The sequence below is a fragment of the Cyprinodon tularosa genome, unplaced genomic scaffold (genome assembly GCF_016077235.1).
Source record: "Cyprinodon tularosa strain WSP-4 unplaced genomic scaffold, ASM1607723v1 ctg531, whole genome shotgun sequence".
In the NCBI taxonomy this organism is placed as follows: domain Eukaryota; kingdom Metazoa; phylum Chordata; class Actinopteri; order Cyprinodontiformes; family Cyprinodontidae; genus Cyprinodon; species Cyprinodon tularosa.
The window spans coordinates 696,488-823,829 of NW_024039265.1; the positions used below are offsets into that span (position 1 = coordinate 696,488).

Consider the following 127,342-nt stretch of genomic DNA (forward strand, 5'->3'; position numbering starts at 1 on the left):
CCAGCTTAGTGGCTAACAGCTCTCGGTCCCCAACGCCCCAAAACTTAGAGAGAGTTTTCTGTCCTTGTTTATGTTTCAGGAGATCACGGGAGCTCCTTGACTAAGAGCTTGTTCTCCAGAAGGTGCTGAAGCACTTGGCGGACGAGGATCCTGTGTTCTGACAGGTCCTTAGAAAAAATGAAAATGTCATTGATGTATACAAAAACGAAAATATTAAAAAGATTTCTCAGGACATCATTGACCAGTGCCTGGAAAAAAGGCAGCGGCGTTAGTCAAACCAAAAGGCATCACAAGGTACTCAAAATGTCCAATGGGAGTCTTAAAGGCGGTCTTCCATTCATCTCCCTCCTTTATGCGGAGAAGATGATAGGCATTCCTTAGTTCCATTTTGGTGAACACAGTAGCTCCTTGGACAGGCTCAAAAGCAGAGGATAGAGGGGCAATTGGTACTTATTCTTTACAGTTATTTTGTTCAGACCTCTGTGATCTATACAGGGTCTCAGGGAACCATCCTTCTTACCCACGAAGAAAAATCCTGCTCCAAGGGGTAATGATGAAGGTCGGATGATACCAGCAGCCAGGGAGTCCTGAATGTACCTCTCCATTGTCTCTCTCTCAGGCTTGGAGATATTGAACAGACGACTGCTGGACAGAGGTGCTCCAGGGAGCAGATCAATGGCGTAATCATAGGGTCTGTGAGAAGGCAGAGAAAATGCCTTAGACTTGCTAAATACCTGAAAAAGGTATTTAACAAGGCTTTAAGGCTTAATTAGCAGTAGGAAAAACGTAGACGGAGATGTGCTCAGTATGATTACCAGATACAGTCAGTTGAATGGGAAGTGTCTGATGAGTAATTTGAGGCAGATTTCTGCCGTCCAGGGCAAAAACCCGAAGGGGGGCTTGTAGGGGTATGGTCTCGATACCCATCTGCTGCACAAAGGAAGAATCCATTAAATTTTGTTCACAGCTGGAGTCGATGAGTGCTGACAGAGAGAGAGACTAATTGTTAATTTTGATTGAATCGGGTAAAACGAGAACATAAAATTACATAAATGATGCAGTTTTTGTATCAGCAAATTAATTTGCATATTTAAGGAGAGGGTGTTTTCCCCCATAATTCATCCATTAGTGAAGTAAAATAAAAACAAATAATTTATTAAATAATCAATCAACAAATAAAATATTTTTTTTTTCATGATAGGACAAAATTCATTCCATATCTCTGTAAAAATATTTTATGGAGATTAATGGATTAGTGGTTACCTTTGTCATCTATAACATCAGTGGCGGTGGCCTTTCTGTCAACCTGAGTTTAACGTTTTGGCCCTCAGCCCTCTGACATGACTTGTGACAGGGACCCACAGTTTGTTTCAGAGCTTTGGTCCACCATGGCTGAGCGTCTGGTGGTCAAGATCCACCGCCCCACTGCGTACAATACGCAGACTAATGGGTTGTGAGAGTGGTTTCACAGGTCACTGATAGCTGCACTTCTTTGACTGATGCTAACTTGGTTGACCACCTTCCATGGGTCATGCTTGAGTTGCATTCAGCCATTGGTGACAGACCACCAGGACACTCCACTCTCACTAAGTGAAGATGTTGTAGTATTTGCACATGTGGGTTTAATGGGGTATATATATATATATATATATATATATATATATATATATATATATATATATATATATATATATATATATATACTGTATATATATACCCCGCATGTATATATGTAAAATCCAGAATAGAATTTAAAATCCTCCTTCTCACATATAAAGCCTTAAATGGCCAAGCTCCATCTGATATCAGAGATCTGATTGTTTCTTATGTTCCTAACAGAGCACTTCGCTCTCAATCTGCAGGTTTACTAGTGGTTCCTAGAATTTCTAAAAGTAGAATGGGAGGCAGATCTTTTAGTTATCAGGCTCCTCTCCTGTGGAACCAACTACCAGTTTTAGTCCGTAAGCCAGACACCCTGTCTACTTTTAAGGCTAGGCTTAATACTTTCTTTTTTGATAAAGCTTATAGTTAGAGTGGCTAACTCTGCAGAATCTGTTAGTTCAATCTCTAACGTTCTGCTATAATTGTTCCTTATGTTCCTAATAGAGCACTTCACTCTCAATCTGCAGGTTTACTATTGGTTCCTAGAATTTCTTAAAGTAGAATGGTAGGCAGATCTTTTAGTTATCTCTCCTGTGGAACCGTCCTTGAAGCAGAAAACCTGTGTACTAATAAAGCTTATTGTCAAGTTTTCTCAGATTCTCCAGCTCTTGCCCAAACTTGAAAAGGCCTAGCCATAACCAAAAAGCTGCCTGGACAACTCAACTCAGTTTGGTTTCTTTATTTGTCTTTTCCCATGATGCAGACACATCTCACAAACATGTGAGTAGGTTGATAACCTACAAAAAAAAAATGCAGGAATTACAATGAAATCTCTTGAATGTTTTGCTTTTCACACCAGCTTTTAAAACTTAACTGTAAATGAAATCAATAAACAATAAATTGCTTATTGCAAGTACTGCACACCATGATGTCCATAATATCGATAATTTAAGACATACTGTCAAACAAAATTTCTTGTGGTTTTACTGCACAAAATATGAATCATGTAAAATATTTTTTATTGTCCATTTAAATAAACATATGATCTCATCACCTCCTACCAGTGGTGTCTTTTGTTGTAGCTTGGAGTTACAGTTCTTTGCTTGTTGTGCCATCCTTCTGTGAAGCCCAGGTGGGCAGGGATATTTATAAATCTGGTATTTTGCTTAAGGTGGGAAAGCGCGTGATTTTATGTGAAATCACTCCAGTCGTGTGGATATTAGAAATTGTCAACTTGCACTATGATGGTTTAACCTGACACTTTTAGGCCGTGTTTGAATTTATGGGCCGCGTCTTCCAATGATGCGTTCATTCTACCTGGACTTGATCCTTCTAAGTCTGTGAAAATACTGTAAGGAGACCGGAAGAATTTTAGCTGTGGATTCAAACAGGTCCAGCCTTCAGCGGCTTTCTTTTTCATTTGTTTTCTTTTTTTTTTTTTTTGTTGTAAAGAGAACAAAGACTACACTCATGAGAATCCAGAGTGGAAAAAAGGTTCCAACCACTGGGAGCAGGAACAAATAAAATCAAATGTAATGATAGAAACCTTATACAGTTAAATAGCATGCTGCTGTCATTCTGCACATCTCTGTTGTTGCTGCTATTTTCAAATATCCATTACTGTAAAAATGTCCATAGCTGGATATTGGTTATTTATTCTCCAGGTGAAAAGTTTTATATTGTTAAAACACTTAACAGTACAGGATTTTAACTTAACTCTTAACTCTTCACTATTATGTCATTCTTATACATTTTTCTAAGGCCCACATTTGTGTGACCATTTTTTTCAATATTTTTTTTGCTGCTGTAAATTTCCCCATTGTGGGACAATAAAGAGATTTTCTATTCTATTCTAATCTATAAAAGGGGTAGAAATATATAAGTAAATCTAAACAATGCATGTATAAAAAATTTATCTGCAAAATCTCTTATATTCAACAGAAAATACTTAATTAAGCAAAAAAATAAAAATCCTATTAGATTTATAGTCCCCACACTGCAGATCTATTAGAATCTGTCCTTAAATTACAGCCAAACTCATTTACACAGTAACAGATAAAAACCTTTAGATAAATCAAACATTACCGCCACATATCTGACTCAATAACCATTAAAACAACTATTTTCCTTCATTTCAGACGGAACTATTCATACTTATATTTTATATTAAACTGAACTTCCAATATTCACCACTTTTCAGCGCCAAGTACAATTTCCTCTGATCACGGAGCAGCCGGCTTGCTTGGTCTTGCAATGAATTCTGGGATATCCAAGGATAGAGAGGATACAGCGGACCCGTCCTTCAAATCGGGCAAAAAGAAGGACACATTTGTAGGCTGCATAACGAGGAGTCTTTGAAACCTGACCAGACCTCGGCGCTGCTCTATGACGTACGTTTATGACGCCTTCGAACTCTGGACTTCAGAGGAAGCAGCCCATTAATGCAAACAGAGCCATAGTTAGAGTGGCTCAGGTCGACCTGAGCTATTTCTATATTTACTTTATGCTGATCTTGACTTGGAGTGCTGGGGGACATAGGGACCACTTTTCCTGCTTAAATTCTCATATTCTGAATTAATAATCAGATTAACTTCAACATATCAGTTCTTTGCTTTTTCTGACCACAGTATCTTTGTCTGGCTTGGTTCTGTTCATCTGTGACAGCATTCTGGAGGGATGGCTTGGTTACGCAGCCTGACATTGTCTATGATGTTGTTCACTTGAGTTCTTATAAAGTTATGATACAGTATTTCTGAGTTGGTATAACACTAAAATCCATTCGCAAAACCAAAGTTGCAAGTGTACAAACCACTTTATTGATTGAAGCACACAGTTTGTAGAACTTTAAACTCTTCTCATGTGGTTAGACACAGCTTGCAAATCGGAATTGCTCTTTGTGCAAAACTGTAAACACATTGTCATTCAAAAAGCACATGTAGCATTTTGGTGCACTTCAACTCAGAACACACTGTTGTCATCGGTAACACACAAGCACTCAAAATTTAACACACCTGCTTCAAATCAGTAATGTGTTGCACCCAATCAGTAATAGGGACATAAAGCCATGTCAAATCCAAATGGCATGTGTGATTTTCACAATGGAGGGCAGGAGAGAAGGTGGAAGTAGAAGTAGAAGTGGAAGAGAAGGAAGAGGAAGCGGAGGAGGAGGAGGAGCCATCATTTCCAATGAAATTAGAGCAACAATCATACACCATGTTGTGGTTCATGGAATGAGTATGAGGGAAGCAGGACTACGTGTTCAACCAAATGAGAGTAAAAGAGCTTCGATATCAATATGTACAAGTAAGTAATACGTAATGTCCAGAGATTATACAGCACTATTGAGTTGCTGTACATCTTTACTGTGTTGAATGTAATGCAGCACATGTATACAGAGTCATGAAGCCTGGAATGCTATGTCATTTACGTAATATAAAAAAAAATTAACTTTTTTCATTTCTATAGAGAATGTTTCAACTGGATTCCATGGAGAGGCCTCATGAGTGCATCTTCTTGGATGAAGCTGGCTTCAATCTCACCAAGAGAAGGAGAGGCCGCAACATTATTGGTCAACGAGCCATTGTAGAGTTGCCAGGGCAGCGTGGTGGCAATGTGACCATATGTGCTGCCATCAGCAGCTAAGGGGTTATTCACCACCATGTGACTTTAGGACCATACAACACTGCCCATCTTATAACGTTTCTGTATGCTCTACAGGAAGCATTACTGAGACGTGAAGAGAGAGGTGATGAGCAGGCAGAGCATCCCATGTACGTGGTAATCTGGGACAATGTGAACTTTCACCGTGGTCCTAGAATACGTGAGTGGTTTGAAAATAACCCACGTTTTATAAATGTGTGCCTCCCACCATACTCGCCCTTCCTTAATCCCATTGAAGAATTGTTTTCTGCATGGAGGTGGAAAGTCTATGACAAAACTCCTTATACACAGGAAAATCTCCTTCAGTCAATGGATGCAGCATGTGACAACATTGGAGTGGAATCGATTCAAGGTTGGATTCGTCATGCTAAAGGATTCTTTCCCCGTTGTTTAGCAAGGGGACAGGATTGCCACAGGACCAGTCTGCTCCACCCAGAAAGAAGGTAAAGAACCTTTATTGCTTCCAGATGTTCATCAGTATTGGTGATGACAATAAAAACAGATCCAGAACAAATAGATTCAAAAGCCACAGCCAACCCATCAAGGTGGTCTAACCTTTAATCCTTATATTTCCATCATGAAGGGATGTTCATCTAAATTTTCATCTCTTTTACCAAAACTTTACCAGAACCAGAAGTTCTGACTTTTCCATTAGACCACAGATAAACAGTTCAGAAGCAGCTTCTAATCCAATATGGGAGAATTTCCCCCTGGTTGATCTCTGAAGGGTTTTTAGAACTTATTAAAGCAGAGAAACGACCCTGATGAAACCGACTGTAGACTCCAACAAATGCAGCATTTTCAGGCATTTTCTCCAAGCATCCATTGTCTACAGTTATCACTGCTGTTAGCTTTAGCTTCTCCCTGTGTGTTTTCCTCTTCTCTTGGTTAAAGTTCCACCTCTCTCAGTGTTTCTGTGTTAAATGTCACAGACTAGCGTGTTCTCTCACTAACTCCTGTTCTTCTCTTCCAGCAGATTTCTTCCATCGTCTCCTCGTTGGACCGGCACCTCTTGGACGTCTGCTGTCCTGTTAAAGACTCGCTCTGCTGCAGTAGATGGGCGCTGACATGGAGCCGGGTTCTGCTGGAGGATCCTTCCTGCTTAAAGCTAGTTTTCCTCTCTACTGTCACCACTTCATTGCTCAGAAGGAGGAAATGCTACAAGATTAATGACTGGATGCGGTTGGCTGAGCTTCCTTGGATTTAAGACATTTCTCTAAACACCAAAATAGACTTAATTTATCTTTACCATATTGTAAAAAGGATCTAATTGGATGTTTAGGATTTATTATATTCGGTGTTTGTGTTGAATTGTGTTACATGTTTCTGTTTTAAAGCTCTCGTGTAAATTGCCTTGAGATGACTTGTTTTTATTTCACTAGACTAAATTATATTACAGTTTTTTTGGATTGCTTAAGCACGATTTTCAAAACAGGGCCCGTGTTTCAAAACACTACACACAATTAGCACAACCACACACCCAATTAGCAAAACACTACAGATCCTTTGCATAATTAAACACTCTTGTAAAAACTATACACTTCTGTTTAAAAACCACACTTTGTTACCATATGAAACACACACGTTTCACATTACTGTACTCTGTTTGCACGAGTTACACTCTGCTATGATAAACCTAAAACACTTTTAGCACTTCTACTTCCCTATGATTAGAGTTGGCTACCATCAACAAAGTACAAATATAATGTAAATTCACCAAACACTACACAAGACCAATGTTGCAGACTGAAGAAACTCATTTATTTCTCAACACGCCCAAAATGTTAATAATAATAATACATTTTATTTGAAAGCGCCTTATCACAACACCCAAGGACACTGTACAGGCAGATAAAAACATTAAAAACAGTACATGGAGATTCATAATACTGTAACAAAATGTCACTTTACGTATTGTACTGTAATTTTACTGTAAAAAACAAAAACAAAACAAAAACTAGACATTGTCTCTTCGCCTAGCTGGATCTGGCCAGAGAATTTCATCAACATCGCAGGCAATGTTGTCATTAGCAAGACACCTTGGAAAGAAACATCTTGAATGACGAATCCATCCTTGAATTGCTGCTACCTCCATCTGGTCACAGGCCTCCTCCATGGCCTGGATGAGGGGTACCTCAGCCTGGAGACGGAGATCATATACCTTCCACCGCCATGCCGAGAAAAACTCTTCTATAGGGTTGAGAAATGGAGAGTATGGTAGAAGATATAGGACGGTGAAATGTGGATGTTGCTGAAACCAGTTCTGAACCAGAGCAGAGCAGTGGAAAGACTCATTGTCCCAGACAACAATGTGTTGCATATGATCGATTTGATTTGCTGCTGTTATGTTGTTCAATTGGTCCAAGAATGTAAGTATGAGTGCTGTGTTGTAAGGGCCCATATGGGCATGGCGGTGGAGGACCCCATTCTGTGTAATGGCTGCACTGAGTGTTATATTACCCCCACGTTGCCCTGGGACATTGACTATAGCTCTGTGGCCAATGATGTTTCTTCCCCTCCTTCGTGTTTTCGTCAGGTTGAACCCAGCCTCATCTACGTAGATAAACTCATGCTGGATCTCCTCTCCATCCATTTGTAAAACTCTCTGAAGAACAGTGTCAGGCAAAATTGTGTTCAGTGTAGATCTAGTATACATATCACAGTACAGTAAAAGATTATTAGACAGTATGCAAGATCACAATGCTTAGGTGAATACATACCTCTGCATAATTATGCCGCAGTCGTTTCACCCTTTCGGAATTCCCTCGAAAGGCACTCGATAAATTTTCTTCATTTGAGTATGGTTTTTTGTTAGGATGCGTGCCAGTGTTGATGTTGAGACCTGATGGATATTGTTGAAACAGACGTGGTTATTGACAATGTTAGCTTGGAGCTCTTTGAGGGTTATAGCATTGTTGGCCAAAACCATGTTTACTATCTCCCTCTCTTGCTGTTTTGTGAACAAAGGAGGCCGTCCCCCTCGTCGTTCCTGACCCTCAATCCTATGTAGATAAAAAAACAGTAAACAATAGTACAGTAATTTCACAGGAAAAGGTAACAGAAGTGCTGATAGTGCATAGAATACAGTACTGTAAGCAGTTGCTGAAACCATGCAGATGTTTTTGATATGATGATATTTTTACAATACCCATTTTCCAGTCGAAATGTTCTTATCACACTTGCCACTGTGTATCGGCTTAGATTTGGCTGTATTCTCAGTCCAGCCTCCCTCATCGTCAGGCCGTGGTTGACAACGTGGTCAACCAGTGTTGCACGGATCTCATTTGTCAGATTCGGTCCTCTTTGAGCACGTTCTTGTCTTCCTCTTCCTCTACCTGTACCTCCAGCATGGCCTCCATCTCTTCCTCTTCCATTGATTCCTCCTCTGTTGGTTCCTCTTCCTCCCCTTCCTCCTCTTCCTCCTTGCCCTTCTCCTCCTCCTTGTCGTCCTCCTCCTTGTCCTTGTCCTCCTCCTTCTCCTCCACCTCGTCCTCCACCTCGTCTTACTATTTCTCTGACTCTTTCCATTGTGCTTGAAGACCGATGAACTCACCTGCTGCTTTTTATAGTGCTTATACACCTGATTGGTGTGTCTACAATTAAGCAAACAAGTGTTTGCACACCTGATGACTGTGTTGAATCAATTGGTTGGAAGGTGTGGTAATTTGACAGTCAGTGCTTTGGTATTGCAAGGAAGTGACTTCATAATAGATTTTTGTGTGTAATGTATGTTAAGTGTGTTTAGTGTTTTGCAAATCACTGTGTGTAGAGTTTTGCAACAAGTGTGAGGTTGACAATGTGCTTATAGTTGTGCAAATAAGGGCTGATGTTTTGCTTCTTGGGTGTAAGGTTTTGCTAATAGTGTACTACTTTTAACTTTAGTGTGTAAGTGTGTAAACTGTAAATCCTGCCTACTGGGTCTGGTTCTACTAAGGGATCCTTCCTTTTATTCTTTATTCACCTGTTATTTTTTACTATAATAAAGCTTTGATTCAAGTTATGTGAACAGGATCTGTTGGTCTTTTTTAGTAAATGTTGTTGAAATAAGTGGTTTTAAATTGGTTCTTCATAAATAAACCAAACTGAAGTCAACAGGAGCAAGAGTTCTAATATTACTATATGTGAGGTAGTTTGGTCCAGGATCAGCAAGATGAACTAAACGGCATCAGCCTCCGGTTCCAGATTCCTCTGAGGATTTTTATTCGGCACTTTTCACTCTGACAACCATCTCCCTGAGCTTAAGATCTCAGTGCCTGTATAACCAGTTGTCAACACACCTGCACCTGAGTGGACCGAGCCACAATTAAACAGGTAGAAAACAAACAAAGTCTAAACAGAGAAACAAGAATAAAATGATTCATCTAATTTACAAACTTTTCTACATAATGAAACAGTCTGCAAAATAAACAATGTGATAGGAGATAACTCAAAAATTTACTTTAAAGAAAAACAAACAAAGCACTACTCCAAAGGAAACCCCTCTAAATGGAAGAACTCAGCAAGGTAATCAATGACATCATCTAGCCAATTTAGCAGGAAATACTGGGAAATAATGTTGAGTATAAAGTATAATAAATACCATGATTATACTTGGAAAGAAAATACACAAGTTCAACCAATAATCGGGAAGTAGTAGCTTTAGCCTAAACATATAAATAGATGGAAACTGCAACCTAATGCTACACAAACAAATCCGGATAATAAGTGAAGCAAAGTTGCAAACTAATGTTTAAATTTAAGCATTATTAATCAGAAATAAGAATAAGGGATAAGTGGTGAATGCAAACTGAACAACTTTTTCACACTACAGTACAGCGATCACAATAAACAACAGCAACATGAATTCAAACATCTATATTTTCCAGATAAATCACTAAAAACAGATGAGATTTTCATGAGGCCCTTGCAAATAAAGCTCCACACATATTTATACATCGGTCGAGATTAAATAAAAATGTTTTCTACGTAATAAATACAATTAATGGGTTGAGCAGTAATTCTTTATCTCTAATAATATAGCAGACTCCCTAGATGACTGCAGAGACAAACTCTCCCCTATAAAACCTAAAAAACAGTGTGTCAAAGAACATGCATTCTGTCTTGGTCCTTTTTAATGGTATTATATTGTCATAAATAACTTTTTGCTGTGTTTTTCTTGTCAGTTTTTGGTTAATAATTTCCCTCTCATGCACGAATTATGATAAACTCAGTCAGGAAGTGTGTTTATAAATCCTTAGGAATGTTAAACTGGTTTAAAAAACATGCATTCATCTTTATTTTATAAAGAAATATTTATTTGTCCACTCAACTGTAATGTATGTATTTTCTACTGTAAAAAAATCAATATAACAACAAAGTAGTTTTATAAATATAGTTGTAGTTGTAATATGGTATTCTGTTGGAATGGTGGTTCTTCTACTCCTCTGTAGAAACAGAAATACCAGAAGTGTTTGGTCTTTTTCCCCTGTGAGTCAGCCATCTTGCTTTCGTTGACTGTTTTTTCCATTACAGTGATCAACAAATGGGATTTCTATGTATGGTAGAGCTGGCCGATTTCAGAACAGCTTCTTCCCCACTGCCATTAGACTGCTGAATGTTGTATAAAATGAGGTTTAAAAAAAAAAAGCACTGAATGTTGGATGTGTAAATCATTACCAGCCTTATATTTACATTTTATCACTGCTGCACCTTAAAAATTGAAATGTCTGGACAGCAAAATTCTATTTTGTTTACCCTCTGTGTGTACAAAATGACAATATAGTCTAAGTCCAAGTATGGGATGATGTAAAAGCTTCCCCTAGATTGCCCAAAATTGAAGGCCTGCATATATGTATATAAAAAAACCCACTTTTAAACAACTGTACACTGGAGTGCTCACTATGCATGAAAGGGATATATAGCTTTGAAATGTCAAAGTAGGACATTCTTCATGATGAGATCTCTGCTGCCACCTTCAGGTTCAGAGGAGAACTGCTGGTGGTGAATTGGATCTACATGGGATCTACATGGGAACGTGGGCATGGTTCCCCCCCCAAAGATCCATCCCCAGGGTTGATGTGCAGTGGATCTACTCAGTTCGTGATCAAAGAACTCTGAAACACAACATCCCAGCTGGGTCATCCAGCAAAGGATAATCCTAACCCTTACCCAGCCTCTTGGCCAGGACTCCCTTGAAAAAGAGGTTTTTAATCTCAATGGGATTTTTTTCCCCCTGGTTAAATAAAAGTTTAAAAAAATAAAATTAAATAACATAATTGAACAGGTGCTGGGGGCTCTAACAGAGAAGGCAGACTCTCCAGTTCTCCTGTAGATAGTACAGATGGACTCTCCCAACTGGCCCAACAGGCATCAATGCTCACATTCAGCGACACACAGAAGCTCTTTCAAGCTGGGCACCAGGGCCGGCGATTGCTATAGGCGAGCTAGGCAATTGCCTAGGGCCGCGGTTCTCAAAGTGTGTGGCGCGACCCACTGGTGGGGAATTGAGACGTGACAGGTGGGGCGCGCCAAGTTCCGGTGTGTGTGTTGTGTGAAATGTAGAACGTGTGAGAGCAAACTGTCCTTATAGCTGTATGTTGCCGCTTTTTAGACCAATCAAACCCACAAAGTAATCATTACTAGCCTACATGCAGTCTAATTAAAAGAACATTAGATATGAGAAACATTTCACCTGGAACTGAAGTGCCAAAATAATTATTGACGTGACGTCGGCATATTATTTGTAATAATGTGTGTTGCCAACTCAGCGAATTTGTCGCTATATTTCAGACCCCTCCAGCGACTCTTTTTCAAAAAAGCGACTAGCGACAAATCTAGCGACTTTTGGAGACTCTTACGTGAAAGCACGTATCGTTCCTTTTCTTGTCCTCCAGCGGCAGGTGCTGCCGTGGGGCGCCTCCTCCATCCCAACCCTGTTCTCCCTCTCAGCGCTGCAGTCAGAGACACAGCATGTTTACCCTCAGCGTCCAGACTGAAAATAAAGCGCACATGCGCCGGGATTGACGGCGCAGGTTGATCATAAATAACTGAATTTGAAATATTTTATCTTAAATAAATAACAGCGTTTGATTCACACAGCAGCATGTTCATGTTGTACCGTGATTTGTAGGCTCCTTGGTGGACCACACGGGAAAAAAAGAAAACGTTTAAAAAAGTTTAAAAAAAATTGTAATATTTTGTAATAGTGTCTCTTTATGGTTCATTTTGCCGGTCACAAACCGGGTAAAGGAGGAGGGTTAGTATTGTAATAAATTAAACATTAATAAAACAAAAATAATAATAATAATAAACATTAATGGACAGAAAAAAGTAGCTCTATATTATTTGGGTGTTTTTACCCACTTTTTGTCTCTCTCTAACAACGTTACTTCTCCCACTCCCATCTCAGCTGAACATTGAGCATGACTTGAGAGTGGCAGTATCAAGCCTGCAACCCCGTTTTGAGAAACTGTGCAATGCAAAACAGGCTCATTGCAGCCACTGATGCAGGGATAAATAGACCTGTCTTGCCAGATGGATTTCACTTCTTTTCTTTTATTAACAGATTGCAGAGTGGCAGTTTTTCTATCTTTGAGCTTGATACAAATTTTGACACAGCTGCATTTTTATTTTCTTTATTTTTGAGCTTGCTGTTATTTGATGTAGATAGTTTGTATTTAGATACTACTTGTTACTTCAATAAAATTGGAACATTTTAAGATTGTTGCATATTTCATTAGTATTGTGTTGGGGCAATGGGGACAGGCGGGGCTTGAAAATTCCCCCTTGTCCAAAGTGGGGAATGACAGAAAAAGTTTGAGAACCACTGGCCTAGGGCAACAAATGGTTTGGGTGCGCCCTCTAGCGTCGCCCTTAGGCTTACTTCCCATTAATCATAGAATTAGAAAAAAAAGCGAATTAAACCGGTTATGAAGCGTCCGTCAGTTTGACTTAACCTTACGTATATATAAATAGCAAAATATGTACAAATAAATATACCACCGTTTTTTTATTTATTTTTTCACATTTAAGAGAAAATCGGAAAAGATTCTGATCACTTTTCAAGCGCCCTCCAACCCGGAAGTCGTGACGTCAATCACTGCAGCATGTACACCAATATTTTGGAATGAAATTGTAAGCAAACAGATATTAAAAGTAAAACAAGTAAAGTCTGGCACTTAACTTTGCTCGCGACTCGAGGATGGCTGAACGGAAAAGACTCCTCCTCCTGCCGCCGCAGTCGGGCCCGTCTTAATCATTTGTAGCTTGTCCGGTCAGTTAAAAATATTAATTGTGAAATCCGTGTTGTAATCGGCAGCATACAAGCTAGTTAGCTTGAAAAGTAAATAAAGTTTCAGACGTGCTGCGTGATGATGTGTTCAAATTGGCTCAGTAAAACGACAATTAGGTTATCATGATGCGTTCAAGTGTAACGTAAAGAAAACGGGAAATTTTGTTTTTGGCGAGAAACATGAGTAATACAGTTGTATATTGCTCTATATATAATTAAACTACTGATGCCAACATTTATTAAAAATTACATTTAATTTAAAATACAATTATTTATTTGTTAAATATTTTCCTAATCACTAAAAACATGATGAAAAGTGACAGTAGACAATACATTAACCAACAATTGTGAAAATATATTCTAGTTAGTTTTATGTCATTTCGAAGTGGCCTATTACATTAGCCATGTTTATTGAAGGCTAGAAACGTTTTTGTTATGCTCACTTGTTAAGCAATAGAAGCAATACCAGTTCTGTTAAAAAAATTTTGCTGCATCGTCTTTCCACCAAATAACAGAAAAGTATCGATAGTGGTATCGATAAAGACTCGGATCGATAAGGAGTATCGATAAAGGTATCGATATCAATAAATATTAACGATCCCCATCCCTAATGTTGACATCATTTTTTTCTCAGTATATATGCAGCAGAATTATGTGCTATATTATTAGCTTGAGAATGGGTAGAAGATACTAATATAAAGCAAATATTTTGTAGTGATTATCTGCATTGAGTATTCAAAAGGGATGTACAAATAATCATCAAAATATATGAAGTTATGGCTGTTCATCATAGAATATGTGAACAAAAAAAAAACAACTTCAAACTTTTAATTTTGTAATGGTATTCATAAAAGCACTTTTGTTTGTAGAGGGTTAATCCTTTCTTTAATCACTAATCAATGTCAGAAATCAGGGTAAATATACCTGATATATTTTATTTAGAGGAAAATTTTGTTTATCTCATTTCTATTTATATTCAAATGATTTAATTGAACTGGAACAGAAAATTTAATTTAATGTTTATCAATTACTTTTTTATGTAGTCCTTGGTTGAAGAATTTCTTAAATTTATTATTTTTTATTGTTATTTGGTAATTTCTGAAATTGATTTATTTAATATTTGTTTAATGTGTGTTAAATTTGTTAATTGTCTGAAATAAATTCATTCAATGATTCAATCCAGTTTTTTAGTTATACTTTACCTAAGTGTCCTTACAGATGGTTAAAAGTGTTTTTGCACAGTCCTAACTTTGAGTGTGTAATAAATTATTTAAAATAATAAAAAAGAAAAGGTACTGAAACCTATTCTGGTATTTGTCTATGCATCACTCCATGCTAAGTTACAGTTTTTTTCTGAATGCTTAAACACAACCTTGATTCTAATAGCACAATTTCTAAAACTATTAATACTTATAGCAAATCCACTCACTGAGTTCACAAAACTAAAAGAACAAACACTGCTTTGCACTCAATTTGCAATTTTGTAACACACACTTTGCACAACTGTAGGCACAATTCACCGCACAGCACTCTTTGTGGAACTGTAAACATAACTCAATGAAGCACTAAACAGATGCTGAAAACAGTACTGGTATTTCGCACGGCAAAAGTGAGGGGGGGGGCGCAAAACTCAATCTCGCCTAGGGCAAACAAAGGGCTAGAACCGGCCCTGCTGGGCACCGTTTCATTCACAACACCTGTCCCATCAACCAGGAATCAGAATCAATCCATCTGTAATAGAGTGACTATAGGACCAGTTTGATAAAACACAATCTCATACAGTATATGTAATTAGGGGGTCCCCGCTCCATCTCTTCATCATTTTGAGAGTCCTTGGCCTGGAAAACTTTGAAGACCCCTGGTTTAGAAGATGTAACAGGGTTTCAGAATACATCAAGTCTTGGGCGCCCAGTTACTCCATGGTGATCTGAACAGACCCGCTAACGGCCTGGATTTTGTCTCCTAACCAACTAAAAGTCTGACAGCGCGTTCACTGCAGCACCAGGAATGTTAACCTGATCAGACAGAAGCTAAAAATAACTTATTGGAAACATAAAAACTCCATTTTGGAGAAGCAGCTAATTGATATAGTCTATTAACCTGAGGGCTTTAACATGTTAACAGGAGAAGCGGTGCAAGTGAAATTAGACACTGCCGTCGGACAACATACTAATTTATAAATATTTTAACTCAGGTTCAGAACACTGTTACCTGCTCCCAGTGTTGGGAACGTTACTTTGAAAAAGTAATTAGTTATAGTTACTAGTTACTTCTCCCAAAAAGTAACTGAGTTACTAACTGAGTTACTCCACAATAAAAGTAACTAGTTACTAGTAAAAGTAACTATTGCATTACTTTTGCGTTTCTCGCCCCGTAACCCACCCCACCCGGCCCCCACCTTCTCGCCGTGTGTTTCCAAAGCCAGCTGAATAGAGCGGACGACAAAGACAAGAACCTGCAGAGTTTTGCATTTATTGCAACTCAACGTAAATGACATCAGGGGGGAACACGATGTGAAGTTTTTTAACAGGGCATTCAGATCTGTTGAGTGTATGAAATTAATAACTGGGGATGTCTTATTCTGAAATCCTGTGTGTTTGGGTTGTTATAGATACTGCAACATCTATCTATCCATCTATCCATCTATCTATCTATCTATCTATCTATCTATCTATCTATCTATCTATCTATCTATCTATCTACCTATCTATCTATCTATCTATCTATCTATCTAGATGTATACTCTGTGTGTGACATAAAATATGGATCTCCATCCCTGCCACGAAGGCCATCAAATAATGTTTAAAATAAAAAATACAGTAGGTTGTGTCATGTTTGGCTTAAGGTTACTAACCCACATGCAGAACACACTGAAGCAGGAGAAAAGTTCAAAGGTTTATTGAAATATTTCTGAAGAAAGAATAAACAGATCCAGGGGTTAATCAGATCCAGGAATGGTCACGGGTGGGTTCACTGCAGAGGGGGACAGTGGAGTTAGTGGATGTCCAGGTAATTTGCAGGATGTGAGTGAGCAGGACAGTACCTGTTCTGGAGTTAGAGCTTAGCGGCTGAGGGGGGGAACCTTGAAGGTACAGAGGCTGTCGGCAGGCTGAGGGCTTGGCAGAGGCAGAGCTTGGTTTGAGTGCTTGCAGATCACAGATTAGAGTTTCCCTTCCAGATTCTTCTGAGAGCGGGCAGGCAGGTCTTTGACAGGAATGATTCTCCAGGAATCTTCAAAGATCAGATAGGCAGATTTCCAACAGAGAAACTCTTCAGGGTTTCTGGTTTCAGGCAGGTTCAACCTGGGAAGCAGAGAGGAGAAATCAGATCAGAGATTCAGACAGGCAGGTTGGCTCAGGCTTGCTAACCGTAACTGGCAAACACTCTGGCACTGGAGAGACGTCCTCTGCCTCCTTAAATACTGATCTCCTGATGAGCAGATGAGCGACAGGTGGCGCAATCCGCCCCGGCTCCAGGAGATCTATTACGCCCTCTGGTGGAGAAAGTGGACAGACCTTCAGATCCCAACAGGTTGAAAAGTATCCATCCATCCATCCATCTATCCATCCATCCATCCATCCAGATTTCTCCCTTTCTCCATATAGGCTATCATTTGATCGTTCACGCTCTCCATAGTTCTCCTGTGGAAGAACTATGGGCGACTGGTTATGGTGTAATTAAGCAATATATGAAAAAAAAAAAAAAAAGAACTATGAACTAGTTCATTTTTTGGAACTATGAACTTAGTTCAAAATTTTGAATTATGAACTATGAACTGAACTAGTTCATTTTAAAATGTGTGAACTGAACTTTGAACTAGTTCACGTAGAAAGAGAACTTTCCCAACACTGCCCATCACTGCCTGCTCCACTGGTTGCGCCACTGAGGTTGAAAGTGAAATGGCGCGTGCCCTCTGGGCCACCGTAATCTGCTCAGGCTACTTGTAAGTGCACAGCCTGCCAAATGTTGAAAGGGCACTGTTATCCAGCAAGGCGAGGTAGAATCATGTTATGCATATCGTGTCATGATATTTGACTTGCAGAAAGATTCATGCCACAACACAAATTAGCTCAAAACGCAGAGTTGTGGAAGTAAACATTTATATAAATCCTTATTGAGTCAATGCTATGCAGATTATATATGTAGATATGTAGATATATGAACCAGCTTTGACATCTAGAGGCAGATGCATCGCTCTTTTTTTTTCTTTTCTTTTTTAAGGCTTATATTTACATTAAAAAATCAGCTTTTTCAATTCCCTACATGAAACATCCTTTCTGAACACAATTACAGATTATTAAACTGTCAGGTGAATAAATGAACAATAACCCAAATATAACATAATTTGGCAATATTTTAAGTGAGGAATTAATCTTTTATGAAAATAATCTTGAGATCTAACGTAAAAAATGTAAAAATACACAAATAACACTTGCAATTAGTATCAATACAGGCCAAATTGGTAGGTATTGTATACAGATATTTGAGTATCATAACAATGAAAATGAAAGTCAACATTATGAGTTAGTATCTCATAATTAAGACATACCATTTTTTTTACATTTTCAAATGGGGCCTCCATTTCGGCAGCCTGAAATGTATTTTTTGCTGGCAAAAATGTAATTTAGGATATTAATATGTACATTTCTGGCTAGTAGGAATGTAGTTTTGACCAGGAAGAATCTTATTTTAGAGATCAACAAATGGAACAATAGAGAGGACAGCGCTTCTAATAAATGTTAAAATGGCCTGCCCTAGCGTCGTGCTGGGTTGACAGACTGGAGGGATCTGATGGCACGTGGTGGATCTAAGGGCCAAACCATTTACTGCAATTTCACGGGGGGTTAAATGCAGGTCTCATAAATTATCTTTGCGAGAACACAAAGATAATTTATTTCGCTGCTGGATTTTCTTTTTCTATTTTCTAAAAATATTGTGGTAAAAATCTTTTCCTCTTTTTGGTCAGCCTCTTCGTCTTCGTCACAATGAAAACTAACGGTGGTTAAACTGTTTAACCGTTACCAAGGCAACCTACGACCCGTTAGCCCGACGTTAGTTGCTACCTACATTTTTCAGTTGAATGTTACATTGGTTTTGTAAAGATGTGATACTTTATTTTACAAAATGGTACACGAAGATTTGCGAGTGGAGTGGATTCGACAGAGGGTCACAGCCGGGTTCAATTTAACTAAATATCCAGAATCATTCGATGAACTGATCAGCCGTGGAGGCGGCGAGGAAGAGCAGAAAATTATCAGTTTTCTGAACTTGGTCACCGATGAGGATTCGTCGATATGTCTCCTCATCTATCAAACAACTAGAGAGGAAGAAGTAGAAGTCCCCCTGGGTATGGCCAGTTTAATGATGATTTTATTATTTCATATTTTTAAAAACGAAGTCAGTTACCTAAGGACCTATGAGAAGTCGAGTTCACATTAGTGATAAGGTATATATATAAATATAAACTTAATTGATATAAGTTTTCAATTTAAGCTTAATAAAATAAGTTGAATCAACTTGATTCAGTTACTTGTTACCAATTGAAGCAATTCATTCAAGTGAAGCTGCATTTAGTTTTTAGGGTATATGATTTAGATTCTTTTCACATGCTTTTTATAGAACAGAATCTCTTTAAAAGACATATTTCTTTTGGTCTGCATGAATGTTAGCAACAGCATTTTTATTTTTCAAGAGCAAATGAGAATGTAATCTTTAAAAAACACTATTTGAAAACAATGCAGTATCCTAAACTCAGTCTGGAAGAAAAAACAAAAAACAGAGAATTCAAAACAGTTTATTTCCCCTTTCAAGAGAAATAAATCCTTCCAGCTTTGAATTTTCTTTTAGCATTCACTCAACTAAAAAAATAGATTGAGATTCACTACTTTATTTTCATATATACCTCATTGCACACAACCAGAGTCTATAACACACAGTCATCAGTTATCATATGAATATATGTTCTATTAATTAAACTTCACAATAACACTATAACAACGTAGATTTGGTCAGCTGGCATGAAGCTGAGTCACTGCGTTTGTGTCACGCATGACTCTGTTAGCTCCAAAATCCTTTTACGCAAACCACAAGGAAATAATTATATAATTATACTATTTAAACATTGTTGAAAAGTTCTCCACATCCATTATACAAAGAACACAGGATCACTAGGGTGAACTTATATTGATTAGACCTCAAAATAATTAACTTAAAATCCAAATACACGTAATATTAATATAAAAAAGGCAACATTCTTTGCACAAATGTATAAAAAATTTAAAATCTTCCTGTTGTCACTAGAGGGTGCTGCAGCACCACTTTCCATCCATCCATCCATCCATCCATCCATCCATCCATCCATCCATATCCATCCATCCATCCATATTGCAGTAGGTCAATTCAATCCTGAAAATGCACATTTTATCATAAATTGCATAAATTGTTATTGCATAAAAGTCAGCTGCAGTCACCTTAAAAATGGAGACTTGAATGTAAACAAAGCTTTTTTTTATATGAATGAAAGACAGAAACATCAATGATAAGATAGGATAGAGTACGAAACAATCTTTAGCCCTTAAAAGTATTGTTAAATCATTCATCATTCCCATAGCTTCCAGAGCTGACCCATCCCAACTCTGCTGCACTCTGCACAGCGTTCAGTCTCTCTGCATAGCCTCCAGGGCTAGACCTAGCCACCCACATCCGCTTCCCAACTGTGGTGCTTTATCTGCCACGCATTTGGCTCATATCTTCTGTTATAGTCCTCCAAACCCCCGATAGAGGAGGTGCCAGTATGGGGCAGAGTTTTCGAACCATTAAACCATCCTGAAGCAAAGGTGAAGAGCAGGAGATCGGAGTACTCAAACATTTTCTCCTTAACTGGCTCAATCTTTGACAGTTCAAATTCATTGGTTGTCCTGTATTATATTGGGTGGATACTATTAGAACAAACCCATGTGGATTGAATTTGATTGGATGTTGTGCTGACAGCACATACACAAAAAAGTTACACAACCTTCCGTTTACATTGTTTTTAATCTTTGGGTTTTATGGAAAGTAGCAAGTCTTTTCAAGTCAAAAAGCTCAAGTCCAAGTGAAGTCTTTCCTGACTGTACCTGCAGTGCAGCGAAGACAGGATTTTACCTAGAGAAGCTAAATAAGCTTTAAAAATGCAGCATCAGCAACCAGTTTGTCGGAATGGGAGGTGGGGGTGCTTCCCCGAAACTGCAATTTCAAATTGGAAGAAAATGATAATAGGAAAATATTTCATGTTGTCATGATAGGGTGGAGGTTTTTGAGGACCCAAATGCAGAGATCAGGAGACAGAGGGGAGTCTTGAAGATTTAATAAGGCAACTGAGACAAAAATCCAAAGTACAAAATACAAGGAACCCAAAAAAAACCCCAGATAACTTCAGGGGAAAACCCACATGGGGAGCCAGAGATGAGGAAGCATCAAAACAACAACAAGGAACCAACACTGAGTGACTGCAGAGGTGGTGTATATATGGGGAACAGAACAAAGGATGGACTAATATGAATATGAATACGGAGCAGGTGTGAGTCGAACTAACTAGAAGGAAGCCAAAGGGAAAGGAAACAAGCACTAGGGGGCAACAGAGAGTAACTAAAGACTTCTTGAATATAATGAAAAATAAACCAAAGATCAACAAAACAGAATAATTAATAACTGAAAGCTAAAAACTCAGAGTCAAAAAGGGGAGATCCATAACACATGTAACTTAAATATCAAACTTTTGTCTAGTTTTTCTTTAAAAACATTTTTTGTTGAAACAGAAAGAAGATGGTCTTGGCCATAACTTAATAGGAGGGCCTTATTCTGGGTTCCTTAACCCGGTAGCCCCTCCCTTTCGATGAGTTTGGTTCTTTAAATGATAAAAGCAGTTACGAGCTAACTGTTTTACCATTATTCATGATTACATTTTATTAAAAGTAGAAACATATTATTTCATTAAACAGTGAATTGTTGTCTATTCTCTTAGAGAGGAAACATGGAGACTCCTCAGACCCTGACCAGGCATTCACATGCGAAACCAAAACCCCATCTGACGCAGATGAGACAGATAAGCAACAAGTAAGAAGTCATGATAAACTGTTCACTCGTGTCTTAGCCTCATGTTTCAGATCAATTTTGCCATGAACTAAACTTTTCATATTTCCGGCTTGATGTAATTTTTAGGCAACAGAAGTCAAAGTGGTCTACCACAATGAGCTTCATGTAGCTGTAAACCAGAGCTTAAAGCAGTCTTTGAAATGTCGGTGTATATACTTTGTCAGAAATACAAAGGGTAAGAAACTCTTCAGTGCTGAAATATTTGAAAAGGTTTAAGCCAACAAGAGCCATACCGATGCAGTGAAATGTTGTTTATATTTTCAACAGACACTATTGATAAGCCAAAGGACATGAAAGAAGCTAACATCCAAATGCCACGACTGTTGGATGTCCACATGCATTGCAGAGACATCCAACAGGCTCTAGAGAGCAGACTTGTTCGTGTAAGTTTTATAAAACATGTTGGATAGAATTCTGACCCCAGCTGCAAACATTAAACTATAAGGACTGTATAATCTCTCCTAACATTCAACCTATTCGCTATATTTTTACTGTCTCTCCTTAGGTGTATATGCCCTTGTTCACTTCACACCAGATGTCAAATACTGGAGCACGTTATCAGAGCAAGGAAGATTTTTTGCAGCAGATGTGTAAAGATGGTGAAGAGCGGAGTTTGGATAAGTCAGTCGGAAAACTTTTGGCTCGTGATGAACTGCTCCATAGTACAACCAAGTTCCTGGCCAGCGTCAATGCATTTCAACTGCACCTTCAAATTGCAGGTTTGTGGTTTTTTTTTCATATCAAAGAGCATTGCTACCTGTAACTCAATGCAACTAACCAGCTATGTACTTATGCCCTCAGAATAACTAGAGGTTTCTTTGCATATTTGTGTTTTTTTTCATGTTTAATGATCTCTATATACATGTAATAAAAAAACATATTATCCTATTATAAAATTATGCAATTTATTACACCAGTATATCTTTATTCATGTAAAATAATGGATCATAAATTGCTGGGGGAATGTCTCATGAGCAAAAGCAACCAAATCTTTGCTGGGTATAATAGATGCTTAGGATAAAAACACCTTTACAGTGATGTCATCAGTGACTTTACAAACACAACAGGTTTTAAAGAGTATTGAGGTAAATTTAGTAACAAAAATAGGTCAAAGTCCTGAAAATACATCTTGCCTGGCGCTATCTGACATGTTTGCCTCGATACAGAAATATTTTGGACCAATGAATGCAGTGACGTGTATGACATCAACGTGTCAATCAGAGGTGGAAGGCTAAAGCAAAACAAACATGGCTGTCCTGTTTTGGCTGTAACACCCTCTATTTTGTTTTGAAAAACGAGGGAAAGAACCAAATCTTTGCCTTTGTGGATGGGAAAGATTTTTGGGCGTTCCCTCTGACCTGATTTGGTAAGAGTTAAATTTGTGAGTTAACTCCATTAGTTATGCTACAAAACAAGCTGCTACTGCAGCTGTGAATTGCTCTAGACTTGACATGGGAAGCAGGCACCCAATCTACTCAAAGAATTGTATTCAGTGTCCCTCCTTTTTGCAAATACTTTCTACAGGAACCTTCCCAGATTAATACATGTAGTTCAGACAATGCCCAAGTCGGTCCTTGAGGGCCGGTTTTAGAGGTTTCCCTGCTTCGGCACAGCTGATTTACATTGCTAGTTAATTAACAGGCTTTTGCTGAACTGCAATCATCAGAATCAGCTGTGCTAAAGCAGAGAAACCTCTAACAGCGGACAGCGGCCCTCGAGGACCGACTTTGGGAATGCCCAATGTAGTTGGATTTGAATTCAGTTAGACATTTTCAGGTAGATTGTTTTGCTCCAAATAGTTTGAAGGGGTTTAATGATGTAATTATGGCAATTTTTATCTAATTTTTTTTAATTTCTTTGTTATTTTTGCGCTACAGGTTATTTTTGCACATTTCTGTGGCAATAGGAACGAAAAAATATAAACCCCATGACACTTTAACTGTAATTTAACTGCAATCTAGTTTGTTTTACATTTAATTACATTAGATGATACATAAACTTGAATGTAAGAGTTACAATACATTTAGGACCAAACATAGAGGATCTCCAAATCAAATCTTGCTGAGGGCCCTCTGGAGTCTTGTCCCACCCCTGTAAAAAAACAAGAACATTTTATCTTTAATAGGAAAATAGAGATTTAACAGTACCCAGCTATGTTGATCATGTTAACCATTCAAAATTTAGTTTTTTTAACGCCTTTTTGCTGGGTTATCTTTTGAAAATTATAAATCCAACCATCCATTTTACGTCACCAATATCCCTGCTTGGGTCACGAGGGGTGCTGGTGCCTATCTCCAGCTGTCTACGGGCGAGGGGCGGGGTCCACCCTGGACAGGTCGCCAGTCCATCGCAGAGACAAACAGGACAAACAAACATTCACACCTAAGGAGAATTTAGAGAAGCCAATTATATTAAAACAACAGTCATCCTTTTGGATATTTTCCTGTGGCAGGAAGCTGGAGTACCCGGAAAGAACCCACGCATGCTCAGGGAGAACATGCAAACTACATGCAGAAAGGAACCCAGACCCTTCTTCCTGCAAGGCAACAGTGCTACCCACTGGTCAACTGTACAGCCCTAAATTTATAAACCAATAATTTAATTTACAAACTGAGCAGTCTTTGTGAAGAAAATTAAAATGCAGTCCTGATGATTTATTTTAAATAGTTTTTATAAGGTGAAAATTGAGCTTTATTTTGAAAATGAAAAAGCATTTTTAGTGATCCATTTCGATTTGAAAACACATTTCCTTCCTTAGAAAAGCATTACACTGAGAAGTGTGTACAGTGAACGTCTTTGAGCATAACACCAGTGGTTATTTTGCTGCACAAAATTTAAAATCTTGTAATAATTTGTGCAATTTAAACAAATCCAATTGTATGCAATGGACATGTAAAAGGATATAGACTACAGTTGTTTTTGACAGGTCAAGGCCAAGGGCTTCAATTGCACTATAATATATATATTGGGGAAAATATTTAGAGCAACCAAAACAAATGTATTGTTTTTACTTATTTTATCTGTAATCATTGAGAAGAAAAAAGACAATTTCCATTATATGAGATTTATCTTTCCTAGATGAAAATAGATTCAAAATCCCAGACGTCGACTTGAAACCGGAGGTGGATGTGCTGCTTAAAAATCCAGAGGTGTTGGAGACCTTAGAGCAGAGTGTGATGAACTGGCAGAGTCAGATTACTGTTGCAATGGAGGAACTGCAGAAAAAAACACACCAGGTTAGAATTCATATTTTTGTTTTGTTTTGTTTCATTCTTTGTTTTGTCTTTAAGCATAATCTTGTCTGAGAAACGTTGGAAAAAGCCACAGATTTGCAAAGCTGGTTAAAACAAACCTTTTCACTAACTTTGTTAGAAACAACAAAGTAAGATATTCTTAGATCACTTCTAAAACATTCCTTTTCTAATTTTCCTGCAGGGACCGGGGCCTATGGCTGACATACAGCTTTGGCAGGAGCGTGCTTCTGTCCTCAATGCTCTGAGTGACCAGCTTAAACAGCCCGCAGTAGAGAAGATCATCAAGGTGATGAACAAAGCAAACGCAGCCTCTATTCACACCTTCAATGAAACATCTGCCGAACTAACAAAATACTTCATGGAATCCAATAATAATCGGAACTTTCTTGGAATACTGGAGAGACACTTTACGGTAAGATGGCTCTATTCTTTAAGCTTTATTTTCAAAACATTTCCTATGCTACGTTCACACCGCAAGCAGCAGGAGCAGCAAAAATGCGCGCACTGTTTTATTTTTTATGCTTGCACAAGTTAAATTCTGCTACGCCGCTGAAGCATCTTTGCTACTTTACCTGCACGGTCGAAAAGTGGGTCTGATGCGCATTGGGCGGAGCTACCCTATTCTTTCATGCCCTCCAACAATGGCAGCTATTTTTGCTGTGATCAGAGAGTAAAAAGTAGTTTTAATATGTTTGTAAGTGAAAAAGTCCAACTCAAAACTTCCTCTGTGCAGTCAGTTCATCCAGATTACCATCCTGCCTTCAAATATTATTTCACTGTCAGAGCTGCATAGACCCTGTACACTGGAATCCCGTTCAACAGCAGCCTCTGGCACGGTCGCCTCTTCGTGGTTTTCCGCTACTGTTCGCGAGATGTTAGCGTTTTGTCACATATTACATGTCACATGTCACTAACCCTAAAATTGAACATATTTTGCTGGCAAGTTTCAACATTTTAAGTTAATTTAGGCGTTAATAAACTGTCTCAGGGGAGTAATCATAGTAATCTGCATCAGCAGTGTTGTGTCTGACTCCCTGCCAGCTCCCAGATCAGCTTCTCTGATTGGTTGATGTGGCGCATTGAGCAGCATAAGTTCAATTTTTCCAACTCCAGCAGCTGCTGCTTCTGAAGCGCATCGCTCGCATCCGATGCTCAGAAGCTCATGACATGCTGCTTCAGCTGCTCAGACGTGCTGCAGCTCAAAACGCACTGCAGTACCTTTTGTTATGCTAAGATGCGCATCAACCATTGACTTTGCACTTAAACTAGCTGTTCCTGCTGCCTCTGCTGCTTGCAGTGTGAACGTAGCATTGCACACACAGACTCCTTTCTTTAAAAACTAGTAAAAGCAGAGCTTGCAGGAAATTCTCATCTGGTGTGATCCTCATTGTCACTGACTTTTGCAGAATTTTGCGTCGGGTGAAAACTTTGCTATGATCCGTGACACCATCCCTGATCTCATGGGGACTTTGAAGATCGTGTGGTTAATGTCTCTCCACTATAACTATAATGAAAGAATGGTCCCTCTGATGGAGTGCATTGCTTGGCAGCTGTGTGAGCGTGTGGTTCAAGGAATCAATATTCATGAAATATTCAAGTATGTCTTCTCTTTCTTGTTTCCTGAAACCTGGAGAAATGATTCTATTTAACTGGAATTATTTGAATGTGAGCATATTTGACTTTGTTGTATTTGATTGGATCAGCTTGAATTGAATTTATGGAATAGATTTGAGCTTTCTATTAGGGACGTCCCGGTCCAACATTGATATTTGTCTGATATCAAGAAGATAAGGTCAATACTCAAAAATGCAATATCGAGACTGGATTTGATCTAATTTGCTTTTCAGAATTTCCACAAATTATCTTATTTAATTATTTAGCCCTGTATAATTAAGCAAAAAAAAATTAATAAATAAGTGTGTACTACTTTTTAAAATAGTTAGCTTCCTAATATGGAAGGATTGTCCAGGATATTTTCTATTTAATCAGTGTTCTTTATTTATATAAGAACTTGAATATTTTCTCTTGTACAGAGAAAACAGGGACAAAGCAAAGTGCAAAGTGCTTGAGGCAAAGCAAGCCCTGGAGCAATGGAAGATGTCGTATTTTGAGACACGGGCTGAGATTGAAAAGTTAGGCCGAGCCCCTCGCTGGGAATTTGATCGTAAAAGACTTTTTGAAAGGTCTGATTACGTGGCTTCAATCTGCCAGGACCTGGGCAAGGTTTTTCAGGTGAGTGTACAGCCACATTTTCCCAGTCTCATGTTGACAAAACACAACGTTTACACAACTTAGTTTAAGTCAATGCCATATATGTTTTAATGGATTGCTGTGGATTGTTCAGGTGCTGGAGGAGTACCACAATATCATTTTTCTAGAGCTTACTGGAGTCCACCATGTCAACGAGGTGCCAAAGAAAGTGGATGAGTTTGTTTTGCCCTTTCAAGAAGCCAACTTTAACCCTTTTAACATGTCGAATAAATGCATTTGGAAAAAGATTATTGAAGACACAGTGAAGGTGGGTTAAGAACATTTGATAGAAATAATTGTTACTGTCATGTTACTGTCGAGGAATACCTAGTGCAGGCAGGAGGCAGGCAGCTGATTCAAATTAATGTTATACATCACATGCAATAGAGGGAAAAGGCTGCTGGGATGAACAGGATGATCTGAGCAAGACTCTTAAGGTGGGGAGCAAGGTTTTATTGTTAACTAATGCTACGTTCAGACCGCAAGCAGTAAGAGAAGCAAAAACGCTCGTGCTGCTTAATTTTTGATCCTTGTACAAGTTTAGTTCTGACGCGCAGCTGAAGCATCTTTGCTGCTCTAGCTGTGCGGTGGAAACAATGGCATAAATATCGGAAAGCAGAGACTGCAGTTGCTTAGGGGCCCCCAACCTCTTAGGGGCCCCGTCACTGACACCTGGTAGGCCCCCTACTCAATTGTGGACTAGGATGTCTTTTTGCAGATGTAATGGGGCGAAAAATGTGTACTTCATATAGGGCCCGCCCACCTAATGTCGCTTACGGGCCTATTGTTGTGTCGTTACGCTATTGGGTGTGAAAGTGGGTCTGATGCGCGTTGGGCGGAGCTACCCTATCCTTTCTTTGCCTGTAACAATGGCAGCTATATTTGCAGTGATCAGTGGTTAAAAAGTAGTTTTAATATGTTTTTAAGTGAGAAAGTCCACCTGAAAACTACATCTGTGCAGTTTGTTCATCAAGATTAAGATTTTGCCTTCAAATATTATTTCGATGTCGGAGCCGGTCAGACCCCCACATACCGTTGGTGCTCTGTCACTAGGAATCCCATTCAACAGCAGCCTATGGCCCGGTTGTCTGTTCGCTGTTTGCCGCCGCGGCTGGAAGGCGTTTTTCACATACGTAATCCAAACTGCAGGCACCAGGATAATAAAAGTCAACATGTTTTGCCGGCAGGTTTCGGCATTTTAAATTAATTTAGGCGTTAATAAATTGTTTCAGAGGAGTGATCTGTACCATCAGCGATGTGCCTCTCTCCCTGCCATCTCCCAGATCAGCTTCTCTGATTGGTTAATGTGGCACGTCAAGCAGCAAAAGTTAAATTTTGCCATCTTCAGCAGCTGCTGCGTTTGCAGTGCGTCCCGCGCGTCAGATGCTCAGAAGCTCATGAAGTGCTGCTTCAGCTGCTCAAAACGCGCTGCGTGACATTTTGCTGCGCCTTATTGCGTGTCAACCATTGACTTTACATGTAAACTAGCTGCTCCTGCTGCCTCTGCTGCTTTAGGTGTGAACTTAGCATTAAACTAATGAAATAATGAAAACTGGATAAAAGAAAAATGGAATTAAAAACCAGACCTTGCAACAAAAATCTGAAATCTTAACTGGACCTCTATCGATTTTACAAAACTAATTAAATGAGTGAGTCAGAGATGAGTTCTTGTAGATTTAATGAAAATCTGAGGTAAACATCCAAAACACAAAAATACTGAGAACCAAAAAACCAGCAAACGTCAGGGAAACTCATGTGGGGAGCCAGTGACAAGGAAGCAACTAACAACAACATTGAACCAGCCCTAAGGAACTACACATGTCGAGTCAGAACAAAGACTGGTGTAATCAGATGATATGGAGCAGGTGTGGATAGAGGTGACTAGAAGGGAGCTAGGGGAAAGGAGACAGGCACAAGGGGGCAACAGAGAGTTACCAAAGACTGGCTTAAATCTAACATAACTGCATCCTTTTGCCCATTTTTCAAAAACGAAAAGCTGGTTATTCCATGATTATTATTTTGCCTCATCCTGCTGCTTCTGGTTGATGTCATGCATTTCACTGGTTCAAAACATTTCTGTCTTGAGGCTTTTGCACGTTGTGTTATTTTCCATGTTTTTTTTTTCTCAGGCTGTGAATGATGAAGTTATCAACTTTGTTGATCTGAATTTTGAAAACCTGCATTCTTCAGCTGCTGCCTTTAAAATGCTGCAGAAAGCCAAAAAGATCATTACCAATGAGACAATTTTCAACGATTTGATGAGGAGAAAAACTGACAATGTCGTGAAACTGTACTGCAGAGAGGTGATGTACTTAAAGAGGGGAAAAAAACGTATAATTTTGCCATTTCCTTCAAATTGGTTATTTTTTTAACCAAAGCTTCAAGTGCAAATTATTTGGTCCACATCAGTTTAAAGGTCATTGGATTAGATATATGGGTAAAATGTTGTAGGGTCCTTATGTTTTGCTCATTTGCTGCATCTGATCAGTTTCTTCTTTGTCTTTTTTTTTTTTTAACTGCAGCATTTTGTTTTGATCCTGTTATAGGTGGATTGCATGATAGAAAACTTTGAAGCAGAGAAAGAACTACCGCCTCTGAAAAAAAATGGGCCTCCTGCTGCTGGAGCTATAACTTGGGCTCGGACTCTTGTCGGTCAAGTCAAACAAACCCTCCTTCTCTTCCTAAAAGAACCAGATATCATTAGCAGTGAACAGACCTCAAAGGTAAAGCACTTTACAATCTCACATTTTTTTTTACATTTAATGCAAGAATTCAGGAAGCCTATAAGTAACAGAACCCTTTCTGACTTTTTTGTTGTTGTTGTGATTAGGCCAAAGACAAGTGTAGGGAATTGGCAAAGCGCACCAAGGACTATGAGCGAAAGAAGTATGAATCTTGGAAGCAAGAGGCACTGGACAAATTCTCCACAGTACTGAAAAAAAAAGTGCTGATTAGGAAAGTAGCTGGAGAGACGGTAAGCAGCACTATTAGATGTTATTATTATTTTTGGAAAGAATTATCTATGTCAATATTTATACAGTACCTACGTTCACACTGCAGGTAAATGCGACCAAAATCCAAATCCTTTGCCCATTTGGAACCAATGTCTGACTTTTTCGGCCCAACGGCCCAATTCAGTCTTTTCTCCTCTAAAATAAACAAAAAACAAACTAACTAAGGGTGTGCAAAATAATCGTCAAATCGATGAATCGTGATTCTAATTTTTGTGATCTACTGAATCGATTCTTGAAGGCAAGAATCGATTATTAAAAAAAAAAATGAACAAATAAAATACATTAATGGTTGGCGCACATCAATCAAACCAAGTGGAATACAACTTCCAGGCCAGCAGATGTCGCTGCGGATGTGTTGACGCCTGCTGCTTTGTGTCATAAGCATGTCCGGACTGATTATCCTCATTTTGTTATTTTAAGTTTGATGAATCCTAAGATCTTTTTGTTGGTGTGTCCATGCCAGTAATAGTAATATTTCTGTCCAGTATTTGTTTTCATTGCAACACCTCCAAAAGTAATTTCAATAAATACAGCTATGTATGAATTCAGTTGCTTTCAGTTGTGTATCAATTGAAGACACTATCCAGATCACACCCAGCCAGTCAGCCACTGGTAAGGGCTGTATCTTTTTCTTACAGTGTTCAGTGAAAATATCACAATGCATCGCAATATTTCAAGTATCGTGATGCATCGTGATAGAATCGCATCGTGGCATGTGAATCGTGATTCGAATCGAATCGTGACTTCTTTGCCAATACCCACCCCTAAAACTAACTGTGCTACTTTAATGTGTGGTGCTTAACCTGATACAGTTAACACATCTGCAGAATTCTCATGTTGCATTTCATCCAACTCTCAGGTTATCACCCAGGCTGTGACTTCTCAGACTCAGGCACAGATGTCTGTCTGTCTGTCTGTCTGTCTGTCTGTCTGTCTGTCTGTCTGTCTGTCTGTCTGTCTGTCTGTCTGTCTGTCTGTCTATCTATCTATCTATCTATCTATCTGAAATTAAAGATGTACTCCTAAAAGCAGTTGCTTTTTGTTTTTTCTAGGACTTGAAGACGACCGGAACAAAACGAAATAAGAATGTTCAATACTCTGTAAACTTTGCTCCTGAAATCCTTTTTGAAGCCCAGTACCTTATATATCTGGGCCTCAGTCTTCCTAAGTTGATTGTAAACTTTGCCCTTCTGGAGCAACGCATTTTAAGGTGGTAGCTCTCCCTAGATCGATCAGATCAGACTGCCACAACTACACTGTTCTGTCACCCTCTTTACCTTTACTGAATTTTTTGTTTTGTTGTTGTTTTTTTGTTTTTTTTTTAGTTATGTGGACAACCTGTGGAAACTGGTCAACCAGTATCAGTCTGTGATGGACAGTGTGAGCGAAGTTCATCTGCAAATGCTGTCGTCGCAAATACAGAGAGTCAATGATGAGATGGAGTATGGATGCACAAGACTGACCTGGAAATCTCTGGGTACCTAGCTGTATTAGCTACATCTTATATATTCCCATTTGGAACTCCTCTTCCTCTCATAACAGTCTTAATTGCTTGTGAAACAGATTGAGAAAGATGTAGAAATGTGTCAGGAAACTGACCCGTTCAGCTGTATATCCATGATGAAAATTTCACACTCATATCTCCAATTTGCTCTTTAACCCAATGGCAGGGAAACTCCTGATGTTTAAAACTGTACCCCAAACCTTTGATGGCACATTATCATTTTTCCCAATACTACTGACATTTGCACAAGAAAACTGATGTTTTCAAAACAATTAGTATTAACTGCAGAAGTTTGTTGATAACCTGCAAAATGGGTAGCTCATTCCTCAAAAGGAAATATTTATCAGAATCAAAGTCAGAATTACTTATTTATTACTTGTTTCCAGAAACATATATATATATATATATATATATATATATATATTTATGTTTATGCCACCAAATGTGTCGTCATAAAGCTAAAGTAGAATGACTTGTTCATGTTTTCATTATGAAAGTGTTAATCATGGGGGGTGGGCATGGAATATAAAGATGAATATTTAATAAATAACATTGCTAAATATGATTTCATTTACCCAGATAGCTCTTGGATTGTTGCTCGCTTCACACAAATGCTCAAAAATTGATCAAATCATGTTAAAACAGCGATGTCTGTGCATATTTGGAATACGTTCACAACATCTATTTAAAATAATAAAACGTATCAATAAAAAATCATTCAAGTCAGCAGCAAGTATCTCAAGTACCCGTTTTTGTGTTTAAACAAAAACTGGAAGAATAACTGAGTATAAGACACTGAATATGTCTGTTTTTATATTTTTACTGTATATGCTCTTTGCAATTTACATTTTTTGTAATGTGCAAGAGAAAACAATAAAATAAAACCCTATTTACAACACACATTAAATATTTTAGGGTAGAGGTGAGTATAGAAATGAGCATACAACACAACTGTACTGTAAATCACATATTTACATTCATACACTCCTCACCATCTGGCCACAGTTTCATCTACACCACACCAAGTATTTCCTGCAATGCAATAAGGAATGCATCTCCTCGAGTGGAGAATCCACTCTCTGCAAGACTGTTGTTATGTTTCCACATTCTGCATCCTTGGCTGCTAGCAAGGAGGAGAAAAACCTCTATTGGATTTACGCAGAGGTGACAAAAATATTAATGGTTATTACTCAAGTACGAGTATAAATCCTACTTTTGTAGAGGTTAGAGTATCAACTTAAGAATTTTGCTCAAGTAATACTGCAAAAGTATTATTTTTAAAACTGCTTAAAGTATAAAAGTAAGCGTAATGCTAAAAAAAAAAACTTACACTGAGCTACACTATTGAAGGGACATTTTTCTAAAATTCTGGATGACAAATTCCTGATACTTAATTTTCTTAATTTTATAACTAATGGTAACTGACAAATGACAAAACTTAACATCATCCTGCAAAAAACTACCTACTTTTGCTTTGTGACAAATAACAAGTTTGTGAAGGACTGAGTCCAACCACAATTAAATTCATTGTCAGGATGAAACAAATTATTTTGGTGTTTTAAATTTTTTTAAAATACCAACAGGCCATAACAAAACTTAGCTTAAATGAAGAAAACTAACAAGTATATTTTAAAAAAATGTAAACAGTAGAAAATAAACAATTGCAAAATAAATGTAAGGATTAGAAGTAAAAAGTTGTCTTTAAAAAAATTACTCTTTCAACCATTTTATTGTCATTATACTGTAAGTACAGAGCAACGAAAGGAACTTTCTGCATTTAACCCATCCCCTTGGGGAGCAGTTGGCTGCCATTGAGGGGGGGCACCTGGGGAGTTGTGTGAGGTTAAGGGTCTTTGCTCAGTTACACAGAGTGGCAGTCTGTTGAAGTGGGGCTCGAACTCAGAACCTCAGGATTCCAAGCTCTATGCCCTAACCACTAGGCCTCCACTCCCCCATCTCTGCATTTAACCCGTCCCGTTCAGGAGTTAAGGGTCAGGAACCCAGAGTGGAGGTTGTGGAGATTGAACCGGGTACTTGCAACCTTTCCAGAGCAAAAGCGCACTGCTCTAACCCACTGGGCCAACACTCCTCTTGCTAGGGTACAAATAGTCAAAATTTCTTCTTAAGTAAAGTAACAAATTACAAATATGTTTACTTTTTACTTGACAGCACTGGATGTAGGAAACATGAATAGGGATTATTCAGGATTAGGAATTACAGTTAATTTTGATAGACATGATGTAAGCTAATGATAATGTTATACAACAGCAGAGTTATATGAAAGCATCTGATGCATGTCCAAAAGCATATGCTAACATGTTGAATCATACCAAAGTGACTAAGACAAAATGCAAACAGTGTCACCCCCTAAAGTCAGTGTGTTAGACTTCAACTGTTAAATTTTTTTTAAAGTGATTGAGAGTATTTTTTTAAATATGGGAACACATGGTGCACATGATTCACAGCAATTTATCTATTTATTTTTTGTATTAAACAATTTGTTTTTACTAAGGTATACAAAGCATGCCAAAGTTTCTACCCATGCATTATATGTTTTTGTTACTTCACATACTGACCCTATCATCTAGATTTTGCATTTGGTAATATTTCTGATATTCTCCAGTTGTTGTAAGTTCATACTATGCCTGTGAAAACTGTAGATATTTGGGGGCAATAGTTGTGTCAGGTTCAGAGTCACTTAAATTCCCTCTCATCAGTTTGGTTCTCAATATAAAGTCATCTTCACCGCATCAGTATTCCTAAATCCATTTATTTGTCTCAGAGAGACAAACTTGCTATTTCTGTTAACAGACAATCAAACAAGTGTGTCTAACTAAGTGACTGAGGTAATATTTGGGAGATGATTTGTCCATATACACATAATTCTGTAGCATTATATGGTGTGCTTTGTGCTTGTTTTTTTAGGAATACCCAACTTCATCAGCAGAGGTTTGCAGAAGGTCTCTGAGTTAGAATCCCTGGTCAAGAAGATTATCAACAATGAGAGGCAACTAGAGTCCAAGTTACATTTTATAACGATGGCCAACCTATTGAAATATCCAGCACCAGACACATCAAGTGCACTACCAGGTAAAGCTGGAAGATTGCATTATTTACGGTACAAAAAAAGGCCTTTGGGAATATTGACATTCATATACCGTATTTTCACGACCAAAAGGCGCACCGTACTAAAAGGCGCAGTCTCAGTTATGTGTCCCATTTCTGTATTTAACACACACATAAGGCGCACCGGACTATAGGGCGTGTTTTTTATATACAGGTACATGTCCTCTACTACCTTTAAATACCTCTACTGCGTATTTAAAATACAGCGGGGGCAAAACTGAGTATGACTGTGCTTTATTCATGTATTTATAACAAAGTATTAATCAAACCTGGCAGCTGGCCGTGAGACAGACACATCGCAGATGACACAGCGCTGTGGTCACTCCTAAATTAACTTAAAATCCTGAAACCTGCCGACGGAATATGTTCGCTTTTATTACCGGTATTCTGGTGCCTGCAGTTTAAATTATTTAGATGAAAAACACCTGCCAGCCACCGCGTGAACCCGGAGGCTGCCCGGCCTAGAGGCTGCTGATGAAGGGATTTCTACTGTCGGTGCACCGCTGGTATGTGGGGGTCTGAGCGCCTCCGACAGAAATAGATAATCTGGATGAACTGACTGCAATTATTAAGTTTTCAGGTGGCCTTTCTCACTTAAAAACATATTAAAACTACTTTATTCCCACTGATCACAGCAAATATAGCTGCAAGATTTAGATTATTTAGATGAAAAAACACCTGCCAGCCACCGCGGTGAAGAGGAGGAGACGCGCCCAGAGGCTGCTGTTGAATTAAGTTTTCAGGTAGAAAAATAGAGCGGGAGTAAAACTGAGTATGATTGTTCTTTATTCATGTATTTATTACAAAGTATTAATCAAACCCATCAAAGTCATCCTCCTCTGTTTCAGAATTAAACAGCTGCGCTAAATCAGACATGCCAATTTCCCCTTCTTCGCTGTCAGAGTCACTTTCCGTGCAGCGCAGCTCCTCAGAAATAATGCCGGCTTTTGCAAAAGCTTGAACAACAGAGCCAGCAGACAAGTTAGTCCAAGCATCAACAATCCATCCGCAAACGGTGGCGTAACTTGCCCGGCGCTGCCTTCCACTTATCGTGAAACTGTGGTCTCCGTCGGTCATCCATCGCTCCCACGCCGCTCGCAGCCTTACTTTGAACGGCCGCTTCACACCGATGTCGAGCGGTTGAAGTTCCTTTGTCAGACCCCCCGGGATAACGGCGAGCACAGCGTTTATTTGATTCACCTTGTTTTTCACATCGGCTGTGAGATGGGCACAGCCACGCTTTCATCATCTCCTCATCCATCCAGCCTTTTTCATTTAATATCATATGTCATCAGAGCGCTGTGTCTGTCTCGCTGTCAGCTCCCAGATCAGCTTCTCTGATTGGTTGATGCGGCGCGTCCAGCAGCAAAACTTCAATTTTTCCATCTCGAGCTGCAGCAGCGCGTTGGCGGTGCGTCAGATGCTTAAACCCTCCCGACGTGCTGCACCTGCTGCTCAAAACGCGCTGCGGGACCTTTTGCTGCACCTATACGCGCGTCAACCATTGACTTTGCATGTAAACTCGCTGCTTCTGCTGCACCTGCTGGGTCCGGTTCACACCGATGTCGAGCGGTTGAACAGCGAGCACAGGGTTAATTTGTTTCCCCATGTTTTTCACATCAGCTGTGAGATGGGCACGCATGGAGTTACATATTAACAGCAATGGTGATGAGTGGAAAAAAAACACCTGGTCTCCTTACATTCAGCCACTCTTTCATCATCTCCTCAATGAGGTGGTCTCAAAAGTCGCAGTTACAACACACATAGGGCGCACCGCACCACAGGGCGCACCGCACATTTTGAGGGGAAAAAAAGACGTTTAAGTGCACCTTATAGTCGTGAAAATACGGTAGTTAAATTTGCTTTAAATTTTTTATTTTGCTTTAAAAGGTCCTAAGGAGTTCTGTGGACATATTGCAGAAGAGCGGGTCAAAACATTGGCCTTACTTCTTGATACATACACTGAAATCGGGATCCTCATCACTCAGACAGAATTTTATATCCTTGAAACCAGCAGCGGAAAAGCTGCATGTATGGCAAGTTACTACATGCACTGGGAGCAGAAAGTGTTTGAATCTCTGATAAAGATGGTGCTGAGGTATAGTACCCTGAAATTTATTTTTTTGTCAAAGCCTCCTTTTCTGTTTAGTTGTTCTGTCTTTCATGTTGGATTTCCTTTAAGGAGTCTGAAAGAGTTTGACGTGGCACTGATGGGGAAAACACCTTTGTTCCAAATTGACGCCATCCTGTCGGTCCCCGAGATTGAGTTACAGCCCCAAAGTAATAAGATCTACTCACTGATCATGCAGTCCATCAGGGAATGCATAGAGAGCACTAAAGTAAGACCATCACAAATCTTTAAGCATTTAGTCATTTAGAAAGATAATATCTGCAGTTTACACCACACTGTGTCTAAACTTACTGCCTCCTTCCCCTCTTAAGGGGTTTACACGCTGGATTCAGAGGACCTGCATCAAATGCCCACCACAACAAGTGGATGGTGAGCAGGAGATGGTAACTTTCTCCTTCCTCAGTGATGTCTGGGTGGACTCTTCCATAATTGAGACTGCTAAGACTGTTTCTGAAAACATCAAGGGACTGCTTCTGTCTCTGGATCAGCACCTTAACAGCTGGAAACAGTATCGACCTCTTTGGGAATTAAACAAAACCCTCGTCAATGAAACATTTGCTGCAAAGAACCCATCCTGTACTATGTATGACGATAAGCTACAGTTTTTTGCTCACATAAAACAGAAGGTTATGCAGGAACCTGGATCCATATCCAAAAACAGCATCTATCTGAACTTTAAACCTCTGGTGACCACAATTAAGGACTTTGCAGACTCGTGGATCACTTCTCTTGGTAGCTTGCTAAACGAACCTGCCAAAGACAATGTTTTCAACTTGAAGGACCAACTCATGGTACAAAAAGATTAACACACTCAAACTTTTTATGGTAAAAGTCGTTTGGTCTAATTTGCATCCACTGTCTGTGCCAAAAAAACAGCAACTCGATACGAAGCTGAAGAGAAGCATTGGCACATTTGATGACCTCAAGGTTGTTTTATCGACCATTTCAGACATCAGTGACATGTCTCTAGATGTGGAAATCAGATTAACTGATATCGAGGAAAGGTACAGAACTTTGGCCCAGCACAATGTGAAGGTAATGTCTCAGATGTTCATTTGTTATTTAGGAAACTATTGTTGTAGATTTGTAAAACTGTGGATTTCTGTATTCTAGGTTGGCGATGATGAAAAGGAACTAGTGGCCAAAATTGGAAACATGTGGAATGATCTGTTAGCAGAGTCTAGAGAGGTAGATCAAAGTCTACTGGATGTCAAAAAGTCATTTGCGGAGGTAGGACCCACAAAGATGAAACAAAATTGCATAAAGATTTGACTGAGTTTTTTCCAGATAAATTCATACTGTGTAAAGTTGTTACATTTTTTATTTAATATACAACAGGTAAAATAAGTATTGAATAAGCCACCATTGGCATTATATGGAAATGCTAAGATTGCGCTTCATAAGGCAAGGCCAGGCAGGTTTATTTGTATAGCACAATTCAGTACATGGACAATTGAAAGTGCTTTACATGAATAAGGTAATAAGATATAATACAAATAAAAGCAGAACAAAAGCAAATAAAGACAAATCACATGTGAACCAAAAAAGAGTTGGACCACAACCTTATAATAATAATAATAATCCATCAGCTAACAGTTTACCTTCAACAGTCAAAGGCAGTTCTGAACAAATGGGTTTTTAACTTTGACTTAAAAGAAGTTAGGCTATTAGCTCTTTTACATTCTTCTTGGAGTTTGTTCCCGATAAGTGGAGCATAGGAACTAAACGCTTCTTCTCCTTGTTTGGTTCTAGTTCTGGGTGTACAGATTAGGCTTGAACTAGAAGACCTGATGGTCTGGGATGTTGACACACTTGATACTCTTAAAGTTGATGCATGTTGCACTAGCGTCACTAACTTTGATTCTGTTATTCTTTTTAAAAAGAAGTTCAGCTTCTCTGTTTGTGGATCAGAGTTTCTGGTGTTATATGCTGTGCAGCTAGAAGGATTTTGACCAGTTTCTTGTTAGTTTCGGATATTTGTTATAATGCGTAATTATAGCAATCATAACAAGTCGGTTTTCACACCAGGGTGCAGCTCTTTAACATATTTTAAGCAGAAATAATATGTTAACTACTTCTACAAATACCAGCTGAGTTGAAAAGCAGCTGCCAAGGATGTAGAACAGTGAGGAGAAGAGAGAGGAGCAGTTTATGGCAATGCAGTAATATTAATTTTACTGAAACATGGCTGCAGAATCATATCCCCGATTCGAGGGACACTCTGTCAGGATTTTTTTTTGCAGACCAGCAGATAGGGATTTAAAGAAAACTCAAGTTAGGTGGGTTGGCAGTGGTTGCGAATAGCAAATGGCATGATTCAAGACATTTTACAGTGAGTCTGTTGTGGAGAGTGGGATCTCTTCTTCATGATGCTGGAAAATCTCATCTAAATCTCTGGAGATGATTTCACAAATAATCATTCATAAATTAGAGTAGTATGGGCAACAGTGAGCATCCTCTACAGAAGACTGTTAGGATGGCTTGGATCTCGAGGGTTGAAGGTCCTGCCATTTTTAGATGTCTCTAGATTCTGCACACCCAAAAAATTATGAGGTACGACATTTCTTTTTGGGACTATTAAAGTACTGTTGAATGTGTTAAATTGCCTCAAAGTGGAAAAAGCTCAAGGAGTATGAAAACTTATGCCAAATGCTGTATTTTGTCTGACTTTTACATTATCCTTCACACACACATCATGTGTCCTTTGTCGTACTTTTAAAGATAATAAAGACAAAGATTGAGAAGTATAAACAAGAATCGGCTATTTTTGCTGAAAGCTTCAACATGCATGGCCCTGGAGCTGTGGGAGATAACTTGGATAAAGGTAATTTGTCTATTTATCATTTTAGCAGCAACATTGAAATGTCTGTTTTAACAAAACGTGCACTGCTGCTGTTTCCAGGACTAAGAGTAATGGCTAAATATGAGGCGGACTTTGCCAGAATGGAGCTAGAACGGCAGGATCTCAAGAGCAGTGAGAAGCTGTTGGATCTACCCATCTCCATGCACCCAGAGGCTACCAGGATTCAGAAAGACATGAAGGCATTGAGACAGATATACGATATCTATGCAGACCAAAAGGTGGGATAGATTCATCATTGAGGAATAGCTGAAATTCTGGAAATGCTTACATTTGTCAAGTTGCTCATAAGATTACCTTTTTTTAGAATGCAAAAGCAGAGTGGTCCCAGATATTGTGGGTAGATTTGGACATCCAGGTGCTCCAGGATGGCATAGACTCGTTCCTCAAAAGATTCAGACAGCTGCCCAAAGACGTGAGGGCTTTACCTGTGGCCTTCTATCTAGACGGATGCATGAGGGAGTTCAGAGAATCTCTGCCCCTTTTACTGGACCTGAAGAACGAGGCCCTTAGACACAGGTAATTCTGAACTTTAGGTGGGCTAATTGTAAAGATGCAAAAACACTTTTCCTATTTTTCCTTTATTCCTACTTGAGCCTCACACACAGCTAGCAAGAAAATCAAAAACAGGAAACAAAACTCGCAATTTGCCCGTTCCTTTCAAGAGGAGGTTAACATTAATGATTTAGTGTTCTACTTAATTGCATCACATTTAATTTCTTTAGACAAAATATTCAGTGCTGCACAGTGTGCAGTGGGTTGCTCTGCTGCCTTGCTGCAAGAAGGTTCCGGGTTTGATTCCTGGCCCGGGGTCTTTCTGCATGGAGTTTGCATGTTCTTCCTGTACATCCGTGGGTTCTCTCCAATTCTCCGGCTTCCTCCCAACGTCCAAAAGAAACATGGCAGTTAGGTTCTATAAAAGATTTTACTTAGGTTTGAGTGAGTGCATGAATGGTTGCTTTTCCTGTTTGTCTTGACCTGTGCAGGGTGTACCTCTCCTCTCACCCATTGACGGCTGGTTCCTGGCACCAGCAACCCTTGCGACCCCAGCTCCTGAATGACAAGCGCGATAAAAAATCGATAGGTGGATGGAAAATATTCAGTCACATTCAATAAATGAAGTATATTCAAATGTTAATTTGTTTTAGCTTCCAAGTTCACTTGGTGAAACATATTGAACACAGAGAGAGATTTTTCTTTTTTTTTACAGTGTCCTGTCTGGCAAGGTGGCAATAAGAATAATTGTCTTGATGCCAAAAGGAGCCCAACAGATTTTACTTTCACAAGTGTAGCGGTATGGCAATTGCCATACTGCTCCACTTGTTTCATGTATATAAATTGCTTTATTATAATTATGCAGGGAGTTTTACAGTTCATATGGACACTGCAATGTAAGTAGAGCAGAAAAACAGAAGAAGAAGAAGGAAAAAGAAAAAGAAAAAAACAGGACAAAAGATGAAAGAAAGAGGAGATAGGAAGGAGACAATGACAAAACATTTTCAGTCTGCTTCAACACCTGTAATGAGATGGAAAAAAAAAAAAAAAAAAAAAGAACAGCACAACCAAAAAACATGGTACGAGATATACAATAAAGCAAACACCTTGAAACTATCGCTAACGTAATATTATTAAGTCTGACATGTACTCTGTGTTACCTGAAGATATGAATGTGGGGTTTCTGTTTGGAAGTGAATCTCTAAGTACCTGAAGCCTAGCACCTGTAGTTGTTTGTGAGGGTGAACTTGTGCATGTAAAGTTTTAACCATAGAAAAAATGCTCAATAGTGGTTGTGGAGAGCCGGAGAGGCACACCCCCAAGAGCACTGAGTCCAGCGCCGGGAGACCCATAGCCCCAGGCGCCCAAGGGGACCCCAGAAGCGAAGGCACAAAGGCGGGGCCAGCCCCGGAAACCAGACCCCACCAAGGCAGGAGGAGAGACAGCCACGAAGAAGCCCCCCAGCCACCGCCATGCCGGCGCCCCGGGGAGCCGCGGGGACGAGTCCGCGGGCCCCGCCGGCAGCCGGCCACCCCGAAGTAGGGCCGGGCACCGAACACCAGCCCCCCCACGGCGCCGACCGAAACGCCCCAGCCCCACAGAGCACCGAAACACGCCCCGCCCCCCAGCACCAAGCCCCGGCGACCGGCCGCAACACCCACCGCGACCGCACCACCCAGGAAAACACTCAGGCGGCCCCGCCCCCGGCCGGGGCCCATGCGCATCCGCCGCGAACCGGCCGCGAGCGCCGCGGGCCCCCCCCCAAAACGCCCCCCCCGGCCAAAAGCGCAGCCCCACCCCACCAAGACCGATGCCAACAGCGCGCAACGAAACACACCGCGCACAGAATCAGCCCGAGAGCAGAAAAGCCGCCCGGCGCAAAACCGCAAGAAGAGCAGACCGCAGCCGGCGCAACCACCCCCCCCCAGCAGCCCGAGGGGCAGCACAAAGCCAGAGCGGAGCGAACCGCGCCGCCCCCCCACCGGACGAAGCCAAAGCAGCCCAGCCACGTCCGCCGCCCGCACCAGGCCCTGACACGCGGCCAGAGCAGCTCCGCCGCCCCGGCCCCCCACCACTCGCCGGCCATAGCCACTCCAGGCCCCCATCCGCCCCGCAGCTCCACCCGCCGCGATCAGCGGGAACAGAGCAGCCCCGCCATGCCTCCAGGAGGGAAAACCCACCCGAATACCTAGCCAGCGCAGCCAGCCCGCCCAGACCGGCCCCCCAACACTACCCCCGCCGGAGCCGCCCGGACCCCCACACACCAGCGGCGCGCCGCCAGCAGGACCCCCACCCAGCAGGCCCGCCCGCCCCCCGAGAAAACAGACATGCCAAACCCCCCAAAGGAAGAAAAAAAAAAAAAAAAAAAACAATGCCCCCACAATGCGACAGCGGACACCAGACACCGACCCGCCCGCAACCGCTCCCCCCCACCGAGGAAGAGAAAAAAAAACATAAATAAATTGGTTAATTAATTAATTAATTAATAATTACAATTAAAATAAATAGGCAAGAGGAGAAGTGCGAGCGGAAAAACCGGAGCCCAAAACAGGACCCAGGACCCGCACCCCACCATGCCGTGCAGCTCCCCCCCCCCCCCCGAACCGGTACCACAGAACCGGCATAGGAAAGAAACACCGCCCAGGAACCGGCATCGTAGCGAAGGCACCGGCACCGACCCCGAAAATCCCCGAACAACACCCAGCCCCACCCCGAAGCGGATCCAGTCCCAGGCCCCAGGGATCCGAGGCCCCAAGGGCACCCGATCCCCAGACAGGAGCCCCAGACAGGAGCCCCAGCAAAGCCCCGGCCGGCCGGGGCCAGCGGAGAGGCCGCCAGGAATGAGCCAGCAGTCCCCCGGGCATCCACCCCCAGCTCCACCAGTGCACCGGTGAGCCCCGACGCCAGCCAGCGGAGGGAGAGCAGGACGGGGGGAATGGGCTCCGCACTTAGCGGAGACTTGAGATGTATTTGGGAGAGGGTGCGGTTGAGACGCCAACCTGGGAGAAAAAAAAAAAAAAAAAAAAAAAACACACCATCTCAATCATGCCTTCCCTCCCTAGTGCCCCCACTCGTACCACAGGAAAAAAAAAATAAAAAAAAAAATTTAATAAAATAATAATAATAATAAATAAAGAAAATAACAACGCGGACACACATTCACACATAACACTCACATCCAATAATACCAGGACCAAAAACCCGGTGACACCGGTGGTCGGTCCCGGGACTATCGGATGACCCCATAAGTGAACCTAAAATCCGGATGTGAGGGGAGGGGAGCGGCGACACCGCCACACCAACCCATCTCTTTCCTGCTTCAAGCCCGGCCCCCCCACCCCGCACACGGACCGGACCACCCCCAGCAAGAGCCCCCCCCGGGACCGGGGCCCACTCATCCCGCGCCGGCCACCCAACCAGAACCGCCCCCCCCCCCCCGAACAGAAAAAAAAAAAAAAAAAAAAACCTTCAACCAGGCACTTCATGCCCCTCCATCCAACCTTCTTTGGGGAGAGCAGAGGTGACAGCCCCGCCACCAGCAGGCCACCTAGGCCCCGCAGCCAGCCCCAGCCAAAACCACGGACCAGGCGGCCCGCTCTTCCTCCAGGCCCCAGACTCCAGGCGGCAGCCGGAGAACAGGGGTGTGAGAAGACCCCGATCCTCCCTGCGCCCGCTCGGATGTGGTGTTGTTGCGTGTTGCTCTCAGATGCAATTAAAACTGGGAGTACCAAGAGGGGGTGTCCGGCACACTCCACCCCCCCTCCAGGAGATAGACGGTGCCAGCACACCCCCCCCTTCGACAACCCTCAACCCTCAATGTCTAGATGCGAGAGGGGATGGAGGAGGCCGACCGTGGTGAGGCCCATAAAATAAGCCCCCCCCCCCTGTGGCCCTGACCCCCACCCCCTGAAAATGCCCTACATAGATGTGTGTTGTGAAAATGATGTAGATGGAAGTGTCTAAAATGCAAAATAAAATTGGTGTGGGGGACGTCCTCAGAAGGTGTGGCCCTCCAGTAACGACCCCCTCCCCAAAAACCTACATGTGTGGCAGAGTGATGGAGCAGGCAGAGGGAGGATTTCGGGGATGGGGAGCAAAGGACTGGGGTGCTTGCTGCACTCCCAGGGAGCCAGCTCCCCCGCTGACTCCAATAGGCACCCCCGTTCCCCGAGAGCCCCCCCAGAGAAGGGGGCCCCACCAGTTTCACCACCATAGCCCGGGGGCACGGGACCGGCAGCAGGACCCACCAGCCAGCCGGGCACGGAGCCGACACCACCACCACCCCCCCGTCCTGTCCATCCAAAAAAAAAAAATAAATAAATAAATAAGTAGATAAATAAATAAATAATAAATAAATAAATAAATAAATTAAATTAATAAAAAATATAAAAGGAAGATAAGAAAAAAAAAATAATAATAATAAATAAATAAATGAATAAGGGGGGGGACAACCCCAGCCGGCCAGCCAACGCGCAACACGCAGAGCCCCCACCCCGGACGAAGCCCCACCAGGGGGCAGCACGGACCAGGACCAAGACAGGGAGCCAGACCCGAAGCCCTTCAAAGATCTCCTTCCCTCTATCACCACCCCCCACCCCCCCTCCGGAGATGTAATCCCTCCCCTACAATAACAATCAAGCTACTCACCACACAAGCGACAGAAGACATCCAGGCCGAGATCATACCTACTCCCCCTCCCTCCCCTTCCCCCACTTACAGAGTGCAAACCTGTGAGGGGGTAAGCACTTGCCATAGGTGTTAATGTCCATGCCCCCCCCAGCCCAGCAGGCCCCGAGGCACCCCGGCACACCAGAGGCCGTGGCAGCAGGGACAGACAGCCGGGCGTACACCGGCCCAGAACCCAAGCAGCACTCCCCACAGAACCCGAACCCCCGAACCCCCACCGGGGACCCCGCCCAAGGGCAATGCACCCCAGGGATCCCAGACCCCCAGGACCCACCCCAGACCCACCCCGCAGTAGGGCCGGGCAATGCCCAAAAACCCCCGGCGCCCGCGCCCCCACCCCGACCCCGGCCCCCGAACGACACACCCCCCAACACCGGTCCCACAGCACCAATCCGAAGAAGAAGAAAGCCACACAACACAGCAAAGTGCAAATCCCGAGCCCCACTCCAAGCCCCGATCCCCCCGCCCCACACACCCCCTCCCACACAAAAAAAAAAAAAAAAAATTATAATATTCTCCCCCTCACTGGAGAAGAACGGCCGCAAACAAGCCAGTGCCCAACACCCACCGCCACACCACGAGGGCCCCTCCACCCAGATGCTCCTCCCCAGAAAAGTCAACATGCCTACCCTCCCAGGAGACAGACAAGCCCGCCGAACAGGAATCCCCCCGGCAGCGCACCGCCGGGATGCGGGGGCCCGAGCAGCCCCAACAGAAACAACACCGGAAGGCCGACACGGACGCACCGACGGCACCAACCTAGCCCCCAGGCGGACTCCCCCACCCAAAAACACAACGAAACCACCCCGCCCCCACCGACCACAGCAAACACAGCCGCAATGCAAAGCAAAGGACAGAGCAGCCCCACCCGGCGAGCCAGAGCAGCAAGGCCGCCCCAGCCGCCAGAAGCCGGCACAAGCAGCAAAAAGAAAGCAGCAGACGCGACCCCACCACTCCCGCCGCGCCCGGCGCGAAAGCAGCACGACCCACCCCGCTCCGGCCCCGCACCGCCCACAGGCCGCCAAGAGGAGGACGGCCACGCAGGCCACGGCCCGTCCCCCCCCCCGCCGCCAAACACCGAGCAACCCTCCACTCCCAAACCGCGCACGATGCACCGCACCACGCGCCACCGGCACCCGCCCCAACAGAGCGAAGCCACACCCCGACCCGGGGGCGCTCCAAAGGGACCCCCGACGCCCGCAACCAGCCCACAACAGACACACACGAACCCCGGCCACAGGCGCGACCACCCACGCCCCCCCCGGACGACGCAACCACGGCAAGCGCCACGGCCAACCACCGAAACCCGGCACCGGAAGACGGGGCACACCGCGACGCCCCGCAGAGCAGAAGCACCCCGGCCAGCACCACAAAAGAACCGATGCCCGGCGCCCAGCCCCACCCAGCAGCAGCACAGCCACCAGGCCAGTAGCCCACGTCCGCCACCACGGAACCCCCCAAGAGCACCGCACGCGGCCGCCGCAGGACCCCCCCGCGGCGCCCCAGACCCCGCCCCGACAGGGGCAACAGTCCCCCGGGCCAGACCCGCCAGGCACCCCGCTCCGAGCACCCCCCCGAGCCCCCAGGACCCAAGGACCCCCGAACTAGCCCCCGCACCCCACAAGACGCACCCCATAGCCCCCCCACTACACTAAGTGATGGAGCCGATCAAGGGAGCCCAGAGAGATCGGTCTGATGGGGATGCAGATGCTGTCTCAAGATTAATATGATCCAACAACAGATCTCTGTACTGATTGATGTTGAGTTTATCCTTACTTTTCCAATTCATGAGGATAGTTTTCTTTGCGATACATAATGCAGTGAATGCCAAGCAAACCGATTTTTTTCCCATAGAGCTTCCCTCAAAGTCACCCAGCAAGCAACCTGAAGGGGAAATTGGGATTTTACAACCCAGGCACAGTGATAGATCCTTACATACCTGTACCCAGAATCTCTGAACCGGCGTGCATAACCATAACGCGTGAAAATAATTATCAAGTTGATTGCCTGTGCACTGTGGATAGATGTTAGATTGCGCAAAACCCATCTTGAATAATGTTTGACCTGTATAGTGCACTCTGTGGAGGATTTTGTATTGTATTAATTGTAAATTGGGGTTTCTGGTCATGTTAAAAGTTCTTAGACATATCTGAGCCCAGATGTTTTGTTCAAAGCTGACTGATAAATCCTCCTCCCATTTAGTAATAGGAAGAGATATTGTATCATCCAGTTTAGTCAGTGTCCTGTATAACTTAGACAGTAGTTTGGGGGGGGTTAACTCTAGAAACTCTGATATTTTAGTTGGAATTATTAAACCTCCATCAATATGCTTAAATTTATTTCTAATTATAGCTTTGATTTGCTCATATTCTAAGAATTTATTTTTGTTAATGCCATATTGCAAGTTTAATCTAGCGAATGTGATAAACTCCGTACCTTCAAACAAATGATCCAGATATGTAATACCTTTATTCTTCCAGTACGGAAAGTTTATCACATTATTGTTTTGTAGAATGTCAGGGTTATTCCAGATGGGTGTGCGACTGCACGGGATGAGTGATGAGTTCGTTATTTTTAGAAATTCCCACCATGCTGTCAGGGAAGAGCTGATGTTAATATTTTTGAAACATGGGTGCCGTTTGATCTTAGAGCTAATAAACGGCAAATCTGAGATTATTATATTACTGCATATATCCTGTTCTGTGTCTATCCAGGGCTCATCTAAGGGATTATGTTTTATCCATTTAGAGATGTATTGTAATCTATTTGCTAAATAGTAGTATTGGAAGTTAGGTAAATCTAGTCCCCCTCTGTCTTTAGTTTTCTGAAGTGTTTTTAAGCTGATACGAGGGGGTTTGTCCTTCCAAAGAAATTTAGAGATGGAAGAATCTAGAGATTTAAACCATTCGGTTGATGGTTTATTTGGGATCATTGAAAATAGGTAGTTAATTCTGGGTAAGACCATCATTTTAATTGAGGCTACCCGACCCAAAAGGGAGATCGGAAGCGATTTCCATCTTTCTAGGTCCTCTTCTATTTTCATTAAAAGAGGGGTGTGGTTGAGTTTTGGTAACTCAGCTAGTTTAGATGACACAGTAATTCCCAAATATTTCATATTTCCTGATTGCAATTGTAGACCTGAGGGATTCTGTAGAGAGCAATTAATTGGTAGTATTACAGATTTAGACCAATTTATAGAGTATTCTGAGACTTTTGAGAAAGATTCTAGTAAACTAATCACTTGAGAGAGGCAGACAAATTTAGACAAAATATTCAGTGCTGCACAGTGTGCAGTGGGTTGCTCTGCTGCCTTGCTGCAAGAAGGTTCCGGGTTTGATTCCTGGCCCGGGGTCTTTCTGCATGGAGTTTGCATGTTCTTCCTGTACATCCGTGGGTTCTCTCCAATTCTCCGGCTTCCTCCCAACGTCCAAAAGAAACATGGCAGTTAGGTTCTATAAAAGATTTTACTTAGGTGTGAGTGAGTGCATGAATGGTTGCTTTTCCTGTTTGTCTCGACCTGTGCAGGGTGTACCTCTCCTCTCACCCATTGACGGCTGGTTCCTGGCACCAGCAACCCTTGCGACCCCAGCTCCTGAATGACAAGCGTGATAAAAAATCGATAGGTGGATGGAAAATATTCAGTCACATTCAATAAATGAAGTATATTCAAATGTTAATTTGTTTTAGCTTCCAAGTTCACTTGGTGAAACATATTGAACACAGAGAGAGATTTTTCAAGTAAGTTTAAAGATGGTTGTAGGTGATAACTTAATATATACTTTTAACATTACTATATGGCCCATTTACTTATTTAGTGTGTAATAAAAAAAAAAAAAAATTCAGATGTTTAGAGGAACCAGCAGACCTCCGAGGCTAACCGCAGCCAGGGCTAACGTTAGCCCGTCTGCAGCAGCCCTCTCTCAGCATAGCCGTGTGTGAAGTACCGCTGGCTCTGATGGCGATTTTATGGGGTTTTATTTGGCAAAAAGTTCATTTGATTTGTATTTATCTGACTATTATTATTCCCCCACTACATGAAGAAAGTAAGAATGTATTATTATCTAAAGACTATTAATAAGGTGGTGAAATGCAGCTCTAGACAAGCCGAGTGTGTGGGGACATCATGAGTACGCTTCTGTTCCAATTGATGTTCTTGCTGCGTGCTCCCGTTCTCCACCGAGTCCATACTTTCCTGTGTTCCTCTCAAGAACATACTTGGCAAGGACACAGATCCGTACTCGTGTTCTTGTAAATGGAGAAACAGCCACATTCTTTTTGTTGATTTAAACCTCACAGCATATGAGAAGGAGATATGTTTATGATGGATGAACAACATGGTAGTTTTTTGTCTTACAGGCACTGGAAGGCGTTAACGGAAGGAACTGGTACCAGCTTTGAGAAGAATATGAAGACCTTCACTTTAGAGGACATGTTTTCTATGGAGCTGCACAAATATGGAAATGTCGTAGGAGACATAGTCACCTCTGCTGTAAAAGAGCTGAATATTGAGAAGGCAAGGTTTTGCTTGCATATTTGAATTCAATTCAGTTTAACATATCCAGCTGAGCTTAAAAACTTTTCCTGCAACCTTAAACTTAATTCTACTCACTGTGTATATGCCACATTTTATATCTACCTGTTTTCACTTCTTTCTGTTTCTTTGCATTCAGGGGGTGAATGCCATTACAGAGACATGGAAGAAGATGAGTTTTAATGTGCAGAAGTATTTTAGAGGCACTCAGGAGCATGGTTTTATTATAGGTGCTGTAGATGAGATCCTGCTGAATGTTGAGAATGATTTGATAACCTTAAGGAGCATGTCGGCCAGTCGTTTTGTTGGACCATTCCTTGACACTATACAACAATGGGAAAACAATCTGTCACTCATTAGTGAGACAATAGAGGTAGGTGGCTCTTTGCTCTTCTTTCATGTCTTGCTGTGTCACAACCAAACTTATAATGAAATGATAAGGATTTCTATGACAGACCCACACAAAGGGCTGCTTAGTGGTGCAGTGGGTAGCACAGCTGCCTTGCAGCAAGAAGGTTCTGCATTCGAGTTCCCGGCCCGGGGTCTTTCTGCATCGAGGTTGCATGTTCTCACTGAGCATGCATGGGTTCTCTCCGGGTACTCCAGCTTCCTGCCACAGTCCAAAAACATGGCTATTAGGTTAATTGGCTTCTCCTTAGATGTGATTGTGTGCATGAATGGTTGTTTGTCCTGTTTGCCTCTGTGTTGCCTACCTATCCGGGGTGTACCCCTCCTCTCACCCATTGACAGCTGGAGAGAGGCACCAGCACCCCTCGCCACCCTAGCAGGGAAAAAGCATGACAGAAAATGCATGAATGGATGGACCCACACAAAGTACAACATGGTTGTGAAGCTTAAAGGAAAAGATACATGGTTTTGAAATATTTTTTCAAACAAAATAAAAGCCAAATTTGCAGACTGTAGCTAAAAGTTGTCCTGTAACCAAAGTCTCCCCTTCACTCTGTGGATTCCTCCTGCTACTTCAGAGTCTAGAATTACCCTGGGCCTCTTGTTTGTTTCTTATATTAACACTCACTAAAAAATACTAAAATGAACCATTTCACCTGGTTATATTTACTGTACTTAAATGTCTTTGTGAAACATGCATTCATCCATTTTCTGTCACACTTATCCCTGCTGGGGCCGGAGGGGTGCTGTCTATGGGCGAGAGGCAGGGTCCACCCTGGACAGATGGCTAGTCTATCGCAGGCCAACCTTTTTGAAACAATTGTTAATTTTATTTGTAGAATCAGATTTTAAAAAAGCAAATCAGTACATGTGACAATTTTGTTCATTGATGGTTTTGAATCCTTATTTGCCTCCACTTCACAACAATGCACTACTTTCTGTTGGTCGATGCCACAGAAGATCTAAATTATAGCTCTGAGAGTTGTGTTTCTAGTGTCAAAGAAATGAAAAAGGCAAAAGGGTATAGATATTGAATACAAATGCTCTTTATTAATCCCATAAGGGAAACTCATTTAGCCTCCGAAAGAACAGGCTGTATCCTTATATGGCACATTATAAATATACCAGCCTTTATCATATCTGCTTAAATGCTTATTGATTAAAAGATCTTCTGATAGGTGTTGCTGACAGTCCAGCGAAAGTGGATATACCTCGAGAGTATATTCATTGGTGGAGAGATTTGCTTGCAGCTACCTGAAGAAGCTGCAAAGTTTGATGATATTGACAAGAAGTTTCAAGATGTAAGTTTTTAATTTCAATCAAAGCAAAACATATTGTTTATGGACTTTTCCATTTATAATCCTTTTCATTTTTTTTTAGATTATATACGAAGCAACTAAATGTCCAAATATTGAGCACTGCTGCGTGGCTTCTAATTGGCTAACAAAACTACAGGCCTTGATTGATAGTCTAGAGAGGTGCCAGAAGAGCCTTAACGACTACCTGGACTCCAAGCGAAATGCATTCCCGCGTTTCTTCTTCCTCTCTGATGATGAACTGCTCAGTATTCTTGGGAGTAGTGACCCTGCGTGCATCCAGGAACACATGATCAAGGTAAAGAGTTCATTTCAAAAGAAAGGTAAATGATTCTTACTTTTAATATGTCAGGCCATTGTGAATCAACCTTGTTTTTCAATGAGATCGAAGACATGACAGAAGAAAATGTGCTTTCCAGGTTTCCCACACATGCATGTTGCACCAATGAAGTGAAGAAATCACAAAAGTCACAATAACTAAAAATCCTAAAGACATTAGGGATTCTTATATAGACCTCAATGCAGTAAAATTGAGCAAAAACCATGGTCATGATAATGTCTGATCGTTTAGTCCAGGGGTTCGTGCCCCAGCCCCCGTAATCTGCAATAGGGAATTTAATTTTCAAACTAAAATACAGTTGTAAAAAAAAAAAAAAAAAAAAAAAAAAAAGATAATCTTTAAGAATTTTTTCTTTTAAAAGAAATCCAACCTCAAATCTGTGTGTAGTTGGAAGGCCGAGCTTAATGTCTGTTAGTGCCAAACATGTATATTTGCTAAATTTTGTTTAGAGTGGGTTTAAAGTTAAGCCAGACTCACACAAGTATATTATTACAAAGGGGAAAGGGCATTTCTGTCCCATATCAGCTAAGATGGCCTTGTCCTTTCTTACATTGAATAGCCTCAAACTTCAATTTAAATCCCAATGTTTTCTCATGTTAAAGATATATTGAAAGTTACAGTTTATATATCTTATGGAGAGAAAATTCATCATTTTCTAAGGCCCCCATAGCAACTCCCGGTGGCCCCTCTCTTTCAAACCACAGGTGTAGTGATTTCCTGTAACATGAGCTGAGTCTAAGTACAGCTATGATAAGTCATTACTAACAATGATTCTCTAGTTGTTCCTGTCAGTTTTAGCCACTTGAAACTCCTTAGTAGCCCTATTCTCAGCTTCAATTAAAGTTTTACTGAAAAATGTTCTTATTCTGCAATTTTAAGATGGACTGTACATATGCACATCCATATAGTTTGCATTTAATCTAGCAAAATGAGGATGTCTAACTGTTGAATTTTTTTTTATAAGCATTAATGGTAGTTAAATTCCTAAGCCACATGCAGAAACTCACAAGAAAAAATTAAAAATCCCAACAGATGTTCCATTTCTCTGATCTTTATAGGGACTGAGGTCACAGAGAGGGAGGTTCAGAAGTGAAACAGAACAACAAACTTCTGGATGAAGTTTTCAGAGGAATGGAGGGTAGACGGGTAGAACTGACGGGTGGAGGATATATGGAGCTGGGAGGAAGCCAGAAGGTTATGGCAGGGATTTGCTTCTCTTTGGAGAGAGATTCAGTAGAGTATCAAGGAGAAAGCTAAGGTAGCGTTAAAAAATAAAACAAAAGACAAGAAACAGGAAATATTCATTTTTGTGGCACTTTCTGAAGAAAAGTATAACGTACTCAGGAAGCCATCATGGACCAGATTAGAATATTGGTCAAACTCCTAGCAAAGACACCTGCAGCCAGCTCCTAACATAGAGACATCTGGTGGAAACCGAAATCTATGCAACACAAAACATGAAAACCCCAGAAATCTTACTGCTTTTATCTGTGAATTTCACCTTGGTTAATCCAGTCCAACTTCAACTTTTATTCTAAAAAAATTCTGAAGCAATAGTATTTAGATAACAATCTGGTAGCTTGGATTCTGGATAACAGGACACCCCTAAACCACATCATGGAATCACAGTTAGTTTTTCTTTTGACATAAACATGTGCACTACTTAATACTTTAATACTTTTTACCATGTTCATTTTTGGAAAATCCTTTTACTGATGTTTTTTTAAATATTTTTTTCTACTATTTTTTGATTGCGCCAGATGTTTGACAATATAGCTTCACTAAGATTTGAGGTGAGAAGCAGTCAGTCAGTCGTTGCTGCCATGGTGTCAGCTGAGGGTGAGGTGATGGAGTTTAGGAACCCTGTCCCAGTGTTGGGGAGAGTGGAAGAGTGGATGATGGCGGTCCTTCTAGAGATGCAGAGAACTAACAGGCTTATTACCAATGAGGCAATCGTCAACTATTGTAAAGACAGGAGCAGGTGCGTGTGAACACAAAGGCAGCCTTTGCAATTGTACATGAGCAAATACCATGAATGCTTTATTCCTTTACACATCAGGGTGGAGTGGATGCTCGTGTACCAGGGCATGATGGTGCTAGCTGCAAATCAAGTCTGGTGGACATGCGAGGTTGAAAAGGTCTTTAAAAAGTTGAAGGAAGGTGATAAGAATGCTTTGAAGAACCAGGCTGAAAAGATGCACCACCAGATCGGTGAACTGGTTACACGCATCAATCAGCCTCTAACGAAAAATGACAGGCGGAAGATCAACACTGTGCTCATCATTGATGTCCATGCCAGAGATATTGTGGAAAGTTTTGTAGGGTGAGTGTACACAGTTTTATCTTTTAATTTTTAATTGTTTAACATGAAAATCACAAGATTACTTTAACCATATCAATCTTTTGCAGAATCATGGATGCACAAGCGTTTGAGTGGGAAAGCCAGCTAAGGTTCTACTGGATGCGGGGAAGTGTGTTTGTGCATCAGTGCAGTGCCTCATTCTCTTACGGCTATGAGTACATGGGGCTGAATGGTCGGCTGGTTATAACCCCACTAACAGACAGGATCTACCTGACCTTTACTCAGGTCTAAGAGACGACACTTAAACCAGGGGTGTCTAAAGTGCACCACAGGGTCATTTGTGAACAAAATTCAAATAATTATTTATTTAGATTTATTTTTTCTTACAGTAGAACAGCTTTTGCATTTTTCATAAAGAGATTACATTTTGTGATGCCCAACAACTTTCGGCTTTAGAGTTTTGGCCCCTGCGGCAAAACATTTAGACACCCCTGAAACTAACATTACACATACAGTAAAGTTCATAGATTTTCTTCAGCTCTTTAAGACTTGTGCATATGTTAAACAGGCTCTCTCGATGTATTTGGGCGGAGCTTCTGCTGGACCGGCTGGTACAGGAAAAACAGAATCCATTAAAGATCTGGCTAAGGCTTTAGGCTTGCTCTGTGTGGTTACAAACTGTGGTGAGGGCATGGACTACATGGTAGGAAGCACACACCAAGTGGCATGACCTCATTTTATCTTTTAACAGGATGTTTTTTGTACTACAAATAAATCACTGTATTTTAATGCCTTTCTTCTTTGTGTGCAGGCGGTTGGGAAGATCTTTTCCGGCCTTGCACAGTGCGGCGCTTGGGGTTGCTTTGATGAGTTCAATCGTATAGATGCCTCTGTGTTGTCAGTGCTCTCTTCTCAAATGCAGACCATACGCAACGCTCTCATCTCAAACAGTAAAAGGTTTAAGGTAAAATGTCATAATTCAATGTTTATTAGTCTGCAGATTATTTACAAAATATATACGCATTCATAACTCTTTAGCTTCATAACATAACAGTACATAACTTGAATGCAGGAGTCTTCATCCGTTATGTCAGGTCGCACTAAATCAATCATCAGATGGAGCACTGATGACCCATCCATCCCCATACGTGTGGAAAATCACAGGCGCTCTAATACCTCTACATTAAATCCAGTGAAACAGAATATCCTTAGAAGTCAACCCTAATTAGTAAAAACAGTCAACCTGTGTTTACTCTAATATTAGTGAAGCTGTTCTGCAAACGCCTCGGAGAGTTTATTTTTTTTCGACAACATGAGTGAACAGACATCATGCATATTAAGGAACGCGACAAATAGGTCAGGCAGAAAGTTGTGGAGAAATTTAAAGCAGAAAAAAAACTATTCTGACTGCATTTTCTTTTTGCAGGAAAATATGTGATTCAAAACTTTAAACAACAAAAACTATTTGGACAGGGAGGGAAATCTTTAGGAGACAAAAAACAAATACAGGTGCTGGTCATAAAATTAGAATATCATGAAAAAGTAGATTGATTTCAGTAATTCCATTTAAAAAGTGAAACTTGTATATTATATTCATACATTACATACAAACTCATATATTTCAGATGTTTATTTTGTTTAATTTTGATGATTACAAATGACAACAAATGAAAATCTCAAATTCATCATATCAGAAAATTAGAATATTGTGAAAAGGTTCAAAATTGATGGCCCCTGGTGCCACACTCTAATCAGCTAATTAACTCAAACCACCTGCAAAAGCCTTTAAATGGTCTTTCAGTCTAGTTCTATAGGCTACACAATCATGGGGAAGACTGCTGACTTGACAGTTGTCCAAAAGACGACCATCGACACCTTGCACAAGGAGGGCAAGACACAAAAGGTCATCGCTAAAGAGGCTGGCTGTTCACAGAGCTCAGTGTCCAAGCACATTAATAGAGAGGCGAAGGGAAGGAAAAGATGTGGTCGAAAAAAGTGTACAAGCAAGAGAGATAACCGCACCATGGAGAGGATTGTGAAACAAAACCCATTCAAAAATGTGGGGGAGATTCACAAAGAGTGGACTGCAGCTGGAGTGAGTGCTTCAAGAACCACCACACACAGACGTATGAAAGACATGGGTTTCTGCTGTCGCATTCCTTGTGTCAAGCCACTCTTGAACCACAGACAGCGTCAGAAGCGTCTTGCCTGGGCTAAAGAGAAACAGGACTGGACTGCTGGTGAGTGGTCCAAAGTCATGTTCTCTGATGAAAGTAAATTTTGCATTTCCTTTGGAAATCAAGGTCCCAGAGTCTGGAGGAAAAGAAGAGAGGCACTTCATCCACGTTGCTTGAAGTCCAGTGTAAAGTTTCCACAGTCAGTGATGGTTTGGGGTGCCATGTCATCTGCTGGTGTTGGTCCATTGTGTTTTCTGAGGTGCAGGGTCAACGCAGCCACATACCAGGAAGTTTTAGAGCACTTCATGCTTCCTGCAGCTGACCAACTTTTTGGAGATGCAGATTTCATTTTCCAACAGGACTTGGCACCTGCACACAGTGCCAAAGCTACCAGTACCTGGTTGAAGGACCATGGTATCCCTGTTCTTAATTGGCCAGCAAACTCTCCTGACCTTAACCCCATAGAAAATCTATGGGGTATTGTGAAGAAGAAGATGCAATACACCAGACCCAACAATTCAGAAGAGCTAAAAGCCACTATTAGAGCAACCTGGGCTATCATAACACCTGAGCAGTGCCACAGACTGATCGACTCCATGCCACGCCGCATTGCTGCAGTAATACAGGCCAAAGGAGGCCCAACTAAATACTGAGTGCTGTACATGCTCATACTTTTCATGTTCATACTTTTCAGTTGGCCAACATTTCTATAAATCCTTTGTTTTTATTGGTCTTCAGTAATATTCTAATTTTCTGATATGATGAATTTGAGATTTTCATTTGTTGTCATTTGTAATCATCAAAATTAAACAAAATAAACATCTGAAATATATGAGTTTGTATGTAATGTATGAATATAATATACAAGTTTCACTTTTTAAATGGAATTACTGAAATCAATCTACTTTTTCATGATATTCTAATTTTATGACCAGCACCTGTATATGGTGTATTTCAACAATCCTTTGTATCTGCGAGAATTAACATTTCCCATAACCTTGAACACAACTCCCATGGTGAAACATGGTAGCCGGAAGAAACACGGAAGAAAAACGGCTTCAAGGCCTGTAGACTAAGAAGGAGGTTAAAGGAATAGTACACCCAAAACATGATTAGCCTTCATTTTCTACTCACCCCCATGCTGAACAACACTCTGGAGTACTTTTTTGATATCTCAAATGCATCTGGAGATCTGGGAGGCTTCTAGCTGTCTACTGACATTCAAATAATGGAGGTCTATGGTGCCCGAGACAGAAAGGTCCATAAAAGTCCACAAAAAACGTGTCAATATTCCTCCATACTGCTTGTCCAATGTATTCCAAGTGTCCTGAGTGGGTAGCATCCAGAATTGACTCGAAACGAAGTCATTTAGAATGTTTTTAGAGCATAAACAGTAGTGTATAGGATTTCCTGAAAGCGCGCACCTGCGCGTTCACGATGCTATGGAAGCCGGCAGACCAAACCAGATGAAAGTGCGCATTCAGCGTCTGCTCTGCCAATAATGCAAGCGTAGAAGAAGAAATGTGCTGTTTACCTGTGCAAAGAAAGAAACAACGAAAGAAAAATGTCTGAGGACTTCAGTGTTGAGGAAGAGCATGAGTTCTTTGCTGAGCTGAATGCGCACTTTCGTCTGGTTTGGTCTGCCGCGGTTTCCGTATCGTTGTGAACGCGCTTTCAGGAAATCCTATACACTACTGTTTATGCTCTAAAAACATTCTAAAGGACTTCGTTTCGAGTAAATTCTGGATGCTACCCACTCAGGACACTTGGAATACATTGGACGAGCAGTATGGAGGAATATTGAAATGTTTTTTGTGGACTTTTATGGACCTTTCTGCCTCGGGCGCCATAGACCTCCATTATTTGAATGTCAGCAGACAGCAAGAAGCCTCCCAGATCTCCAGATGCATTTGAGATATCAAAAAAGTACTCCAGAGTGTTGTTCAGCATGGGGGTGAGTAGAAAATGAAGGCTAATCATGTTTTGGGTGTACTATTCCTTTAATTATCTGCCCATCCGTTTGCAGCATAAGCTTCAATAAAATGGATTAGATTGAAACACATTCATGTTTAAGAATAACTAATAATCTAGACATAAATCCAATTTTAATTATTTTGTAAGACTTTAGAAGTTGATGATATGTGGCTCCTCTTCCAGTCTGAATTGGTTTAAAGTATTTTGCATTAAACAAAAAAATAAAACAAAAAAGTCAAGTAAGTAGATATAATGGAATTTATCGATCTTTTACAGAATTCTTTTTTGTAAAAAGCTTTTACAGCCATCTGTCTTTCTCTTCACAATTATGTGCTCAAATATGTCATATGTCATACAACGTTCCAAATACAGTACCTTTAATATTCGAGGTTTACTGTATTAAAATGGGAAAATGTCAAATGCTTTATCAGTAATTTAGCAAAAATGATAAAAGTCATTTTGCCATGATTTTGCACATACTTTTTTGTATTCAGCATCTAAAATAAGTTTTCACAGGTTTTAAGAACTTTGTTCTGATCTCATTCTGCAGTTCCAGGGGGAAATTATCAACTTGGATAACCGCATGGGCATCTTTATCACAATGAACCCTGGTTACGCAGGACGGACAGAGCTCCCAGAATCAGTCAAAGCTCTCTTCAGGCCTGTGGTTGTGATTGTACCTGACCTACAGCAGATCTGTGAGATAATGCTGTTTTCTGAAGGATTTCTTATGGCCAAGGTAACCAAAAACAATTCTTATGATGTAGTTGCTCCTGTAAAGAATGGCTGACATTAGTGACGTCCCATGTGTGGATTGTAAGCTTATAATAATCAAAAATGCTTAACAATATATTCTTTTCATTAGTAGTTGTTGATTGCTTATTTTAGGTGCTTGCAAAGAAGATGACGGTGCTGTATAAGCTGTCTCGTGAGCAACTATCTAAGCAGTCTCATTATGATTTCGGCCTACGTGCTCTAAAGTCTGTGCTGGTGATGGCAGGGGAGCTAAAGAGAAGCTCACCTGACTTAAAGGAGGTTAGTGTGACGGTTGTGTGTGTTCAAAAATAAGAATAATGCTGCTTTTATAAAAAAAGAATTTAAAATTGCATGAGAAAAATATGTATTCATTTTCCGTGATTTGTAGAATATCTTAATGTACTCAGGGTATGAATAATTAGGGTTTAACCAAAACTAAAACTGATTAGATTTGTCTTTCTAATTTTACTAATGGCTGATGTGATCTAAAATATTCTTACTCAGCATCATTTGAAAATGAATTAATTGCAGAGATGCACACAAAGATAATTGAAAGTAAATATTGGGTTAATATTTAATTGAATATAAAACTTAAAGTTAAACAGTCTAAAAATGGATCATTATTTCTTTTAGCTTAGAGGCTTTTTCAGCTATTTAGGTACTTTAGTTAGTTATTTATTTCAGCTATTTTAGTTTTAATAATAAAATAATAATAAATAATTGAACTTTATTGATCTCACATTGGAGAAATCTACCTCTGCATTTAACCCCTCCCCTTGGGGAGCAGAGGGCTACCATCTTGGAGCGCCCGGGGAGCAACCGGAGATAAGGGTTTTGCTCAGAGAGCCAGAGTGGCAGTCTGTGGGAGTGGGGCTCAAACTCAGAGCGTCAGGATTCCAAGCTCTATGCCCTAACCACTAGGCTTCCACTCCGCCTTTCTTTTCTTAGTTAATATTTTTGATTTCTTTGTTGTTTTTTAACAGGATGTAGTGTTGATGCGTGCTCTCAGGGACATGAACCTGCCAAAGTTTGTTTTTGAGGACGTCCCTCTGTTCCTTGGGCTGATCTCTGACCTTTTCCCTGGACTCGACTGTCCTCCTGTTCGCCATCCTAATTTTAATGATGCTGTTGAGAAGACACTGGAGGAGAACAAATATATCATCCTGCCTCAACAGGTTTTTTTTTATCTTAACCACAACATCAATTTCTTTAACTCCATAACAGCGATGTTTCCTCCAAAGACATAATATTAGAACACGGATTTAATACTTTTATCCTATTCCTGATAGGTGGATAAAGTGGTACAGATGTATGAGACAATGATGACCAGGCACACTACTATGATTGTCGGCCCCACTGGTGGTGGAAAATCTGTTGTGATCAACACGCTATGTCAAGCTCAGACCAAGTGTGTGTCAGTTTATTTAGTTCATTTCACACTCTCTTGATTTTAAACATTAACCTTCTGTTTCATCTCTTAATTAGAATGGGCCTGCAAACCAAGCTGTATCCTCTGAACCCTAAAGCCATGGACGTCAATGAACTCTATGGAGTTCTCGACCCAGACACTCGAGACTGGACGGACGGGATTTTATCCAACATCTTTCGGAAAATCAACAAACCTACAGAGAAAAGCGATCGACGGTAAGTGTATGCAATGTTAATAAATATTTCTATTTTGTTTTTTTAAACAAATTCAATTCAGTTTATTTGTTTAGAGCCAAATCTCAACATGTCAACACAAATCAGGTAACAAGGATATTTCAAATCATCTTCCCATCCTCTCTGACCAGCTTCCAGTCTGACCATGAGAGTATAGAGGATGCTTTTGCATGCAGGCAAAAAGAGTTCTGCTGTCATTTAAGCTGAGTTTCCATCCTCCACATTTGTGTGTTGTCCTCTTCACTACTTCATAGCAAGCAAGAAATTGACCCTGTTATTTGTGAAGTCAGATCAAACTGCTATAAGCAGTCATTTAGAAAAGGCTTTGCAAAAAGTTTCTTTGTCACCTGATTCCTCTTTAAGATCTTTGATGTAGTTTAGCTCATTCAGTTTTATACTTGCAATGAATAAATGCACCATGAAATAAGTAGGTAGACAACATTTATTTGTTTATCTGATGTGTGATTCAAAAAGGAAATATACCAATAAATTGTAAAATACACAAATAAATGATTAAATTTCCCATTAAATAATTAGAAATACTTTTAAAATGATTAATTAACTAACAGAGAAAATTTTATAAATACAGTATTTAAGAATAAAATATAATATAATATGATAAAACAAACATAATGATATAATATAATTAAACTTATTTAAAAAAGGAATATACTTATTTTATTTCATGTGTATTAATAGAGTGAAGTATTTTTAGGGGGTCTTGTGTCTGTTGCATCGTTATTGTTGCATGTTTGGAAACACAAAATAAGATTCAAATAAATTACTCTGAGGACTGTTTTTGACAAAAGATGATGAACTAAAAAAACAAAACATATTCTGTTACAACTCTTACTATTCAGGAGTGGCAATCAAACAGGAACAAGGGTGAAAACCTTGTAAAAACCTGCAGCTTTCTCAATCATTTCTGCCTCTTTTATAATTTTTCCTAATGGAAGGAGCTAGGTCTAATCCTAGAGCATATTTAAAAAAATAATTCAACTCATTTATTATTTTATTTTTTCAGTCAGTGTTGTTTCTTCCTTATTTTTATTTTTTGCAGGACAAATACTTTTTCCACAGTTCACTATTAAATGGATTCAACTAAATCTGAAACACTTTTTAAATGAATCTGAAACACTTTTTACGCCATTGCATTGTTCTTCCAGCTACATCCTGTTTGATGGGGACGTGGACGCCCTCTGGGTTGAAAACATGAACTCAGTAATGGATGACAACAAGCTCCTCACATTAGCTAATGGAGAACGTATTCGCTTGCAGAGTCATTGTGCACTGCTGTTTGAGGTCTGTCTCTATCTAAATGCTGCTGCCAGCAGAATACAGATTTTTCCTGGTTCTGCAATACAAACCAACATTTGATGTTCTAATAACCCCCCCTTCCTCAGGTTGGTGATTTGCAGTATGCCTCCCCTGCTACTGTGTCTCGGTGTGGGATGGTTTTTGTTGACCCAAAAAACTTGCGATATACCCCATACTGGCAAAGATGGGTGACCAGCAGACCAGAGGTGTGTAAAATAATGTATTAAGTGTTACATTTATTCTTCATTATATAATTTTGCTAATAATTCTATGTATTTCTCAGGAACAAGAGGTTTTGAATCGACTGTTTGAGAAATATGTGCACAACTGTATTGACATGATTGTAGATGGCTTAGTTGATGGTAAACAAGGAGAGAAACTGGAAACTGTTGTCCCTCAGACAGACCTGAACATGGTAGGTTGAATTCTCCTCAAATGTTGGATGAATTTGAAAACAGTATATGAAACATTTGACCAAGTTTGTTCATGTGTTCAGGTCACCCAGCTGTGCTTTACGTTGGATGCACTGCTGGAGAAAGACGACAGTACAGAAGATGTCCTGGAGTGTTACTTCCTGGAGGCTCTCTACTGCTCACTGGGAGCCGCACTGGTGGAAAGTGCTCGTATCAAGTTTGACGAGTTCATCAAAAGACTCTCCTGCTTTACCATCGTGCATGAAGAAAAAGCCTTGGCCGGGCCTGGTGAGATCCCAGGTTAGTATTCTTTATTTTGCTTTGAATAGAAACATAATATGACACCGAACTCTTCACATATAAATAAAATGATGTCTTCATGCAGGATACCTCCCAACCCTGTTTGATTTCCATTTTGATGGAACTCAGCAAAAGTGGGTTCCCTGGAGCTCCCTAGTGGCAAAATACACTCACAACCCTGAAACAAAGTTTGCTGATATCCTGGGTAACATTTGTTTGTCTGAGCTGCATCTACAGATGCATGAAAAAAAAAGCTCTTTCTCTTTTGAGTCTCTCTGTATATATATTAATCTTGACTCAGATATTTCTTATATTCAGTGCCAACTGTTGAGACGACCAGAGCAAGCTGGATTTTGGAACAGATGGTGAAGATAGAGAGACCAGTGTTACTTGTTGGAGAATCTGGCACTTCCAAGACTGCCACCATCCTTAACTTTCTGAAGAATGTTGATCCCGATAGATGGGTAATTTTGGCTTTACCGAAAAACTATTCACACACAGTACTCCTTCTCACGTCACAACCACCATCTTTAATATATTTTTGTCAGCTTTTATTTAATAGAGCCATATGAAATGGAACTTAATGTAAAATTTCCATTTAGTTCTCGTGATTTCTACACTGGCATCCATTCAATGTGCTGAAATGTTTTAGCAGGACAAAGCTAGCGCTACAGAACCTAGCAAACATCATCTACCCAGCATGCATTGCAGAGTAAACAACATGGCAAAAACCATGTGGCAATATCTAAAATTTTTTTAAATTGAACAGCTGATAATAGTTTTACTGTATTATATTTACATCAAAATTAACATTTCTCAAATAAAGGTTACACCCAACCATGCTCTCTTTGGCCAATCTACAGTAGTAGCCATTCAAAGTTTCCCCACTTTCCTTAATGGGACCTTGGGTGGTCCCCTAAAATTCCCTTTCAAACATCAATATTTGTTTTAAAATATTCTTTATGTCATGACTTGTTCACATTAAGATCTAAGGAAAAGCATCATCTCCTGGTCAGACCCTGTAATTCAGTGAAAGGTGGAGTCAGAGTAGAAAGATATGCAAGAGAGGGTCAGTCCAGTGGCTGGAAGTTGGAGGGGATTTTGCTTGGAGTTGCAGGGAAGTGGACTGCTATTTAGCTGGTGTTTGACTGGGAAGGGCCATTTTGAATGGCTGCTACTGTATTAGTTTACACAAGCAGCCATATATTAGCATATTTGCAGTAAAGCCACTGCATTTTTGGATGACATATAAAAACTTGCTCCGATTTTCATAGCTTGCAACTTTGTCTTATAACCTAACTGCTATAAACTGCTCTGCAGCGTCATGCCTGATGTCTGCTGGCCTTCAACACGCTGTCTTTTAACTAATGTTGTCCAACAAAACTCAGAGGCTTTCATAAATTAACGGTTATACTAAAAATGAATTCCTAACAAAGAGGAACTCTACTTAGAAATGAGGTAAACTGTGATGGAAATTAGTCATACTGGATTTTATTAAGGGCCATTAATGTAAATTGGGATGATACAAACACACAGTGTCATTACATTACTTAAGTAGAAGTTTTGGCTATCTATACTTAACTGGAGTAAGAATTTTATGCAGATTTTACTTCTACTTCTTATGTTTTTTGCAATTATCTCTATTTTCTACTCCTTCCATTTCCGAAATAGACTTGTTAGTTTTATTTGATTTAAGCACATTTTTGTAATGGCCTGTTGGTATTTAAAAAAAAAACAAAACAATAAAAAACCTCATAATTTTGCTGCAACAACTTGTTGTTCAACACATATAATATATAGTTTTTCCAAATGATGCAAAATGAAATATGACTCTCTATCCATTAATTATTAAACTAAGACAATTAACTATAGGGAGATTATCATACAGAATTGTCAAAGAATTTTCCTTTAATAAAGTAGTGCAGTAAAGCTTATTTCCTTAACATTTTTTCCTGCATTACTTTTACTTTTATACTTACACTCTTACAGTAGTTGAATAAAAGGTTGATACTCTAACTTCTACAAAAGTGTTTTTAAACAGTATGATTTATACTTCTACTTGAGTAAGAAACATTTATACGTTTGGCACCTCTGCAAATACAGCACACACAATTTTAATTTATTCTTTTGTTTGTTTTGCTTAGTGTTAAATAACTATAAACTCCTACTTGACATGAATTGTCATTGAAATTTGAGGTTTTCAAGTGATTTGATATGAAAACATTGAAGTGATAGAAAAACATTTGCATGGTTTTGGATACGTACCTTGATCCTGAATAACTAACTTTAAGTCTTATTTCTGTATAGATCAATCTGAATATCAACTTCTCATCAAGAACAACTTCAATGGACGTGCAGAGAAACTTCGAGGTTAATGTGGAGAAAAGGAGCAGAGACATATATGGACCTACAATGGGGAAGAGACTGCTGATATTTATTGATGACATGAATATACCAAAGGTACCCGCACCAAAATCTCTGTTAAATATGTTTTTTATTAACCTGGTGAGGAAACTGGTGTGATCATCCTATTTTGCTACCCAGGTGGATACTTATGGGACACAACAGCCTATTGCACTTCTAAAGCTGCTATTAGACCGAGGCGGACTTTATGACAGAGGAAAGGAACTCAACTACAAATTCCTTAAAGACCTCATCTTTATTGCTGCCATGGGGAAGGCAGGAGGTGGTAGGAATGAGGTGGATCCACGCTTCATCTCACTCTTTAGTGTTTTCAGCAGTCCCTTTCCCACTATGGAGTCGCTCCACCTTATCTATGCCTCTATTATCAAGGGCCACACCAATGTAAGTTACTGTTTAACACATAAAATTTCATGCTGTTATTTTATAACAAACCTGATGTTTTTTGTGTTTTTTTAGCTGTTTGAGACAGCTATTAAGAAGGTGTGTGATACAGTCACAGAATGCACCCTAGAACTTTACAAACACATCACCAAAGATCTTCCCCCGACTCCATCCAAATTCCACTACATCTTCAACCTGAGGGACTTATCCAGAGTCTACAATGGACTGATCCTCACCAAACCAGACAAGTCTGACCTACTTTATTTTCTCTGATAACAGATTTAAGGAAAATCTGCCTTTTTTCCAATAATTTTCTGCTTTTCTTGCAGTTTTTTGACTGTCAGCCAGTTTGTGCGTGTCTGGCGAAATGAGTGTTTGAGAGTCTTCCATGACAGACTTATTGATGAAACTGACAAAACGTTGGTAGGTTAATTAACAATAGTTTTGACTGTCAATTGTGAGTTAGCGTGTTGAGAAAAAAAAATGTAGACCCAAACTTTTCTGTGTTTTAAAATGTATTCTTTTTATTTCACCGAAAGGTCCAAAGTCACATAAAGAAGCTGGTTGAAGACCACTTTAAGTCAGAAATGGAGGAAGTGATGAGGGACCCAATACTTTATGCCGACTACAGGACAGCTCTGAGTGAATCGGAACCAAGAGTTTATGAAGAACTCCAAGACTATGAATGCTCGAAAGCAATACTTGAGGCAAGTTCACTGATATCAGTGGGAGTAGTAGGCTGTGCCTGAAGTCTGAACATCTAATATTGTATTTATCCAGGACTTTTGAGCATATTTACCCACTATTTCTCCTTCTAATCCATAGTTAATACTTGAGGAATACAATGAGAAGAAGCCAAGGATGAAACTAGTCCTGTTTGATGATGCTCTGGAACATCTGACCCGGGTTCACCGCATCATCCGCATCGATCGGGGCCACGCACTGCTTGTTGGAGTTGGAGGCTCTGGCAAACAGTCCCTTACCAAACTTGCCGCTTTCACTGCTGGCTGTGAGGTAGAGAAACATTTTTTTTTTTTACCAGTGATCAAACGCATATAAAGCTAAAATGTATAATTAGAAATCTATGCAAACTAAAATACTATTAAGAAAGTTGCGTCGTAGGGAATAGGTCGTCCCAACTGTTTCCGAAGTCTCCAGAGAGGTGCACGACTTTACATAAAAATAATAAAGTGATTGTGATTGGTTGTTTATCAAGAGGGCGGGATCCCAACAAGATTTTATTTAGGGGTATCAAAGTAAATGGGTTCACATGTCCTTTAGCTTTCAATTTACCAGTTTTCTTGTACAATAATAAAAAAAAGTTCATTGAGGCAACAAACCGAATATATGTCTAAAGGGAAGGAATATGATTGCAAGAAGGAACACCTATTCAATTATTCAAATTAAGAGCAATTTCAGTGTTGCACATAAAGCAGAAGGAAATGATGTGATCGCTTAGAGTAAGAGAAAATTGTCGTTGTCAGGTGTTTGAGATAACTCTAAGCAGAGGATATAATGAGTCCAACTTCCGTGAGGATTTGAAAACCCTCTACTTAAAGCTTGGAATTGAAAACAAGAAGATGGTTTTCCTCTTTACGGATGCCCATGTTGCTGAGGAAGGCTTCCTGGAACTAATTAACAACATGCTCACATCAGGTTAGATATGTCACTCTGGCCATTACAGAACATAATCCATCTACAGAAACAGAACAGTCACTAATTATTCAGCCTCTTTTTAGGCATAGTTCCTGCTTTGTTCCCCGATGATGAGAAGGAGTCTATTCTCAATGAGCTTCGTGATGAGGCTCTGAAAATGGGAGCAGGTCCCTCCAAACAGAGTTTATGGCAGTATTTTGTCAATAAGAGTGCTAGTAATCTGCATGTGGTCCTATGCATGTCTCCAGTTGGAGACACCTTGAGGACACGCTGCAGAAACTTTCCAGGTGAAATTACACTTCCCTTAATTCTCTGAATAGCTTTCATTTATTCTGTCCTACTAATGATGTTTATTTTCTTCCAAGGACTGATGAACAACACTGTGATAGACTGGTTCCTGCCATGGCCTCCACAAGCACTAGAAGCAGTGGCACACTCTTTCATTGGTCTGCTATTTCTCATCATTATTTTATGGATCATTCTGGTGCTGGAAAAATATGTTTAAAATATTTTAGTTATATTCCAAATTATTTCTTATTTAGAATTTTGAATTTACTAAAACTTTTTTTTAATGGTTATTTAATTTCATGGTCTTTTTTATTAAACAAAATGTCCAAGGAAACCACAGTATAAAGGTTTCAATAATTTTTATTGTTATCACTTTTTTGCAATTCCTTGTAAATAATAAACAAATAGGGAGCTACCAAATAAATAAACTAGAGAAAAAAAACCTTAAAGTGTAAAATCTATATTAAAAAAGACATGCAAAAGAAGTACACAAAAATCAACACACTTAAACAGAGATTTAGATTAATCAATCAATCAATCAAAAAATTCTCAATAGATGAGTTGATTACTAAAATAACTGATAAGTGCAGCCCTACACTCACTTTAAGAAAACTGAGCGCAGAACAGCTGAGTGTTAAGCCAAACTCTGCCGAGGAATAATACTGGAATTATAAATTTAAGCATAAATAGATGACACAGTAGAAAGCACTGAGAAGAGTGCGAAGTCTGCATTCTGCAGCTTTAGTTCAGGATGGAGATTCATAGAAGTTAATGTATACCTAAAAGTTGCAAAGACAATCAATGGTTTAAATGCTTTTTGGATGTTTTGTTGATTTTACAGTAGTAGCCATTCAAAATTTCCTCACTTTCCTTGCTGGTCCCCTACAATTCCTTTTTAAACATCAATCTTTGTAGTAAAATATTCTTTCCATCCTGATTTGACATTAATATCTAAAAAGAAGAGTCATCTCCTGGTCAGAGCCTGTAATTCAGTGAAAGGGTAAATCAGATTAAAAAATATGCACGTCCAGGAGAGGGAGGGGGTCACTCCAGTGGCTGGGAGTTGGAGGGGATTCTGCTGGGATTTGCAGGGAAGTGGGCTTCCATTTGGCTGGTAGCCAGGTAGCCAGCCGAAAGACAGTGGCTACTGTATAAAATAGATTTCACAACTTTTTTGCCTCTTTTGCATAATTATCTAATCTCTTACGTGTGTGTAAGTCTACCTTTTTCACCAATTCAGTCTGGTTTCATCTGACAGGCTTTTGTTGCACTAAAGTTCTGTATAGTAGCTGTCAAGACACCACCTTATGGATACCATCGGGCCCTTTTCTCTAACTCGCTCTTTTAATGTTTGTAATTTTACAGGTGAAAATCCAATGATCCCTAAAGCACACACTGAAGCCGTTATACAACATGTTTGCATGGTTCATGGCTCTGTGGATGAATACAGCAAGCTATTCCTGCAAAAATTTAGACGATTCAATTATGTTACTCCAAAGAACTACTTGGACTTTATAAACACATACTGTAATCTCTTGGAGGAAAAAGAAAACAGTTTCTCAGGTAAGAACATGGGGATATATTATTGAAGCACTATAGCTGATTTGATGCACAATACCAGCTAATTGCTGCACAGTGGTGAGTTTTTGAGGATTTTTTTCCCCGTTTATAGGTCAGTGCAAGCGTTTAGAGAGTGGGCTGGATAAAATGAAGGAAGCCAGCAAAGAGCTGGCTGGACTAAATGTCCAGCTTGCAGATCAGAAGGTGGTCCTTGCTGAAAGGTCAAAAGCTTGTGCAACCCTACTGGAAAACATCACCATAAACAAAAGTGAAGGTCAGTAAATGCCTGTAAGGTTTAGCTATTAGCTCTAGAAATGTATGTATTTGTTATGTTTGGCCAATTCAAAGCAAACCCCTCAAGATCAATAAATGTTTTTTCCCTTTCAGCTGAGGACAAAAGATCTATGGCTAACAAAAAAGCAAAAGAAATTGAGGAACAAAACAAAGTCCTAGCTGTTGAAAAGAAAGAAGCTGAAAATTCCTTGGCTGAAGCTTTGCCAGAATTGGAATCAGCCCGTCACGCCCTGCAAGACCTGAAGAAATCTGATGTCGCCGAGATCCGGTGATCACACAATTGTCTTTTGGCTGATAAAACAATGTGCAAAAATATCTGTGTTATCATAAAATTTAGAGATAGATCGATAGACAGATCCCTAATATTTGCTGACATTTTTTGAGAGGAGGATTCTTTTTCTGCCTCCATTTACATGATCAAAATAACAGAGTGATAACAAATGTTATACAAGTCTCAATTTAAACAGAAAAACGTATCTTTCAACAAATTTAATGGACAGTGTGTAATAAATTGGGATTTGTATTTTAAAAATTAGGGCATTTCTTTAACAAATATTTATTCAATAAAAGTGTTCCCGTACCATAAAGTTAGTTGTTTATAATTACATAGGCAGTAGTGCAGCGCAATTTTTGATCAGAGTAGCCAAAAAGAACCAAAAAACAAAAAGGCGTAGCTTTTTTTAGGTGAAGACAATTTATGAAGGAGCAAGTCTTCAAAACGGTCGCAGAGATTTCAGGCTTTTGGCCGGACAGGTAAAGGGATTAAATATAAAGTGAAGTTTATTTTGGAGCTATGTTTGTTGAAGGTACGCTGTCCCTTCAAAGAAAACATCATAAATTGCTAGCAAATGGAGCGATGATAGCTGTGCATCATGTGAGCTAATGGCTTGGCTGCTTAATGCACCAATGAATCAGGAACTTCCTCCAAGTGTCAGCCAATACAGATTCAAGAAAAACAACCAAATATCGGCCGGCTAATATGTTGCTCTATCTAAAAAAAAAACTGCCAATGTATCGCTACAATACCAGACAAATTATTTTTAGCTTATTAGCTTATTAACGAACGAAACAAGTTCCCTTCTATTGACGCTCTCTTTCTCCCTGGTGCCTCTTGTAGGTCTTTTGCCAAGCCACCTAAACAAGTCCAAGTGGTCTGTGAGTGCATTCTGGTGCTGTGCAACTATAAAGAAATCAGCTGGCAGTCAGCAAAGGGAATGATGTCTGAAGCCAACTTCCTTCGCTCCCTGATGGAAATGGATTGTGATTCGATAACTAATAGCCAGTTAACGACAGTCAAAGGTAAGTGGCTCAAATGAGATTTATAGCATGTTTTCGGAGAGAACACGCTATAAATTGGGATTAAAACTATAATTTGTGGTGTGTTTACTAACAATCCACATCTAATTATTTTATGTTCTCTGATTGGAACTGACCAGGTTTCATAAAGAGCCTACATACAACCCCAGAGGAAATGCAATCAATCAGCAAAGCTGGCTCAGGGATGCTCAAGTTTGTGAAAGCAATCATAGGCTACTGTGAGACCGCCAAGAAAATTAAGCCCAAGAGAGATAAAGTAATTCAGATTCTCCATTCCTGCTTTTCTTCACTGCTGTAAAAAACTACAATGGTAAAATAAAAAAGGACTATTCTTTTTAGGTGGCACGCCTAGAAAAGGATTTCTTTAAGAGCAAGAAGGACCTGGGATGCATTCAAAATGAGCTTAGCAGTATCCAGGCAGAGTTGCAAGCTCTTGAGGAAAAGTACAAAGCTGCTATCAAGGAAAAGCATATCCTTCAGGGAGAGGCAGAAGTCATGGAGAGGAGGCTTACAGCTGCTGACAAACTCATCTCTGGCTTAAGCTCAGAAAACAAACGGTTAATGTTTTTTTATCTCATTAATTCTCTTTAAAACTTTGTCTTGGTTTGTTTCAGGATTCTCTGTTGGCTCTAATCTATAGGCCTTCGCAGGTCTGTAATATGTCTGGATCTTCTTTTATAGGGAACATGTTTAGGAAAAGGAATCCATACTTTTACATTACTCATTCATAAAGCATTCATATTTTATGGAGCCCCACAGTTGTTGACTTCAACCCATAGTTAAAAGCTGGCAAAGTTCCAGTATACTGCTAGAAAGTTCTGAAATGATCTGATCTTGGTCTAGATTCTAGACTTAGAAAACGTGTACAAAGCCTGTTTTCGTTTATTTTTTTACACCCTCAGATGGGCGAGAGACTTGGACGAGTTGAAGCAGAGACGTGCGCACCTCCTTGGTGACTGCTTGGTCTCTGCTGCTTTCCTGAGCTATGCAGGGCCCTTCAGCTGGGGGTTTAGGAATGAAATGGTGCATCAAATATGGGTTAAGGATGTTCAGGAAAGAGGCATCCCCCTGAGTCAGCCTTTCAAGGTGGAAAGCCTTCTTGCTGATGAAGAAGAGATCAGCAGGTGAGTGTTGTGCAAGTTTGCTAAAAGGTTATGAATATATTAAATAGCTAGAGTTAGGAGTTATAACCAATTAATAAGTGTTAGTTAGATGATTATAACTGTTATTTTCTCACCAGGGTTCTAAGTCATTTAAGTAAAGTTGGATTTCCAGTTGCCTTCAGTAATTTAGTAACTTAGACTATGTCTATCGGCTGAGTTATTAATGACAAACCAAAGAAATTGTCTCTTTTCATTCAAACCAAGTAGGGTGTATCTGAATGATTATCATTTACTGCATAAAATAACCACAAAAGATGATGGGTTAAAATACAGTGGTACCTTTATTAGCCAATAATCCTCATAGCAGTATTATTGTCTCCATTAACTACGTAAACACTAAACAGGACTGAAAATAAGCAAAAGTAAAGAATCCGTTCAAGAGTCTCTGAGGGATGTTCAAGTTTTAAGGCTTAAAGAATTCAAAGTTTCCTTCAAAATACCAGCTGATAAATATGAATAACCCTGGTGTGGAGACATTAAATGCAATCAAACAGTGAAAAATGAATAATGACACAGGAATGCATTAAAATGTAGTGGCTGGAAAAGAATGGGTTAGCTCAGCTGGCACCGGGGTGGGGCGGGCCCAGCTAGAACAAAAAGGGTTAGAAGACTGACAAAATAGCCTGACTATAACCTGTAGCCTGACTCTTCAAACAAATAGGAAAGAAGGTATTAAGCAGATAGTAACACACAGCATGGATCTTTCAGTCAGACTCAGTGAGCATCAGCATTCAGTTCAGAACTCTTACTTAAAACCATCAGCGGTTGAATCAGAAAGCTTATTTCAGATAAAACATGAACAATACATGTAAAACATCTATTTTACTCTCATTCACCCAAGCAGTGAATTTCATAAGCACCAGAGGCAAAAAAGGATGTTTACTTGTTTTCTCAGGTGAATGCAGGGGCAGGTTGGCAGATCCAACAGGTGTTCTGATACAGACAGCAGAAGGAAACTTTGCAGGCCTTAGTTGTGTCACTCACAGCAGCCTTATCACGGGCGTCCTTATAAGGCAGCAGGTAGCTTGTAGCAGCGGCTCTGACGGCAGCAGCACAGTTCCAAACACCAGCTGAACAAATGGGTCATGGTCTGGTGGTTTCACAGTTTAAGCAAAAAGTGCGTTCAACTTGTTCAACAAAACACCACGTTCAGCTCTTTTGCATCGTAGGCAAAATGCAGTCTGATTCAGCTAGCGGAAACAGAGGTTTTGGTGGCTATGGCGTAGCCTCAGCTGAGAACCAGCTTACCCTTTGGAGGCCAGAGAGCCGCAGACATCAGCGTGTGGGATGGAATCCTGCTCCTTCGGGCCCTGACACACCTTGCCAATTTAGACAGCATTTGCCTAACATACCAGAATCTCATAAAAACTCTGGCATACGCTGAACTTTCTATGTATTTTTTCAATTTTGGGTGTATACATAGCGTATTCATAACGAGTCCAGAACTTCTGTCCAATTAAAGCCTGATTATGCATAATGCACGACAGTGTAATCCCCATGAAATGATGCACAAGCCAGTGTCCTCAGGGGAGCCTGGTCTGCATAAAAAGATGTCTTTGATCGCGGTATTAACCTAGCTGTTGTTTACCCCCTGCCCTAAAAAAAATAAATAAAGAAAAAGAAACAAAGAAGGTTTGCAGTCGCAGCAGATTCAGCTTCATGTCTGCTAGGAAGTTTGTTGGTCGTGGATGTGAACGCAGGGAGGATCCATTACAATCAGACCCAGCTGCAGAAAGAAATTAAAGGGGGGGCATTCCATTTTTTGGGGGGGGGCACACTTTTTCAGTAAAGATTTGATTTACTTCAAGCTTAGCACTAGCTTTGTGACCATTCATTTAGTAAAAGAAATTTCAAATCTTTATAAAAACATTTATTAAAATAATTTTAAAATCTTTTAAGAATAATTTGCTGAATTAGAAATCAGCATTTGTTTGATTCTTAGTGTTAGAAAAAAATGTGTCCTGACAGGTTTTCTGAACCATGTTCTAATGTCTCCCCCAGCTGCTGGTAGAAACAAGATTTTTTTTACAATCATTCAGAAACTGGATACTTGTTATATCTGTATTTTGTTTAAAAAGATTTATTGGGGGGCCACATGCCGAAGGCATGGCCCACCTACTACTATTGCACATATTTATTCCGCGTATTATTATTCAAGCTTATAGTTCTCCTCGCCACCGAAACTTCGGCGCGTAACTAGTCCCGCACGGTTTGTCGGATCGGGCCCAAAGTTGGCACACGCGTCCCGACCAATGGGGTGATGTGTGCTTGTATAAAACTTTCTCATTAGTCCGAAGGTTTGCGAATTATTAGCGAAAATGTCGCAAAAAAAATCCCATAGGAAATGAATGGGGAGAGGTAAAAAAAAGCATAAAAAACAGCGCTTCACTGTGTCGGCATACATTCACGTAGAAAAACAGTTTAAAGCTCAGTTTCTAGATAAATCCTTCGTCTGCATAAAACTGAAGACGGCATGTTGATAACTGCTACGGTTTTTGTATAATCAGACTTCAAGCGCCACAAAGTTTTAGCAAAATCCTGCCTGCTAGAGTGGAGCAACTGAAAAACTAGAGTGTGAGGCAGCCGTTTTTTTAAGACCAAAAAACATTTTAAAATCGCCCTCACGGCCACATATTTATAGCTAGAGTCACCATTTTTGGTCCGTTTGTAGACTGAAATCTCTGGACCCACACAATGTCCCCACACTAGAGTGGAGCAACTGAAAAACTAGAAAATTTCTAAAGAAATTTTGAGGGGGGCCACCTACTGCCCGTCTGGGTAACTGGGCCAATACGGCCCTGGCAAGTGACGTCGGGGCTCCCCAGACCAACTGCTTACGCCTTTGAGGGCTGCTGAGGGAAGGAAAGAGGGCCAAGTCATGGGCAAAGAGAGCTGTGTGCCACTTGTGCTGAAATCTGGGAAATAGACATGCACAGCATATGATGCACAGGGGTAATATGGGTTGTCCATATTGAACCGCAGTGGGTAAAGCGCAGTTGGCGGGCTCTGCCCGCCTGCTAGGAGCCCTTGCAGCAATGAAAAAAATCACCAATGGCGGGCTCCGCCCGCCTGCTATGAGCCATTGCAGTGATGAAATCACCATTGGCGGGCCTCGCCCGCCTTCTAAGAGCCATTGCAGTGATGAAATCACCAATGGCGGGCTCCACCCGCATGCTCAGAGCCATTGCAGTGATGAAATTACAAATGGCTATGAGCAATATGCCAGAATGTATGAGTGTGTATAAGGAAGAGGCTTTTATTCTGTAGAGTCCCTGTAGTGTTATTTTGAAAGTCTATCATGGATGTGCATCAAAAGATGGGTCATGCCCAGCAGTGATATAGAATCCATTTCCAAATGTTAAATCACTGGTTTTCCATGTTATTAGGTGAATAGCTGCTGTATTAAAGAGTAAATGGGAGACTTTTATTGTGAAATTTGCTCTGGGGTGTGTTTTGAAAAGGTCACTAGAGTCTAATAAAAACAACCTGGAAGAGTTTGGGTCATAATGTTGAGCCATTTGCATCAATTATTGCATTAGTATAATCTAGAGGCTTTTATTTTGTAGGGTCCCTGGAGTCTTATTTTGAAAGTCCAACAGAGTTGTGTTTAGAGAAAATGTTCAGATCCAGCAATGATAGTTCATGACTTTCCAATCGTTAAATCACTCTTTTTTTCCATGTTATTAGGGCAGTAGATGAAGATGAAATGGGAGGCTTTTATTTTGAAATTTGCCTTAGGGTGTGTTATAAACAGTCTCCTAGAGTCTATTCTCTAAAATGGGGTTGAGTTTGGGTCATAATGTTGAGCCATATAGGGCAATAAATATATGTAAAAAATATAGAGGCTTTTATTTTGTAGGGTCCCTGGAGTCTTATTTTGAAAGTCTATCAGTGTTGAGTGGCAAGTGAAGTGTCATGGACAGCAGTCATATAGTATCCATTTCCCAATGTTAAATCAGTGCTTTCACCCTCCATTAGATTAATATGTGCTGTTTAAAACAGCAGAGGTAAAATCTGTTTGAAGCACGGTTACCTTGACAACGCTTAACGAGCCTGTCTGTGACAGAGAGAAAAGCGCAGCACTATCGTTCCTTCGCTCTCAGGCTTTTTTAAATAGGAGGAACAGCTCCGAACAAACGACTGCTTAGCAAAAACCGTATGAGTTATTCAAAAAATTTCTTCACCGTGAGCATCAGCAATCCTTCGACTCCAACTATGCCAACTTTGGTGTATGTGTGTCATTCAGAACAATATTTATGACGAGTTTAAAACACATAATGTCATTCGTTTTTCTCCCCTCTTCTGCTCCAAAACCAATGAAAAACGGCTCTGATTTTGATCGACTTTAGGTCGGTCTGGAGGGTTTTTAAGGAAAAGTATTAATCCTACCATAATTCCGAAGACATTGTGTGAGTCCAGAGCTTTCAGCCTACAAACTGACCAAAAATGGTGACTCTAGCTATAAATATGTGGCCGTGAGGCAAGAACAAAATGTTTTATCTTAAAAAAACGACAGCCTGCTTCACTCTGCCTGCTGCAGAAGCTAACTGTCAGCTAGCTTCCAGGTGCTTACCCTCCAAACAAACGACTGCTGAGCAAAAACCGTAAAAGGTATTTGAAAAATTCTTTCAGTGAAAGAAACATCTATCCTTCTTTCTCTTTCCATTCAGGTTGTAGATGACCTACAGCCATGAAAGTTACTCCAATTGAAGACAAGATATAGCTGTCGCTTAGATAAAAATAATTTTTCAGATACCTTTTACGGTTTTTACTCAGCAGTCGTTTGTTCGGAGGGGTGCTTTAGCAGCTTAAAGATGAGTGACAGTGTGATGCTGCAGTTAAAACAAAGGGAGGAGCAGGTGGGGTCAGCCATTTTGTTTGTGCTTCGTTTTGGGTTGTGAAAGACCTACAAACATGAAAGTTAACCCAGTCTGAGACAAAGGATAGATGTTGCTTTCACTGAAAGAATTTTTCAAATACCTTTTACGGTTTTTGCTCAGCAGTCGTTTGTTTGGAGGGGGAGCACCTGGAAGCTAGCTGACAGTTAGCTTCTGCATCAGCCTGCCTCAGTGCAGCTGCTGACATCTTAGTGTGAGGCGGCCGTTTTTTTAAGTTAAAACATTTTGTTCTTGCCTCACGGCCACATATTTGGAGCTACAGTCACCATTTTTGGTCAGTTTGTAGGCTGAAACCTCTGGACTCACACAATGTCTTCCGAATTACGGTAGGATTAATACTTTTCCTTAAAAACCCTCCAGACCGACCTAAAGTCGATGAGAATCAGAGCATTTTTCCATTGGTTTTGGAGCAGAAGAGGGGAGAAAAACGAACATGATTATGTGTTTTCAACTCGTCATAAATATTGTTGTGAATGACACACATACACCAAAGTTGGCATAGTTGGAGTCGAAGGATTGCTGATGCTCACGGTGAAGAAATTTTTTCAATAACTCATACGGTTTTTGCTCAGCAGTCGTTTGTTCGGAGCTGTTCCTCCCATTCAAAAAAGCCTGAGAGCGAAGGAACGATAGTGCTGCGCTTTTCTCTCTGTCACTGACAGGCTCGTTAAGCGTTGTCAAGGTAACCGTGCTTCAAAGAGATTTTACCTCTGCTGTTTTAAACAGCACATATTAATCTAATGGAGGGTGAAAGCACTGATTTAACATTGGGAAATGGATACTATATGACTGCTGTCCATGACACTTCCCTTGCCACTCAACACTGATAGACTTTCAAAATAAGACTCCAGGGACCCTACAAAATAAAAGCCTCTATATTTTTTACATATATTTATTGCCCTATATGGCTCAACATTATGACCCAAACTCAACCCCATTTTAGACAATAGACTCTAGGAGACTGTTTAAAACACACCCTAAGGCAAATTTCAAAATAAAAGCCTCCCATTTCATCTTCATCTACTGCCCTAATAACATGGAAAAAAGAGTGATTTAATGATTGGAAAGTCATCAACTATCATTGCTGGGTCTGAACATTTTCTCTAAACACAACTCTGTTGGACTTTCAAAATAAGACTCCAGGGACCCTACAAAATAAAAGCCTCTAGATTATACTAATGCAATAATTGATGCAAATGGCTCAACATTATGACCCAAACTCTTCCAGGTTGTTTTTATTAGACTCTAGTGACCTTTTCAAAACACACCCCAGAGCAAATTTCACAATAAAAGTCTCCCATTTACTCTGTAATACAGCAGCTATTCACCTAATAACATGGAAAACCAGTGATTTATGTGGAAATGGATTCTATATCACTGCTGGGCATGACCCATCTTTTGATGCACATCCATGATAGACTTTCAAAATAAGACTACAGGGACTCTACGGAATAAAAGCCTCTTCCTTATACACACTCATACATTCTGGCATATTGCTCATAGCCATTAGTAATTTCATCACTGCAATGGCTCTGAGCATGCGGGTGGAGCCCGCCATTGGTGATTTCATCACTGCAATGGCTCTTAGAAGGCGGGCGAGGCCCGCCAATGGTGATTTCATCACTGCAATGGTTGTTCAATATGGACAACCCATATTACCCTTGTGCATCATATGCTGTGCACGTCTATTTCCCAGATTTCAGCACAAGTGGCACACAGCTCTCTTTGCCCATGACTTGGCCCTCTTTCCTTCCCTCAGCAGCCCTCAAAGGCGTAAGCAGTTGGTCTGGGGAGCCCCGACGTCACTTGCCAGGGCCGTATTGGCCCAGTTACCCAGACGGGCAGTAGGTGGCCCCCCTCAAAATTTCTTTAGAAATTTTCTAGTTGAACATTGTTATTGATAAAATTTTAGGTACAATTAGGTCAAGATTAAATAGTCAAAGATCCACAAAATATAAAAAAATAAACAATAGTGTAGTGCTGTGGCCATTCAAATAACTCAAAAGTTAACTCCTAGTTTGAATCAGAGTCTTTCAAAGTGAACTATTTAGAAATCTGAGTGCAGTATTGACTGCGGGTTATAAAGTCTGACCTCATAAAACACAGTAAGGTGTAACTTTGAGCTTAAATCATTCAGTCAGAGGCATTATTCAGGTTTAAATGTTCTGTGCTCATTTCATTTTTTTTTTTTTTTAAGAGACACAAATTACCCTGCAGGAGAAAGAGAAAGCATGCAATATATAATATTTACACTGGGAAACAAACAGCATTAAGACTTTCATATACCTTATTAGCCCTTTTTAGATGAGCTTTGCACTGAAATAGGTTTGCTTTAGGAAATGTAAAGCTGATGTATTTGCTAACCTTTTCTGTGTAAATTCAAGCTGGACCCAGTCCAGGCACATAGATCACAAATATGCTGCAATGACTATATTGCACCTGAAACTCTATTGTCATCATTTGATTTATTTAAAAATAAACTGATTGGAAAAGCGTTTTTTACTTCAGTGCTGACTGTCTTGCTTACATTTCCTGCAGAAACTGCTCCCTGGCCACTCTCATTTGCTCTGTTTTCAGTACTTGTCCCTTTATTGCTTTGAAAATAAACCTGAATATCCATACCGACGCGCACTGGCTGGTGACCAGATGGATTTAAAGCATGTGCGAATGTTAAGTATGTTTTACTCAGTGTCCCGCAACTCCCGCCCGCTCTGTTGTTTGATTGGATGTTATATTTAGTCGTCGGTTTGATTAGTTGAATTGTATGATTGACAGAATGAGAGAGGAATAATAGAAAGCTGGCTACGCTGAGTTAAAGGAAAAAAAAAAAAAAGACGGCTGCCAGTCCAGGGCGGGCACGGGCGCCTCCGTGGGCGGGCACGGCCCCACAATGCCCGCCCATGCCGCCGGGTCTGATTACAATCACCTTCTCGATCACCCTATGATGGTGATACAGTCTGGAGGAGAACTGAACTGTGAACCCCTTTTCATAACAAAAACTGCCAGTAGCTGTAAGTTAGAAACGCGTTCAGCCGTCGTCTGGAACACGTCAAATACATTGACATGCGTTACGTGTAAGTTATAAACATACTCATAACTTTTGGATAAGCTAGACGCCACTTCTTATGAGTTACTTTCACTTAATGCAGGGGTCTTCAACCCCTTTTTCCAGGCCTAGGACCCCAAGACTGATGGCGAGATGGAGCGGGGACCCCCTAATTATATATATTGTGTGAAATAGTGTTCTATCAAACTGGTCCTATAGTCATTCTATTACAGATGGTGTCATGTAAGGAATGTAATTCCTACTTGGGATTATGAAAGTATTTCTGATTCTGATTCCTGGTTGATGGGACAGGTGTTGTGAATGAAACGGTGCCCAACTTGAAAGAGCTCCTGTGTGTCACTGAATGTGAGCATTGATGACTGAAAGACATCTTCTGCCTCCATTTGAATTCATGTTAATGTGCATTTGAAGACATTTCAATTGGTGGAAAAAACTGCAGGGGGAAATATAAAAAATAAAAAAGTCTAATCAACCAAAACCTTTGCGACCCCTATGCAGTACCTCTGTGGAGCCCCTAGGGGTCACAGACCCCCTGTTGAAGACCTCTGACTTAACGTATTTCAACGATCAAATAACTTACCTGTAACATATACATACGCAGGGTATGTCGACGTGTGCCATGTGTTTCAGTGTGCTTCAACATACTTCAGCGTGCTCATAACTTATAAAACACGTACCAATAACTTATCCAACGTATGCCAGCATTTTGCCAGATTTTTCATATGTCAGGCATAAGCTAGTCTAATACAAGGTGTGACAAGGGCTTTAAGCAAACTCTGTCGCAGGGATGTGACGTCATGGGGGAGTTGCTCCTGCTTACATCATCGATATTTGATCCTCAACATGAGAAATGAGTAATTGTAAAGATATTATAATTTTTCTCAAAAAAAGATGTTTAAAAACATGACAAAAAATACATTTTAGATTAATTTTTGGTTCTTTTACATACAATACTGATTATGAAAGTACTTACTGTGTATTTGATCTGCAACAGATGGGGCTCTGAGGGGTTGCCCCCCGATGAGCTGTCTGTACAGAACGGAATCCTGACAACCAAAGGAAGTCGCTTTGCACTGTGTATTGATCCTCAGCAGCAGGCATACAACTGGATTAAAAAGAAAGAAAAAACCAACAATCTCACGGTAAAAATGTGCCTAATAAAACAACTTCTTTCTCATGTTTTTTTTAACTTGCTGCTTTTTATATATAATAGAAAGGATTTTTTCTATGTAGGATGACAAGGGCCATGATTCAGTAAAGAATTACATAATGAAATAATTTTTGTACACATAATTGATTAATCAAAATTTGACTACAGGACGTATTTAATAATATACAATTGATTATGCGGACCTCTGTTGAATAGCATGATTTTATTTTATGATGTAAATGTAATTATTTAATAATTTAATAAATTACTTCATATTCCTACATGTAAGCAGACCATGAATTAATGTAAACTGTCACACATCTATCAAAGTCAGCGAGGCGGGACTACCGCCAGTTTATCAAATCGTGATGTCCGATTGGATGTTCCTAACCGAGCAAAGCATGAAGAAGCATGAACATGAAGTTTTCGAGAGGATGCTTATTCTCTTATCCAATAGGCTTCCTCAGTTCTAACTGGTGGTGGAAGACAGGCCAAACGTCTTCTAGAAAACTAAACTTTTCAAGCTGGATGACTGAGAATCCTCCCAAATATCTAACTAAGCAAAATAAGACAACTTCTTCCTGATTTTCTTTTTCACAAAATCTAAAATGTGCTGCGAGTCATATAAGCAAACTGTGTGAGCAAATCCAGCCTCTATATTGCTAGTTTGGTCTGAAATACACTATATTGCCAAAAGTATTTGCTCACCTGCCTTGACTCACATATGAGCTTAAGTGACATCCCGTTCCTAATCCATAGGGTTCAATATGACGTCGGTCCACCCTTTGCAGCTAGAACAGCTTCAACTCTTCTGGGAAGGCTGTCCACAAGGTTTAGGAGTGTGTTTATGGGAATTTTTGACCATTCTTCCAGAAGCGCATTTGTGAGGTCGCACACTGATGTTGGACGAGAAGGCCTGGCTCTCAGTCTCCGCTCTAATTCATCCCAAAGGTGTTCTATCGGGTTGAGGTCAGGACTCTGTGCAGGCCAGTCAAGTTCATCCACACCAGACTCTGTCATCCATGTCTTTTGGACCTTGCTTTGTGCACTGGTGCACAGTCATGTTGGAAGAGGAAGGGGCCAGCTCCAAACTGTTCCCACAAAGTTGGGAGCATGGAATTGTCCAAAATGTCTTGGTATGCTGAAGCATTCAGAGTTCCTTTCACTGGAACTAAGGGGCCAAGCCCAGCTCCTGAAAAACAACCCCACACCATAATCCCCCCTCCACCAAACTTTACACTTGGCACAATGCAGTCAGACAAGTACCGTTCTCCTGGCAACCGCCAAACCCAGACCCGTCCATCAGATTGCCAGATGGAGAAGCGCGATTCGTCACTCCAGAGAACGCGTCTCCACTGCTCTAGAGTCCAGTGGCGGCGTGCTTTACACCACCGCATCCGACGCTTTGCATTGCACTTGGTGATGTATGGCTTGGATGCAGCTGCTCGACCATGGAAACCCATTCCATGAAGCTCTCTGCGCACTGTTCTTGAGCTAATCTGAAGGCCACATGAAGTTTGGAGGTCTGTAGTGATTGACTCTGCAGAAAGTTGGCGACCTCTTCGCACTATGCGCGTCAGCATCCGCTGACCCCGCTCCGTCAGTTTACGTGGCCTACCACTTCGTGGCTGAGTTGCTGTCGTTCCCAAACACTTCCATTTTCTTATAATACAGCTGACAGTTGACTGTGGAATATTTAGGAGCGAGGAAATTTCACGACTGGATTTGTTGCACAGGTGGCATCCTATCACAGTTCCACGCTGGAATTCACTGAGCTCCTGAGAGCGACCCATTCTTTCACAAATGTTTGTAAAAACAGTCTGCATGCCTAGGTGCTTGAATTTATACACCTGTGGCCATGGAAGTGATTGGAACACCTGATTCCAATAATTTGGATGGGTGAGCAAATACTTTTGGCAATATAGTGTATATCCAATGACCTTATGAATGAGCTGTGGTGGGAGCTACCAGAAACCTCAGTAGAATGAAGGTTAGCCCCGCCCACTGACTAACGCCTGCTCACATTTTCTCATGAACATTTTAGACACCAAACCATGAAATGAGCGGCTGGAGCTGCTCACCCAATTTGCAATATTTAAATAGCAACATGCATTAGAAATGTATTTACAAGCTTTTTAGCTGAATGTTTACAATAGGGTAAAAGAATACCATGAAGAACTTGTCTTATCTGGCTTAGTAAGAAACAGCCAATCAGACGTCTGGGTTTCTATGGAAACGGATGTTGTCCTTTGTCTTTGTTTGATGTGACAGTTTAAATTAATTTGTTGTGAGCTTCAGCGCAAGAGTATGACATGATTAATGAAATAATTATATTCTCTTAAAATAAAATCTATTAATTGAACATAGATGCATATAATTCATTATGTGTATTAAATAGATTATGTATTTATTTCCAGTTTTAATAAATTAACACTTTTAATACTTAATTCATTAGGCATTTATTTATTTTTCCAGCACTTGTCACCCTCCATGTTTTCGAGTACTCATTTTTCAATCTTTATTAGGGCAGTTGTAAATATTTTTTTCTTCCACTCTGTATGTATTTTAATGTTTTAACAAGAAAACTACTTTCTAAAGAAACACATTCAATGTAATGATTGCATTTTGGACATATATATAGCAGAAAATCACTGTTTTTCCTACATTTTCTAAATTTTATATAACATGGACATGAAAACCTTTTCCAGACCGTCAGCTAGTACAACCAATTAATGGTTAGGAGGGTCTCCTGGTTCAGGGCTCAGGTTAAAGTAATAAATGTAACGTTTGAAGTTTAGTCCTAACAAATGTAAACATCTTTCCCAACAGATTTCATCTTTCAACGATCCAGAGTTCCTGGAACAGCTTGAGATGGCCATCAAGTTTGGCTATCCGTTCCTTTTCCAGGATGTGGATGAATACATCGACCCAGTAATTGAAAATGTTCTAGAAAAGAATCTGAGAGGAACTGAGGGCAGACATGTCATTATGCTCGGTGACAAGGAGGTGGATTATGATCCTAACTTCAGACTTTATCTCAACACCAAGCTGGCTAACCCTAAATACACTCCAACAGTGTTTGGGAAAGCCACAGTCATTAATTACAGCGGTATGATCCACACCAGGACACCTCTGCTTGTTATCTGATCTTATTCAAAACAAGGTTTGCCTGTGTAAATGTTTATGTGAATGTTCCACACAGTAACGCTTAAATGTCTGGAAGATCAGCTATTGAGCGTCATCGTGGGCTTGGAGAAAAGAGACACAGAAGAGCAACATGAGCGTTTAATCCAAGAGACCAGTGCGAATAAGAAGCTGCTGAAAGATCTTGGAGATTTATTGCTTATAGAGCTGGCCAATTCTACAGGCAACATTTTGGACAACACAGATCTCATTAAAACTCTGGAGAAAACAAAGCTGAAAGCCACTGAGGTTAGACTTGTTAAGGTTTGCTGCTTTTATGTTATTAAATAATGCATTCATGAGTTGTTAACCTTTAAATCTGTATTCACCAGGTATTTGAGACGCTCCAGTTGGCTCAGAAGACATTAGAGCATATAGATCAACTCAGAGACAGTTACAGACCTGCTGCAAAACGCGGCGCCATCCTTTTCTTTGTACTGACAGACATGGCTCTGGTCAACAGCATGTACCAATACTCACTTGCATCCTACTTGAAAGTGTTTGAAATGTCTATAAAAAGTGCTCCGTCTGAATCGGTTCTACACGAAAGGATTCAAAACATCATCAACACTCTGACATACGATGTTTACAACTATGGCTGTACAGGTAAAAGAGCTGGGTTAGATTAGTTTTAGACATTTGGAATTCTTATGGTGTAAAGTTTATGTTGTAGATTTCTTAATCCTTTAAATGTCCACAGGGCTGTTTCAGAGACACAAGCTGCTTTTTTCATTTAACATGGCGGTGAAGGTTGAACAGGGAGAGGGAAGAGCTCCCCAACAGGAGCTTGAATTTTTTATAAAAGGTCATTTATGTAGAAAAACCTTGTGTATATATATTGTCTATAAACATACTCGGTCCTCACATTTTTATTTCTTCTTTTCCCTATTAAATGGCTAAAGGTAATCTATCTCTGGAAAAAAGCAGCAAAAAGAAGCCATGTGATTGGCTTCCTGACCAGGGCTGGGAGGATGTGGTCAAACTTTCCGAGATCTTTCCTGATCAGTTTGGCTCTCTTCCTGATGACATTCATAAAAATTCCTCAGACTGGAAATCTGTAAGTGATCAAATACTGTGGAGTGAATCAGTGCAAGCAAAGAGCAAGCTTTGTAAATAGACATTTACAAAACAATCATGTTATATGATTTTTTTTCTATATTTTTTGTAGTTTATTTTACAAGTTTTTTTCTTCCTATTTTTTTTTTTTACAGATATTTTTTTTATACGGATGACATTCTCTTCACTTCAGGCCCAATACAAACCGAAATACCGTCTCTCTTCTCTCATGAGGACGGCCCGCCCCCAGAAGTGAAGAGAATAGGATCTCTAAAACAAAATGTATAACGAATAGTTTCTAAAACTCATCCTGAAGAAAAGGAGGAGAAAAGTTTATGATATAAAAAAAATATAGTTGCAAAAATAATTAACAAAACTAGAAAAAAGATCAGGGAATACAGCAAAGTTATTCATAAAGTGTTTTTTATTTTATCTCTAGATTACATTTTTTTTTTTTCAAATTTCCCATTTTTAACAATAAATTCAACAATAAAGGAACAAAATTCATTCCATATGTAACAGGAATCAATGTAATCAGGTAACAGTAAGTTTGAGATTTTTATGTTTTTCCCCCCTTAGTGGTATGATTTGGACGCACCAGAACAGGCTCCATTTCCCAATGAATACAAACAAAACCTTTCGGCCTTCCAGACCCTGCTGTTACTGCGCTGCTTCCGTGTGGACAGACTCTTCAGGGCTGTGGCTGACTACATCACTGTGACCATGGGAGAGAAGTGAGACTCTTTATAAAGTGCAATGAATCCCAGTACCAAACAACAGTTTGCATCCATTCAGGCTGCTGCCCTTTAAAACATGGGAGGCTCAATGGTGTTTATTAGACCCTATTGTTACATTTTGCATTAAAAAACGTTGAAACACATAACTATAGCGGGTGAAAATACTCAAATAATAATCTCCAGAAACCACTTCACAAAATGAATGATCACTTTTCTCTCTCGACTCAATAATGAAAACCTTTTCACTGTCCGTTAGTGTGTCAGTTTCAGGACCTTCCCCTGCTCTATAGACCCCCTAAGACGTTTAGCCTCAATGGAAGTGACATTTTGAGATGTTATCCAATCAGGGCTCTTCTTTCTCGCTCCTGACCGAGGCCCAAACCTCAACAGGGATTTCTCATTGAGGCTGACCGGCAGCGTCCTGCTGCTTCAGAGAGGAGGGAAGATCATGACCGAGAACGGAATAAACAGCTGATTAATGCGCAACATATTCATGAAATCAGGCATTTTTAGAGCATAGTAATAAAGGTTTAATGACTTAATTTATTAAGTTTGACAATGCATATTTTACCAATAATTTTACGAAATTACAGTAGAGATTTAGCTTTCCTAAAGTTTTATATATATATATATATATACATATATATATATATATATATATACATATATATTAGGGATGCACGATATTGGGATTTTGGCCGATATGCCGATATTTTAAAACTCATGTAGCCGATAACCGATATCGATAACGATGTTAAAGCTGGACAAAAATAAGTAGTCATTGAAAATAGCAGTTTTGGTATCCATTTCTGATACTCTGAAAAATAATATACTCAAATATATTTTCATATGCTGATATCAAATTGATTTTTAAAAACGCGGTATCGATCTATTTTACTTTCAGAAGATCGTGAAATTTCATCGTTCTGTTACAAACAAACAGCATATGAAGATATTTTAATGTATCAATATTTTTTCCCTCGTCTTTAGAAGTTTTTAAGTCTGTCAAAAAGAAGTTTTTGAGGAAGAAGAAGAAGTAGTATTTTTTTTTTAGACTTTAGAAACTCAGAAGCTGATCAAATATCGGATTAAATATCGGTGGGGTGGCCGATGTCCGATATTCAGTTTTAAGGCCGATACAGGCCGATACCGATAGGGGGCCGATTATATCGTGCATCCCTAATATATATTTATATATATATATATATATATATATATATATATATATATATATATATATATATATATATATATATAGAAAAGAAGTAATTGGGTCTCCTACCAAAGACTAATGTATGTAAATGTCTGATCAGATATGTACAACAATAATAGCAAGGTTTCAGGCACAGCTGTGCAACTGGATATATCTAATGTATATACATTTATAATATTTTATTATAGGATAGAGCTTAAATTGACCAATATAGGCTGAAATAGTTGATTAGTTGTTTATTCCAACAGAAAACTCAGGTCTCTGTGTTTTTTTTGCTTAGGTTTGTGCAGCCCCCTGTGATCAACCTTTCTTCAATTTACAAACACAGCACAGCTTTGTCTCCCACCGTTTTCATCTTGAGCCCTGGCACTGACCCAGCCAGTGATCTCATGAAACTGGCAGAGGCATCAGGCTTTACAGACAGGTTCAAGATCCTTGCAATGGGCCAAGGGCAAAATAAGGTACTGAACATGCTCTGCTGTATATGCTAGCAGTTCTTCCCCTGAAAGGAAAACCTTTGGTTCACTGTTTTGTTTTTATCATGAAGGTGTCACTAGATCTGTTAAAAAGGTCAGTCATTCAAGGTCATTGGCTGATGCTGCAGAACTGCCACTTACTGGTGAAGTGGTTAAAAGAACTGGAGAAGACATTGGAACAAATCAATGATGCCAACCCCGACTTCCGCTTATGGATCACAACCAATCCCATCAAGGAGTTCCCTGTTGGCATTCTACAAAACTCTCTGAAGGTGAAACACATTTCCTAATCTTCTGAGATGCTGTTTTTTCTCCATTCCTTCTTGATCCCATCAGTGAATAAGTCTATAAGACTGATTTACATATTTTAACTTTATGTAATGACATCATTAAGGCAGCAGAGATAAATTAAATGTAACTATCGAGTAGTCTTCTAAAAATATCTGTTTCTTTACACTAATAATAATTTGCAAAACTTTCTATAGCTCTCTGCTAATGTACTCAGACTATTTGGACCTTTTTTATGTTTTGTTATCTCATCACCCTCATTATAACTAATAGAGTTTTAGAGATAGAGCTGAAGTAAAATTATTTAATCACTTGAAAATAGAAGCATTTATTTTTTAATTAGCATCCATCAAACCTATTTTTCCCACCTTTACAGTTGCGGGACCCTTTGGTGCGTCTCTAGTAGATTTTCTACATCTACAGACCTCCTCACTTTTTCAAGCAGGATAGCTTAAACTTGGTCATGTTGGATGGATTTTGTTTGTAATCATTTGTCATCCAAAGGTCAGATGTAAAGCAACCATAGATGCCAGGTGAAAGACATTTGGCAATCAGTAAAGAAGCCTGCTTGCTTTTAAATTAGATTTGATCATACTTAAAGTCGTAGGGAAGTCATATTTAAATTTAAATCATTCTGACTTAAACATATATGTAAATGTACTCTTTATCACACCATATTGTCCAGAAATGTAGAAAATTTCTATAAAAAAAAAAAAATCCCGTCTTAAAATCTGTTTAGTTTTTTCGTTTTCTTCTGCAGGCCAGTTAGTTATACGTCAGCCTGAACACCTAAATTCAGCCAATCATATATCAACGGTCATCTGTCAATCAAATTTTTTCAGCCATAGCATCTTGATTCATATGTCGCAACTAATATACGCAACGGTTGAAATAAGAAATAAGAATCATTTACACTACCATTGAGTTACGTCCCAATGTTCAGTCGGATGGACGTCTGTGTCTTCAGCAGGCGTAGAGCTAACAGAACTGGCAGCGTTGCGAGGCAAGGGCTCAAACATGGACGGCTGTAAGCCTTCTACACCAAACCAAGCTTCTGCCGCCCTGGCATCCTCTTCCATAACATCTTCCTCCCCACTTTCCTCCTCTAAATAAAAAATGTATGACGGAGGAGACTCATCCACGACCTCCGACACTAAACTCTCCTCCTCTTGCATGTTTCCTCTGTCCATAGCGTTCCTTGACAGTGTCGTTTCTAAGTCACCAGTTTAGTGCTACTTGGTCCCAATGGAATTTCCCATTCTTCACAAACTTCACAAGTGAAATAATGTGAATGTTTTTGGACGTGGATCCCCTCTAAAAGAGTATTTTTCTATGTAGCTATAAGAAAATCACGTTCACAAACAATTTCTAGACATGTAAATCCTTTTTGACGTTGTTTGTAGGTAGTGACGGAGCCCCCCAGCGGTCTCAAGCTCAACATGAAGGCCACGTACTCCAAAATCTCGCCTAAAACCTTGGAGGCATGTCCACACCCTATGTTCAAAAGCTTAGTGTATGTGCTGGCCTTTTTCCATGCCGTGGTGCAGGAGAGAAGAAAGTATGGAAAGACTGGCTGGAATGTCCCCTATGACTTCAGCGAGTCAGAGTTCTTTGTAAGTGGTGCAACTCTTAATTTACAGAAGTGCAAAACACTTCTAAGCTTTGTGTTGATATAGCTCTCCTTAACAGGTTTGTATGGAGATCCTGAACACCTACCTGACTAAAGCATACAGGCAAAAAGATGGTAATATCCCATGGGAAGGCCTGAAATATCTCATTGGAGAGGTAAGGCTGTGGTATGAGCTCTTCTGTGTTCTTCCTTGTATGGTTTCAGATGCTACAAACGAAATTTGTACCTCTCACTAGGTGATGTATGGCGGGCGAGTTATAGATAGTTTCGATCGCAGGATCCTGACTGTCTACATGGAAGAATACTTTGGGGATTTCCTCTTCCATACCTTTCAGAAGTTCCACTTCTTCAGAAACAAAGATGCAGTTTACAAAATACCTCCGCCTGGGCCAAAGGCAGCATATGTTGGTGAGCTCCTGCCTCAGCTCTCTGAAGTAAGACAGAAAACAGCTCAGTGTTTGCCTGCACTCACGGCTTTAACCTGCTTTGTCTTACAGCTGAGATTAATAGCATGCCGCTGGTAAACACGCCAGAGGTTTTGGGTCTTCATTCCAATGTAGAGATAGAATATAACACCCTGGCAGTGAAAGAGATGTGGGCTCATCTGATAGACCTTCAACCTTGGACTGGTATGATGTGTTTCTCTACTGGAATTTCACAGACCACTACTACCAAAAACCATTTTGTTGATGTATACCCTGTATGAGAACTTCTTCACTTTCAAAAAACTAAGATTGGAGGAATTTTTGTGTGCTTTATTTCCCCTTTAAAGGTGAATCTAGTGGAAACCTTACGAGGGAAGAGCAGATAAGCCAGGTGGCCCAGGACATCCAGAGCAAACTTCCTGAGCTGTTTGACATAGAAGTGATTCATAAAAAGTTTGGCACCGATGTGTCTCCGACCTCAGTGGTCCTCCTTCAGGAGCTCGAACGCTTTAACAAACTGGTGGCTTGCATGCAGCAGTCTTTGGCTGAGTTGCAAAGGGTGAGGCTGGGGACATTAGAAACATGCATGCATCTTGTCTTTGGCCTTTTAGTCCATCTCTAGAGCATTCAGGTGTGTCTTGTTTTCTTTAGGCCTTAGTTGGTGAGGTGGGAATGAGCAGTGAGCTGGAGGATGTGGCTCAGGCCCTTTTTAACGGCCACATTCCTGCCATTTGGAAGAAGCTGGCACCTGAGACTCTGAAGTCCCTTGGAAACTGGATGAGCCACTTCAAGAGGCGTCATGAGCAGTATAACTACTGGGTAAACATGGTCAAAAAGACACCTTGATTTTGGAAAGTATGCAATAATAGTACAAACAAAGGACTACTATATACATTTTGACCGAGGCAATAGGCTGATTTGAGATCTACTGAATAATTTTTCATGCCCATATGCAATAATTGGCCCGGATTGATGCTTTGTGCTGTCTGCTCACCTTAGGGTTGGATGATGTAGTCAAAATTATGTAGTCAGTTTCAGTCGATACGATATAACTTAGATGTCAATCTAAATAATCAATTTAAAAATATTCCAATATAACATTTTAGAAATTATTCTTAAAACTAACTATTTATATTTGGGTCTAGAAGCTCAACAGAATAAATAAATAAAAAATACCAGGTGATTTTCTTTCTCTTCTCATGTCCAGGGGATCTTTTTGTCTCTGATTCCTTTTTTTTATATCTTTCATATGTTTGAGAAGACAAATACATCAAAGCCTCCAAGCTACACTGTGTAATATTTGCAGAGGTTTATTTAAAGAAGTATGTTGCTTATTGTCATTGATGAACTGAAAGTCGCTGCCTTAGAATTTGCTAAATATAATTACATAGTATGGGTTTTGCATTTATGGAGGCAGACATATTTGCCCTACAGAGCTGGATAACTAGTGACAGTACAGATCAGCATTACACTCAAACTGGACTGCAGCAGGTTAGGCCTATATACAATCTATATCTTACACAGACTCTCTATGTAAGCTATCATTATCATCAGTTGACAAGATCTGTGATGTGAACGTTGCAGAAGCCATGATGGCCTCCGTATGGTTGGATGGGGAGAAGCGCTGGGGGAGCGGTTCATGTCACTCCAGTCTCACTGAAAATTACACTTTAAAGGAAAAGTCCATTCATATTCAGAATTCAAACTTCTGAAAGTACTTTAATATGAAATTATTCCATCCTGTTCAATAAATGATCAGTGTTTTTAATTCAGAGTCATTTTCATGTGAATGTGCTTTACTGGAGACATCCATATTTGTCAAAGAACACTACTGCCACCTACTGGTTACTGACATCACGGTGCGGTATCAGCTGTTGATCAAATCCCAGTGCTGTATCTGGTGTTTGTCACAACGCGCTATTATCCAAGTCATCTTGAAAACATTCTTCCAAATGTTGGCTACATATTACGTGTTTTTTCTCTGGCCAGAAGTTCGATGGCAAATCCTCCCTCTTCAAGTTGGCAATCCAACAACGAACCCGTCCGTGGAGGATCAGGAATCAGAAAAGTTAAATGACTTAAGATTTTTTTTCCACTTTTCCCCAATGTATTCCAACATCCAACTGCCATGCACGTGGGTATTGTCAGTTTCACTATAGCTCTGGTGAATTTCAATGGTGAAGTCCTCTGGAAATCTTCAATAATTGTTGTTGATTGCAGATGTGTCTAGTAGTTCCCATTGATTTTGCTTGTAAAGCGGGGAGAATAGCGCTAGGCTTACCGCACCGTGGCGTCACTGCTGGAAGATGGCAGGAGGGAGGGGTTACTATATGTGGGCAAAGATGGCCGCTCCCAGACTCAGTGATCACACCAAATATTATTTTTTTTATATTTTTACTGATTAACTCTAAATTCATTAAATCACCTCGATCATATTAGTTTTAGGTATAAATAATGATCCTTTGGGTATTCCTTGCTGCCTGGACTTCTGCTTTAAAGACTGCTCACCAATGTACTTAATTATCCAATCAACGTCCAACTAGCTCTGAAAATATTTCGACATCCATCCTTTCATAAACCCTCATTGGCACTTTAGGCAGCATTTTACAAGTTCTTTTCTTTATTAAATCACCAGTTTAAGATTTTTCCTCTGCTTTCTGTCATGGAGCAGCTTTCCTGCTCCATGACATGACGGATGTTGTCCTGTTTAATGAAATGTTGCGTTCATTTGCACTTTCTTTAGTCAAACAACAGAGATCCCAGCCCTTTTTTACATGGGCGCAGTGAATTTTTCCAACTCTAATAAAGCTTCCTTGTGCAAACCAAACCTTAATCACAACAAGGATGAGCTCAGTTAAAACCAAATGAATCAATTTAGACATCCAGTAATTTCATAGAGCAGGGATGACAAGCTTGTTCCCTCCTCTTCACTCAGCTCTTCTAATCTGACTGTAACTTTTAAGATGCCCGACCAGCTGCTGCTTATGAGCTGCATGACAACAATTAAACATTTGGAGCCACACTGCAGCACACACTAAACATGTGAGAACACCGTCCAGGATGTTTTTCTTTAGATGGGAAGAAGGTCATTTCAGACATCTGGAAGTAAAAGTCATTTTCTCTAGTATTATATTCAAGATGTCTGAAATGTTCATTTTAGGTAGAAAAAAACTAATTTCAAATATTAGAAATACATCTTAAGTCAAGCTAACAAATGCCCAAACAGCCCATTGAAATGTTTTCAGAAATTCAATTCTCACTTGTACCATTTAAATACATTTTTCAGGTGAATGAGGGTGAGCCAAAAGTCATGTGGCTATCAGGACTTCATGTCCCAGAGTCTTATCTGACCGCCCTGGTTCAAGCTGCCTGCAGGACAAACGGCTGGCCTCTGGATCTTTCTACGTTATACACAGAAGTGACCCAGTATCACAGTGAGGATGAAATCACAGCCAGGCCCAAACAAGGTAATACGAGTCTTAGGGTTTTTTTGTTCTTTTGTTTTTAATTCTAATTACTAAAGGTGTCATTGGCTGCAGGCTGCTTTGTGTCTGGCCTGTACCTGGAGGGAGCAGACTGGGACATGGAGAACAACTGTCTAATGAGAAGTAAACCGAAGGTCTTGGTGGTTGAACTGCCCATTCTGAGAATCATCCCCATCGAGACACGCCGTCTTAGGTTACAGGTCTGCATAAAAGCCTCTATATACTTTCTTCCCATATGATTTGTACATTTTTTCTTTCTGTGTATCATTGTATGTCTTTTCCCCACAGAATACATTGAGGACACCAGTGTACACAACATCGATGCGGAGGAATGCAATGGGTGTGGGACTGGTGTTTGAAGCAGACCTGTTTACTACGCTGCACCACTCCCACTGGGTTCTGCAGGGAGTCTGTTTGTGTCTCAACACTGAGTGAAGATTTACTTAAAAAACTAATCTGCTTTTATTCATGATGTTAGTTAGTTTTTATCACTTTTAAGCACTTTTCTTTTGGGGGGTTTTATCTTATAAATCCAAATTAATTTTCTTGTAAAGCAGCTGTATTTTGTGTTTTTGTTTCTGTGTTATTAATTTTAATAAAGTGCACAGGGAGTTTGTTATTTAAATATGAGTGTAAATAAGCTTCCAGCAAAGTTTCCATCTGTTCTCCAGTAAACAGTTAGATTTTAACATTATAAATGAGCAGGAACACTGTGGCACTTTAAAACATCACTTGTTAAACAGAGACCTGTAGCTTTTGTGAAATCATGATTATATCAGGAATCTTTCTTATTGAAAACTCATACTAATACTTTAACATTATTCATATTCAATTTACAATATTCCATCATGCTGCTAAACTTCCCAATGGTCTAAATTTTACATTAAGACTTAAAAAAGTTACTTCCTTCTTGCTGCTGCAGATTTTGTAAGTATTCTTCACAGGTTTCGTCCTGCGCAAATATTTCCTCATTCCTAACAGTAGATGGAGGCACCACTATTTAAATTTCTCAGGTTTCATTTGGCCCAACATTAGCATCCTGCAAAATTGAGCCCGGAACAAATTCATCTCCTGCTTCTTATACCCCATGAGTCCCTGTGTTGCATCAGGTGGATGGTAACCCCTTGAACCCTACGGACCCACCGGCGGGTCCAGCTGCTACATGACCTCGTAATTTTACCAAACCCCCAGTATTGATGTAAAAAACATATTTGGCAGAGTTTGTTGACATTTATGGATAAATGTGCCAAAATGGCCTCTCCGCCTAAGAAATTTCTCACTAATACCATTCTAAAATAAATATGATTCATCTGATTGAGTCCACATTTTGTATATTTTTACACAAAATTTAGATTTGAAAGTCTGTACTACTTTTTTGTGCTATAAATAATATTTTGGTAGTGTTTTGCAATGTTTATTTCAAAGAAAATTTTGGCGAGGTTCAAAAAATGCAAAATATTTTGTATTTTGTCCCTAATATTTCAGGCAGGGTCAAAGCTACAATGGTGCTGACACCAGAAAACTATTCTATGACATCTTACCTTTACAGACGTACCAAAAGTTTCTTCTTAAATCTAATAGCTTTGAGGCTATAAGTTATTTACTTTTGTGTGTTTTTGTCAGGCAGAAATTTATTTATACCCCCTTAGGGTGTAAGAGGTTAGCTGTTCATGTCAGAAACTGACACGCCATCCATGCTCTGACCTTCGTGCCTCTATGCCTCAGGATTACAGATAGCTCTCCTCTATTAGTCCGGCTTCAGGATGTGTCTTTATCCTCTGTATCATCCAAAGACAAGAAGACTGCCCTCATTAGATTGCCTCTCTACACACAGTGTAACCCACCATGTGAAGGAAGCCCTTCTACTCCATCTAATCTGGCTAACAGATTAACAATACACAGGATTAATAAAAAGGAACCTAACATTTGAGAAAGTGTTTAAAGCCATTCTAAAATAACTTTCAGTTTTGGTTAATTTTGGCTCCACCCAGTGGACAGAATCTGTATTGTTTGAAGAAAGGCATCATTTCCCACAAAGAGCAGCGCATGGCATGGTAGAATCCTGATCTCCCAGTCACCTACAGTGGGACTGAACTACATTTCTTTTTCTGGTGGCTATGTGAAAGAAAATAATCTAAGTCTAATCTATCACTCTAAGTCTGGCTAAACAATGTCATATGACATATTTACCTTTGGTTTTTTAGTGTTCTGCCAACCCCTCCTCCAACACACCTTCCAAGATCCACAGAAAGTCAAAATATTAAAATACAGGTTCAATACCTAAATGCAGTCCAAACCTCTGAATGTCGGCCATTGACCTGCATATATTCAGGAAAAGACTTCAAGACTTAAAATCTAAACAACTGTCTAGTGGAGCTACATGCTCGCCCAGGAAGAAGAAATTCGATTCTCAGAGTAATAATAAAAAGAAGCTGGTTTTGCTGATAGAAAACTTTTTTACCAATTTAATTCATACACTGAACTCAACTGCATGTATGATTGGATTCCACTGCTCTTCTCTTTAAAACGAAGCATGTTTTTCTACCATAATCCGTCTGTTATCAACATTCCTTACAATAGACAGACCCAGATTGTAAATCTCCTCGGACTAGTTTTTAAATAAAATCAATAAAAAAGCAATATCTGAAGACAACTGTATTAATCGTTTACCTTTATTGTTTATTTATTTCTGAAGTATTCATTCTGGTTCTAATATCACTGCTTTAGATCATTGCTTTAGTCGTCTACAGTGATTATCACTGCCACCTACAACAGAACATGCTAATGTACATTTACTGTATAATGTTACTCATGGACCATCACAGAAAAGGAGCAAATAAAACATTAACCAAAACTTTCCATAATAAAAAGACTCACCTTCCCAATAAACAGTGAGCAGTTCCTGATCACAAGAGCTGAGAAACTTTACATTTTGGTATATTTAGCTGGATCCCTCATGCAAATGGTGTTAATGGGGCGACAGTGGTGTAAAATAAAAGTTTAATCCTGGAACTGGAGTGTTGAGGATATTTAAGGCTACAATGACTAGAAACATTGAATTGCTGAATATAATATTTGAGTATAAATTTCATAAGTGTTCCACTTTTCTGTATAAAGCATATCCAAACTAAATAATGAACAAAAAGTGAATATATAGTGTTAAAATCTATTATTAGTTTATTATTACTACTAACAAACTCCTGCAGCTAAAAAAAGTCTAAGAGGAAAACACTGAACTCTTGTGATTCTATGAGCAATGACCTTAATCCTATTGAGCATCTTTAAAAGGCAGAAACATGGCGTCTGGAAAGGCTCCCTTCAAACCTGAGACAACTGGAGCAGTTTGCTGATGAGGAGTGGAACCAAAGAACCTGCTGTGAGGAGCAGAAGTCTCACTGACAGTTACAGGAACAGTTTGATTGACTGAAAAGGTTGGGCAACTAAATATTAAGTGAAGGAAACCATCATTTTAGTCCAGGCATGTTTTTAATCACTCTGTTGACGCATGGTTGAAAAATAAAATCAACTTTTCATTGATTTATTTTTTTATAGAATATTTATTTGTTATTGTTTTTATTTATTTCCACATTTATTTTATTTTTATTTCCACATTTATTTTATTTATGGAAATATTTATTTTTCATTTATTTTAAGATATATTTGTACATTTTTTCGTTAATTCATACATGAATTTATTTCAAAATCTTTTAATTTCTTGTCTTTTGTTCAATTCAGACACACGTCATCTCAGGGCAATTTACAGAGAAAAAATGAGCAAGATTTATATCTTAATTGCTTTTTTTTTCAGGACTTTTTAAAAACATTCTTAGATGTTGTTATATTGAAATGCGGGGGCAGTTCTCTCATTACGGCTGGTGCAGCTTATAGCTTTAACCTCCATATAGATCATATTTATCTAATCAAATGTTTAATTTTGTGCAATATAGAAATACTTATAGACCTTTCACTTTGAACAAAGCTGAGGTGAGGTTTCCAGTTGAGTTTATCATTAATAATAAATCAAACTTGATATCTATAAACCTTTAAGGTTCTCATTACATAGTTTTAGGATTATAATATGATGGTTCTGTACAGGAGGGCTGGTGGAAGGTTGAGATCTTCAACAATATCGTGGTTTTAAACTGTGTACCCAGCTTTATCTTAGAAGCTTGTAAAAAAAAGTTCTAGGTGTTAAAAGAAACAAAATGCAACCAGCTTGGTAAAAGAGGAAAGTGGGATTTCCTCAAGCACAATAAAGTCGACTAATAGTTCCAGAAAATATAAAAATATATAAAAAAGGATGTGGTAGTCAGAGTGCTAGACTGAGCTTTTCTTCTTGTCTACAAACACACACAACAGTCAGAGAGTAATGTCACTAATGTTTTGTTGTATTTTCAAGAAAGAAGACAAGGTTCAAATGTGTAGGAAGTGAATCCAGGAAGGAGTCTGGTAAAGTTTAAGAAATCTCCCAGTCAAGAAACTTTGTGCAAATCTTTAACAGCTGAGATGATAACAGGGGCCTTTGGAGCAGACATTTGCAACGGGAGGAGGATGCAGTCACAGAGGATGAAGGAAACAAAGGCCGAGAGAACCCTTGAACTTAGACATTTACTTAGACAAACTTTATTGTCATTTTGTACACACAAAGTGTATACTAAACAAAATTTCGTTTTGTACAGCGCTCATGACACCACGCAGTGAGACACTACTTCTGTAGAAGGTGGGGAGGATGGGTGGGGGCAGGTGGGCTCTCCTCATCCTCCACAGGAAATCCAAGCGCTTCTCTGCCCTTTTGACCAGTGAGGTGGTGTTTCCAGTCCAGGTAAGGGTGTCTGTGATGTGCACAACTATGAATTTGGTGCTGCTGACCACCTCTACAGCTGAGCTGTTGATGACCAGTGGAGCGTGGTTAGGACGGTTCTTCCTGAAGTCCACCATGATCTCCTTCATGTTCTCCACATTCAGGATCAGGCTGTTATCTCTGCACCACCAGCTGCTCCACCTCCTCTCTGTAGTCCTGGTCGTTGTCGTCTCTGATGAGGCCCACCACGTGGTGTCATCTGCAAATTTCCCCATGTGATTGGTGGTGAACCTGGGGACGCAGTCATGTGTCATCAGGGTGAACAGCAGGGGGCTCAGCACGCATCCCTGAGGGGAACCTGTGCTTAGGATGATGACATCAGAGGTGTTCTGTCCGACCCGGACTGACTGAGGTCTGTTGGTGAGGAAGTCTAGCAGCCAATAACAGAGGGGTGTACTGAAGCCCAGCTGTTCCAGTTTGCCCATCAGATGCTGTGGGATGATGGCGTTGAAAGCTGAACTGAAGTCCAAGAACAGATTCCGTACACGAGTGTTCTTCTCCACCAGTGTTTCGTTGGAAGGCAAACTGGAACGGGTCGAATGTTGGCGGCAGCCTGGAGACGATGTGTTCTTTAACCAGCTTTTGGAAGCACTTCACCATGATTGGAGTCAGTGCGACAGGACGGTAATCATTGAGTGAGGTGACCTGAGGCTTCGTTGGGACTGGAATAATGGTGGCAGACTTGAAGCATGCTGGCACTATGGATTGGTCCAACCAGGTGTTAAATATGTCTGTGAGGACATCAGCCCGCTGATCTGCATACTCCTTATACACCCGCCCAGGTATGTTATCAGGCCTTGGGGCCTTCCTCGGATTGACTCTCCTCAGAGTTTTCCTCACTTCAGCTACGTCCAGGTTTAGTGCCTCCTCCCCCTGGTGTGGAACAGCTTTTACTGCTGGAGGCTGTTTAGTGCCTCAAACCTTCCAAAGAAGTTATTCAGTTTTTTTAGGAAGTCAGTATTTGTTGCAATTACCCGGGGGGAGGGTGTGTTGTAGTCTGTGATTGCCAGTACGCCTTTCCACATCCTTCTGGTGTTGCTGGCGTCCTGGACTTTCTGGCTGTGTTTCTGCTTCACTGATCTGATGGCACAGTTTAAGCTGGCAGGTGCTGTTCTTAGTGCCTCTTTATCACCAGACTTGAAAGCTGAGTTCTGTGCTTTTATCAATCTTCATACCTCCCTATTCATCCAGGGTCGCTGGTTTGCTCGGAAGGTGATGTTCTTTGTGATGCTGGCGTCCTCAATGCATTTGTTGATGATCTGAATCATTAAAATGTATAAAAAGAAACATAAAAACCAAGGAAATCTTTAAGGAGAGAATACATTTGTCAGTTTATTTTGTCTCAACAAATTAAGATGAGATATTTTAATGATAAAGACACATTTTTTATTGTTTAATTGCAGATTATGAAACAGTTGCTGGACACGGCCATGGACCTGCACTATAAAGTATACTTCCTGTCGGAGTATCGGCTGATTGGTCTGTGATTAAAGCTCCATTCTGGGCAATATCCCAACAGATGGATGGATGGATGGATGGATGTCATGTCATGTCTAGCGTTCTGCCACACATAGCATTCTGGTTTTGGCCAAAAAGTTCCATTTTACTTTCATTTAATGAGATAAATTTGATCCAAACATTTGCTACTTGGTTTCTAGCAACCTTCAAAACCTGTTTTTTTCCTGTCAAAAGCATTTTCAGCACTTTTTATTAATCTGTAATGAATAGATTTATTGTAGGTATGTATAATAGCTGTGAAAAGTTTCTCTCTGAGGAGATGCAGATCCTTTCACTTCCTCTACCACTCATAGCTGCTGCTCTGATGACCTTTGATGAACCCAATGTTTAGATGTTGGACAGAGAGGACAGAGAGATTAAAAGAGGGGTGAAGAAATGATCTCTGTCAGAAGAGAAAAGCCAATCCTGAACTGAGGAAAGGATCACAGTTTCAGCTCCCAAGCATCTATAAACATGTTTAAACTCATCCTAAGTGTTGTGATTTTATGTTCTCTTCAATTCCCAGCCAGCTGGGAATTTATATTTCTGATACTTCAAGATGTTTATTGCCCTCCCCAGTAGAGTTGGTAAAAATCTTATTTAATCAGATTTTCATCTGTTATACATTGTTTATGACACACAGTCCTACTAGGTGTGTGTTAGAACAATTAATGAAAGAGTGATTCGAGCACTAATCATGGTCAAACAGTTAATTCTGCACAAACATGAAATAAATTCACCACAACTTCTGTTCAAAATATAAGAGTTAATTAACAAAACAAATTCAGCTCCAAGTCAAACATATTTCAGTTTAACACCCTTAACTAAAACTATTGAAACTCCACTAAACTAAACTACTATGTACAAAGAGGAAGGGAAAACGATTGAAAACCATGTTACAGTTAAAGATGGATCTTGTGCTTGAAAACCAAAGTTTATTTGTAAGAATGTGGGATATGATCAAATGAGCTTTTCTCTAATTTAGAGAAATTGGAATGATTTCAGACCAATTCACAATGAAAATCCATGAGGTGAATAAAACATTATTATTTGGCCAAATAATGTTTTATTAAATGATTTGCCTAATCAGGAACCAATAACCTTTAGCTAAATGATTCTTTACCCTCTATGAAATAGCTAGCAGCGAATAGACATCAGGATTCCACTAAATGACTCTTGGTCATACTTGGTAATTGAATATGTTATATCAGTGTTTAAACCCTTAGTGAATTAAAGCTTTTCCAAGCTTCAACAACAACAGTTCAATGTTTCTGTATAGCATAGTGTAGCATGCAGTCCATTCTGTTAGCTTGTCTCTACTCATCATCAAAAGACATATTCTTGTTCTGTCCCTAATCATGCCAGGCCTGCAAACGTTTTTGTCCATTTGCATTTGGAAGGCTTGAGTTTCATCCAGCTGCAGCTCAACAGTCAGGCCACAGCACAGGGGATCCACAGGGGGAGATCGCAGAGATTCCACAGCTTTTTATTCACCAAAGCTGTAGCTTCTTCTCTGGTCATCATGTCAAGATGGAACATGGACACTGGTTCCCAATGTCCAAAAACCATGATCATGGCATATGGCAGTCAGTCTCATCATGATTCAGATGGCCAAACACAAACCTCGTACCAAACAATAGACTCCTAATGACCCGGGTGTGTCACTGATTTGCATCTAAATTGGAATATGCCTCTGAGTGCTACAGTCACACTCAAAGTACAGACTGCTGTTAAATTGAAAAGACTCCTAGATAGGTCTTGAAGAATCTTATGAGTATGAATATCTTTTACTTTTTCAGCAAGTACAGCATTTAAAGGTATAGTGGAGGATGTTCTTTTTATAGGTGGATCTTCAAAATAAGTGATCCTCCTAATTGGCAATCATTCTGGTGATATTTTAAAGTAAGGTCATCCTACATGTTCATCCCCATTTTTTTACTGGCCGATGATGAGTCTGACAAAGTGGAAAAATTACAAATCATCTTTTGGAACGTGAACTTGTATGAGCAATGCAGGCATTCCCTTTCCGGAGTTGGTACAGAGTTGGGTATGTGCATTTTTTTTTTTTTTTTCAAATGGAGAGGGTGGGTGTTTTAAAAAACAAATTGTGAAAATCCTAGACTATACCTTTAATATAAAAACTGAGGTCTTCAGGAGAGGGTCCGCAACCTGTAGGGGGTCCACGGACGTACTGAATGGGGGTTGCCAAAGTTTTTGTTGATTAAACTTTTATTTTATATTCCCCCCTGCAATTTTTTCCACTAATTGAAATGTCTTTAAATATACATTAACGTGAATTCAACATACTGTAGTTAACAGATAAATGGAGGCAGAAGATGTCTTTCAGTCCTCTATGCTCACATTCAGCAACACACAGGAGCTCTTTCAAGCTGGGCACCGTTTCATTCACAACACCCATCAACCAGGAATCAGATCAGAAATACTTTAATAATCCCAGTACAAAATTACTGGACACCATCTTTAATAGAGTGACTATAAGACAAGTTTAATAGAACACAAATTCATACAATATATATAATTAGGGGGTCCCCGCTCCATCTCACCATCAGTTTGGGGGTCCTTAGGCTGGAAAACGTTGAAGTCCCCTGATCCAGAAGAAAAGGACCTGTATTCACAGTATCAAAGTTTGCCGTTTGGTAGTTATTTGATGACTTGTAAATAATCAGTTGCTTTTGTGGGTTAGAGCCAACGTTACATTTAGTTGAATGTTTTTATTTTATATTTCTCAATTGGATGAGAATTAGAATATGTCTGTTTATTTATTGGAATGAAACTCAAGATAGGTTAAAGGAAATTAGTTGACATGAGGTCAGATAATAGCCCTTGGATTAAGAGAGAACTTTTTATCAACACCCAATCATCCTTATCAGAAAACTAGAGGGTTTCTCATGACACAAGTTGGCCAAAAGTAAAAAAAATGTCAGAGAAAAGTGGAGGTTGTGGAATGCAAACAAAATGAAAAAATGTTGAAGAGGAAAACTAAGAAAGAGTCCATAGTAAAACAAAAAGACTGGAGGGGACAGATTTGTTTTGTTGGAGAGGAAAGAGAGGTAAGGGATGGTGGGAAATGAAAAATGAGAAGCATACGGAGCCAGACGTAGAGTCAGGTTCAGCTTTTCTCCCTCAAATTTCCTATGTGATGGTTTTGTAGTGGAATTCAGCTGAAATAAATGTATTCATTCGTTCATTTAATATGTTTGGGCAGTTGAGTGTAAAATCCAGATACGAGAAGCAGATGTGTTTTAGGTTAATCCAAACATGGAGAATGTAAAACTTTCTTTTTTTAAAAAGCTTATAGTAAGAGTGGCTCAGGTTATTCTGAGCTATCTCTATAGTTATGCTGCTATAGGCTTATACTTCTGGAGGACAAAGGGACCCCTATTTCATCCTTCTGCTTCATTCTGTCTCTATTCTCCCACTCTGCAGTATCTGTTAGTTCAATCTCTAACATTATGCTCTCTCTGCTTTTTCTCATAGTAGCTTCGCCTCTTCTGTTCCTGTTTGGCAGTAACTCCATACTGGAGAGAAATATATGCTGAGCTGCTGCCATCAATACCATTGTTTATAAATGTTGGAGATGGGCCTGTTTGTCAGTGTAGTCCTGTTTCTCTGACTGTGACTGGCTGGATGTGCTCTCTTCATCCTCTGATATGGGAGCTGGCTCAGAGCTCGTCTGCCTGGCTGTGTGTTTCCTGGACGGGGCCGCCTTTTACAGTTGCCTTTTGCATCTCTGCTTCTGTCTCCTTGAACCCCAGTCGGCCTCGACAGATGGCCGCTCACACTGAGCCTGGTTCTGCTGGAGCTTTCTTCCTGTTAAAAGGGAGTTTTTCCTTTCCACCTTTGCTACAAGCAAGTTTAGTGTGAGGGATTGCCTTTGAGTCAATAAGTCGATGCAAATAACTGGTTTTCCTTGGATAGAAAACTTTGAATCAATTTGACTGTATGAGCTGGTGAAGTGTAAAGTGCCACGAGATAACATGTGCTGTGAATTGGCGCTATAGAAATAAACTGATTTAAAGTGATTTAAAAAATGAGAACAAAGTCGAACCATATCGTAAAATTATGAGAATAAAGTCGTAACATTATGAAAATAAAGTCCTAAAATTACGAGAATAAAGTCGTAAATTATGAGAATAAAGTCATAAATTATTAGAATAAACTAATAAAATTAAGAGAATAAAGTCATAAAATTATGATAAACAAGTTGTATTTTATGGCAACTCTTCCAAGAAGCACTGTCTTCCCTAAAATGAGGAATGTCGAGCATCATGTTGAGTTATACTTTGGCTTCAGTTTGACAAACAAGGAAATCTTTTAGCACCAGCATCAAACTGGGCAGGATGTCAAAGTGGACTCAGGTTGCTGATTGGTGGAGCTGCTCATCTGCCATCTGCTGTATGATAACTTCATTCTCATAATATTGCAACTTTTTTTTCTCGTAATGTTACTAGTTTATTCTCAAAATATAAAAAAAAATGTCTAGCCTGGCCCTAATACTCTGTCGAAGGAAAACAACTGAACTTGCATTCATACATTTACCTGAATGATGCTGAAGAAGCACCTTGCTGCCATTCTTCTGGAGATACTAGTTCTAAAGTGATATATAAGTGATGTAAGAAAAAAAACTATATATATATATATATATATATATATATATATATATATATATATATATATATATATATATATATATATATATATATATATATATATATATATATATATATATATATATATATGTTAGGTTTATTCTTTATGTGCTTTGTTTCTTTGTTAGCCAGATTAGACAGAGTAGAAGGCCTTCCTTCACATGGTGGATGTCACTGTGTGTATGGAGGCCATCTAATCAGGACAGCCTTCGTGTCTTTAAAAATACACAGGATATGGACACATCTTGGAGCCGGACAATTTTGTAGAATTAATGTTCTCCATGGTTTAGAAGGAGGATGGAAGATATCTTTGAGAGCTTATTACCTTTGGTTATTTAGAATATTTTTATAAAAGGTTTATTACTCCTTGTTTCCAATGATATGACTAAATTAAATATTTGTTGATTCTTTGTCATTATTTAAATGTGAAAAATGTCTGCGCTTAAGGTATATGGATTTTTAAAATATTTCGAATGCCTATTTTCCTTTCTTGGTGGAGTTTTTGTGGATTTTTATGTGTAGGAGCCAATTAGTTTTTGTTAATAATTAACAAAGTTTCTTGTATTTGTGCATAATCTAGCTAAGTTTATTTGATTTTATTGTTTGATATCTGTTATGAGATTATGTTTTTTGGTTATTTAGTCAGTTTCCTTTGTTTTTGGTTATCTATTATTGATTTGGGTGAATAGGTAAGTAAATAGGCAGTCAATGGTAGCACCAGCATGCAAATGACTTGATAATTTCTAATAATTTGGCTTTGGACTTTTCTATGTTTTTAAAAACTGCATCAGCTGCAAATAATGGATAACGGTGTTGTTGATGCCCAGTTGTTATGCCTGTTTCATTCTAGTGAGTTCTTATGGTTATTGCTAATGGTTAAATAGCTTTAATAAACAGCAAAGGGGGTAAAGTATCCCCTTTACTGGATCCTTTTATTTTTTTATTTTTTTTTATTTAATTTATAATCAGTCTAAACTTGATCAGATAGAAATTTCTTTTTGATAAAATATTCACCAAAACCACAACACTTAAAAACCTCAAACAGAAATAAATGCTCCACTCTGTAAATGTCTTATTCAGCATCTGATGACAGTAGAACCACTGAATCCATTTCCTGTTTTTATATTCATCATATTTAGAAGTCTAACATTATGAATATTTATAAAATGTTTGTCTTTAAGGATAACATTTGTTAATTTGATAGAGAATACAATAATATTTTATACCATTCTTTAAGTTAGAGAGGCTGTCAGTAAATAAAAAAAATAAATGAGTTTGGTTTTAATACTTAAACTGAAATCATGTATTGTTTGATGGATGTGTTTCAAATAAGGAGACTGGAATTAGTTCAATATAATAAAAAAAAACGTTCCACAGAATGCTGCAGGAAACTCTAGATAATGGCAAATTTCCAGTTAATATGAATTCTGCCACCATTAGTCTCCTGCTTAAGCCAGGCAAAGATCCTATGTTTCCGACCAGCTATCGTCCCATATCCTTAATTAATGTGGATATTAAAATAGTCTGTAAAGCTTTAGCAAAACGGTTAGATAAAGTCACTCCTCTCATAATCCACCCAGATCAAACTGGTTTCATTAAAGGGAGGCAGTCAGCTGCTAACACACGCAGACTGCTGAATTTAATAGATTATTCCTACAGCAAAAATCTTAAATCCTATATATTGTCCTTAGATGCAGAAAAAGCATTCGATAGAGTAAACTGGAAATTTTTATTTGCTACTCTACATAAATTTGGCTTTGGCAATTCCTTTATAAATTGGTTAAAAATATTATACAGCTTCCCAACAGCCTGTGTCAGGACAAACAATCAAACATCTTCCAGTTTTTGTCTCCAGAGGGGCACCAGACAGGGATGCCCACTCTCCCCCTCACTTTTTGCTATTTTTATTGAGCCTCTGGCTGCTACAATCAGACAAACAAATATGATTAAAGGTATAAAAGGCATGAAAATGGAGCATAAAATTAGTCTTTACGCAGATGATGTATTACTTTATCTCCAGCACTCAAACACTTGCCTCTCTCAAGTGATTAGTTTACTAGAATCTTTCTCAAAAGTCTCAGAATACTCTATAAATTGGTCTAAATCTGTAATACTACCAATTAATTGCTCTCTACAGAATCCCTCAGGTCTACAATTGCAATCAGGAAATATCAAATATTTGGGAATTACTGTGTCATCTAAACTAGCTGAGTTACCAAAACTCAACCACACCCCTCTTTTAATGAAAATAGAAGAGGACCTAGAAAGATGGAAATCGCTTCCGATCTCCCTTTTGGGTCGGGTAGCCTCAATTAAAATGATGGTCTTACCCAGAATTAACTACCTATTTTCAATGATCCCAAATAAACCATCAACCGAATGGTTTAAATCTCTAGATTCTTCCATCTCTAAATTTCTTTGGAAGGACAAACCCCCTCGTATCAGCTTAAAAACACTACAGAAAACTAAAGACAGAGGGGGACTAGATTTACCTAACTTCCAATACTACTATTTAGCAAATAGATTACAATACATCTCTAAATGGATAAAACATAATCCCTTAGATGAGCCCTGGATAGACACAGAACAGGATATATGCAGTAATATAATAATCTCAGATTTGCCGTTTATTAGCTCTAAGATCAAACGGCACCCATGTTTCAAAAATATTAACATCAGCTCTTCCCTGACAGCATGGTGGGAATTTCTAAAAATAACGAACTCATCACTTATCCCGTGCAGTCGTACACCCATCTGGAATAACCCTGACATTCTACAAAACAATAATGTGATAAACTTTCCGTACTGGAAGAATAAAGGTATTACATATCTGGATCATTTGTTTGAAGGTACGGAGTTTATCACATTCGCTAGATTAAATTTGCAATATGGCATTAACAAAAATAAATTCTTAGAATATGAGCAAATCAAAGCTATAATTAGAAATAAATTTAAGCATATTGATGGAGGTTTAATAATTCCAACTAAAATATCAGAGTTTCTAGAGTTAACCCCCCCCAAACTACTGTCTAAGTTATACAGGACACTGACTAAACTGGATGATACAATATCTCTTCCTATTACTAAATGGGAGGAGGATTTATCAGTCAGCTTTGAACAAAACATCTGGGCTCAGATATGTCTAAGAACTTTTAACATGACCAGAAACCCCAATTTACAATTAATACAATACAAAATCCTCCACAGAGTGCACTATACAGGTCAAAGATTATTCAAGATGGGTTTTGCGCAATCTAACATCTGTCCACAGTGCACAGGCAATCGACTTGATAATTATTTTCACGCGCTATGGTTATGCACGCCGGTTCAGAGATTCTGGGTACAGGTATGTAAGGATCTATCACTGTGCCTGGGTTGTAAAATCCTAATTTCCCCTTCAGTTTGCTTGCTGGGTGACTTTGAGGGAAGCTCTATGGGAAAAAAATCGGTTTGCTTGGCATTCACTGCATTATGTATCGCAAAGAAAACTATCCTCATGAATTGGAAGAGTAAGGATAAACTCAACATCAATCAGTACAGAGATCTGTTGTTGGATCATATTAATCTTGAGACAGCATCTGCATCCCCATCAGACCGATCTCTCTGGGCTCCCTTGATCGGCTCCATCACTTAGTGTAGTGGGGGGCTATGGGGTGCGTCTTGTGGGGCGCGGGGGCTAGTTCGGGGGTCCTTGGGTCCTGGGGGCTCGGGGGGGTGCTCGGAGCGGGGTGCCTGGCGGGTCTGGCCCGGGGGACTGTTGCCCCCGTCGGGGCGGGGTCTGGGGCGCCGCGGGGGGGGTCCTGCGGCGGCCGCGTGCGGTGCTCTTGGGGGGTTCCGTGGTGGCGGACGTGGGCTACTGGCCTGGTGGCTGTGCTGCTGCTGGGTGGGGCTGGGCGCCGGGCATCGGTTCTTTTGTGGTGCTGGCCGGGGTGCTTCTGCTCTGCGGGGCGTCGGGGCGTGCCTCGTCTTCCGGTGCCGGGTTTCGGTGGTTGGCCGTGGTGCTTGCCGTGGTTGCGTCGTCCGGGGGGGGCGTGGGTGGTCGCGCCTGTGGCCGGGGTTCGTGTGTGTCTGTTGTGGGCGGGTTGCGGGCGTCGGGGGTCCCTTTGGAGTGCCCCCGGGTCGGGGTGTGGCTTCGCTCTGTTGGGGCGGGTGCCGGTGACGCGTGGTGCGGTGCATCGTGCGCGGCTTGGGAGTGGAGGGTTGCTCGGTGTTTGGCGGCGGGGGGGGGGACGGGCCGTGGCCGTCCTCCTCTCGGCGACCTGTGGGCGGTGCGGGGCCGGAGCGGGGTGGGTCGTGCTGCTTTCGCGCCGGGCGCGGCGGGGGTGGTGGGGTCGCGTCTGCTGCTTTCTTTTTGCTGCTTGTGCCGGCTTCTGGCGGCTGGGGCGGCCTTGCTGCTCTGGCTCTCTGGCGTGCGCCGGGTGGGGCTGCTCTGTCCTTTGCTTTGCCTTGCGGCTGTGTTTGCTGTGGTCGGTGGGGGCGGGGTGGTTTCGTTGTGTTTTTGGGTGGGGGAGTCCGCCTGGGGGCTTGGTTGGTGCCGTCGGTTCGTCCTTGTCGGCCTTCCGGTGTTGTTTCTGTTGGGGCTGCTCGGGCCCCCGCATGCCGGCGGTGCGCTGCCGGGGGGATTCCTGTTCGGCGGGCTTGCCTGTCTCCTGGGAGGGCAGGCATGTTGACTTTTCTGGGGAGGAGCATCTGGGTGGAGGGGTCCTCGTGGTGTGGCGGTGGGTGTTGGGCACTGGCTTGTTTGCGGCCGTTCTTCTCCGGTGAGGGGGAGAATATTATAATTTTTTTGTTTTTGTTTTTGTTTGTTTTTTGTGTGGGAGGGGGTGTGTGGGCGGGGGGATCGGGGCTTGGAGTGGGGCTCGGGATTTGCGCTTAGCTGTGTTGTGTGGCTTTCTTCTTCTTCGGATTGGTGCTGTGGGACCGGTGTTGGGGGGAGTCGTTCGGGGGCCGGGGTCGGGGTGGGGGTGCTGGCGCCGGAAAAAAAAAAAAAAAAAAAAAAAAAAAAAAAAAAAGAATGCTGCCATCTACTGGCCACTCAGCATTACTACATAAACTCCAAGACAAAAAGCTGAGACTTTTTATTTGACTGACTGAGCTTTCAAGGTACTTCACTGCTCCTGGATTCAAAGGAAAAACCAAGAGAGCATTTTAGAACTAAGGCTAACACAGCATTTCTTTTACAAGAGACATAAAAGAAGGATTCAAATTAATTCCCATTATCAACTAAAAAAATCAAAGAAGTTTAAAACCTAATTGCAAACTCTAACATAAACCAACAAGGGAAGGATTTTTAATGCAATTTAAAGTTAAAAAAAATTGAATGACACAGAAGTTAGATCAGGTCAAGTGATTATTTAGAAAACATTTTTATTTAACTTCCACTAATGTATTAATATGAGCGGAGCTTCATTCCCAAGGACCTCATGGAAATCCGGTCTGTTTTTAGTGATTTATTTGGAAAAGAAAGATTTTTGAATTCATGTTCTTGTTTATTGTGATCAGCAGAGATTTACTTTAGAATGTTTTTGACATCTATTAATTTTCATCCTCCCCTCTGTGCAAACCTATACATTTTTTCTGGAACGGCCACTGATGAACAACGACCCCCAACCTGTTTAGTATGGTTTGTTACAGAGTGCAATTAGAGTTTGATTTTGGCTCCACTAACTTGAGTTGTTTTATGCTTTCCTGTCCTTTTTATAGAGCTAACTGGCCGCCTCTAACAACATTTTCTGGAACTGCCACTGATGAAAAACAACCACAAACTTTATAGACCTAATTTGTTCAGACGCTGCAAGATGACCAGAACAATTGTTCTGTTTACATGAGAAACAATAATAACCACAAATATGCTAAAGGCTTAAGCTCAGAGGGGGATCGAGCGTTTTCTGTTGCAGCTCCAAAACTTTGGAATGCATTGCCTCTGCACATTAGACAGGCCACCTCTCTGTCTCATTTTAAAACTCTTCTTAAAACCCACCTCTTTTCTTTGGCTTTTAACACCATGTAGAGTGTTGATTTTATGTACACATGTTGATTTTATGTATACACATGCATATTTTTATCCTGTGCGGGCAGTGCTTTTATTTTATTTTCTTTATTTTATCTTTTTGTGCAGCACTTTGGAAACCTTGTGTTTATTTAAACCATGCTATATAAATAAAGTGGATTGGATAAAGAGCTGCACTATAGTAATATTAAAACTCTTGCTCAAGTTTACTTCAGTTTGTTTATTTATAAAGAACCAATTTAAAACCACTTATTCAAGAAAAATTTACAAAAATCAAACCTTTATTATAGTAATAATAAATAACATGTGAAGATAGAATGACAGGAATCCTTCAACAGAACCAGAACCAGTAGGCAGAATTTGATATAATTCAATTTTAAAAATAAAAACAAGTCACAGCTAATATGATATCAAGGCAATTTACATGAGAGCTTTAAAACAGAAACATGTAACAGAATTCAACACAAACACAGAATGAAATTCAACAATAAACATCAAGTTAGATCCTATTTACAGCATAATGAAGACAAATTCAGTGTATTATGGCGAAACATATTCAATCCAGGGAAGCTCAGCCAATCTTCCTTCAGTCCCTCCTCCTGAGCAATGAAGTGGTGACAGTAGAGAGGAAAACTAGCTTTAAGCAGGAAGGATCCTCCAGCAGAACCCGGCTCCATGTCAGCGCCCATCTACTGCAGCCGAGCGAGTCTTTAACAGGACAGCAGACGTCCAACAGACACAGAGGAGCCGGTCCAAGGAGCAGCTGACCATCTCTGGAAAAGAAGAACAGGAGTTAGTGAGAGAACACGCTGGTCTGTGACATTTAACACAGAAACACTGAGAGAGGTGGAACTTTAACCAAGAGAAGAGGAAAACACACAGGGAGAAGCTAAAGCTAACAGCAGTGATAACTGTAGACAATGGATGCTTGGAGAAAATGCCTGAAAATGCTGCATTTGTTGGAGTCTACAGTCGGTTTCATCAGGGTCGTTTCTCTGCTTTAATAAGTTCTAAAAACCCTTCAGAGATCAACCAGGGGGAAATTCTCCCATATTGGATCAGAAGCTGCTTCTGAACTGTTTATCTGTGGTCTAATGGAAAAGTCAGAACTTCTGGTTCTGGTAAAGTTTTGGTAAAAGAGATGAAAATTTAGATGAACATCCATTCATGATGGAAAGATAAGGATTAAAGGTTAGACCACCTTGATGGGATGGTTGTGGCTTTTGAATCTATTTGTTCTGGATCTGTTTTTATTGTCATCACCAATACTGATGAACAGCTGGAAGCAATAAAGGTTCTTTACCTTCTTTCTGGGTGGAGCAGACTGATGGTTTAGCTGCGGGGTCGTCGACGTTTTTCATTCCAGGACTCCAGAATGTTGGAGAGACGAGCAGAGGAGCCATGTTTCTCCTCCTTGGTGGTCTGTGTTCTCCATCCTCTGCTTGAGCTCCTTCATCAATGAAAGCAAAGCGTCCTCAGAGTCTGAAACTGTCTGCATGTGATTCCTCTCTAGTCTAACAGCCAACATACCTTCAAACACGTGTGGATGGAGTCTGTTCCATGGAGATCCGACTGTTAGAACGTTGCTTCCATATTCAACCTGCTTTCCCTGTAAAAAAAAAAAAAGAGGCTAAATTAATCTACAGAATTTCCTCGACACAAATTTAAAAGTTAAGTTTTCTGTTGTCGTGTTAATAAAGGCTTACTCCAGGTGTTTTCCTCTGTGCCGTCCTCAGGTGGGGACTGGGAGGCTCCTCAGCATCCTGGAGGTCCCGGTTCCTCACAGGAGTTCTGCTTTTGGACGTCCACAGAGTCTGAAGATAAATGAAAAACTAAGTGAGGCCACCTGAAATGTTGACTTTATATTTAAATGATGGATCATTGTTGCTCCTTACTGAACATGCTCTCACTGTTTACTGCTCCTCTGGTTTGGTCGCCGTAGATCTCATCAGCATCTTCTGACAGCCCAAAGCTTGTAGCGGCTCGGTCCGACATGGGATTCAGAAAACACAGAAGAGATCCACTGTGGTCAGAACTGGCCTAGATCATATGGAGAGTATGTCTGCAGAGGGTTCTTTCACCAACTGACCAGAGGAACATCTAGAACTAGATCAACTCACAGCTGAAAGCGGGTTCTAACAATCGGCGTCACTCACAACCCACATCCTTACATCAGTCCTGTCCTCTGCCTCAAACTGCTCTGAAATCAACTAGTCCCTCCAAGCATCGTCTTTACCTTCTCACCATCATCCCAGAGAACAGTTCAACTGATGACCTTAACAAGCTGTGTCACTGTTCTATTCTAGATCCAGTTGGTCTCCAGCAGCATTAAGTTTTCCTCATCTCCACTTTTAGACCTTTAGATTCTTAGTTTGACTTCCTGTGTTTTTGTCCTCAGCAGCGATGTCTCACTCCTTAGAGGTTTTGATGTGTCCCCAGCAGCGATGTCTCACTCCTTAGAGGTTTTGATGTGTCCTCAGCAGCGATGTCTCACTCCTTAGAGGTTTTGATGTGTCCCCAGCAGCGACGTCTCACTCCTTAGAGGTTTTGATGTGTCCTCAGCAGCGATGTCTCACTCCTTAGAGGTTTTGATGTGTCCCCAGCAGCGATGTCTCACTCCTTAGAGGTTTTGATGTGTCCCCAGCAGCGATGTCTCACTCCTTAGAGGTTTTGATGTGTCCCCAGCAGCGATGTCTCACTCCTTAGAGGTTTTGATGTGTCCCCAGCAGCGATGTCTCACTCCTTAGAGGTTTTGATGTGTCCCCAGCAGCGATGTCCAGCTGTTGCCTCAGTTTGATTTGCCTCCTTGTGCTTCGTCTGTTTTCAACCAGGATTTATGTTTTTGTCCTTTTCTTTATGTTTTCCATTTGCCTCCATTCTGTTTTAGTTCTTGTAAAACCTCGTTCTTAAATCAACCCTTGGATTGTTTGGTTTGCCTTCTGTTACCTAGGAGATGGTCCAGCTCTGTCATTAGACGTAGAGCATGTTAGATTATTTCTGCTTTAACCAGCTCTCATGTTTCACAGCTTTTATAAATTGTAGCACGTCTCCAGTCTCTGCTCTGATGTCTGTGCTTAAGGAAAATTCTTAAGATCTAAAACTTAAAATAAAATCTAGCAGCGGGGTAAAGAAAAGCCACGGTGCAAGACGCTACCTGAGGCGTCCCTAGACCTGCCAGATATAAAACCAATCAATAAATAATATCTACATGTGATCTTTCACCCTTTCCACCTCCAATCAACATCAAATCACCAAGAATATACATCTAACTCCTGCAAGATGATCCAAAGCAAGATGGTAAAATGTTTGGTTCTTCTGCTTAAGCTTCAGCTTCTCTTCATTGTGAGAAGCTGCTGAAGGAGTTAAAGGAAGGTTCTTGATGAAATTCCTATTCCCTCCCACGACCAAACATCTTCGCAGGGGGCTCCTCTTCATCTTCGTCTTCCTCTCTTGTCCTCCTCCTGGAGACAGAGCTGGTCCCTGGAGGTTGGTGGTCTTCTTCGCCCTGTGGTGGAAGGTGGTCATCGTCGTTTTCATCGTCATCGTCTTCGTCGTCTTCATCGTCTTCGTCATCTTCTGTCTCAGAGCTATCGCAGAGACCATACATGGAGCCTTCACTAGACCCATCAAGAGACTCACCATTAAAAGGCCAACCAACCTCATGATAATCCCCTATCCTGTCATACACCGAAAACCCAGGTACAATCTCTGCACCATCCGCGGTAAAATCTTCCTCATAGTCATTGGAGGACAGTTCTATCCTGATAAGAAAAGGGAAATCAACCTGATCCGTCATCAGGATGCAGAGCTCCAGGGGAGGATCAGATGGAAGCGGGGCGTCTGGAGCAAAGAGGAAAAAAATCATTAGACCAGGAACATTAATTAAGGAACATTAAATAACAAAACTCAATGCTTTATTTTAGGTTGCTGGCTGTGCCTGTGTGAGTTAGTCAGGTTTAAGTAGCTTTATTACAAAAGAACATCAATCTGTGAGCTAAAACTAATAAAAAAAACATCTAATCAATGCTAGTGAAATCGTTCTAAAAAAACACATACATACAAAAATACACACAAGTATTTATATATATCTATATATCTGTGTATATGATCCTCAGCGTCAGTGGGAGGAGCATTTTTCTGATTTCACCGTCACAATGAGGAGTGATCGTTGTAAAGGGAGGACATTTTGCTCGTCCTCACCAGCTATTTTTGCTGACGGCTAATTTAAGAACAAAAAACTACAATATCCTTTAAATCACAAGACCAACATTTAATTGTTAATTTATTTTAAATTCAAATCTTTGTTTTACTGGTTAATGGGGTTTAGATTTTTATTTCAGGATGTTAACAATAAATAAATTCTCTCTAAATGGTCCATTTATTTTATTTCGATTACGCTCCCTACAATTACACTAAACTCCCACTAGGGGGCACGCGTCCCCCTTTGGGAGCTGCTGACCCAGACTATTCATTCGGATTAGTTCAGATTAAAGGACGTTTTAAACTGCAAACAAACCTTTTTTTATTCTTTATCAGAATAAAAAAAACATTTTGACTGAGTGATTTGGTAATATAATCATGAATCTTTGAGGTTAATTAACTATAAGCAGAAAATTGTCCTGATTAACAGAAATAAAGGCTTAAAAACATCAGGCTTTAAATTTCAGATCTATAATTTCTCAGAATCAGAACCTCAGCTTATCAGACCCCTTCCTCAATGCATCCTAGAGTAGAAATAAAGACTTTTATTAACACATAGAAAGCCCAGAGCAGAAATGGAAATTAGCAAACTATTTAGAAGAATTTTGTTCTTTTTCTAAAACCTCTAAGAAAGGGTCCTATACAGAACTTTTAATGGTTTAGGCGAAACCCTCCAGTGTTGAATGTTTTGAAGATCTAGAAAATGAGTCCTCAATGAACAAATTGTATTAATAAAAAAATAAGAATTAGCTCAGAAATATGTTAAAATAATAAATTGTTCTAAATTGATGTTTTAATTCTACCTTCTCCCTGTAAACATAAACATATCATCCTCCTTTCTAAACTCTTGATTAAACATTTATTCTCTATTTTTTCCTCACACGGTTAGCAATGGCAGCACTTATAATAAACTTACTCAACTTCTAAACATGTTACAGCCCAAAAATGTAAATTATCTCATTTTTATTTTACAATAATTTTAAGCCTTATAGTTGTTTATTGTTGTATCGATAGAGACCATACTTGTTCTCTGACAGAAGGGGCCAGACGCCACCTTGTTTTTAAAGGATTGGAAACCAAATTCACCAAAATGACCCTTTGAAACCAGAAACTTTAAAATAAAAAACATTTTTATCACCTTTGGCCTTCCATTAAATTAAAAAAATATATGCTACCTTAAAAAAGCCTTAAAGTTGTTTATTGTATGTATCCATGGAGACCAATATGTTTACCACAGCATCTTTTAAAAAGCTACCCTTTCAAGTACCAATGTATTTAACAATATTTAGTTTATCCTAAAACAATTTATTTTGTATTTTTTTTAACCATTTCCACATGAACTTAATCAAAAATTATCTTCCTAAACCAAAATGTGTTTTTGTTTTATATCATTTCATCTGTTATCATTCCTCCTATTTCCAAGCAATAAAACATCTATTTAATACATATTACCCCTTAAAAACCTTTTTAAAAACACTGATAAAAAAATTATTTCCTAAACTAAACAACTTGAGAATCTTCATCTCTTCTTTTTTCCAGTTGTTTATCAGCTTTAAATTCAGTCGACTTCCAAAATACTAAAAATGATAACTTTTTTATTAAATGGAAAAAAAGAAACAGTTTGGCTTGATAATATATTATGTTAGATGTCCTTCAAATATATTTGAATATTTATTGAATGTAATTTTACCAACATATCCATATATAGCAAAATGCATTTTTTAAAAATCATAGAGCTAGCGCCATCTAGTTTTCAAACATTTCACATCTAATTCAACAAAGGTGTTTCTCTCAAACAGAAATAAGAGTTATTTTCAAATCATTAAATCGCTGTTAACATTCCCAACGAATTCAGTCGACTACAAACATTTAATCTCTGAGATGTCAAAGATGCTACATGCTAAGCTAGCTTAGCAGCTAGCTTAGCATGTAGCCAACTCCATGAAAAAAACATCAAATTAATCATTTTTCACCTAACATTTTTTTCATTAACATAGCAAAAGAGTGACATAAACCTTCCAGGTGATGTCCCGACAAGTTGTTCTCCTCTGGTGCGTTGCTCATCTTTAGCAGGTTAGCAAACCACAGACTGCAGCAAGTTCAAGCGTCAAGGTCCAAGTTAGAAATGAACGGTTAGAGATAGGCGCTCCGTGTCCATGGCAACCGATGGGCCTGCGCATGCGCGCGTGTTTGAGAGAAGCTTGCTAATTGCAGCTAATTAGACAAACAAAGCAGTTTTTTTTTTACAATAGGTTCATCCTCAGCTGAACGGGAGTTCAGTCAAAGTTTGCATTTAAAGAGGCAAAAGAGCGAGTTCTAAAGCTCACTGCTCACTTTCTAAGGTTTTCTGCCATAGTTTGAAATATTGTACAATAAACCTGAATCTGAAATTGGAAATAAATTTTATTCTGAATGAGAGACGTGCTTTTTTCTGTTTGCCATTATGATTAGAGCCCAAATACAAATAACAGAGTATTACGGCCAGGCTAGAGATTTTTTTTTCTCAAGAATAAAGTCCTAATATTATGAGAATAAAGTTGAAAAGTAACGAAAATGAAGCCATCATACCAACCAGCATATCATTTTAGACAGATTTATTTTGTCATTCCGTTAACACAAGTGTAAAACAAAAAGAAATGTTGTTAAGAACAGCTTTCTAGACAATTTCTTTTTTTTTTTTAAGTGCAGCCTTGAATCCAGAAAAAAAAAAAATAATAATATTAACATTTGACTGTGTGTATAGTTCTAACATTTCAGGTTTTTTTTTTATTAAATATAATAAATATAATAAAATACCATGAAAGAACCCATTTTACATAACATTAAGCAGTTAATGTACGTTCCACTTTGGACAATCATCAATGCTTTTGACTGAGAGGGGAACTCATGGTACGACAATATGCCCAGAGAGGTACAACAGTCAAAAAAGGTTGTGAAACCCTGCCATAACGAACCAAATCGCCTTTCCTCAAAACAAGAAGGGTAATATTGGTTGCTCCATTATAGTTAAGGCTTTTTCTTGAAATAAAGACTATGAAACATTTTGGATTCATACGAACGCCACCTAGTAAGGATGGGCCTGAGTTCTCAACTTGAAGTTAGCAATGACCAATTTTCATCAATATCTGTTGAATGAAGCTGCTTCTAATAGTTTCATAACCTGCACTTTTGCTGTTTGACCAGCAGAGTGCAGCAGAGAAGCCTTTTAACTGATAAGCCTTAATCTTAAATAAAATGATATCTTCACCTTCCTGTAAAGATCTGCATGTTTATATATGTTTTTCTATATACATATGTATATACATACATATATATATATATATATATATATATATATATATATATATATATATATATATATATATATATATATATATATATATATATTGAGCATCAATAGGTTTTAGGCATCTCTAAATTGTCCTTAGGTCAGGTGTAAATGTGGGTGCATGGTTGTTTGTTTTTGAGAGTCTCTGTGTTGCCCTGCAATGGATTGCTGAGCTGTTCAGGGTGGACCTACTGTTTGCCAATAGACTGCTGGAGATAGACATCAGCCCCACTATGACCCTGACAGATTAAGCAGGAGAGGATGGATGGATGGATGGATGGATGGATGGATGGATGGATGGATGGATGGATGGATGGATGGATGGATGGATGGATGGATGGGTGGATGTCATGTCATGTCTAGCGTTCTGCCACACATAGCATTCTGGTTTTGGCCAAAAAGTTCCATTTTACTTTAATTTAATCAGGTAAATTTGATCCAAACATTTGCTACTTGGTTTCTAGCAACCTTCAAAACCTGTTTTTTTCCTGTCAAAAGCATTTTCAGCACTTTTTATTAATCTGTAATGAATAGATTTATTGTAGGTATGTATAATAGCTGTGAAAAGTTTCTCTCTGAGGAGATGCAGATCCTTTCACTTCCTCTACCACTCATAGCTGCTGCTCTGATGACCTTTGATGAACCAAATGTTTAGATGTTGGACAGAAAGGACAGAGAGATTAAAAGAGGGGTGAAGAAAACCATCTCTGTCAGAAGAGAAAAGCCAATCCTGAACTGAGGAAAGGATCACAGTTTCAGCTCCAAAGCATCTATAAACATGTTTAAACTCATCCTAAGTGTTGTGATTTTATGTTCTCTTCAATTCCCAGCCGGCTGAGAATTTATATTTCTGATACTTCAAGATGTTTATTGCCCTCCCCAGTAGAGTTGGTAAAAATCTTATTTAATCAGATTTTCGGCTGTTATACATTGTTTATGACACACAGTCCTACTAGCTGTGTGTTAGAACAATTAATGAAAGAGTGATTCGAGCACTAATCAGGGTCAAACAGTTAATTCTGCACAAACATGAAATAAATTCACCACAACTTCTGTTCAAAATATAAGAATTTATTAACAAAAAACATTCAGCTCCAAGTCAAACATATTTCAGTTTAACACCCTTAACTAAAACTATTGAAACTCCACTAACTAAACTACTATGTACAAAGAGGAAGGAAAAACAATTGAAAATCATGTTACAGTTTAAGATGAATCTTGTGCTTGAAAACCAAAGTTTATTTGTAAGAATGTGGGATATGATCAAATGAGCTTTTCTCAAATTTAGAGAAATTGGAATGTTTTCAGACCAATTCACAATGCAAATCCATGAGGTGAATAAAACATTATTTGTCAAATAATGTTTAATTAAATGATTTGCTTAATCAGGAACCAACAACCTTTTGTCATTATTTTACAAAGTTCAGACCCAAATGCGGAAAACCGAACAGGGAGACCAGGGAAACGGTTTAACGGGTTTAATAGAGGTAAAACAGAGGGAAAAGTGTTGCTCTGAACACTGCTCAACCGGAACTGAAAAGTGAGGGGAAGACACAGCGGTTAGTTCAGGCTCAGTGGGCAATTTGACTCGTGAACTTGGAGAAGAGGATTTGGTTGCTGACTCACGTTTCCAGAGAAGTAGTTGTATCCTTGACTCCTGTCTGTGTGCTGTGGTTCCAGTGTTTGTCTGATTCGGTGGAGGGCGGAACAGGGTTTACCCAGAATGAGGTTGTTAGTTGGTGAACAGAGAAACTGACTGCCACTCAGATTTCCTGCGGTACTTGAACGGGTCGTAGTGGAGAATAATCCCTTTCTCAGTGCGAAGCTCAAACGATCTCTTAGGGAGAGTGGGTCCAAACCTTAAGAACTCTCCGTTAATGAGGATACCATCAGCAGGTGTGTGAGGAGGCGGACCAGAACCAGGCGCCTCCTGGTGGAGGAAGGGAGACAAACACAGAAAACAAACAAACAGACAGGAGTCCATACAATGCAAATCAAATGTTTGGCAAGCTCCTAACTGTCATGATGGGTTCTCAAATGGAGACCCAGTTATGCAGAACACCACAAGGCGGACACGAGGATAAAAGTTTAACAGTTTATTTAAGCACAAACACAGAATATACTGGAATCTGGTTCGGGCCTGGGTCCTGGTTTCACTGGAGTCTGTGTGAGAGACAGAGCTGTTATGAACTGCTGGCAGGGTTTGGTTTTCAAGTGAGCTCAGATAGTACCTTGAGGGTTCTTGAGTTATTTTCCTTGGGGGAGTTTCTGTTGGTTCTGGAGAAGAGTTTATCAGCAGAGTCCGTAGCTGCTTCAGCGTCTCACGTCAAGCTCGTACAGACCTTGGTTTGGTTTTTCCAGCTCTAGTCCTGAGCTGCTTGGGGGTTCTCTGAAAGTCTTCAGGGTTTGGCTCAGAGGGTCGGCTCGGCAGGTTAGCTCTCCTAGAGCTTTCACAGAGGAGACTCGGGTTTCCTGGGAACACAGAGAAAGAAGTTAGAATCCTATCTGGATTCAAAGTCATGGAGATTCACAAGGAGCAAGGCTTTAGCGCTGACCAACTGGAACAACACTGCGGCGTTGAGGCAAGGTCTGAAGACAGCTTAAGTAGTGAATCCTCTGATGGTCTTGATGAGCTGCACCTGTGCAGGAGGCTCCCTCAGAGGATCCACAGCGGACTCTGCTGGAGAAAGATGGGATTTTCTCCAGCTCCCAACAGTACCCCCCCCTCAACGACCGCCCCTTGGCGGTCCGGAGGAAGTGGACGGACAGGAGCGCTAGTACTCCTCTATGAGTGCAGGGTCGAGGATGTACGAGCCTGGGACCCACTGACGATCTTCAGGTCCGTAGCCCTCCCAGTCGACGAGGTACTGCCATCCGCGACCTCGTCGACGGGAGTCCACGATGCGGCGCACCGTGAAGGCCGGATGGCCATCGACCTCCAGGGCGGGTGGTGGGGAGTCGGACGGAGGGCACAGGGGGCTCGAGGAAACAGGTTTGATCTGGGAAACATGGAAAGTGGGATGGATACGGAGGGACTGGGGAAGTTGCAGACGGACAGAGGAAGGGTTGATGATGCGTGAAATCTTGAAAGGACCAATGAATCTCGGGGAGAGCTTTCGAGACATCCCCTTGAGGGGGATGTCTCGAGTGGAGAGCCAAACTTCTTGGCCCACGGAATACTCAGGCGCAGGACGTCTCTTGGCGTCAGCAAAACGCTTGACAGACTCGGTCGACCGGTTGAGTGTGGCGATTGTCTCCCTCCAAATCCTCTGGCAGCGACGGATGTGATGGTTAACGGACAGCACCGATATCTCTCTCTCATCTGCAGGGAAAAGAGGTGGTTGGTATCCGAGACTGACCTGGAACGGGGACTGTCCAGTGGATGCAGAACGGAGAGAGTTGTGGGCATATTCTATCCACGGGAGGTATTGACTCCAATCCACTGGGTTGTTGGAAGTGAGACAGCGGAGGGTGGATTCCAGCTGCTGGTTCATTCGTTCTGTCTGGCCGTTGGATTGAGGGTGGTAACCTGAAGTGAGAGATGGTTTGCAGCCGAGAGCAGAACAGAAAGCCTTCCATACCTGCGAGATGAATTGTGGACCTCTGTCCGATAGAATCTCCTGGGGAATGCCATGAAGTCGGAAAACATGTTTTATTAACAGCTGGGCAGTCTGGAAGGCCGTGGGAAGTTTCCTGAGGGGAACCAGATGGCAGGACTTCGAGAAACGATCAACAATGGTTAAAATAGTGGACATACCTCGGGAGACCGGGAGGCCGGTGACAAAATCTATAGCTATATGGGACCATGGACGCGAGGGAACAGGAAGTGGTTGAAGCAGGCCAGAAGGAGGTTGGTGTGAGGCTTTGTTGCGGGCACAGGTGGGGCAAGCCAACACATACTCCTTAACGTCTCTGTGGAGTTTGGGCCACCAGAAGCGCCTGGAGATGAGAGCTATAGTCCTACTTACTCCTGGATGAGCGGTGAATTTGGCGGCGTGCATCCACTGGATGAGACGGGACCTGACTGAAGATGGGACATATGTACGGTTAGGCGGACCGGTACCTGGGTCTTGTTCTGTGGCTAGGGCAGAATTGATGAGGTCCGATATCTCCCAGTTGACCACCCCTATGGTACACGAAGCTGGGAGGATGGGTTCAGGTGTCTCAGGATGATCGACGGAGTAGAGACGAGAGAGAGAATCGGGCTTCACGTTCTTGGATCCGGGTCTGTAGGAAATTATAAGGTTGAAACGTGAGAAGAAGATTGACCACCTGGATTGGCGAGGATTTGCCTGCTTTGTTGACTGGATGTGAGCCAGATTCTTGTGGTCTGTCCACACGAGAACTGGATGCTCAGCTCCCTCCAGCCAATGCCTCCATTCTTCCAACGCCAGTTTAATAGCCAGGAGCTCACGGTCGCCCACGTCATAGTTCTGTTCAGCTGAAGAAAGCCTACGGGAGAAGAAAGCACAGGGGTGTATCTTCTGATCAGAGTCGAGCCTTTGGGAGAGAACCGCTCCAACTCCGGAATCAGAAGCATCCACCTCTAGGATGAACTGTTTAGCTGGATCAGGTTGAATGAGAACAGGAGCTCTGGGAAACAAGGATTTTAGTTTTTCAAATGCTGCTTGAGCCTCGGGGGTCCACTGAAAGGTTCGTTTGATGGAAGTAAGAGAGGTTAATGGAAGGGCGGTTTGACTGTAGTTTCTTATGAATCGACAATAGAAGTTAGCGAATCCTAAAAACCTCTGTAGCTGTTTTCGGTTTTCAGGGACTGGCCAGTCTAAAACAGCTTTGATCTTATCCTCAGAAGGTTTTACCTGGCCGCCCTCGAGCACAAACCCCAAAAAGGTGACTGACGGTTGATGGAATTCACACTTTTCGGCTTTCACGAACAGCTTATTCTCCAGTAGTCTCTGTAAGACAAGGCGAACATGTCTCTTGTGTTCATTGAGGTCCTTGGAATAAATGAGAATGTCATCAATGTACACAAAAACAAACACGTTGAGGAAATCTCTGAGAACATCGTTTACTAGGGCCTGGAAACAGGCAGGAGCGTTGGTTAAACCAAAGGGCATTACCAGATATTCGAATTGGCCCAAAGGAGTCTTGAAGGCAGTTTTCCATTCATCGCCCTCTCGTATCCTCAGAAGATGATAGGCGTTTCTTAAGTCCAACTTAGTAAACACTGTAGCACACTGTACAGGTTCAAAGGCAGAAGCAAGAAGAGGCAATGGGTATTTATTTTTAATTGTGATCTGGTTCAAACCCCGATAATCAATGCAAGGCCTCAGGGAACCATCCTTCTTGCCCACGAAGAAGAAACCTGCACCCAACGGAGAGGATGAAGGACGAATAATTCCAGCAGCTAATGATTCGCTGATGTATTTCTCCATAGTTTCTCTTTCAGGCTTGGAAATGTTATACAGTCTGCTGCTTGGAAGAGGAGCATCAGGTAACAGTTTAATGGCGCAATCGTATGGTCTGTGTGGAGGTAGGGACGTAGCACTGACCTTACTGAAGACAGGGGCTAAGTCATGGTACTCAGAGGGAACTGAAGAAAGGTCAGGAGCGTCCATCTCCCCCCCACCACTAGGAGGCCCCACCATAGGGGCAGCAGAACGAAGGCATGTTTCGTGGCACGTAGTGGACCATGATTCCAGGAGACGTTTAGTCCAGTTAATGTGAGGGTTATGCTTCTCCAACCACTCAAACCCGAGGACTAGCGGGGAACATGCAGAGGGAAAAACAAAGAAGGTTATTGTCTCTCGGTGGTTACCTGATAGAAGTAGCTCGAGGGGCTGGGTTTGGTGGGTAACTCGGTGGAGTCTTTTTCCGTCGATGGCTGACACACAGAGAGGCTGAGAGAGGGGAATGGTCTTTATGTGAAGTTGCTGGACGAGGTTAGAGTCTATTAAGTTACACTCACAGCCTGAGTCGATGAAGGCGGAAAAAGAGAGACTCTGATTATCACAGAAGAGGGTGGCTGGAAGCAACAAACGAGGAGATTTTGTTGTGTTAATTTGGCCCGCCAGACTCCTCAAATCCACTGGCGGGCCCCGGCTTTTGATCTTACCGGGCAGGAGGCGATAAAATGTCCACTCTCGCCGCAGTAGATACAAAGTTTACTTAGGAATCGCCTCTGTCTCTCCTCAGGAGTGAGCCTAGTGTGTCCCACCTGCATGGGTTCGGAGTCCCCTTCTCCCGAATGAGAGCCCTGAAACGGCAATGGACGAGTCTGGGGCTTAGACCTCTGGGTGGGCATCTGCTCTGTATAGGGAGAACACACAGTCACGTTAAGAGGGGCAGGAGAGAAATTACTCTGCTTCTTAGAACTGTTTCTGGCTCGAATCATATTATCAAGTCTAATGGAGAGGCGAATTAAATCCTCGAGGGAAGCAGGTTCGTCGAGGGTTGCTAGTTCATCTTTAATCTGTTCATTTAATGCCATGAAAAAGGCTCCTTTTAAGGCGCTTTGGTTCCATCCGGAAGCTGCCGCCTTAACCCGGAAGTTAATTGAGAAATCTGCCACCGAAGAATTTCCCTGTTTAAGGTTGAAGAGAGCTCTGGAATCAATAGTTTGGTCAGTTTCCTGGTTGAAGACCTGGGTAAATTCAGCTATGAAATCAGAAAAATGGCAGTTTAAACTGTTGTCGATGGCAAATCTTGCCTGAGCCCATTCCAAGGCTCTTCCTGTTAACTGAGAGAGAATGAACGTTATCTTCTTGTGATCTGTGGGAAAGCTACCAGGGGAGTTCTGAAAAATCAACCGACACTGGAATAAAAATCCTTTGCAATCCTTCATGTTACCGGAGAATTTCTCTGGAAGACTAGTGCGGAACTCAGATGACGTCACAGGTTGTGACCTCGGGGGAGGGACTGGACCCGGAAATGGTTGCTGTACAAACGCAGCATTAGCGCTGTTGAAGTAATTTACGTAACCTTGGATAGCTTGATTCTGTCTTTCAATGTGGGTGTTTAACTCACGTAGAGCCAGGCCATGTCCATGGATTTGGGCAGCCTGTTCCTCTAATCGACGGAGTTGGTGATCTGCTGGGCCTTGAGTTTGGCCGCAGTGTTCTGTCATGATGGGTTCTCAAATGGAGACCCAGTTATGCAGAACACCACAAGGCGGACACGAGGATAAAAGTTTAACAGTTTATTTAAGCACAAACACAGAATATACTGGAATCTGGTTCGGGCCTGGGTCCTGGTTTCACTGGAGTCTGCGTGAGAGACAGAGCTGTTATGAACTGCTGGCAGGGTTTGGTTTTCAAGTGAGCTCAGATAGTACCTTGAGGGTTCTTGAGTTATTTTCCTTGGGGGAGTTTCTGTTGGTTCTGGAGAAGAGTTTATCAGCAGAGTCCGTAGCTGCTTCAGCGTCTCACGTCAAGCTCGTACAGACCTTGGTTTGGTTTTTCCAGCTCTAGTCCTGAGCTGCTTGGGGGTTCTCTGAAAGTCTTCAGGGTTTGGCTCAGAGGGTCGGCTCGGCAGGTTAGCTCTCCTAGAGCTTTCACAGAGGAGACTCGGGTTTCCTGGGAACACAGAGAAAGAAGTTAGAATCCTATCTGGATTCAAAGTCATGGAGATTCACAAGGAGCAAGGCTTTAGCGCTGACCAACTGGAACAACACTGCGGCGTTGAGGCAAGGTCTGAAGACAGCTTAAGTAGTGAATCCTCTGATGGTCTTGATGAGCTGCACCTGTGCAGGAGGCTCCCTCAGAGGATCCACAGCGGACTCTGCTGGAGAAAGATGGGATTTTCTCCAGCTCCCAACACTAACATAAATAAACAAATGATGATCTTACAATTTTATTAGGATTTGGTAAGTTACACTCAAAATCTGTTTCCTTGTTTTAAAACAACTTTCATCAGACAGAATGAGCTAAGATTTAGATTTTTTTTAATATCCCAAAAGCTTTGTTATCTCCTTCAACTGAAAGTCTTTTTAATCACCAACTGTAAATATTTTCTCTCAAATCATAAAACTTAAACTACTTAAAGAAAATAAATACTGGAAACCTTTTTGTTTGTTTTTTTAGAATAATTAACAGCATAGCAATGAAAGAAATGTATAACTATAAATATTTATACTTGATGAAATGAACACAGGTAAATGCTTTATTATTATTTTTAAACAGATTGGTATTTTAACCTTTAACCATCACTCATTTAGAACTGAACATGCTGAGCTGAACCTGTTGATTGACAGCTCCCTGCAGACAGATATGCAAATTGGTTATTGAGCGCTTTAGCCTCATTTTTTTTTTTTAACTCTTTAGAGGTTGAAGCCTGGGAGGGATCTATCTGGTTTGCTATGCATTTTGAAAATGTTTTAATTTTTACAATTTTTTTTTTCTTTTAGGACGTCAAAGCAGCACTAAGTAACATTTTACCAAAATAAATCCTGATGGTGGTAGTAAAAGTCTTCATAAGTTGATTGAAAGCTCTGTCATCTCGAGTGTGGTCACAAAACCAGACTCTGAAGTTTCTGTGCCAGTGATCTGGTGGCAGACCAACGGCTCTGTTCTTTCAGCAAGACAATCAGCTTTAGGGCAGCACAATATAAAGAAGTCGGCTTCAGTTGCCACAAGTCTCGCGCTGCGCCTTACTTTGGAGGTGTGTGACATAGCAGAGCCAACAATAAAAAAGCAAAAATAACAAAGGGAGAGAAAACAAGAATTATATCGGGAAAGGGCTAGCAGTAGAAGTAAGTTAGGTAAGACATTTGCTCTATGGTGAGAAATAAGAAAAAAACAAGGATGAAAAAGGATGCAGACCTGTTTTGGGACCTGTATTTCTGTTAGTGGTACTATTGTAACTTTTAAGTGATTGATTTTTTTCAGCGAGTCACTATAAAGCATTTATCTTCTTCTGCTTCTTCCATCTGTGTCAAGGTGGAGCTGGTGCTTAACTCCAGGATTCTATGGGTAAAAGGAAGGGGTATCATATGGCTGCAAGTAGTGTTGCACCGATACCGGTATCGGGCGGGGCCCCGATCCAGCACTAAAATGGTGGCATCGGTATCGGCGAGTACCAACAAATAGGGCACTGATACCATTTTGAGAGCCAAAAGTTTACAACTATTTAACTATCGTCACCCATTCCAGGTAGACAATATAAAGTTTTACTGGATTCACTTTGTTTTAGTCTTTTTCCTGCTTCACAAAGGTAGGCAGCAGCTCGGCAAAGCCATGATGGCAATTATTTTACATCCAGTTACACGACAGTTCGAGGTTTTATTCAGTATCCCAACAAAGCCTGTACAGCAGAGTGGAGGACCTCGCCTATTCAGCCAGGCCAACAATTCCCCATAAAAGACCTCCCTTTCAGACACTTGGACAGGTATGGGGCTTTGCAGGCTAACAAAAGAAGCCAGACGACCCCCATTCCAAAGGGGTTGACCCCTTCGTATAGATTAATTTGCATGTTTTCAAAACAAAAACAAGACTTGGTTGGGCTACTGTATAAAACCTCGGACTCAATGCTATCCCTGACATTTTGAATTGAAAAAGCTTCTTGGATGGGAAGCTAAACGTCTTCAAACTTGGAAACAAATTCCAGTGGAATGTTTTTAATTTTCCTTTTTTGGAATTTGGACAAAG

At 40.3% G+C, this 127,342-nt stretch overlaps 2 protein-coding genes and 1 long non-coding RNA gene across 3 annotated transcripts; 1 reads left to right on the plus strand and 2 right to left on the minus strand.

Moving 5' to 3' along the window:
- Positions 1–18,583: 18,583 nt before the first annotated feature.
- Positions 18,584–94,281, plus strand: dnah10 (dynein axonemal heavy chain 10). The gene is made up of 78 exons (XM_038304315.1): positions 18,584–18,878; positions 21,534–21,625; positions 21,731–21,839; positions 21,932–22,047; positions 22,170–22,383; positions 24,743–24,900; positions 25,100–25,330; positions 26,325–26,515; positions 26,952–27,150; positions 27,263–27,436; positions 29,298–29,471; positions 29,715–29,891; positions 29,999–30,142; positions 31,235–31,392; positions 31,508–31,659; positions 34,612–34,776; positions 36,703–36,910; positions 36,995–37,151; positions 37,255–37,734; positions 37,820–37,978; positions 38,057–38,173; positions 39,665–39,767; positions 39,846–40,024; positions 40,111–40,322; positions 49,341–49,497; positions 49,655–49,888; positions 51,102–51,224; positions 51,304–51,537; positions 53,340–53,560; positions 53,639–53,902; positions 53,989–54,166; positions 54,450–54,584; positions 54,693–54,845; positions 58,583–58,771; positions 58,921–59,067; positions 59,772–59,963; positions 60,078–60,196; positions 60,274–60,432; positions 61,617–61,752; positions 61,854–61,973; positions 62,051–62,182; positions 62,264–62,480; positions 62,566–62,685; positions 62,799–62,944; positions 64,788–64,940; positions 65,025–65,285; positions 65,361–65,533; positions 65,615–65,708; positions 65,825–65,992; positions 66,111–66,299; positions 66,770–66,941; positions 67,025–67,228; positions 67,307–67,387; positions 68,595–68,792; positions 68,902–69,063; positions 69,177–69,351; positions 70,201–70,382; positions 70,520–70,656; positions 70,740–70,957; positions 71,303–71,524; positions 80,523–80,670; positions 83,508–83,787; positions 83,881–84,110; positions 84,194–84,467; positions 84,562–84,666; positions 84,764–84,918; positions 85,497–85,651; positions 87,148–87,328; positions 87,415–87,615; positions 89,035–89,244; positions 89,321–89,416; positions 89,498–89,669; positions 89,759–89,890; positions 90,034–90,245; positions 90,338–90,505; positions 92,973–93,153; positions 93,226–93,371; positions 93,460–94,281. Exons 1-78 carry the CDS (start codon positions 18,656–18,658, stop codon positions 93,604–93,606), a joined length of 13,650 nt encoding a protein of 4,549 aa, XP_038160243.1. The 5' UTR covers positions 18,584–18,655; the 3' UTR covers positions 93,607–94,281.
- Positions 94,282–110,505: 16,224 nt separating this feature from the next.
- Positions 110,506–112,195, minus strand: LOC119796034. The gene is made up of 5 exons (XR_005282409.1): positions 112,105–112,195; positions 111,916–112,023; positions 111,740–111,818; positions 111,513–111,659; positions 110,506–110,982 (listed from the first exon to the last, which is right to left on the minus strand). It is a non-coding gene; the product is annotated as an uncharacterized LOC119796034 (long non-coding RNA).
- A 1,289-nt stretch (positions 112,196–113,484) lies between these two features.
- On the minus strand, positions 113,485–116,533 carry LOC119796032 (nucleosome assembly protein 1;2-like). Its single transcript, XM_038304356.1, has 2 exons — positions 116,425–116,533; positions 113,485–114,049 (listed from the first exon to the last, which is right to left on the minus strand). Exons 1-2 carry the CDS (start codon positions 116,471–116,473, stop codon positions 113,598–113,600), a joined length of 501 nt encoding a protein of 166 aa, XP_038160284.1. The 5' UTR covers positions 116,474–116,533; the 3' UTR covers positions 113,485–113,597.
- Between the last annotated feature and the right edge of the window lie 10,809 nt (positions 116,534–127,342).

Excerpts from the sequence above, each read along its gene's own strand:
- LOC119796032 (XM_038304356.1), bottom strand. The coding sequence starts at position 116,473 with ATGAGCAACGCACCAGAGGAGAACAACTTGTCGGGACATCACCTGGAA. Across the intron at positions 114,050-116,424 it reads GTCGGGACATCACCTGGAAG|ACGCCCCGCTTCCATCTGAT; the intron begins GTTTATGTCACT and ends TCTTTGCTCCAG.
- dnah10 (XM_038304315.1), top strand. The coding sequence starts at position 18,656 with ATGGTACACGAAGATTTGCGAGTGGAGTGGATTCGACAGAGGGTCACA. Across the intron at positions 61,753-61,853 it reads ATTGTGCACTGCTGTTTGAG|GTTGGTGATTTGCAGTATGC; the intron begins GTCTGTCTCTAT and ends CCCCTTCCTCAG. Across the intron at positions 62,686-62,798 it reads AAAGTTTGCTGATATCCTGG|TGCCAACTGTTGAGACGACC; the intron begins GTAACATTTGTT and ends TCTTATATTCAG.